At 43.0% G+C, this 144,179-nt stretch overlaps 2 protein-coding genes across 2 annotated transcripts in view; one reads left to right on the forward strand and one right to left on the reverse strand.

Annotated features, from left to right (window-relative positions):
- Window positions 1-4,899: 4,899 nt before the first annotated feature.
- On the reverse strand, window positions 4,900-73,728 carry LOC119161237 (cytochrome P450 4c3). Its single transcript, XM_037413611.2, has 11 exons — window positions 73,328-73,728; window positions 72,882-72,994; window positions 72,717-72,802; window positions 55,341-55,531; window positions 42,678-42,747; window positions 42,423-42,549; window positions 40,541-40,747; window positions 36,973-37,146; window positions 22,603-22,669; window positions 11,272-11,451; window positions 4,900-5,753 (listed from the first exon to the last, which is right to left on the reverse strand). Exons 1-11 carry the CDS (start codon window positions 73,584-73,586, stop codon window positions 5,578-5,580), a joined length of 1,650 nt encoding a protein of 549 aa, XP_037269508.1. The 5' UTR covers window positions 73,587-73,728; the 3' UTR covers window positions 4,900-5,577.
- Window positions 73,729-80,823: 7,095 nt separating this feature from the next.
- LOC119162051 (uncharacterized) overlaps window positions 80,824-144,179 on the forward strand; it is a 64,978-nt gene continuing 1,622 nt past the window's right edge. The window contains exons 1-20 of the mRNA XM_037414535.2: window positions 80,824-81,116; window positions 82,334-82,446; window positions 87,564-87,649; window positions 98,958-99,151; window positions 101,778-101,847; window positions 103,799-103,925; window positions 104,422-104,619; window positions 107,152-107,325; window positions 109,875-109,941; window positions 111,300-111,479; window positions 112,457-112,614; window positions 130,810-131,041; window positions 131,583-131,695; window positions 132,918-133,003; window positions 134,420-134,607; window positions 137,629-137,698; window positions 137,789-137,915; window positions 138,868-139,020; window positions 139,991-140,164; window positions 143,121-143,187. Of these exons, the coding sequence (XP_037270432.2) occupies window positions 80,864-81,116; window positions 82,334-82,446; window positions 87,564-87,649; window positions 98,958-99,151; window positions 101,778-101,847; window positions 103,799-103,925; window positions 104,422-104,619; window positions 107,152-107,325; window positions 109,875-109,941; window positions 111,300-111,479; window positions 112,457-112,614; window positions 130,810-131,041; window positions 131,583-131,695; window positions 132,918-133,003; window positions 134,420-134,607; window positions 137,629-137,698; window positions 137,789-137,915; window positions 138,868-139,020; window positions 139,991-140,164; window positions 143,121-143,187 (2,830 nt within the window). The 5' untranslated portion in view covers window positions 80,824-80,863. The remainder of the gene's footprint in view (window positions 81,117-82,333; window positions 82,447-87,563; window positions 87,650-98,957; window positions 99,152-101,777; window positions 101,848-103,798; window positions 103,926-104,421; window positions 104,620-107,151; window positions 107,326-109,874; window positions 109,942-111,299; window positions 111,480-112,456; window positions 112,615-130,809; window positions 131,042-131,582; window positions 131,696-132,917; window positions 133,004-134,419; window positions 134,608-137,628; window positions 137,699-137,788; window positions 137,916-138,867; window positions 139,021-139,990; window positions 140,165-143,120; window positions 143,188-144,179) is intronic.

Consider the following 144,179-nt stretch of genomic DNA (forward strand, 5'->3'; position numbering starts at 1 on the left):
CTGAGGTAATACGGTAATACGAGCAAGCTCGTATTACCTTATTAAGAAAATCAGTCCAAAATACATCACCCTTGCCACCCATCTTTTATAAGGCTTTTTTTTTCCTCTTTGTCCCCAGTGTATTAAAACATGACCACCTACTTCTTGGTAAGCGGGAAACACAAGATGCACTTCAAAAACCTATTTCAAAATGCCATTTCGTCACTTCGAAAAAAGGAAAGCTTTTGGGACGTGCTATTAGGAGCTATAAAGAAATACATTGCTTTACAGCACGCAAGCCCCGAGTGTGTCCCGTATAGGCAAGCAGTGCCTTTCTTATATATTTTGTTTTTTGTTCTCTTTAGCTGCAAAGTTTACGGCAGGCACTGAAGTTGAACCGAAGTTCTTAGCGCTTCGTTTCCCTTGAAATCACCGCTGCGCTCATTGCTTCCGTGACATTTATGACGAAACCAAGCTTCAGTCAGATTTCTACCCTCTCTTAGTGAATTGCACAAACTTGGTTTCCTCTTAACATTTTTCCTGTGTTGCTCGTGACACAACACGTGCTTACCATGCCTTTTTCAAGATGAGGAACCGTAATGTATTGGTTATTTTTTGTGTATTTCACCTTAGAAAATTTTTAAGCTATATTCGTACTAGTGGTGCCAAGCCTGAAGAAACAAAGAAGCTCGGAGATCTTCCTTGTATATAGTAGAACTCGTTGTTGGGCTAGTTGGTGCATGTCGGGATTACATAGTCAACTTTGCGCCAAATTCACAACCTCCCAGAGGAAGAAAACACATAGACGCCACGCGCGCATGGTGTATATGTGTTTTTCTCCCTCTATGTAGTTGTGAGTTTGGCGCAAAGTTGACTATTTATTTCTTGTTTTCATTCGTTTTTATCTCCTTCATTCGCCTGTTTCGTTCTCTTTCGTTCTATTTTTTTATCTCTGTATTGTCGTGTTTCTTTTTTATTTATTTTTTTCCATATATATATATATATATATATATATATATATATATATATATATCTTCTTGGTTTCTCTCTACCTTTCTTTCTCTCAGAATGCATTTGTGTTCTTATAGCAAATCTGGTCTTGGTCAGGCCGTTTAGGTGCCGCAGCCGTAGTAACACTTGTGACACTATCAACGGGTGCGCGCCACTTGGTAGGGTAAATTCCACTACTTTTCACTGGTACGCTTAAAATTAAAAAATCACACAAAACAGTCAGCACAACAAACGGGTTCATGCGACAAAAATCTGCGCAGCCAATCATAAAAGCATTATCATCACAAACGTGTTTGTGCCGCAGTAATTGGGTAAATTCAACTGCACACAACTTGCACTAAAAAGGAAGAAGGCAACAGTGCGCCGAAAAAACGGCGTGCACGTTACCACCTTCACAACACTGTTTCATACATTGTGGTTATAAAAAGCGGTGGTGGTACAACCACCTCAAAGCTTAACAAAGAGTGTTTAATAAAGAGCAGGAACGCAACATATCGCTGATTTTAAGCGAATGCTTCTGTGTAAACCTGTGTATAAGAGGGAAGTAGTATGATCAAGATGCAATGAAAGTATGCAACCACCTCACAGCTTAACTAAAAGTGTTCAATAAGGATATCCGAAAGGCTTGCAACAAACATCGAAATGCGTTAGCCTGACAAAAGAAACACCATCAGTTTCGCTGTGGCATCGGTGTTCGCGAAGCGAAGCTGGCTCCATTTTTCTCTCATCCCCGCCTCCATTTCTATTTTGTCTCTCTCGCTCGACTCTGTGCTCGTTGTCGCACTCACCGGAGTTGTTGCAATCCAAGCCGGACAAATTGGCGTAGCGTGAGAGCACGCTAATTGAGGGATTAGTATGCACGCGCTAGAAAAGTAGAGGTCATTCATCACTCTTTAAAGAAAGTGTTAGTAAACAGTAAACGCAGGTTGCCAGTTTACTTTACTACCTTCGCGGCATCGCTTTATTAGCCAGCAGCTAGTAAAGCTTGTAGGTGGTGCCGTTCCTGATCAGTGAAGTGTTCTTCGCGCTTTTTATTGGGTAAGTATTTAGCCATCTACGTTGCCACATTAGGCCGCAGCATATTTTACCATATTCGTGACCCTCTTGAGCAAAATTTGAGCGAAGTTGAGTACCTCGGAATAGAAGTCTCGTGCTACGCGATGGCACATATATAACCAAATATATAGAAGGGCACATGATGATATGTAGCAAACGTAAACTATTCTTCTAAATTATTGGACTGCTAACCAGTACACGATGTGCCATTCAAAGTACGGGCTAAAATAGCCTTTGTGCTGCTGCTAGAGTAGAAAACACTTGCAATTCTGTGTCTGCGTTCGCATGTGTGTTCTCACTTGTGATCCGTTCATATAAGTTCACATATTCACTGAGAAGTCATATATGATATATGTGCTTCATATGATCATATGTCGTATATCACATTTAATTCATACTTATGGACATATAAATATGTGATCGGTTACTTATGAGTATGTTGCTAAAATGCGCACTTACCACGGTAATAATTGAAGTAGTTAGTGGCCATTTATTATTGTTTGAGAACAATGCAACTTCGTTTTTCTTATCCTATACATTTGTAATAAAACTATCTTGATACGGCAAACCACATGCACACACAAAATAGGCGTGAACATCTATTTGACTTATTCTAGTTCATCAGAGATCATACAGTTATTAGGCTGCTAGTGTGGTTGCTAACAATTTAGTATTGAACTAACCATTAGAGTCAGCACTATTCACTGAATACATTAGTAGTAAATTTCGATAGCCTACATTTTACTACCTTTACTTACTAGGAGGCTAGTGTTTTTTGTGACGAGTGAATGGTTAGTATTTAGTTAGTGACTATACCGGCCTCTATTGGGAGTGGTGATTGTCATAGTTTAGACGAATGCCCGGCGAAATACCGATAACAGCAACTTCGTAATCTATTATAACTTAGAATAAATACTACGCAGTATAATGGGGGAAAAACAGGTCTGAGCGCAAGCACAGTCAATGCTGGAGATGCGGCCATCGTAATGCATGTTGTAAACTACTAAGGCGACCATTGCGAGTACATTGGCGATATACCTACTACCCGTAGATTATTATCATACTGCGAAGTAACGCGATACTGAGAAGTAACGCGTCGGGAGTGCAATGTGCACACCTACATAGCTGCACACTTAGTTGATGCAGTGGCTTCTTATGGTGAAGAATAATACCTTAGTATTTTTAAATGATGGGAAGCTTTAAATAACAAACTCATAATGCAGTTACCATACAGTGTGACACTTGGAATTATTATATTATTTCGCCACGCATTATTACCTCTGTTAACGCAATTCTTCACTAACCTTGGTGCCTCTTTAGCACCCTTTTTTTTTTATGGCTTCGCTCTGTGGCAGAATACTTTTCGTGCAGAAAGCTACAGTTCAAATGCGGCTATAACCCAACATTTTCGAGTTTTAATTCTTCGTGATACTTGTGACGAACACCAGAAGTGGAGAATTACGTTACTATAGTTGGCAATTGTAGTGGGCTCATAAGAGCGTACGTTTGTGATAGCTTCGTATAGCGGTTACGCTTACCTCGCACCCATCCTCAAGCGATGAATAGAGGCACGTATTTTTTATTTTTCAATATCATCTCGTGATAGACGTACCACAAAATCTATTAAAGTTTTGGAGGGTTCTGGTACACCACACTATTATTCAAAGGAGCGCTTGAACCTACTACAAATACATGTTTTATTTGGCATAGTGACTCGGTGATCAACGCCACTGCATGTGTCGATGAATTATTTGTCAGTAGTCGAGGCAAAACAATACTTAGTAAAACAACAATAGTCAAGAAAAACTTTGAGATACACTGAACTGATTTCGCGTTTTATCGCATTTCCACAATAACCGCAAAGGACACTCGCTTTTTAATTTATTGCACCCAGAGGCAGCAATGTCATCATGATAATCCAATTGAGCATCTAGAACGCCAACTGTGATACAATACCAGACAATGAAAACGAAAAAAGAACGCCTTTCTGACCTCTGCAAAAGTGATTTTGAATCACAAAAAAGAGCTCTTTAAAAAATTACTAGTGTGGAAAATATGCACGAAGAGACAACCATCGCAAATTACAAAGAAAACAAAACGTCACTTTTTTCTTCAAATTTTGCCGTTCCTTGTGCCCTTAAAAGGCAGTGAACACCGAGGAAAACAATAGTCACGTGTTATAAGCTACGAAGAATTATTCTGCAGAATTAAAACGTATGTTAAAGCAGAAGTGGGCAAGTCTTCCAGGGACCCTGAATCTATCTATCTATCTATCTATCTATCTATCTATCTATCTATCTATCTATCTATCTATCTATCTATCTATCTATCTATCTATCTATCTATCTATCTATCTATCTATCTATCTATCTATCTATCTATCTATCTATCTATCTATCTATCTATCTATCTATCTATCTATCTATCTATCTATCTATCTATCTATCTATCTATCTATTTATCTATCTATCTATCTATCTATCTACAGTCACTTGTCAAGGTACATAATGAGGTGAAACAGTGAAAAGAATTATCTACCAATAAGGTAGCTTTACTGCTTCTCACTCCCGAAGGTTATAAGAAGCCACTTTTTAACGACACCACGAAGGTTCAATGAAAGTAATGTGCACATATACAAAAAAATGCGCGACATACTGGCTCAAAAAAATGGTTAAGTTATGTGCAAAGTTGTTTTGGGACGTTAAACCCCACAAATAATAAAATATGTGCAAAGTTGTGCGACAATATTGCATGGTCCGCTTATGTAGGTAACACAAATAACACAATTAAACGAATTGTAGAAAAATATGTTTAAATTCAGGTGCACGTAGACCTCATAGAGTAACATGATAGTATGAGTCATTCAGCATTCTTTTATTTGCATTTACGAGCATTTGCTCGCCGTAATTAGCCCGGTTCATTGACACATTCTAGCAACTATAATGTCGTGTTATCCACGAGTACATGCAACCAACGTTTCACAACTTGTACAACTTAGATAAGCATAGTGCAACAGCTTTTCTAAAAATAATGTTTTACTTAGGTAACAATCGTACAGGTTTCCACAGTGTTTATGCTTTATTTATTTATCATAGGACACAATGCGGTACACAATGAGTCCCTATACATAACTGTTACCATTTAAATGTCATTAAAGTACCCGAGTTGTTTCCAATTAGCGCAAATTGCTCCACAGCGCTTTCTGTGAAAGCCACAGTAGCCTTGTGATTTGGTACGCCAGAGGTTGTCATTGTTCATAACAACAGAAAGCTGCAAGTATAAGTATACAGTTGAGGCCACTGTTGCTGGCGTATGTTCTACTAAACCTGGAAGCTGTGAACCGGTCATGTCGCCTCTCTGGACTAGTAATGTCATCTTTATACCATCGTCCGTTCGTTATAGTAAGCAAACTCAACAAAACTTAGACACTCCCTACACACACACAAACTCACAGAAACCATTCATTCTGTTGGTATTGAAGCAACATGTGGGAAATGCTTAAACCTACTGAAATATTTCTCGCAGAGTTTTTCATTGCTGCTTCGCAGACTCTCTCGGAATGAATTTGACATGCAGACCACTTGTTGGCCTCAGGACGAGTTCCGCCATGACATGAATCTTGTCTCGATAATGTAGAGCAACCAGCTTGTAGTTACGAAGGATGTTGGCAATGACGACTTTCTCTTCCATCATGGCGAAACGTTGACCTAATAGGAGTGGCAGTAAATATTCACGTATTAATAGGCAAACTTGTTGAAGCAGCGTTGTGAGCATGGGCTCAACTGTGAAGACAGTATAAATAGCAGCCCAATGAGATGACACGCCATTCTTCAGTCATCACGGTAGCAAGTTTTAAAGTACGTGTTGGATGTCTGATCCTGATTGTTTGGCTTGGCTAATATTCTGCAATTGTTTCGAGAAAATATCGGAATAATAATAATAATAATAATAATAATAATAATAATAATAATAATAATAATAATAATAATAATAATAATAATAATAATAATAATAATAATAATAATAATAATAATAATAATATAAATTATTATTATTATTATTATTATTATTATTATTATTATTATTATTATTATTATTATTATTATTATTATTATTATTATTATTATTATTATTATTATTATTATTATTATTATTATTATTATTTTATGGACCAGCGTGTCGTATGTCCACTGCAAGAGAAGGCTTCTCCGATCTATATCTAAGCAACTGTGCTACGAAAGACTTATAGAACAGAACGATGACAAAGAGACAAGAAGGACACGAGCGCTCGTGTCCTTCGTGTCCTTCTTGTTTCTTTGTCGTCGTTCTGTTCTGGCGCTATAACTATCATCATGTCATACCAATTAGCCCGAACTGCCGCGCATTTATTGAACCCTTGTACGTTTTCGGCCACGCTTCCCACCTGTTTTTTTTTATTTATACTTATAGATACTGCGATCTTTCTTCAAGATATTGGCAGCGTGGTACATAACAACTGAACTCAAAAGGAAAATAGCAATGGGAAACGAATATATGAATATCTTTATACACGCGCTTTCGAGAAAGAAAAAAAAAAGGCAACCGACGTTATTCTTACAAATTTCACATCGAGCAGAGAATCCATTTAGCACAAATAAAAAAAAGCAAAATAAACATCTTAGCTAGATAAGGAAACTGATTACTATTGAAGGTGTGACGCAAATTGCGGTAGTGAGTCTTGTGTAACAGTTTTATCAGGCAGTTTGTTTCTATCGACTATCGTTCTTGGAAAGAAAGAGTACTTGTTAACAGTTGACACGTGCAGTGAATGGAGTAACGGCTAGTGAGTGTGTGTGTCTGGTAGCGTAACCCTTCGTATATGAAGGTTGTCACGTGTCTATCTTGTACTGACTTTTTATCAACTGAAAAAAGAATTTTAGTCGAAACACACGATTTCGAGTACTTATAACAGGTAGGCCACTTTGAGATACGAGGTTAGTGACTGAAGTGCAGCCATACGTATTGTACATAAATAAAACAGCTTTTTTCCACGAGCTTTATAATTTTGCAATGTGGGTTTTACTGAACGGGTCCCATATGATGACGGCGTATTCTAAAACAGGACAAAAGAGTGTTTTATATACTAGCAAATGTACTGCTGGTGTGGACAATTTCAATACACGCCTTAACTTGCGCCTGCGATTTCCTAGCAATTTGTCGATGTGTTTAGAAGACGAGAGATCACTTGCTATGTGGAGGCCTAAGTGCATTTACGAGCATTTACGAGGATTTGGTCGTAAAGAAGAACTTGTCAAAAGATAGTGGTATGAGTCAACTTAGGGTCGCTAAAATGTTTCGAAATCGAGGGGCGGACATAGGCGAGGCACAAGAGAAGGCACAACCACTTCGATGAGTGGTGCACTGTCTCTGCTTACGGCACTGCGTCGCTACGTGACATCTGAAGAGGGATGCAATCGGAAAGAACTCACTGCAGACGACGCGTATTTTAACTGCTGTAACTAGCAGGAAGTCGGCGAAGCTCAGCAAAAAGCAGCGCACATGTCGCCCAACGAGTTTGTCAATCTGCCCAACAAGAGTCAAAACCGATAGGCGAGCGAGTTGGTACTGCTCCATGGTGGTGAGTAAGCGCATGTGGTGTATCCTTTCTTGTCCGTATTTTTTGGCGCTACATTTACGTTGTTATGCAACAAGAGTCGACAAGCGCCAGGGAAACCTTACAGGCTTACCTAAAACATGAGTGTCATTGGCACCTTGGTAAATGGAGCAGTGGGAATTCTACGTATACGGGAATCGCTGCGTGCACGAGCGACGTACTTCCTCAGGTTGCACAGTAGTAGAGCTGCCATTTTTCTTTCTTGTAAGGCAAGATATATTTTGCCTCCTAATCTCTTGTAGGTCTACGATATCGGCCCCAACCGCTTGTTCAATGATTCCTTCTGATGCCTTCCTATCTATTAGAGTTGTAACTATCACCTTTCGTTCCACTGAACACTCGGGGTTATCAGCCACATCTCCAATTTCTTTCAAGTCGAAAGCTTCAGATGCCTTATCAATCACAAAAAGTGACAGTCAGTGCCGGCGGCGTTAACGCGAGCGATGCGAAAAATCACCAACACGTGATAACGTCACATATCGTCGGATTTATGACGGCGTCCTGGCGTCACATCATGACGCCTTCACATGACACCATCGCTTTGTGAAAGGTGGGCTGATCAGGGAGGCAGTACAAAGCTTGTTAAGGTCCAGAAAGTTCGCAATGCCTCCGATGTTCCAAGACCTAACTAACGTTAGGTGCTGAAAGCTTCCGGGGGAAGGTGGGGGGGGGGGGGGGGGTTAGAGGGTAGTAAAAGAAAATCAATAAACAGACTGAGAAGATAGAAAAGGATAGCTTTCGCCATCTAATTGTCTGAGGCGAATGCTTAAGGGGCCCTATAAATTTTTTCTTCAAATTTCTGTCCCCCAATGTTACAACTGGTAAAACACAATTGTGTTACGCTTCTTGCCGCAGTGACTCTAGCAATTTACCAAAAATGACTACAAAACTGATGCCCCAACTCATTCTTATTATTCAGTGGATTTCATTCACATGATTTGCCTCCCGTGTGAATAACTATCCGAAATGGACATGTCCTCTTCAACTGATTGAAGGACTATATTCTTCAATTTATTCACAGCATCATTTTTTCGATAAGAAGTTTCCCGCTATTCTTGAAGAGCAGCGAGCAGCTGCTGGGTCTCTGCATGCATTGGCTACAGTGTTCGCATACTTTTTAAGTGTTCCGTATCAAAGGAATCCCTCCAGAACCGATAGTGTCTCTACCTAGTGTTACTCATTTTTACAGTGTATGAACGTCATATGTAGGGGCTTTTGTAGCCGGCTGATTACTCAAACACTCTGATGTTCGAATGAATGTAATTCATAGTAGAGTACCCTTTCGCGAAGTTATCTTGTTTTCTAGGTTACAAGTCAAGAGAGTTTGTTATCTTACTCTAAATCAAGTTGGTTAATACTTTCATACATTTTTAGCGAATAATCTTCGTGAAAATTCTATTTTCCTGTCGCTCGATCTACATTCGCGAAAACTGCATATAATAGCATAATCGAGAACCAGTCTAAACTTCAGTAGTGTTACTAAATTTAAACATACATGTGAATAGCCATCATTATAACCGAAAACGAATGAGCTAAATTCAGTCTTTCAGGACGGCATTCGCAAAGGTCTAAAATGAAGGTCATTCACGTCAGGAAACAAGTTTGTATGACCACATGCTTGGTTACATATACTTACTTTTGGTACCTCATGCAATATACACTGTTGTAGGCCCGTGTGCTCAGATTTGGGTACACGTTAAAGAACCCCAGGTGGTCTAAATTTCCGGAGCCCTCCACTACAGCGTCTCTCATAATCGTATGGTGGTTTTGGGACGTTAAACCCAACAAATCAATCAATGCAATATACACTGATCGCAGTGGCTCGTGAATTCTAGCTCTATTTACTGTTCATAATCTATCGACGAATTGACATGAAACATTAAGCTAAGGCCCTAACATTAGTCATGGAGAACGATAAAGAAACAACAAAATCCTGTATAAGAACATAAATTTTAGCATACGAGCTTTGAGCAACGAAGTCCGCCCTATCGCGGTTTTGAAGACCGTGTACAAACACACCGAGCCTGTAGCGATAGTTTTTTGTATAATTAGGGGACCTACGCAAGAGCTTTCCAGTTGAGCCAATCTGCGTGCTAGCAATTTAATCGACGCCACTCGTTATGGAGAAAAGTGGGAGGCAGATGGAACGCTGTTAAACAACGGCGAAGAGCTCTTATCTTACACTCCCCCATTCCTCTTGAATCACTGCGGCCTGAAAGGTTTTGACTTATTCCATTGTTCATATCATAATATCCTCGAAATATTTGAATATATATATATATATATATATATATATATATATATATATATATATATATATATATATATATATATATATATATATATATATATATATAATCACGGATATGACGTTGTAGAATATACACCAACAGATCTCAAAGAGAAAAACAAATGGAAGAAAAACATTTTGCCCCTGGCTGCTGAACCTACGACCACGCGCACCTGAACGCATGGCGCAAAACAATTTGGCCACAAAGGACACGTTCTTCTTGATTTATTGCTCGCATATAAATGTATTGTAACCGCAATGAAAAATGCTTGCATAAAAGCAGTGAAGGGGGGGGGGGGGGGGCTTCCTTGTCGCTTAAGGTAGCTGACCATGGTTCCATGAGACCAACATGCTCCATATGCTTCAGAGCCCCAGGCTTAAAATATGACGCGAATCATTTGGTACAGTTCAAACTTGTCACCCCTATAACCTGTATTCACTCAAGGGTGCAAATAAAGCGGTTTCTCACTCTCTCATTCTCTTTCTTGTTATACCCTAAAAAGCTACAATTTTAAACAAGTTTTTTAGGGTTTCGTGAGCGAACACGATTTATGACAATGCCTCTGAAAATATTTGTGACTTCCACCTGCTCAATCGTTCACATTATGGTTATTTAGGTTGTTCCTTCATTTCATTTTCTACTTGAGCATGTCTGTCAAACATCGCAAATATATCATCTGCGTATAATTATCAGTTACTTGACTATGTTTATTCTAAACTGGGAAGTAAACATATTTTCAAGAAAGTAATATAATTATTAATTCATTTATTGAATTAACACACCTACCCTTAAGACTCAGTATTGATTCCTGCTCTCATTTTTAATTAAAGCAATTATATTTCTATGCACAATTAAAAGTGTGGTTCTTTGGGCTAGTTGGTATGACATGATGATTATAGGAGCGCGAGAACAGAACGATGACGAAGAGACAAGAAAGACACGAGCACTCGTGTCCTTCTTTTCTCTTTGTTATCGTTCTATTCTCGCGCTATAATTATCCTTCTATGCAAAGGCACATATCAGAATTGACATTTTTCTATCCTCACTAGCAAACTTCATTTTCATTGTTTTTATCGACTGCGTTGACCTTTTTCTAAACAACTTTTTTTCATCTAATACCCTTTACAGCTGTTATGAGAGTTCGCACGACTCATCTCACAGCAGTACTGAAATGCACTGCCAAAAATGCACTTCACGAAAAATTCAAAACGTTTAACAACATTAAAAAGAATAAGTAAAATCGATGGAACTAGCTAAGCAATTACCTAACCACAAACTCACCTATGCAGTTTCTTGGGCCAGCTGAGAAAGGAACGAACGCAAAAGCATGTCTTCCTCTCACATTTTCAGGGAAAAATCTGTCTGGCCTGAATTCATCCGGTTTGGGAAACACTTGCTCGTCATGATGTAGGTTGTAAATGGCAACTTGAATGTCTGTGCCTTTAGGCACCTTTCGGCCACCTAAAAAAAAAAGGCGGGAAGGCATCGACAACGAATCACTGTCATCTAGTTTCATGAACTTTTTCTACATTGTTTCATTCCTAGCTAAATTTGTCCTCGCAAGAACACACACGACGACTGCACTGCGCATGGGCTACCAATGCCGTGTTACCAAAGCCTTGTGTCGAGAAATAGCATTGCGCAGCTCAGGTTTGCTCGTCATTTTTTTCAGCGTCGTAGCAACTCTGCGGGTGCTCACGGCAACATAATAGGGAGTTTTAGAATAGCGCACCACGAGCCTTTGCGGTGTGGTCACTGCCACTGCGCATGCGTCGTAACGCGAGTCGGCGTACGCGTTCGCGGACCACACGCAAAAAATCCGAAATTGCGTGTGGTAATGGCGGCCCGCATGTGGCCCGCAAACGCTGGTTTCGAGCCTATGGTGTCATTGAAATCGTGCGTTGCGGATCGCAGCAGGGCAAACGCTATTCTAAAACTCATATGGCGCCCGCTACGACCGCAGCGCTTGCAAACGGTATTCTAAAACTCCCTAATGCCTTCGGGGCCACTGCTATCATGCTCACATTGCTGCAATTGGGCAAGAAGATTGCGCAACTGGCACAGCCGAGCCCTCATATACCAGATGACAGCTGGAAGCATAAGAGTGTTTATCAGTTTGTTTTGTAAACGTAGGGCCCGAGATATGAATAAGTGGTAGCCCCGTTTCGGCAACTCTTGGCTTCAGCAGCGCGTCGTGGTTTGGTGTTCACGTGATTCGCCATCAGAAACCCTAGGCCCCTTTTTAAAGACGATAGTCTGTCTTGGGGAACTTCAACGCAAAAATTTTGGTCTGTCTGTCTATTTGTCTGTTTGTCCACACTTTAACGGTATTGAGCACTTTCAACGGCACTAGCGGTTATACCAAACGGCCGACCCCATCCGCAGCACCCACCAATGTTGCTCAAGCTTCAGCGTTCATACTTGTGCGATTGTCAATTAAAAAGAATTATCGTGCATATCGCATATATCATGCACCATAACAACAAGTATATATTCTGTATGTGTGTCTTTTGCTAGAAAAGGCATAAATAGGTTATTGTAAGGACAGCAGCGTTTATCACACGGCGCTGACCATGTAACGCTTGCACGACAAGGGAAGTGTTTCCAACGCTTTGCTAAGACGGGTGGTGGCACCTACCCATCGCCTTGCTTTCTACACCTTATCACCTCTTAGACAGGCGCGCATGCCCGTCTCAGAGCCACGTGTTTTGTTTTCCAAGAAAACTACCTGATAGCGCTCATGTCTCACGTGTGACGTGACTTGGTGCGCTCGTTCGCCTCCACTGCACGCTCGAGACACTCTAACGCAGCGCCTCCAGAATAGCATTCACCGATTTTATTGCGCAGAGCATCAAATAAACGTTTTGTGCAATCTCTCCAGATGCAAGACTATCGTTTTTCGACGACATTTACAGATTAACATGCAGATACGGGGTCAATTTTTATTTATCATTTTCCTACGCTCCAGGCTTCACATAAGACGCCCGAGGAGGCCATGTACGTCCATGCATTATTGGTCATTTTGAGACACCATTTTCTTAGTGACACATAATTTATTCATTATTTTTCCGCAAATTTTCTGCGCTTTGAATTGAATTGCGTATAATAAATTTTGGCCAACGCTATAACTTTGGAGCGTTTTTCACTGCTAGCACCGAACTTTTGAGTTCATTGGCATCTATGAAAATTTGTAACACATAAACTATAATGTGCGTATTTTCAGTTCCGCTTCAGTAGCTGTATGCATTTATGCATAACACAAAAAAATACTCAACGATTTATCTTGCAATACATAAAAAATGGTCCCTAAATAATAAAACTGTAGTTTTGAGATAATCGATTTTATAAAGATAGAAAACGGCTGAAAAGCAATCACACTTTGTCACAAATTCTGTTCAACTATTGAACTATTTCATTAATAAGGTAGATGTTTGGTAATTATTTCGAAAGTAAATTTTGTTACTTTGAGGCCGCTTTTAATGATTGTCTTGCTTCTTTTGTGAGATGTCATGTAGCTCTATTCGCAATGTATCGTCGAGCCTGGTCAATATTTTCCAGCAAATTGATTGCAGTTTGGCCAGGCTTCAATCCTAAATATTTCATAGTTTTCGTTCATAAAATGCTGCCAATATTAAAGGCAAGATCAATATCCAGTGTAGCAATCCTTAACACTCTGAACCTAGACAATGACGGCAAAGACTCTGGTACTCATTTGCCATTAACTCAACACTTACTGCGGGCCTGCCTCACCATGGTGGTTTGGTGGCTAAGGTATTCGGCTGCTGACCCGCAGGTCACGGGATCGAAGCCCGGCTGCGGTGGCGGCCTTTTCTATGGAGGCGAAAACGCTGTAGGGTCATGTGCTCAGATTTGGGTGCACGTCAAAGAACCCCAAGTGGTCGAAATATCCGGAGCCCTCCACAACGGCGTCTTTTATAATCGTATGGTGGCCTTGGGACGTTAAAAACCACATATCAATCAAGCCAATACTATAGGTCGTTTGCACGCGCTATCCGATCTCCCTACAAATAGTAGTCGTGCATATTAGAGCATACCCGTCGTCATCATGCACGCGATTTGCCTCAAAGGACGCTGGAAAAGTGAATAGGTTCAACTTTGAAGAGCTTGCTGGTTCAATGCCTCAGTACGCTACTGGCAGTTAATAACATTTACAAGGGAACTGTATGGGTTCCCGCGGGATTCTGACTTGCTGAAGATTTTCTTTACCCACAGCATCTAAACCTATCGACAATCATCCCACACACAAGGTGTAATGAAGCTAGGAGCTTGAAGTCTTCGACCAATGTGCTTCGAAGATTAAGGTTGAATATAAAGGCGCACAGTGTCTTTGGACTGCCCCAGAAGTTACTTTCCAACCTGTTATACACAGCTAACTCTAGACAAGCGTTCTGACTTTCGTACGTGAAGTTTTTTTTAGCAAATAAGACAGTAAGCACAGAGCGCCTATACAAGAGGCGTGCACTAAGGTGCGTTTTCACTCGCTACTTGCTTTCGATAAAACTGATTTTGAATCACAAAAAAGAGCTCTTTGAAAATTTCGAGTGTGGAAAAAATGCACCAAGAGACAACCTTCACAAATACCGAAGACAACAAAACGTCACTTTTTTCTTCAAATTTGCCGCACCTTCTGATCTTAAAAGGCAGTGACCACCAAGGAATACAATAGTCACGTGTTATTGGCTACAAAGAATTCTTCTGCAGAATGAAAACCTATCTTAAATTAAAGCCGAAAAAGGCAAGTCTTACAAGGACCCTAAAACGGTTCTGATAATTTCCTAGAGACGCATTCAGCTGGTTATTCAGGTCATAAGCGTAATTTTACGACCCATTTAATGTCTCTGCGTCAATCGTGCGATTTTTTATAACACTTAAAACACTTAAACATGCGAACCACCACTGATCGCAGCGGTGCCTCCGCACAAGTTTTCCAGTTTCCGCTTCCATTTTACGTATAGCGGCGGTGATCTAACAGATCGAATATGCTCACTTCCCGTCACTGAAGCCCTAGTGGAAAACGAGCGTCGTGAGCTGCTGCTGTTACAACGCGCTCATTGTTTACCTAGGATGCACGACAGTGTTTATTGCAAGGTTTCTTTTCTTTGACAATCATAATTCACCTAGCTGCGTTCTTTAATGCAGATATTGAGATTGGTGACTTGTAAAGCTGCGACACTATGTCAGGCATGTAAGGCAAACATGTTGAGTTGTTTCGGCATGATAAAATTGATGCCCAACGTAAATAAGGGACTCCAACGCCAGCTTTGTTACTTACTTATGTTCTCGTTGGCATAACGCTGAAACCACTCAATATGTTTATTGCTCCCAACTCGTTCAAATATCAGTCCTTCTGCGTGTAAGGCGACTGATGAGTGTAGTGTGGACTGGGAGGAGTTTCAGGTCGTTTGTGCAGTGAGTATCGGGTCTGTACGATTAACGGCAAGATCCAGGTGTCTGTACCTGTAACTTCAGCCCTCAACACGCAACCATATTTCCCTAGTCAAGGCCCATCGGTGATGATCTTTCAATTCTTTCACTTTTGTTTTTCGCGTGCCTGTTGGCGTTTTTTGATGCTCGACGTCCCGAAGAATAAAGTATGAACGTCTGGTTGTGATGCGATAGCTGTTGTAGCAGGGGCCAACCGTTGCACGAACCTCTTAGTTTCCGGTGCCCGATGGCGAATTGCCGAAATTGATTGTGGAGGTCACGAAGATGGTAGTGCTGCAACTCAACCCATGAAGAGCACTGTCGTCGCCAACGACGGTGGCCCACTCGACGAGTTTCGAGGAAAGGCCGTGCACGGACGGAGGGTTCTACATAATTTCCCGTTGCTGCCAGCCTTGATACAAGGTGCGTCACTTAAATTACGGTGCGGATGATGTGATGATGTTGTAGCCCGAATGCTGACAAAATTTCAAAAACTATTTTGTGTCTCTTAAAGCTTCATGATTTCCTTTCACAGAGCTTTCCTCTAATGAGAGTTTTCTCCACCCAAAGTGTCAAAAAAGAAAGCAGGAAATAGTGAACTGCGGTAGAAATGAACTAGTACTATCTATCTATCTATCTATCTATCTATCTATCTATCTATCTATCTATCTATCTATCTATCTATCTATCTATCTATCTATCTATCTATCTATCTATCTATCTATCTATCTATCTATCTATCTATCTATCTATCTACCTCTCTATGGAGCCATCTGCGTGTCGGTGTTCCCCAGGTCACCTCCTGAATTGGCAATATTCTCATTTTGCGTAGGAGGATGCGAGTACATCACAAACTCTCTCACCCAGTCATGTGCAAAGAAGAGCAAAGGGAGGGCTTTCAGGTCCACAAGACGAAAAGTAGCCAGAAAATTGAGAAAAAAAAAGTAGCCAAAGTGTAGCCAACTTGGGCTTTTGACGGGAAAAGTATCTAAAAGGAGCCACGCATGTATGAAAAACACCTTCACATTTTTTTAGGTAAACGTTAAGAAAGAAAACCATTTGGCTGAAATTTTGACATGTGATGCATGAACCTCTCAATATCATTATTCCTGATAGTCCAGCATAAATTATTGACTTACCAGTAATTTCATGCATGATGTCATAGTCACGCTGTTGAAAATATTCTCTCCCCACATCTTGCATGACTTTCCTTAAAACAAGAAGAAGTTGCGACAAAAAAAATTGTTCCCGTCGCAGTGGCGTAGCGGTTATTGTATTCGACCGCTAACCCTAACGACGCGGGATCGAATCCTGGCTGCGGCGGTGGCATTTTCTATGGAGGCGAAAATTTTTGAGGCCCGTGTGCTTACATTTAGGTGCACGTTAAAGAATCCCACGTAGCTGAAATTTTGGAACCCTCCACTATGGCGTCTCTCATAATCATATCGTGCTTTTGAAACGTTCACCTCCCCCCCCCCCCCCGCACCAAAAAAAAAAGAAACAATTACCTTGATTCTCCACCAGGATAAGTGCACTCTAGATCGCAAATAACGCACTGAAGCCCCTCTTGTACAAAAAAAATTCTGTAATGACGAATTCAGAGTCATAGTTCGCACTAAGCTTAGGAAATTATACCAGCAGTTCGTCGGATATCTTAGATGAATCGTTTGTTAAAGAAGAGTTCGTGCGACATTCTTAAAAGAGTACTAAAAAAAACCAGTGCTCGAACAGCAAACACTCTAACAGATTGTTCGTGAACACTTGTGCTACCGCTTTCGCCTCCTGCGTACTGGTTTTTCAGTGCTTTCAGTAGTTGACATGTCGAAAATTCGTTTTTCAATGTCGATGAGTACTGAGCGCCCGGGATGCAGAACGCTTTTGGAAGACTCGCTAAGGGAAGCTTAGCAGTCTAAGCTAAGCTTAGCTTCTTAGGGGAATAAGCTTCACCGTTTCCGCAGTGTTTACAAAGTGATGTTCAGAATATGGAAGGCTTCGTCCTGCCTTTCCGCCATACAAACGCTGCTGAAGAAGTTCTTCTTCACCGCCCAAGTTCACAGGTCGAGAGGAAGGCCGCGAAAGCAAAGCCGACGGGAGCGAAGGGAATTTCCCAGGCGCCATTCCTTCATAAAACTAGCTCCTATATTTCCTCCTTCCCATTCTACCTATCTCTTTCCTTTTTCACCTTCAAGTCACCTTCAATAAACCAGTCTAGAAACTGTCACCAACAAGTCGACTCACTCCTTTTCGAAGCTCCTGAAAACGCGGCCCAGCCATGCTGCTAGTTACCACGCAGCAAAGAGTTTGCTTTCCAATTAGAGTCAGCCGACGAATATTAGATCCAAAGTAATCATCTACACTTTTTGGTGCCGAAACTCAGAATTATTTCGCCAGCTGCCATTGAAAGCGCCCGCTGCGGTGGTCTAGTGGCTAAGCTACTCGGCTGCTGACCCGCAGGTCGCGGGTTTGAATCCCGGCTGCGGCGGCTGCACTTCCGATGGAGGCGGAAATGTTGTAGGCCCGTGTACTCAGATTTGGGTGCACGTTAAAGAACCCCAGGTGGTCGAAATTTCCGGAGCCCTCCACTACGGTGTCTCTCATAATCATATGGTGGTTTTGGGACGTTAAACTCCACATATCAATCAATCAATCAATGCCATCGAAAGCTTCATGAAGCGACTGCAGAACAAGCAAGCCACCCTTCGAAACGCCATCGAAGCCATCGTCTCAGAGAGGAGTGTCTTGGTGCAAGCGCCAGCCACTGCAATCGGTTGGCTCGAAGAACATTTTGAAAATCTCATTGAGCAAGCAAATGAACAAAAGATAGTCAAAGACGCCATCAAGAAGAAGATTTAGCTACAGGAACTCGATTCCACACTCACCAAATGCATTGGCTATAACAAAAAGATCACCAGCATAACAACCAAAATCAAGCGACTGCTAAAGAACAAAGCCTTAAGCGAAACGAGGTCCAGCACCTCATCAACAACAAATGATTCAGAACACGAAGTACATTCTGGTTATGTTCAGAACGCAGTGATTTTTTCAGCGGTCTAGTTGCCGTCATTGACAACCAAAGCTTCGAAGCTGTACATTGCGAAGTTTATTGGGAATCTATGCTCATGCACCAGGTTCTGGAACCCGTTTGAGTGCACAATTCACGAAAATCCAACGCTCCATACCATCGACAAGTTCCAGTATCTGACCAGCTATCCAAGCGAAAAGGCTGCGGCTGCTATCGACGGACTGCTACACAGTGAACAGAACTACGGAATTGCTGCAAAAACATTGGTCAAAATATTTGGCAGGGACGAAGTCATGATTGAGGAGCACACGTAGCGATTGCTTGCGGTCTTTAAGACACCGGGAGGCAAAGGATTCTTTACGATGAACTCCAGGCGGGTGTCCACAGTCTCGAGGCAGTGGGTGTGGCTTCGAGCACGTACGGCATGCTTTTACTGACACTTCTCTTGGAAAGCATCCCGAATTAGCTTTGCCTCGAAACTACAGGAGAAAGACATCAGAACCCATTTATGAGGATGACCATCCACAGTTCCTGAATTACCTGAAGGCGGCGGTAGAGAGTGGGGAGAGCGCCCAGCACGCAATACGACCTGTTCCTGACGCCGCTATCAAACAGAAATTCAATCACTACAGATCGTCATCAAACATCATATGCGTCTGCTCTAGCGGTCACTGGAGGTGAGGTCCTCTGGATCTTTGTGATAAAGAAGGGCACACCTTGTGAAACTGTGTCATCTGTCTTCAAATAGACAAGAAAATGGCGGTGATGTCAAGGGAGCGGTGCTATTAGAAGTGCGCGAAAGCAAATCACTGTGCCGCCGAAGGTCGAACATCGAAGTGGCTTGAGTGTGCCAAGGGCTCAGGACGGCGCGCAATGGGCGTCTGCGAGCTCAACAAAGAGTAGCGCAGCCTCCCCCAAGTGAAGGTGTTTCAGCAGCCGGTGTCACAGTCCAGTCATAGCTACATATATGAAACGAACCCGAGGGAAGGCAAGGGTACTCCTACAGATGACACAAGCGCTTGCAGAAGAAGAAAAGACTACTTTGGTGCGAATGCTGCTCGATAGTGGTAGCCAGAGAACATTCATACGAGAGGATGTTTTCCATCGTCTAAAGCTTCACATCATAGGTTAAGAGAAGCTGACCATTTATACCTTCGGAAGCCAGAGGCCGTCGGAGGAAAGATGCCGTCGTCGGGTGGAATGCTGCCTCAAAAACTGGCGCGACAACACCAGAGTACGCATTTAAGCACTCGAGATACCCGAAATCAGCAGAAGAGACCTGCTTCCACGATCAGACGACACCGTTACCCATCTAGTACAGAAACATGGCCTCAAACATGCTGACTCAGTATCTGACGGCTACCAGTCTGGAGTTAAAATAGAACTGCTTGTTGGGGCTGATTAATACTGGGGCATCAATGCTGGTAGTATCAAACACATCAACGAGAGGCTCGTAGCCACAGAGACTATGTTTGGATGGCTTCTGCAGGGCACATGTGACACAACATCGTCTGCTTCAAAGCACCTGACGAGCGTCGACGTGATGTGCGTTAGCGTGAACCAGGAACCAGATGACTTTTCTCGTCAACTTAGATCACTCTGGGAACTGAAACACCTTGACATCATCGATCACGCACCACTAACCACTGAAAATGACGACGTTCTCAGGGAATTTGAGGACACCACCGCCTAAAGGAACCATCGAAACGAAGTCGGGCTCCCGTGGAAAGAAAATGAATCACAGATAACTGACCACAGGGGAACGGCATCGCACAGGCTTCACTCACTGTCTCCAAAACTACTGCAAAATGACGAACCGATCCGCAGTTATGACCAGACAATCCGGAACTACCTGCAAGTCGGACACGCTGAAGAAGCCAATCAACTGAATTAGTCCCCGCAGGAGCTCATTTGTTACATGCCACACTGATAAGTTGCTCGGCCAGATAGCGAAACAACCAAGTCGAGGTTCGTATTTGATGCGTCCTCCAAAGAAACAGGGAAGCTATCATTGAACGACATTCTCTATGCAAGACCCTACCAAAATCCAAGTATATCAGACATTTCAATTCGATTTCGAGTGCACAATGTGGCCATAATAACAGACATTCAAAAAACTTTTCTCCAAATTCAGCTGGTTGAGAAAGATTGTAACGCCCTCCACTTTCTGTGGCATCGAAATACACCAAAGCAAGACGAAATGCCACCCCCAATTGAAGAATACCGAATGACAAGGGTACCATTTCGCGCTACGTGAAGCCCCTAACTTCTCGCAGTCACCTTACGTCATCATTTAAAAAGTATGAAAGAGAATTTTCTTCGCACCGCTAAGATCCTCAGTGACAACCTGTATGTGGACGACTTCGTTACTGGTGCTTACAGTCTAGAAGCGGCGGAGCAGATACGCAATAAAGGTCAATTTATACTCGAGATGACAGGCATGAACCTGATTGAAAGGCGATTGAAGAATCCAGCTTTAATGGCATCGTTTGCTGAGACTGAGACAGCCCTGAAGGCTCTACCGGAGTCGCACCTTACAAAAATTGTCGGTGTTGAATTGAGGCCCGATACAGATGCGTTTGTTTTTGAGATATCCACCCTGATTGGATTCTTGGTAAGTCGGCAGGACACAAAGCAATTTCTACTACAGTTCTCAGCACTCATTTTTGACTCGTATGGTTCCCTCCCACCCACTACTATCACCGCGAAGTAGACTTTTCAGAGTCTTAGGGTGTGCGATACAACATAGGACGAAAAGACCCCTCCTGATGTGCAAGGCCGATTGAACAAATTACGCCGGAGGCTTCCTGAGCTCCGCAAAACAACGATTTTAAGAACAGTGTCTCACGATCTCTACTACAACAGCTTCTCCAAAGTTCTAACTTAGGCAGAAGCTGTGGTTAATTTCCGTCGTTCAACCTTCGTCTGTACGGACGCGGGGGAGCTTATGCCATTGACAGCTGCACATTTCCTGGTTGACTACAGACACTTCTGCCAAACAAAAGGGAACTTCGACGACCAGTGCAAGCCTAGTACCCGCTTAGGCTCAACGCTTAGGCAGCCCCCAAGGGACAGACAACCAGGAATGAATGTGTGCTCATTGCGGGGAAGCATGATAATGATTCCGAAGGGTTGGTCCTGCCTTCCCATCCTATAGACAAAATCGAATGGATTCATTTTTGCAGCCCAATTTCATGGATTGAAAGGAGAGTCACCAACAGGAAGGCGGCGGGAGCGAAGGGAGTTCCGCCCACATGATTTCCACGGTAGCCTTCGTAGAACCACCTCTGATTTTTCCTTCTTCCCATTTTATCTATCTCTTTCCTTTCTAACCTTCTAATCACCTTCTCTAAACCGGTCTTGAAACTATCACCAACGGCTCAAGTCGCTTCTTTTCGAGGCTCCTGCGCACGTGGCCCAGCCGCCCTGCTAGTTACCGCGCAGCGAAGAACTCACTTTCCATTTAGAGTCAGCCGACGAAGATAAGAAAGCAATTAACCATCTGCAAGTGGAGCTCGCTGTAATTCTTTCTTTTTTTTCTTCAAACCACAGCGTTTACTTAAAATGTGATCGCAAGCGTACGCAGGCATGTGGCGGGCTGCCGTGGCGGCCGCCGCAACTATGCAACTCAGGGTGCTCCACTAAGCCAGTGGCGATTAATTTCGGGCATATGGCGTGCTCATTCGGGTCAATGGGATCATTTGGAGAGAAAAAGAGAAACGATTTCTACCTCACTGAGTTAATGAATTAACCGTAATTACAAGCCGCATGCTGCGGTACGAAATTTTGCGCGCGTGTTCGCGGGAGCCTCGGCTGCCGATCCACATCGTTCGATCATTGTGAAGAAGGTTTGCTAGTGCGCTTCAGGAGAACATAAAAATAATTTTTTCTCCCTGCAAGGTGAAAACTGTGTCGTTTTTATATTTGACATTTTCTAAATGTACGTTGCCGATGCTCTAAATGATGCCGGCGCTTTCTATGAAGTTAACTACGGCTGTGAACACACAAAGCACTCGAAATCAAGCACTCCAAAAGTGAGCTTCCTAACAGGTTCAAAGCGTAGTAAAATGAACACATGTTAACGAAAATTAATTAGGAAAGAAACTCTTTCTTCACTTGACGAAATAAATAAGAGTAGAGCTCACAAATTACGGCATCTTCTTCACACTTTCTAGAGATGAATGGAACTGATGGATACAATCTCTGGGACTCCTGCAAGAAAAGGCGGTACATTTCAATAGCGGTACAAAGAGAGCACAATGTGTTTAGACTTCAGAATTATTTCACTTCATTAAACATAGGCCAGCAGTGAAATGCATGCAATAATAAAATCAATAACAAAAGATTGTAGACCCTATATCCAGATTTTGGCGAATAAAGTCCCCTTTAAAGAAGTGTTTCCAGTCCAACCAATTGTTTTGCGTGCACCTATAAGTTTTATTTTTTAAACATAATAAAGAGCGCTCCTTTTTTTACCAGGTTTTGCTCCGGGTGAGACCGTGCTGCATGCAAAATAAAACAACCATTTTTGTTTTATGGGGCACCAAAAAAGGATAGTGACGTTTCCTTAGACTCCGAGAGATGTTTCCCGGTGAAAAAGACGGACGAAGTGCTGCTTCACCACTTCCTTTCATTGTCCCGTGTTTAGCGCTCTATTTTGCTACGTTGATGATGTACTATCGGCATCAAATGAAACCCGAACAGCGGAGCGCGTGTTTCAAGCGTGAGAAACAGTATAGTGTTGGCCGTGCAGTCATCACCTTTCACAGGCGTGCACATCCAGTTCGGCAGCACTGCGCGATCCTCCAATAGAGTGTGTTATCCCTGTTTCTGCCCCAGTTTTTGTATGGTGATAATGGTGGCCATCATGGGTGTATTTGGTTGTATCACTCGCAATCCCTTGCTTTTACTTCAGCGTCACCATGCAATCAGTGTCTTGGCAAAATAAAAGAAAAAGGGAAATATAATCGCTTGGCGGTTCATTTTAAAACAATCATCGTATCTCGTTCGCCAGCGCTGCTTCACCTACACCCTTTTTTCAGAGACCGACCGGAAAGGCTTCACTTTAACTGGAAATGCCGAACGCTTCTTCGTAACAGAGACCGCAAATGGTTTCGCTTTACCGGCACGAAGTGAAACAGCGTGAAATTGCCAGCATTGTGAACCGAGTTTTGTCTACTATAAATAGAATTTTGTCAGGCGTTCCGTTATTATGGGCTACATGATGACAAACCGTGCTACAATACTCGCCTTCGGCTGCAGTAGTTTACCTCTGTATGTTTTAAAAATTTTGTTCCTTTCAAATACTATTACCATACCTGGAACACAAGCAGAAATGTTGCACTATAGGGGGATCACGCAGTGCTGCCACACCGGATGTGTGGGCCTGTCTGTGTCAATGACTGGTGGACGGCACGCAATATGTCATTGATAAGGCTTGTGCCACACGCTGCGCTGTTTGCGTTTCATTTGATGCCGATAGTACCTACCAGTACAAATGAGCACTGTATAGTACAGTCTGAATACGGCTAACTTCAAGTCTGGCCTCACCGTCCCAGAGTCCCCATCGCTTTATACAGTGTTGGACACTGAAGGTTGCGAGCGTTCTCAACATTTTTTGTGACATACACCACGTATTTAGACTTATTATCAAACCTTTAGCCTTGTCAGAGCACTATTAAAGATGACAGTCTTTCTTGGGGACCTTCAACGAAAACATTTTTCTTTGTCTTTCTGTCTGTCTGTTTCTCTGTACATTTGTCTGTTTGTCCACTCTTAATAGCATCGGTTATTTGAAACGGCCGACCCCATCCGCAGCGCCCACCTATGTTCAAGATTCAGCGTTCATACTTGTACAATTGTCGATTAAAAAAGCAATTGCGCGTGTCTGGGGCCCCATAACAAGACGTATATATTCTGCATGTGCGCCTTTTACTAGGAAAGGCATGCATAAGTAACTTTAAGGACCGTAGCGCTTATCACGCTGCGCTGACCTTCCAACGCTTGCACGGAAAGGCGAGTGTTTCCAACGCTTTGCTAAAACGAGATGGTGGTGGCACCTACCCGTCGCCTTGCGTTCTACATCTTATCACCTCTGAGGCGGGCGTGCACACCCGTCTTGGAGCTACATGCTTTGTTTTGGAAAAAAACTGCCAGATGGCTATCATTTCTCACGTGTGACGTGACTTGATGCGCTCGTTCGCCTCCGCTGCACGCTCGAGGCACTCTAACGCAGCGCCTCCAGAATACCATTCACCAATTTTCTTGAGCAGAACATGAAAGAAATGTATTGTTCACTCTCTCCACATGCAATACTATCATCTTTCGACGACATTTGCAGATTAAATGCAGATGCGGGGCCAATTTTTAAGCTTGGTAGCAGGTGCTTTGATCTCCCAAAGCGCTACCCTCAAGGCTATTGTAGTACAAATAGGTGTCTGTAGCAGTTTTTCCTTTAAAAGCATGGCTGACAGTTCAACATGCGAGATTCACCGTCCACGATATTATGTTTAGAAGCAGTAATGCGTCTTCTACTACGTGGTTGTCTGTTTCCTACACTCGGGGCTCCGCTTGCAATATCTGAGCTGTATACACCAAGGCCACGCAGTGCAATAGTGAATGTGCTTCAATAACGTAATGCAGCGTTTCGTGCGATCACAAGTCGCTAGAGAAAGTTCTTTACAGGCTAGCAATATTGGTTACACTCAGAAAGCGAATGATAGAAGGGATTCTCACAGTGTAATTATTAGATATGTAGTTGCATGGGGCAAACTTAGTTTTCGAGTCGCATGCAGCGCTGTCCTATTCACGTGCTTGCCTATACAACGTATGCTAGCGATATATGTCTCTCATGCTGGCTTTAAACTTCATTTATTTCAACAGAAAAAAAGAGAATGAGGCACAAAAAAAAACACATGAACGCATCATGAGCAATATGTACCCATGATACAATATTCTTGTGAAGCAAGCATCACGCAAGAAATTTCCGGTTTCAGCTTCTTGATGATTCTCTATCACCAGATGCATAATTTAAGAAGCCTTTAAATGATTACATTGTGCAGAGCAGACATCACGCTGGCCCCGCCGCGGTGGTCCAGTGGCTAACCCCCGAATGCAGAGATGGTACTTGACTCGTACTTGACTCGTTCTTGACTCAAGACAGTCTTGCCGGTCGCCATAAATCGTTCTCGAATTTGCGGATGACTTGAAGGCGACTTGGCTCGGTCGAAGTCAGGACAAGTTTCAAGTCAGCTGTGGGGCTAGCTTGAAAGCGACTTTGTGCGTTATTCCAATATGGCCACCTCTCGATTGGACATCGCGTGAAAGGTGTCCGCTTTTGAGTTTGCTTGCCTCGCCATAAGCGTAGCATTTTTTGAGGCGCACTGCCTGCCGAAGATTCTTGGAACCGCTTTACGTGACCAAGGAAATCCGATGGAGTTGTACGACGAGCAACAATTCCACGCTAGGTACAGATTCATGAAAAACGCCGTGGGGCGGCTGCTCGTCATGTTGCCCCTCCGTGAATGTGGGGACAACCGAAGACAGCCCGTGCATCCAGTGTTACAGCTACTGATGGCTCTGAGGTTTTACAGCGCTGGCACATTCCAACCAGTCACCGGAAATTTCGTCCGCATTCTGTAACGGACAGTGTGCCGTGCAGTCGGAAAAGTTACGCTACTCATCACGAAGCACCTGTACGCGATGCTGGTGCGCTTTCCGCAGCCGGCGGACTGTTATGAAGTGGCTGAGTTCCCTTGCGTTACAGGTTGTGTCGACTACACACACGTGCGTATTAATAGCCCCGGTGTCGACAACGCCGAAGTGTTCCGTAACCGCAAAGGCTATTTCTGTTTTTCTATAACACGACGACAATTCCCGTGTCTTTCGGTAAAAAAAAAAAAGTTGACTCGGGGCAGTGTCCGTGTGCCTCGTCTATCCTTTCGTCCCGTCTAGGGCGCTGTTTCTCGCTCAGAAAGACATCGCTTGTAGCACAATGCTACGTAAAATTACACACACATAAAAAAGAGGCGCCCCTATCCCGGCTTTTTTTATCCACGTCACCATCATGCAGCGATACATTGCTGCACCGCGCGAGACAGAATTCTGCTGAGGGCAATGTCCTGACCCCCGCTTTTTCTCTTGTTTACCAAGATCAACAAAAGGATACGAATCAAATTTGTTGCCAGAACTTGTTTTTTTTTTCATAATAACTGCGACCTAGCCCATTACAGGCATGCACACAGGCGAACAGAAAGGCAAATACCCTGAAAATCACGTCACCTCTTGAGCTAGGTCAGCACAAATACATGTCATGGCGTTCGATTGAGAAAAAAAAACGACGAAAGAACCCAACGCGATGCTTGTTTCGCCTCCAAACAAGCAACCGTGGAGAAACGCACCGCATTTGGGTAGCCACTAAAACCAGCGGGCAACGAACGCTTTACAGAAGCAACACTGCGCATCGCTTTGGTGGCAGGCACCACGTGCCGCTCGTTAGCCGTAAAATGGCAAGAATATGCTTGTGGTCCTTCGTTTTTATAGTTATTTTAAAGCGTATGGTCTTTTTTTGGTGTAATGCGTGCCTATCGCGAACAACTTCATTATTACCCTCGTTAGCAGGCGAGCAGCGTGTTCTTGCTCTGAAGCTCGTTTTTGACTTGATCAAGCAAGACAGCCTGAGCATCTATGAAACGCGAAGGCTGACTTGGGCGTTTTGAAGTCCGCTGCTTGCTTCACGCCGACTTGCCCAAGTTAAGTTGAAGTCGCGAGCCAAGTAACATCTCTGCGTTCGGGGGTAAGGTACTCCGCTGCTGACCCACACGTCACGGGAACAAATCGCGGCTGCGGCGGCCGCATTTCCTATGGAGGCGGAAAGGTTGCAGGCCGTGTGCTCAGATTTGAGTGAACGTTAGAGAACCCCAGGTGGTCGAAATTTCCGGAGCCCTCCACTACGGCGTCTCTCATAATCATATGGTGGTTTTGGGACGTCAAACCCCACATATAAATCAATCAGAGATCATGCTGCTGCTAGTGAAAATAGATTTATTTACATAACGTATGAAGCTCCTCGTTTTGTTTATGCTAATACAAAAACGATAGTTTATTTTTTATGACAAACCAAGGTTTCGCTGATCAAACCTAATGTGCTAATAGTAGATCACTAAGCTGCGCACGTGCGCAATGTCCGTATTGCTGCCAACTTGCGCAAGTACATTGTGTCTCGTTATAACTCGAGAAGCGTACACACACGCACACACACACACACACACACACACACACACACATATATATATATATATATATATATATAGGAAAAATAAGTATACGCCTCTAAAAAACTGTTTATTGGTGACGTTGCCATCGGAGACCGATCTTCATCAGACGAAATTTCGTTGGCTCCGACGCGTTTTTATGCCAACTTCCAGCCGAAAAAGAGCGAGAGAAAAAGAAAAGAAAAAAAAAGAAAAAAAGAAAGCGAGAGAAAAAGAAAAATCTACATATACCAGTGGCCCACTACCCATCATGCACTCATAAGCAGCCGAACGGCCAGGTGTGCGTACTACGCATAGAGCGTGCCTTAAAAAAAAGAAAAAGAAATAAGAAAAAAAGAAAAAGGAAAAAAAGAAACAACAAAAAACGCACCTGGGCAAGTGCCAATACCACCCATTATACACTGATAAGTAGTCAAACGACCACGTTTGCGTACTATTAATGGCAGGTCTGAGCATATTAACTGCGGAAACCACCCATTCGATTCCGTAAAGGTCACAGTCTTACAAAGCGGTTTCTCTAGCACAAGGGAACGTGAACAGCGCGAATCATACATGATTTATAAATTTAATACATTTAAAGCTGGTCTAAATAACACTCCAGGCATACTTTCTTCAATTTGCGCTCTGGAAGATTCGGGATAATATTTATCTCAACCAAACGTTTTAGTTTTCTTTTTTTCTTTCCTTCTTCTTCTTCTCTCTTTTTTGGTTTCCGTAATTACCATTTTTCTTCTCTTCTGATTTCGCCCGGAGCACGTGTTCAGGCGTGCGGCATGGGCACGCGCATTTCTAGAAAGGTGGACCACTGTCGAAGAATCCTTAACCCCCCCCCCCCCCCCCCCTCAAAGAAATCACTCACCAGACAACCAAGTGAAACGACACATTCAACCCCCGAGGTAAAAACTTGAAAAAGAACCTCCAGTATATATTTAATATTCTTGAGCCACAGACCGGAGATCGTAGCTACGTGGCATGTGCATATCCTGCACGTGCGGAGCTTTAACACGCGTAGCGCTTGTTTGCTGTTCTTCTCTCCTTTTTTTCTTTTTTCCCCTTTTTCCTTTTTTCCTTTTTTTTAAATTTATCACATCGTTCTGACGTAGCCCTCCTCACCAGGCTTCAAGAGCAACTATGGAGGGGAAGAACAGGTGGAATGCGACAGCAACAATGATCGCAATTGTAATGTACTTTGGTATCCGGGAAAGCTGATGAGAGGTGAATCTGAGGAGTCAAACTTTTCATCACTGGAATTTGCTTAATTTAGCCCCCTGGACCAAAAAACTTGCCATGGTTGTATATTGTTTACCACTCGTGTTTTGCTTTTTTTTACAAAATGCACTTGCCATTAATAGTACGCAAACGTGGTCTTTTGACTACTTATCAGTGTATAATGGGTGGTATTGCCACTGGACCAGGTGATTTTTTTTCTTTTTTCTCTCTTTTTTCTGTTTTTCTTCTTTTTCTTTTTCCTTTTTCTTTTTTTTAATGCACGTGCTATGCGTAGTGCGCACACCTGGCCGTTCGGCTGCTTATCAGTGCATAATTGGTAGTGGGCCACTGGTATATGTAGATTTTTCTTTTTCTCTCGCTTTCTTTTTCTCTTTTTTTTCTTTTCTTTTTCTCTCGCTCTCTCGGCTGGAAGTTGGCATAAAAACGCGTCGGAGCCTACGAAATTTCGTCTGATGAAGATCGGTCTCCGATCGAAACGTCACCAATAAGCAGTTTTTTAGAGGCGTATACTTATTTTTCCTTAATTCTACGGCAACCGAAGCCAGACTCTTTATATTATATATATATATATATATATATATATATATATATATATATATATGTATATATATATATATATATATATATATATATATATATGTTTGGGGGCTCTAGACTTGATAAGACATAATTGAAAAAATATAACTGCGCTAAAGACGAGACACCAGAGTCGACGGGACGATCGCACACTAACAACTGATTCATTGAAATATACACCACTCTTATGAAACAAGCTAAACGCGTGCGCAGTGACAGTCATGACCACGTGATAAGATGCATCACCCCTAATACTCCTATCGAAAAAAAATCCAGCCGAGAGGGCCCATATACTTGCTATCGCAATAAAAGGAATACATGCTCTTTCTTGGAAAGATACCCGGATGTGTAGCTGACGCACTTATCAGGCCCGTGTCTAGCTATCCAAGAGGCCTCGAAAACTTTTCGCGCCCTTCGGTTTTTGGCTCGCCCGATCTCCTTGGTACTATGAAGATGGGCTTGCATTCCTGCGTGCCTGCGCCCCAACGAACTGGTAGGCACTTCGCACTTCCGTCTCCTAATGAATTTGCATGCTCCATCAAAGGCTTGCTAATACATCTTCTGGACTTCTCCACGTAAACCATTCTACATGAAGTTGCCGTCACTTAGCATTGTGGTATTCCTTGGCCCCTATATTTGTGGAAAGAAAAGGTGGGGGAGGAGTCGGCAGAGCACGTAAGCGTGCGTGCGCACGCGCGTGTGAACGTGCGCTCAGCTTTCATTTTTTCTTGTTTTTAAAGGTGAATAACACCACATGGTTTATTTCAATATGCGCGTTATCAGCTGAAAAGTGACTTGTTGGGGAGCGTGTCAGTGCACGCTATGTTGGGGTCGATATCAGCAACGGTCAGATAAGCGGGCTTATCAAGCGTTCCCACTCCAGTGAAGAATGTGTGCACTCCTACGCCTTTGTCTGTTTCCACTATCTCAACCATCAAGTGGTCCCCATACGTCGTCTGGGTGCTCAGAACATCGTTGAGAGTTCCACAGCAAATCTGGTTCAAGTAGGACTTCTGCAATGTTGTGAACGGGTGTTGCCTCATCAGCATTCTATAATGATTAAGCAAATATTGCTATATTGGGAGCTACCTGGATGCGCACATGTAATCACATGTTTTCCAGTACATTTGCGGTCGAAGCAGAAGGCACTCCGAAGTCCACTGTGAATGGGCAATGGTACCAAGATACAATACCATTCTTATTTATTACCACCGTGGTAGCTTACGGCTAGCATATTGCACTGTTAAGAACAATAACGTGCATTTGATTCTCTCTGTGGAAGCTACATTTCTACTAGAATGAAGTGAACATAGGTGTACACACATAAGAATTCAGTGCACGTCAAAGGAAAACTAAAGAGCAAAACGAATTTTCGCGCATTGGTCAAGTAATATTTCCCAATTCTGAAAACACCACTCTTTACGTGACATGACGCTTGGTACGCCAGAAAATGCGCAGAAAAAAATTGCAGGTGGTGACACCACTGTGAGATTCCCGCGCCAAACACACTGGTGTAGTAAATTTTGAAGTCATCTACTGGGTACTTATTAACTTCAACTAAATAAAAATAAAGTAAATTGTCATCTGTGGCTGCCATAGATCAAGTGTATGAAATTTCGAAAACTTTAATAAAGCCAATGTCGCGAAAGTACGAAAAATACATTTTGTAATTTGTTACGCCATGTGCGGTAATTTCGATGCGAAGTTTAAGGGGGTATGGTAGCGGAAATTGTATATGTCAGTTTTAGCGTAATATCTTAGAAATGGCTGCAATTATTCCCATAACATTTTACGTGCTCAAAAAAGTTGCCACTGGGAATCAAGTGGCGTTTTTTTATGCCTAGGTTGCTTATCCTTCCTATGGCCCACTCCCAAATTTTAAAAGGGGTTCACTTATTCATTTTACCTTTCTTCTACAACTACCTTTACAACTAACCATATTCAGCCGTGTTACTGTAGAGACCAATAGGTTACAACTGAAGTAAACAAATATTATTACGTTTTTCATGAAGTAGTTGTAAAAAAAATACTGCTTCCACAACGCCACGGAGGGTGCGTATTCTTGTGTAAATTTTTACAGCTTCAGTTTTCATAAAATCAGCAAATCATTAGTTAAGATTCTTTCTAATTTGATGTAGCCCGCGCATATGAAGTTCCATCGATATCAATTCAATGCTTTTTTGAGAAAATGTACATTGATGTTGAAAAATTTCCAGAATATGGAATTTGAAGAAAACGAAGTTTTACGTGCGCATACTGCTTGCACCGAAGGGCGCGTGGCGCACTTCGGCGCCAGGTTCCTGGCGGATAGAAAGGTGGATGGACGTGTTTTGCGAGGGCTCCCGATCGACTGCGCAGATAAGTGTTTTTGCATGTTTCGAGCTTGCTTTCATGATTAATAAGGCAGCAGTGTAAACCTTTATAGTAGTTATTACATTGTAGGTCTTTTGGGGGAGTCAGTCACCTGTTATTCACTTATTTGTGTATGTGTGTTTTTTTCTCCTGCCACCGTATGGTGGGGGTGCAAGTACATTGAACACGAAATATTTTGTAGTAGAGCTTAGACTTTTTTTGCTTAGAACAGGGTTCGTCAAACACCGCGTTTTGTATTACTGATTTGGACAATTCAGCAGGACAATTAGTGTCGAAAAGACATGGTTAAAAAAGACTGTAAGATGTTCAGGATGTGAGGTGGGCTTCAGAATCAAGAATAGTGCGGACGCGAATGCAGAGGAAGCTAACGCCATGTGTAGGCAATGTGAGGTCATGGGAAAAAAATGGGAAAATGATGGTTGCTCAGAGTGAACTGCTGATGAGAATCACCAGGCTGGAGACTGCGTTGGCGACAGAGCAAGAAAAAACGAGGGCTATAAGAGAAAGACGTTGGTAAGCCGAGAAGGCACTAGCGAAGGTGAACAAAGAAGCGGCCGATGTAGAGAACGATAGGGCACCGACACCCAAAATGGCGAAGAAGAAAGCAAAAACAGGTTCGCAAAAAAACAGATTCAACCGGTTTAATGACATGACCCAGCTTCAGTGAAGTAGTAGGGGAGGTGGTGAGGGGACAAAGCAGCCGCCTGTACACGCACAAGAAACCTCCAGGTGCGGAACACTAGGAAAAACGTCGAAGCACGTGATAATTGCCGCGGACTCGAATGTAAATCGATGCGCAGAAGCAATCAAAGAGAGCGCTAGAGGTGACAAGAAGGTTTCAGTAGAGACGTTCTCGGGGCTTAAGCTGGAAGCAGCAATGAGGACAGCGAGCCCAAAACTCACAACTAAAACTAATGAACGAAACATCGTGATAATTTCTGGTGGTATAAATGATGCCCTTAATGAAGAATCGGCAGCACTAGCGACCACACCGGCGAGAAGGGTCGATGGCATGCGCGCCATTTCCCCTCAGGTACAGGTTGTGATATGCACGATACCGTAGGTACCGGTGCGTGACCGCAACCAGAAAAGTGCGGTTGCCGGCGCAAACAAATAGATATGGCAGATAATACGAGAGAAAGGCTTTGAGGTAGTGCAAATAAACAGAGAGATGCATAGGTGGGGTGGTTTTTAACGAGACAAAATTCATTTCGATAGAAGGCTAAGTCACGAGGTGGTTTGGTGACTTGCAGGACGCGCAGTAGCTTTTTTGGAAGGCACGTGGGCCCTTCGGGGTCCAAGATAGCTAGTAACGAGGAATGCTATCAGGGGGAATCTTTGACAGGTGGTATAGGCAAATACGATTCCAAAGTGGCGCCATTATCTAAGACACGCAGAGCCCGGAGGACAAATTAACGTAGGCACGAGAGCCCAACAAATTCAGACGTAGGGTATAATAACATGCATGGAGGCAGAAGTAGGTTGAAGTGAGGAGAGGCAGAAGAACAGATAAGGGAGAAGAAGCTGATAGTATATGGGTTTGTAGAAACACATCTTAGGGACATTGAAAAACCATCTAGCAGTCCGGACTATGCATTTCAATATTGTAATAGAACAGAAGGCGCAAAAAGATGGGTGGTATAGGGGCATTTATTCATAAAACACAGACTGGCAAATGGTCAAACAGGAGTGCAGGGAGCATTTATGGCTAAAATGAAAAGTGGCAAGGCAGATAACACTCCTGGGTTTTGTATACTTGTGGGCAGGGGCGAAACCCAGAGAGGAAAACCAATAAATGTTACAGTGCACAGAAAATGACATTGAATAATTAGGAGAACAGTGTGGGGTAATTATATTAGGATGTAATATTGTGCACGTAGATGATAAGGATGAATATACTGACTCAACAGGCAGAATGCCAAAAGATATGTGTGAAAGCCATGATTTAATCGTTTGCAACAGTACCGAAAAGTGCGAAGGGCAGATAAAAAAGGATGTGGGAAGCCTGAAGTCGACAATATATTACGCACTGATGTCACATAGAATGTATGATCGGCTAAGGGTGATGAGCACAGATGCATGTGGGCCCCGCCGCGGTGGTCTAGTGGCTAAGGTACTCGGCTGCTGACCCGGAGGTCGCGGGTTCAAATCCGGGCTGCAGCGGCTGCATTTCCGATGGAGGCGGAAATGTTGTAGGCCCGTGTGCTCAGATTTGGGTGCACGTTAAAGAACCCCAGGTGGTCGAAATTTCCGGAGCACTCCACTACGGCGTCTCTCATAATCATATGGTGGTTTTGGGACGTTAAACCCCCATATCAATCAATCAACAGATGCATGTGGGTCCAGAAGCTTAGGTAGTGATCACAAACGTATCAAGCTGAGTTTGAAATGAGTGAGAAATGAAAATGGGAAGGAGACATTCTGAGCAAACACATGGTAATATTTATTCAGAAAGGCAAATAGAAAGAGCAACTAAAGAGATTGAGAAAACAAACACCGAGGATACTAAAACAGAGTGGATGTACACACATCTAACTCGATTGTTTGAGTTGGAGCTTGCTAAGGTACGAGTCAAATTAACCGGGAAAAGGAGACTCTAAGCCAAAAGCTGATGGGAGGAGGAAGTTAAGATAGCCATAGCAAGATGTTAGGAAGCCTCCAGAGAACGCAGGTTTGCTAAAGAGAGGGGTGAATCGGAAGATTGTGCCGAAAAAAAGGATAACTTTTTGAGTTGCAGAAGAAAAGCGTTCAATCTGATCAGTGAGAACATTAAAAGAAAGGGGGCCTAATGAATGGCGGAAGTAAACAAAAACAATAGAAAAGCAGCTGCAAAGTTTTAGAACCACCTCAATTTTCTGAGTGATAAGCATGGAACAGAGGTTTATAACTACAGTTCAAGGGGCCTGACTAGAAGGGGATGAGGCAATAGAATATATAAGAACAATGATGACAGATAAATTTAAACAGCAAGAAAGCGCTGCATGCATCATACCAGATGAAGATGGACCAATTAGCGCAGTGGCTCCACTGGGACAACAAGAGTGGGAAAAGGCAGAGAATAGGGTTCTTAATAACACATCAACGATCCCTGACGGCTTCCCAATTATGCTAATAAAGAAACTAGGACCAAACTCCAGCCAAACATTAAGAGAGGCAGCGAGCAAAGCAATAATGGATGGTGAAGCCCCAATGGGAGGAAACTAAGCAGGATAAGCATGATCTATAAAGAAAAGAGGGACAAAGCTGATATAAAGAACTACCGTCCTATAACAGTGACATCAGTAGTTTACAGGCTGCGATGCAGATAGTAAAGACTATGGACATAAGGGGGGAGAATGAGGGGATGCTTGGAGGGCTAAGAAATGGGTTCCGTAAACAATGGAGGTTGAATGACAATATGTTCTCATTGATGCAGTGTATTGAAAGAGAGGGAAAATAACACAGGCCTCTGTGGCTGGCATTTGTATATATCAAGGGACTTTACGATAGTGTGATTCAAGAAGACTTGTGGGGAATACTGGACACACTAGATGTGAAAGATGGAATAATCCATCTGCTAAAGGATATCTATAAAAGTAACAAGGTATTTATAAAATGGGATGATGAGGTATCAGAACCTATAGAGATACAACGCGGCCTTCGAAAGGGATGTCCCTTGTCACCTTTGTTATTTTTACTGCATACAAGGACTAGAAGCCAAATTAGAGGGGAGTTAACTCGGCTTCAGCCTCTCTTTTTCCAAGCAAGGGAAACACGTTGAAAAGCCATTGCCAGCATTGATGTATGCAGATGATATAGTAATAATAGCCGACAACACGGAAGATCTGCCGAGATTGATAGACATCTGCAGTAATGAGGGAGGTAGGTTAAAATTGAAGTTCAGCTTTGAAAAATCGGCAATCATGATATCTAATGATAACGAAGGCAGTGAGCATAAGGTACAGGAAGTCACGCTAGAAATAGTCGATAAATACAAATATTTGGATGAATGGATAACTAACGGGGCGGAGTACCTAAGGGAGCACAAAAGATACGTAATGACTAAGGATAACAGGAATGCAGCGGTAATAAAAATTAGGGCACTGTAGAACTACAATGGGTATGAAGTTTTAAGAGAGATTTGGAAAGGTGTCATGGTCTTGGGTTTGACGTTCGGTAATACATTCTTGTGCATAAGATCAGAGCTTCAAGCAAGATTGAAAATTAAACAACGTGGCATAGGTAGACATGCTTTGGGAGCACACGGTAACATCCCAAATTAGGCGGTACAGTGTGACATGGGATGGACATCGTTCGAGTGCACGAAAGCTAGCAGCAAGGTAGAATTCAAAGAGCTATTGAGAAAACTGGGATAGGAGTGTTGGGCTAGGAAAGTTTTCAGCTACTTGTACATGAAGATAGGTGATACAAAATAGAGGAAGTGAACTCAAAATTTGTCAAGCAAGTATTTAGATAAAAGCAGAATACCAAGCCTAAAGGAAACATCGGCTAAGATGAAGGTGAAGGAAACAGAGAGGGACATGTCGAACATTGGAATGCTTACGAAATCATCACTGGAGACCTACCAAACTATCACACAGGAAATTGCAAAAGAAAAGATCCACGATAATTTCCAGAGTAGTTCTTTGCTGTTCGAGGCCAGAACGAGAGTATTGCGGACCAAGACGTACCAAGCCGTGGCAGGAGCGCTGTGTTCTGAACTGTAGAGTGTCTTCCTGCTTGTACCCATTTCCTATCTCCATTCACTCTCCAAATACTCTGTATGCTCATAAAACCACAAGAAGAACGAAGAAGCAGACGAAAAGAGTGTCACTCGCAACCAATTGCCAGAGATGCTCTTTCTCTATTGCTTCTTCGTTTTGTTAATGGGGTTTTATAGGCATCTAAAACTTTCAGTATGCTGCATCAACTAGTCCCGCCACAATATTTCCAAGGGAATATAAATATACGCTGAGTAATCATTCTGCTTTTCAATAAAGCTTCCGCTCTCTTTTTTTTATCTATTTTCAATCTGTCATAATGAAGTACTAAATTCATCCACGCAACGTATCATGTATTTCTCACCTTTAAGCAGCATTCCATGTACTTCATTTGTTTCAAGTCGTCCGATGTGACAGGCCGTGTCTTGTCGGAGCCAAATATCGTGTCCAGCTCTTGGTGTATGAGGTCTTGGTGCTCCTCATGGAGGGCAATAAGGTAGATGGCCCAGCTCATCCCCATTGCCGTAGTGTCATGGCCCTATAAATATATTGTACAAATGAAGGACAACAGAGCATACATTCAGATAGAATCAGAGGCTTCCGCAGTTCAATCAGTGAACTGCTTTTGGATACATGTCCGGAAAAAAACTTAAGGCACCACTGATTAACCCGCACCACATAGTTAAGCTACAAGAAAATGCCAACACTGCATGAAGCAAACTTAAAAGCATACGGCAGACCAGTGCTGCGCTGGTGTTCAGCGCTGGTCCTGTTCGTCAGTTGTTTTTTCCTGAGTTCGTTTTTTCGTAGAATTATTATGAGAACATAAACGCTTGAACTTTCTACAAATATTAATATCTGCGCCCGGAAATACACATCAATGTCGTGTATACAGCATCCGCGAAAGCTGTCAAGTATTTAAAGGGAAACAAGACAGATGTTTATTACAAATCACAGAATATTCATTGAGTGAATGATGGTGAGTGGGGCGAAGCTCGGTCCATCTGTCTGTCTGTCTGTCTGTCTGTCTGTCTGTCTGTCTGTCTGTCTGTCTGTCTGTCTGTCTGTCTGTCTGTCTGTCTGTCTGTCTGTCTGTCTGTCTGTCTGTCTGTCTGTCTGTCTGTCTGTCTGTCTGTCTGTCTGTCTCGAACGATCGTCGATCGTTCTCCTATCACACTAACCCCCACAAGCAGCGTGCTCCTCCACGCCATCTAGTGATCCATTCACGTAGATGGATGGATAGATAGATGTGGCTCCACCCTTTAGATCGGTCAGCGGCTAACGCCACCTAGCCGTAATACTTAGTTAACTAACCACTACATTTATCTTTTTCCCCTTTGAATAGTGAAGTTGGGGACTGGTACTTTGAAGTGAAGGACTTAATTTTCACTCTTGCATTGACTTAAGCCACTAATCAGATAACCTTCTTCTAGTTAATTCTACCCGCTTAAAGTCTATTTTGCCCTCCCTGCCCCTAAACCTCAGTGCTTTGAAAAACTCTGCGTCATCATCCTGAACAATTGGGTGAAGCCCTTTACAGAACATTATCAAATGTTTGGCAGTTTCCTCCACCTCTCCACATGCGCTGCATACCGTGTCTACCCCTTCGTATTTGGCCCGATATGTCTTGGCTCGCAATACTCCCGTCCTGGCCTCAAACAGTAGAGAACTACCCCGAGTATTATCATAGATTCTTTCCTTGGCAATTTCCTGCTTAAACGTTCGATAGATCTCTAGTGCGGACTTCTTAATCATGCCAACTCTCCACATGTCAGTCTCCGTTTCTTTCACTTTCTTCGTAACCGATAGTTATTTTTGGTTTGGCCACCTGCTGTTTTCTAAGTATTTACCAGTCAATTTCCTCGTTCGCTTCCTCCATTTTCTATCGACATTCTTCATGTACAAGTAGCTGAAAACCTTCCTAGCCCAACGCTCCTCCCCCATTTCTCTCAATCGCTTCTCAAATTTTATCTTGCTGCTAGCTTCCCTGCCCTCAATTGATGTCCATCCCATATAACCTTGTACTCTTTGATTTGGTGTATTCCCGTGAGCTCCTAAAGCAAGCCTACCTATTCCACGTTGCTTAATTTCTAATCTTGCTTGAACTTCTGATCTCATGCACAAGACCGCATTGCCGAAAGTTAGATCAGGAACCTTGACCCCTTCCATATTCCTCTCACAGCAACATACCTATTGTAATTACACAGTGCTCTATTTTTTATCACTGCTGCACTTCTGTTACCTTTAGTGTTGACGTACATTTCGTTTTCACTTAGGTACTCTGTCCCATTGCTTATCCATACGTCCAGATATTTGTATTTATCTGTTATCTCTAGAGTGACTTCCTGTATCTTAAGCTCACAACCTTTAATATCATTAAAAATCATGACTGCTGATTTTTCTTTACTGAATCTGAAACCTAACCTATCTCCTTCATTACGGCAGATGACCATCAATCTCTACAAATCTTCCTTGTGGCTGGCCATTAGCACTATATCATCTTTGTACATTAATGCTGGTAGTGCCTGATCAATGAGTTTTCCTTGTTTGACGAAAGAGAGGTTGAAGCCAAGTCCACTTCCCTCTAATTTGGCCTCTAATCTTTGTAGGTACGTCATGAATAACAAGGGTGACAAAGGACACCCCTGCCTAAGCCCCCGTTTCACCTCTGAGGGCTTGGATAGCTGTTTTTCCCACTTTATAACTACCTTGTTACTTTTATAGATTTTCTTTAAAAGATTAGTGACTCCATCTTCTACAGCTAGTGTGTCCAGTATTCCCCACAAGTCCTCTTGAACCGCGTTATCTTACGCTCCCTTGATATCCAAAAATGCCAGTCACAGGGGCCTTAGTTCCTTTTCTGCTATTTCGGTGCACTGCGTCAGTGAGAACAGATTGTCTTTCAGCCTCCTGGGTTTCCGAAACCCATTCTGCAGTTCTCCCAGCACCCCCTCATCCTCTATCTATGCCTGCAGTCTTTCCTTTATAATCTGCATCGCCAACCTGTGGACATCAGACCATTGATTCCACTGTTATAGGATGGTAGTTGCTTATGTCAGCTTTGTCCCCCTTTCCTTTAGAGATCATGCTCATCCTGTACTGCCGCAGCGCAGCGCCATCTAGTGAACATTGTGAGAAGCGACCGGGGGGGACTACGACGAACAACGACGGAGAGACTCAGCCATAACGTTAGGAGCTTCACCCCTAGAAATCAGATCTCACAAAACCATCATACACACCGTTTACTGCGGATCCTGAACACGCTCTGGTAAATGTGAAACGGCCCTTGGAGTTTCTAAAGATCCTCTAGTACATATAATAGCACTTGCACATTAATTCGGTCATTGTTCAACAATTATTTCATTGAGTCTGTTTGAACCAGCCAAGCACGCGTATATTTTGAAAATGTGTAATAGACTTGTCTAAGAAGTACGTTTCCCGTGTGTGCGTGTGTGTGTGAGGGGGTATTTTGCCAACTCGGGGCTTTAACTCGCTTTTAGCACCAAGTTATCTTTTAACCGTCTATGCATTCATCACAACTCTGTTGCATAACTACTGCTCGACTCATTGTTCGAAGATGGCTTTCTCAGAATATTTTGTAACGTGTCCAGCAGCATGAACGCGTGTTCCGGGTGTGGAAGTGACTATCAGCAGCACGTCACACTCCTCTTTTTTTCCTACCACCACTCGTTGTCTTACCACCTTATATTATTTGTCTCACTGATGTCGCGTCAATTCTCATAGCCACGCACAAGTTTGCAAAACTGTTATTCAACCAATGCAGCGAAGCTGAGACAAGTTAATCGGATCTGTAGGTGCATGATTTCAAGACCAATTGGTATGATGTCACAGCAGCATCAATCTTATGAAATTGCTGATGCAGTGTGCCACACAGTTTCCAGCATTCTGGTGTGCCAGTATGTATACTGTACCTCAAACATGAAAGTGTCGACTTCTTCTCGGACGTGTTCTTCGGTAAAATTTTCAGGGTCTTTGATGTGTTCTCGGAGAAGGATATCTAGGAATGGTTTCCTGGCTGTCCCTTTCAAGCCGTAGACGTCACTCTCACTGGCTGTTTCCTCGTAGGACTCCTGAAGTTCGGGACACGAGAGAATCTCTCGCTTTCGCTCACGGATAACCTGCAAAGTTATACACCGTTAAGGATGTTAATGTAGCCAGGGTACTGTGACAAACGTGCTCGAAAATCTTCAACAACAAAGTAAAAGCGGGATGGAGGAGAACATGAGCTTGTTGCTTTCATAGTTACCTATTTTGTAGCAGCAGACATCTGAAAATAAATAGACAGATCAATGAAGGCAATAAATAAAGATAATAAACCATACGATCTTCAATTAGTTAAGTCAGGCTGCCAAGACAAATGAGATAATTGAAGTCCTTTCTGCTAAGGGTTATCAAACCAGAAATTTCCTTCTAAACCTTTCTCAACTCTCGCTCTCTTTTCCTGCGAAGAGACAAATGCCGCTTTGATATTTCAAAAGAGTGAACTTTACTATGGCGGAGTAACAAAATTCGATCTAATTCGCCGTCAATACTGGTATAGTTGAAGGAGAAAGATATTTATAACACACAACTGAAATTACGCACCTAAAGATCTGGGCTTCAACCGCCTACGTATGCGACGCATAATTACTGATGTTCTTCAGGATATGTTCAGCTGAAAGGCGATATCACTACAAGAAGTGCCATAACGAAAGAGTAAAATAAGTGCGCGTAGAACTGATTACGTATCAGCATTACCCTTCTGTTTCGACACGGATATACAAAGAGCAAAAGAAATAAGCGGGCTTGCAACTGCCAAGGCATTACCGCCTACTCGTCATGAAGGAGTGGTTCCCCCGTGGCTGCTTAACAGATAAGTTATCGCGACGCTAAGCTCAAGGACGTGGGTTCAATTGCCGGCCCCACAAGTAGAAAAAAATTATTTCGCAGTCCCTCACTATTACTACTTCCATAATCATAGCATGGTTTTCAGCGCGCGTAAGACCTTAGCAGTCCGTATCATGAATCAGCGAATAGAGAGTAGTAAACAAAAGAGGAATGAACTAGTGAGAGCAAAGCGAAACGTGCAAAGGGAGCATATGCACACAAGTGTTGAAAGCAACGTGCTGCCAAAACAAACACTCAGTCTTTCTAGCGGTAGAAACTCTATAGAGATAGTGTTCAAACTGGGAGTTGTGGACTCTTGTGTTTGTGGAGAGTGATATACCGCTCATGCAGTCGTCAGCAAACGAGCAATGATCATTCGAGCACGTGGCTTGATGTTCTTTTTATGCATTGCGTATTCAAGCTCAAGTGTAGTAGGCGTTGAGGTGTGATTGTTCTCTCGATATCAGTTTTATCGCATTCGTTTGATAAAGGGTGATATTTTTAGCCCATAACAGCCGTATAACACCAACTGAGGGCCTCGCTCAGCAGTTATCTAGTTTACGCGTCTTGTCAAAAAAGAGACGTTGGACGACGCCTTGAAGACCGTGGCCGTGCCAATCTCGCCACTTAATTCCGAGGGCTGGAGTGGAGCGGCAGTGGCTGCTAGCGTCCGAACCACCACGTGCGTGAACTCGTTGTTCTACTGCTCGCTCCTCAAGCTAGGCATTACCTGCGCGAGAGGCGCGAGGTGGTGGTTGGCAAATGGTGATGATGATGATCCATGGCTATGATGATGATGGTACACGCTTAATTCACTGGAAAACGAACGAGCAAGATAACGCATGTTGATGAAGACAACACCATGTTAACAGACGCAGCGGATGCTAAATAGGTTTAAAGGAACGTTCATACAAAGTTTAATGTTACCTTCAATGTGAATTGATGAAGTTCTTTGACTTTCCGCGCAAACTCTCGTCCGGGCTTTGAAAGCTGGAATATCGCGTCTATCCAGTATAACGGTGTCTCTAGGCGCCGTGTGAAACTGTGACCAAGCCTGGAAACGTCGAAGAAATAGACATTCTTGAGTTATCTACGACGCCATCATTCAGGCAAAAATAGTTTGTGACAATCACTCTGAAATGCACATGGCACAAAGTTTCGAAAGTCATTCTAAAGACTTACACTTTAATGGCTTGAACATATTCCGAATCCTGGTTACTTTGAGCATTGATCGTGTAGCCCATAATCGTCTCTGAAAATCAAGGTTTTGATTTTCATTGCAGCAACGCCGAAACCTGTGCTGTCCGCGTCAACGCACAAATGTGAAATGTGAAACATGACTGCATAGGTCCACTTACACGTGTTCGTTCTGCATGAAAAGGGACAATGAAAAAACAACGCTTTTCACAGCGCGCATAATAAAAACACTGGGAGGCCATCAGGTATTAGTTTACCCTTATTTACAGATTAAGAGAACCTGTAGTGCGCTCTTCGCCTAGTTTTAATGATGGTATTTTATTTATATCGGCTAGAACAGAGTTCTTCAAATGTTCTACTGACTCCATATTCAAGCCGGTGCTTTATTACAGAAGCATGGTTCACTTAATGCGTGAAGTCAGGAACGAGCCCATTTGAAACTCAAGTCATGGATATAAAAATGGGCAGCCATAGATTTACCAAGGATTCATAGTACCTACTATTCGCTGAGCTGCACGAATGTTTCAAAGATTTTTTATGGGTAATGTAGCGTGCATTTTGTACCACCTAAAACACAACCAACTCTCTAAATGCACACCTTGTATTGTGACCTCAATGAAAACCACTTTTGTACCTTATGTTCCTTGATATTGAGTGCAACAACAAATAATGGAAATAATTGAGAAGGGAAGAAAGAAAAATTTTAATGAAGCACTAAGCGATTTATTCCGCCCGGCAACAGGACCACTAATTCGCAGGAGAATCTGAGAGCCATTGATACAAGCTTGAAAAAAAAAGAAAAAAACTGCTTGCTGACGCACACACAAGAAGAGAAGACGACGGACACTCTGGAACTAGCAAAAAGTTTAATGATACCACCCCAATAAATACCAGGAAAGCCAAGCGCGCATGTGTCGTGAATAATACATGTGTGATTCACAAAAGGAGAGGATGATATTCATAGCCACATTTTCAAAATAATCAATCTCTTTCTTTGATAGAGAGAGCGAAGGTACACAAATGCAATTGTTTGAACCATGTTTCTAAGTTTCATACGCCTCAATCACTTTACGTTTGTAGCGCAAATTGTTGGCAAGGAAACGACGAAATATTCAATAAGCTCACGTCACCTATGGCGCCAGAGAGAGAGGAAACGCCAGGTTCGAATAGCACGCTGATTTTTTGTGTATGTTTTCAAAAGTCGTTTAAGGTCCATGTAAAGGATTCTTGTCGTTGCCATCACAAGGAGCAACGAACCCGTCCTATATGTTTTACAGAGTGAGCTCTAGTAGCGGTCAGTCCTCCGACCGTTTTATGCGGTAGATATGCACATTTGAAGGTGGGAGTGTCAGCCAGCACTCATATAGTAGCCGTCAGAGTGAGTGCGGAACACTCTTTTGCTGCATGTCGGCGACACGTATCCCGCGATTTTTACGGGCTGGCCGCTGACCAATAATCCTTCGCATCTTATCCGAAGGCACCAAGACTGCCAAAACGATGCAGTCCTCCCCGTGAATGAAGAAAAACCAATGACATTGAACGACCCACTTTTCTTCGTTAGACGCAATAATAATTAGAACTAACGTAACAATGGTAGATCATCGGACGCTTTAATCGAAGGTCGCAGGTTCGGTTCCTGCCAGCGTCAACTTATCTTTTTGTCCACTTTTATTTCTTCACAATTACATTATAATTAATATACTAATAGCTTTCCCTATACTTTCTGTGCCATCATTGTCCGTTGGCTCTGAGTATTACTATTGAGTGATGAAGCAATCTTCAGATTACGAAAGGCTTCACTCAACGCTAAAGAAGAGCCCGTACACATTTTCAGCAGCCGGCGATCTGCAAAAGTAAACTCGAGGAACAACATTATGCGTCCGAGAAGTTCTATATACCTCACTCCTCCCCATCTTCGCAATATCAGAAGCGAACAATTTTCCTAATATAAAACTTAGCATTGAAAGAATTTCTTACTACATTGCTATGCGGGAGTGCGCTTGTTCGATTTTAAAACAAGAAGCATAACTGTAATAGTTGGAGAAAAGACGGAAGTATGCCGGGTGATCATTTTATCTGTCCGTCTTCTGCCCTGCAGTTCACTGTTTTGTTATGTTTGGTGACAATGATATCACGTTTTCCTGCTGTCTGCCCTTCCGTCATCCAGTGCGCTATTTGCAAGCTGTCGGACTTTCTTTCTTTTGAGTACGACGTTCTTTTTATATTATTTACTCTTACCTCTATGATTGGCTTATGCGAGTTGCTCTAAATTTCACATAGGTACCTACGCATAGCTAGCATTAAGATACTGAAACAGTGCAAGAATATGCTGTCTTGTTGATTTTCTTCCGCATTTAATATCAGACCGCCATGCTGAATGATGGAAACTACAGACTGGACAGTGGTGTAAATTTCTTTTTAAGTGCAGGGCCCCTTGGTGACTCTGTCTGTCAGATGCTGTGATTTTTTATTGTCGTCATCACTTGGTGCGACGCAGGCGCAGGCTCAAATAGCGTGCATTTTGAACGCGCGCTCGCGCCAAGCAGAAGTCTTCTTACTCTTGTTCTTCGAGCGCCTTGACGATGATAGGTGAGAAGCTTATAACGGGCCCTTGGCGTAACACAGGCGAAGCTATGTATACCAATAGAAAAAAGAAGAGCAAGCCCGAGCGAAGTAGAAAGAGAGAAAAAGGTTCATTGATTTCATTTTATACTTGTGGTCTAACGTCTCAAAACCAGAATATCTAGCCGGCGTCTCTAGCCGGCGTGATGCTGCTTCCATGAAGTTTTTTTTATTTCCTTTTTCACGGTCACCTAAAATCCGTAAAGACAACTATATTCATCCGCCTGGCCACCGTTCTAGTAGGATGAACCATGATAAATGTATACGTCCCATCAGTGCCCACAGCAATGTGTTTAAATATTCCTTTTTCCCTCGCACTGTCACCGCTTGGAACGCGCTACCAGGTGAAGCTGTTAATATTACAAATATTGGTGAATTTCGTTCTTTTGTGCAGCAGTTAACTGAGCCAGTATAGTTACATTTTGCTGTTCTTGTTGTTGCGATAGCGAAAAACGTGTTTTGCAGTAGTACATTATAATCTTTGTACATATATATTGTTTTTCATGCGTAGTACGTGGTTTTTATTATTATTTTTTTCTTTTTTTCTCGTCTTCTCGTATATGGAAAGAACACCAATGTAGTATTGTTGTAACCGCTATTGTAAGTGTTTCGCTGTTGTGCGTATTGTCCCTCAAAATATTGTATTTCCTGAAATTTGTACCTACTTGGTTACCTGTGATGATGTATGCCCGCTTCCTGTATGGGTCTGAAGAAGGCCTACAGTATTGTTAAATAAATAAATAAATAAATAAATAAATAAATATCAATATAGATACGCTGTGTGGAGGGCTCCAGAAATTTTGAAAACCTGGGGTTTTCAACATGCACCAAAATCTGAGCACACTGGCCCACAGCATTTTCACTTCCATCAAAATTGCAGCCGCCAGAACCGGGATTTGATCCCGCGACCTGCGGGTCAGCAGTCGACTACCCTAAGCACTAGACGACCGCGGCGGGGCGGAGAGAGAGAAAAGAAAATATCGAAAGAAAAAATAGAAAGAGCGAGTAAATAAAGAAAATTGATAGAGAGAGAAAGGAAGAAAAAAAAACAGAAAAAAAAACGAAGAAGACTGTTCAGCTTGACACCTGCAATTCTTGCAGCCTTGACACTCCTATATAGATACTTCCGAGCTTCGGCCATACTCTCTAGAGCTTGCTACGTATAATATCTGCGCTATATACTTACCGCACACTAGTTCACTTAGTGGTAAAAAGTAGAGTATGTGGTTTTGTACTTTCGTTGGTTTCTCGAAGTTTGGCCATTTCAATATTTCACTTCAACGCATGACGGGTCGGCGCGGCATGTCTGCGTAGAGATCTTGGCATAAATAGGTATGATATAATCTACCTATTTTATTTATATATTTATTTTTATTTATCTTTTTATTTTATTTATTTATTTATTTATTTATTTATTTATTTATTTATTGCAAGCTTGACATTAGATTTAGCTATTCCAGCAAGCATTTATGTGCTCTCCTCAATCCACCGGCGCACTGAGCGATTGCCCCAAAATCTTCCTATTTTCCCACTCATGTTTCCTGCATTCTTCAAACAGTTTATTTTTAATCTCCAGTGCAAGCAGAAAGTTTCGCACCGATTTTTTACCCTGATTTCTTTAATTCTTTCTTTTAATTGAATTGTTTATTTAGTCATAAATTTACCACCTTTTATAAAAATGTTCCAATAGAGTTTTTTTTTTTCATCTCCTTGACAGAGAATAGTACTGCAGGTGTCTGAAGCTCTGTAACATCATGGTGACTGTGACATGGCACCCTTGGACAATATTGAACGACGCACACATCTCACATGTTTCCGTGTATTGTAATTCTTAAGTAACAGAACCACGCTACACTGCATTTATTTTGAATCAACTACTCTCTTTCATTGCTCCAAAATTTTTCACTCTATGCGGTACATCTGCTATTTTCTTGCATTACAGGGGTTTCACACGCCGAAGAAAATAAGCAGTCGGTGACTCTGGCTTCACATTTATGCTCATGAACGTTTTAACTAAATTTCGCGGCTCCTTACATACAGCGGAGGAAGTCGTACGCATTAGACAAGGCAACCGTATATTTCATTTTGTGCACGCATAGCTCGTGCTAACTGCTACGCGTCTCTTGCGGGCGTTATTGGGGGGATTTCAGGCGTGCATATATTAAAACTTGTTTTCAAGCTTTCATCCGCTAATTCACTATACGTCGTAGGGTAATTTTTTACGCTGTACTGAAACAGTGGACAGGAAAAGAAAGGCTAATATTGTGAAAAATACTAACGTGGAACTCGCCATGGTTGAATTGTGTTCCGCACGTCTCTTAATGCCGGGTATACCCAGACTCAACGCGCCTTGAAACTCGCGTCCAGCTGTGCAAATGTCGTCCAACCACAATTCCGGCATCGTGATCCTGTCTAGCCACTCGTACTATGCGTAACGGGTTCCCACTGCACGTTGATTCTTGACAGCAATTAACCAAGCTTAAGACGTATAACATTTCTAAAGAAGAAACAACACATGCAAGCGTCACAAATGGGCGTCTTCAAAAAGCAACGCCGTCATGTAGTTGTCATATGAAGTCGAATCTATCAAAACGAACCGAGTCAGCTGGTTATTCGATAAACGCAATGATATGAAATAAATATACGCTCCCTCTGCTTCGCTAGCCTACAGGGAAATAGGGTAGAAACAAAGCGAAAACAGGCGTGACCGATAAGCACTAGATGTCCTCACCTCTCATGCAGTAATTTCACTCCTATTAGTAAACGTCCTCGATGAACGCCGAACCGCAAATCCCACGGTGTTCACCGTGGCACGATTTGGTGCGAATGATAGGTTTATGCGCCATATATCTCTTTTTATCAAGAAGAGAAAGGCACTGCCATCGATTACTAAGATAAAGAAATCACATTCTCTCGTTTGAGTATTGCTCCACTGTTATGTTCTTCTTCAGCTTCTATCGCATCGTTCAGGCCGTTAGTTAGCTGCCAAATAACCACCGGAACGACGAACCAGCAAAATATGACAAAATAGAAACCGCCACCTTATCATAAACAACGAAAAGTCTCAAGCGGTACATGATTCGTCCTTCACACGAGTCATAAAATACAAAATGTTCGCGTAATTCGTGATCCTCGTTTATTTTTGTTTTTTTATTTTTCATCACAAACTACGCTACACGAAATAATTCAATGAATTGGGAGTAAGCATGAACAGACAAGGACGTAGAAGAGGACTGACACGGACAAGCGTTCTGTCCTTGTCAGTTCGCGCTTACTGACAATTCATGAATACAAACCAACTAGCCCACCAACGTTTTTTAGAAACGATTCGAACCTGCAGCAGCAACATAAATTGATGCACTTGAGAACACCAGTATAGTCACTACAAAGTACAGCACTGCATGTGAAGCTGAAAATTGAAGTGGTCGTAATCACTGAAAAACCGCATCAAGAGACGTATAAAAAGGCAGTGGCTTGCACAGTGTGTCACATCTCAAAGTCCACCGAGACCAACACGCCGACTGCGAGGCTTCGTAACGCTAAAGGGAGGGAGTAAAGATAACGAAAGAATTGCAAAAAACAGGAAAGAAAGCAGAAAACAGGAAAGAAAGCAGATTCCGTTAGCAAAGGTCAGGTGAGGACAGGCTAGTAGAAGGACGCCTGCAGATAATAATCATTTTTTTCTCCTAATGCATAAGGCAACAACATAGACAGGGCGCAACTTCAAAGGTCATTTCTATTTTATCTGAAAGATCATCACCGCCACACGTGCAGAGTGGGCGGACGGCCAATCTGTTGTAGTCTCGATCTCCAGGATACGGACCAAGGACGTATTCCGTAATGCTCGACATATGCAGATATCTTGCAAAGCACCGGGCTGGCGAAGATGAAGCGTTAAGGTAGTGCGTCTGCGTGCAGGTCCCCTTTATTTGTGCGTTTCCCTACGAAATGCGTCCTCTTTGCTATGCTGTACGAATACCTGCAGTTGATAGGATATATTGTCCACAGGAAAGAATAGGCGGTCGATTCCAAGGGGCGTCCTAAGATACACACACGCGTGCTTACACCAGCACGCCTGAGACGCTGTCACCTCCTGTGTGCTTACCACTTTTTAGATGCGGAGCATCTAATACTCGAGGCTTGTAGTGCGGCGCCGTCCGCAAGCTTCCTCCTCCTTCTTCCACCATCTGTGCATCCCTTCCTCCTCTACACACCGCGCGCGCTTCACTCCTCCACCATCTGTACACCCTTCTTCCTCTACACACCGTGTGCGCTTCTCCTCTTCACGAACATTCGCTAGCTGTATAATGTAGCGCGCATGCGCCGTCACGCTTCGAGAACATCGGCAGCTGACGCGCGCGCATGCGCCGTCGCGCTTCGAAAACATCGGCAGCTGACGCGCGCGCATGCGCCGTTGCGCTTCTCCCCCTTCTCGAACATTCGACAGCTGACAGTGCATGCGCCGTCGCGCTGTATATATACTCAAGGTCGGTGCTCGCTCGCTCAGTTGCCGCTCGTCGGTTGGTTTTTACGGCGCGTCGACGTCCGAGGTCGCAATGATCGACGTCCCTTCGACCAGCGCCGGCCAAAGTGTTGGCGGAACCGCAACCAAGTCGTCGTCCGAAGACAAGGCAGCGCGGAGAAGAGTTCGCGACGCCGATTGTAAACGTCGGCGTCGAGCGGAAGATTCTCAACTTAGAGAACGTGAAGCCGCTGAGAGACGTCTGCGTCGAGCAGCAGCACCGGATTCGGCCGCTTTGAAACGTAAGCGTCGACAAGAGGACCCGGACTTTCGAAAACGGGAAGCCGAGTGCAAGCGTCGGCGACGAGAGGCCGATCCCGATGCTGCCCGCGAGCGCAAGCGCACCGAGGTGGCGGCGTGGCGCGCCAAGCAGTATGCCACGCCCAATTAACACCCCGTTAACCAATTATATGCTCCGCATCCTCCTCAGTGTTCCCCCGAGGGAAGCTGCGGGCAATTTTTTTTATATATAAAAGCGGCACGTATACCCTCTACTTATTTTCTCTAAACTATGTACCGTGTTTCGGCTAATCCCGGCCAAGTCATGAAAAGCATATCTATGCAATAATTACCATAGAACAACTAAGGAACAGTATTTCGCGCTGTCCTTTGGAGCAACTGAGAGTTTTACAGTGACAGACATTACACCGACCTGAACTAAACATTACGAACGACCTTACTGCATATATTGGTGTTTATGACTGCAGCCATTATCGGTGTTTTAATGTGACCATTGTATACAGAGTGTTGTATTGAATGTGTTCGAAAGTCCGGAAAAATAAGGAACCTCTGAGATTAGCATGTTGTTTTCTTAATTATTTTTTCTGCGGTGACAGGCCTCGAGCGTAGTAAAGACATCAATTCGAAAGTAACTAAATAAATTGCGTTAGCTTTAAATAGTTGGAAAAGGGAACTTGGGTCGACAGTAATTTAAGAAATCACGTTAACGAAAGTTTACTGAAAAAGGGAAGTCGAGTGAAATGGGAAAATCAGCACCCTTCCAGTGAAGAGCCTAGTGCCGCTTTCAGACTTCGCAAAAGCAGCCGCTGGCAACTATTAGCGAGTATTGAAATCTGACCAATCTCGCCGGCTTAACTGAAACTAAAATATGGAAGGGTCTCATGGCCCTACTCCAACGAGAGGTCCACAATGGGCGAGCGTCGTCGTGCCAACCATCCATCGACTTCGCTTCGGGGTTGGGAGGGTTTCATTTGCGATAGAGCACGTATGGCGTACTTACGCTAGTAAATGCAGAACTAACACAACTTCAATCGTTATCGTCAACAGCGACTTGTTCTCGTCATTTGCTAGTAGCGCTCATCGGAGCTTTAGTTCAGGTTGAGCCAAAGAATTTGGTTGAAATAAATTTGTTTGCAATATTTACTAGAGCCTGATTTTTCAAAATTTCAAAGTGACACCCTCTTCGCAAGAAGGAGAGTGATTCTCCTATTTGACCCGACTGCCTGTCTCCACTAATTAAGGATTAATTTTAGTTACGTGAAAACGTTAACGAGCTCGTTTCGCAGAAATGCTGGTGTCGGCATCGGTGTCGGCATCGGCGGTTGTGAGCGAAAAATCCTCATCTTAATCGTGGCTGCATACTCGAGAAGGACGTAAATAAATAAATAAATTATAAAAAATCTCGAGAAGAGCGGGAACGGAACCAGGGTTGTTGGGGTTTGAGTGGCAAGCGGATGTTCTACCACACGGCCGTGCCTCTGCTTGTGGAAAGAGTGAAAAAATGTATCTGCTTGGAAATGCAGTAAAAGTAGCTTATATGCTTCACAAATACGCGCGTCCTGTATCGTGCAACATGATATATTGTAGCAATAAAGTGTGGTCAAGTGTTTTCTGCCAACGGGCGTCAGTGGTTGAAAGCCGGTATCCCACTACAAAAAGCACACTCGCTACTGCACCCCTTTCCCTAAAAGGCCGCTCACCAGGCTCCCAAAATAAAAAATAAAGATCGAAATATTCTTTCCTGATATTTCTCGTCCTTCTTGGCGCACTACTGTGACGTAGATAGTAGTTCCCGTGACGTCTCAAGCGTACATGCTCTCGATTCGTCAATATACGTGAAATATTACACGTGATTTCTCTTCTGCACTGCTTTGCCATCCGTTCTTCTTTGTTTCACATGAACATCGTGCACAATCAACTTATCTTTATTTTTTGTGTTCACAACTGTGCAAGCGGCGATAACAGCGTGCAGCCGAGAAGCGCGATATCCTTATAGGCTCTAGCGCTTAGTGCTTATAATATTCACGTGCATTCAATAACCAAGGGGCGAGGAGGATGGATCGTGTGTACGAAGGAGAGGAGAAAATTACCCCGTCGTCTTTAAACGCGGGGGGATGAGCGGCCCTTTAAGGCTACGTAGTGGGTGCATAGCAAATTTCAACAGGCTCCATGCACCAAGAGTTTAAAGTGCTCTCTACGAACAGGATGCCGCCATAGCGTTCAACTACTGAAAGTGAAGCTGTAGGGTCCCCTAATTTTTTTAAAATTTACTTCTACCGTAATGGTTGTGGCTAGTCATTTTAGGACGCCTCCCGGAACAACAACAACAAAAAACGTAATTATGAAGAATACGACCAAATATCCAATTTTTTATGATTATTCTACACATTTCTTCAAACACCTAGCATATCATAGTCAATCACGTCAGGGGATAAAGCAACATAGCATTTCGGCACATTAAAAATTGTGAACGCTCTATCTAAAACACAAGCTTAGTGGATATATGTATGAGAGAATTAATAAACATCAAGCGATTCACTTCGTTGCTGACAGCCTGATGACTTTCAATTTTAGCCCCACCATGGTGGTCCAGTGGCTAAGGTACTCAGCTGCTGACCTGCAGTTTGCGGGACCGAATGCCGGCTGCAGCGGGTGCATTTCATATGGAGGCTAAAATGCTTTAGGCCCGTGTGCTCCGATTTGGGTGCAAGTTATAGAACCCCAGGTGGTCAAAATTTCTGGGGCACTCTACTACGGCGTCTTTCATAATCTAATGGTGGTTTGAGCCGTGAAGCGCCATGTATCAAACAATCACCTTTAAATTGCAACGAGCTGCACATGCGCGAAATAAGGTGTTGCATAAAAGGACGTCAGTACCGCAAGCATGCTGTAAATGAAAGTTTTGTACGCTGACCGAAGGCTCGAACAAAAATACTACTATAGAGATTGATCAAGTGCAATGAAGTCTTGGCAAATATGCTTTCTGTAAAAGCAATGAACATCTATGAGCGTGTATTCTGCAATAAATAACGCAGTTCTAAAATTTGTCTGCAGCGTTCTTGGTTAAGAGGCATCGGCTGAAAGACTGGCCACGAATTCAGGCTGAAATCGACGCTTATATACAGAGAGCGCACAAAACGTTCACGAAATAAACAAAGGGACAAATCACCATAGTGGGACTTCACCATGACAGTTCAACACACAAAATGTCAATCAACGTACAGCGGACGCCGTCTCGCCACCACTTGGTGACACAGTCAATAATTGGTCGTGGGAGGCCCGACTCTCGACCAAGACCTGCGAGCCGCAATATAGATATTTGCGGCCCCCGAAGAGAAACTCCACCCGCAGTAACCAAGAATGGTTTTTCATTCAATAAAGTCGCTTCTGACACTTACTCCCTGATCTGCTTTCCAACTGTGTTGCGAGTGTGAAAGTTTTCTTGGCGTGTGGGATTACGCTGGAGGAAACGCATAACGTGTTGATGTCGTCCTTTTGCGTGCTACATGAATCGTTCGTTGGCCACATGTTTAAAGGCTTTAATGCGGCTGAGCTCAAGCGTGTGGTCAATAATAAGGGGTAATCTTTAATTCAGTTCCTGCACCACTATATGTTGCTTTCTGTGTTTCTCTCTCACTACACACACACACACACACACACACACACACACACACATATATATATATATATATATATATATATATATATAAAGAGAGAGAGAGAGAGAAAGAGAGAAAGAGAGAGAGAGAGAGAGAGAGAGAGAGAGAGAGAGAGAGAGAGAGAGAGAGAGAGAGAGAGAGGTGGCGGCCCATCAGAGCGTATAGAAACCTGTTTTACACTATTTCTCCTTCTCGTTGGGTTCTCCCCATTAAGCCAGCTCACGGTCGCCCACACAGCGTTCGCACAGCTGAACCGAAGCAAACAAGGCGCTGTCAATTCTGTGAGGTAACATTTGTTTTCATTGTTTTCTTTTTTTTATACAAGCAGTGAGCGCGGCAGGGCTTGTTTTTCAGAGAGCATCAATCTATTGCACAGCTCGCACACCCAGTATTCGGACCCAGCTGCTCCATAGTAAAAAAAACAAACAAAAAGGTCACATTATGTAAGAGTAATATCACTTAGATTCATTCAAATATAAAGTAACGAAACGTGAAGCGACGTACGCATATATTGCATGAGAAGAAAAGAGAATGCGTAAGAACGTTTAAACCGAAGTCTTCATTAAACGTGTGTATGTCGGGAGGAAGAAAAAACCGATTGACGGGACCTCTGCCAATTGTAATTATTCTAAAGCCAACAGACAAGGTAAACTATAATAGCACAATGAACACCGCTTATCTTACCTTAATTTGAATGGACTGTTTACGAACTAAAAACTGGAAGTGGTCGACAAAACAACTCACCAGCGGTCGCACACAAAGCATGCTCTATGCATTTCCCGTGCGATGCTTTTACCGTTAGAGATATCACCCATTCCCTTTGTTGTGATTTTGTGTGCTAACACTCACCCTGGTAGTGTTTACCAACACTACAGCTCGCAGCCCTAGCGGCTAACGGGAAGCATTCCGTATATTTTGCCGGCTTAGCGAAGCAGTGAATATTTTGAGTGAATTTCACTTTGTATACAATTCAGCAGCGCCCATGTCTTCCTTGGTAAGTATTGTCGGTGGCTTCAGTATATCCATGCTTCACGTTTGTTGGTAGGTACCACCAAACTACCACAGACCATTTTTTCTAGAGGTTATTAATTTAGAAATTGATTAAGCAACCATAACCTATTACGTCGATAAGTTGTAGATAAACGTGGTGGAAAGAGGTTTACAGGATGAAAAATTGCACCCAGTAATCACCTTTTCTGCCACTCATTGTTGTATTTTGGTAAATTTAGCCTATATTGACACAAACCCCCGGTAAGCTATTTCGCTGAACAGTGATGAAAAAAGAACGAATCATACTTCTTAACTGCTATAGCGTCGTTACAAACGGCGAGTAACACTGGTGGTCAGTTTGGTTTTATTGTGAAACAAATGGGAAAAAAAGTTTTAATGGCCTCAAAGTTATATATCCACTTTCATGACAGGCACCCAATAATCGAAGCAACGTCAAAATACAAGAAATCTTAGCACACCATGCGAAGCCCGAAAGTTCAACACCTTGATCTCTACTACTCTTGATGTATGCTTAAGGTTGGTCAAGCTTTGCTTTTGCACGTACACCCTACGAGGAATTTTAATCGGTGTCCAAAACAGTCATAAGACGCTTACCGCATATGATGTCTAAAGCACATAGTGTTACTAGAGGAACAATGTTGCAGGAACGGTCTTTGCCGAGCTGTCCAAGCTTGCGCACCAAAATATTGGACTGGTCATTAACTGCCGGTAGGAAGTCTTCCAGTATTCGAAAATGAAATGCAGGCGTCAGCAGTTTCCGTCGAGAGCGCCACTTTGATCCCGAACTGAAATAAATAAATAAATAAATAAAAATAAATAAATAAATAAATGATTAAATCTCAGCTCACAATGACGCGGTGTGCACTTCGCAACTGTACCTGCAGTAGGCCTTCTAAGATAGTCTTAAATGGTGAATGTTACTCGTACAAACGTTACCTCCTTGCGGAATGAGTGAGGTGTCTGATTGTGTTTTGACACAAGATGTATTGACACAAGATGAGGCAGAAAAAATTAGAGGAGGGCGGCATGTTCTACGTAGCGAAAGAAGACAGGGGGCTAAAAAAAGCACCAATGTAATAATTAATTTATTAGAGAAACGAAGCGAGACTACCTGATTAAGAAAGCGATGCGATTGGCGCTTTGATCCGCTGTCACGTTTCATATGGTTAAGGCGATGCTCAAGCGACCTCAAACTTTTTGTGACCGCTGTTTGCATTTTCGTCAAATGAATATAAACATAGCCTGATGGGTCAGAAGCACGAGATTGTGCATTCTGATCTTTTGAAACAAGCTCCGTAAGGAGTGCCAAATGGTGCTTCATCTGTAGACCCTTTCACTGTTTACAAACATAAGGCTTGAACAGCTTCCTCTATTGACCACTGAAGTGTTCCAGCAACCCATAACAAGCAACAGAGGCAACAAAAAGTATTAGCAGAGGGTTCAAAGAAAAGTCCGCACATTCTTTCAGCAATGTTTATTGAGCATGATGCTCAGTTATCAGAGCCAACCTCAGCTTAGTGACTAAGTGGTAACGCTGGTATGCACGAAGATGCTGGTTTGATTCCCAGCCACGACGGCCGCGTCACTATGAAATCAAAAAGCTAGTACACTGAGTAACTAAAATTGAGGTGCCTGTTAAAAAAAGGAAACAAAAAGAACAGCGGGACACAAGTAAAACACTATATAAACAACATTGAGTTCCTCGTAATTCTATTGTGGTTTTGGACCTCGTAAAACCCCAGAACCTAACCCATATATGCTCAGTGTCCTACATGTAGGACGCTGAGACTTTTCACTGTAACTCGAATCTTTTTTCTGTGAAAAAGGTAGCGACACCTAAGGTGTATTTATGATGCCCTGTCTTCGTCACATGGAAGTCAAGGTGATCGCTGGGCTACAAATAGCCGCATGTTTGCTGTCAAAAACTGCTATTTCGCTTGCATATACAGCTGAGCGCTATACCGCGAAAACACAATGTGAGTAATATACAGTTACCTTTTTCTCGATGCTGCTGATATTTTTGTCAATCGTCCTTCAGGTATAGGGTGTGCAGTAACGTTCGTATGGCAGAAATAGGTGCTAATTTTTTTATTCCCGTTGGGTCGAACATTGGTGCCCTACATACCGGGTGTTCAAAATTAAGCTTTATGATTTTTTTAAAATTAGGCGCTCGAAGGCACGTGAGAACCACTTGTGCAAATAAGTTAAGCGGCCAGGGGGACAGAAAGTTAGATGATAATTATCGCTGTCAGCAGCCCAATTAACTAAAATTTAATAATTAACTTTTTACTGGCTGCGGTAAGTTGGCATGTTTATATTGAAAAAATGTAGGCAGTGGTGTTTGTACACAGTTTCAGTTGGAAGATTTTTTCTAGCACGCCTGTGTTCCGAGATATCCGGCTCCAAAGTTTAATTGTCTTTCGCACGATTACGCATGCAAGAGGGTGAGGGTCCGCGCAAAGCTCCTCCCTAAAGTGACGCATCTGTTGCGTGTGGTGTTTAGTGTGTGAAGAGGGTGGAAGCGTAGGCATAGGTGATAGCAATTACCCTTGCCCTCTTCGGCCGGCGAAATCAAAATGTGACAGCGCGGTGCGCCATGAGCCTTACGCATGATCCTGATGAACGCGATAACAGGAGACCATTTTTCGCGACGTTTTTTCGTGACTTTAGATCACACTGAGACATCTTCTTGTGAACGCGTTAGCAGGACCGTCCTGCACTAGGGTGCCTCCGGTTAGAGCACAGCGTCTCTGCATTGAAGGTCTACCAAGGAAATCCACGTGGAGTCCTTTCGAGCTAATATGGCTGCTTCTGGCGTGAGGTATTCTACCAAAGTAAAAGTAGACGTGGTGCTTGCAATGGCTGAAATGAATGGCAACGCTTCGTTAGCAATGGAGCTTTACGCGTCTCGCCACCCACACCGTCCCCTTCCAACAAGGCCCACTTTCACAAACCTGTTTCGACGCTTCTGCACAACAGGCTCTGTCCACCTTCCGAGACGGACCAGGAAGGCAATCGTCGATGAAGACTTTGAAATCGACGTTGTCGCGTGCGTAACCTCGATGCCAGAGCTCAGCATCCGACAGATTGCCGATCAGTGCGGTCGCAGCATCGGAACAGTCACAAATGTTTTAAGAAAGCACAAGTTCCATCCATATCACGTTTACCTTCATCAGGACCTAAATGAGGCGGACTTTGAAAGGCGAGTTGACTTCTGCAATTGGGGCCTCATCAAAACTGATCAAGAAAATGACTTTTTGCACAGAATAATTTGGACTGATGAAGCTCGGTTTTGCCGAAATGGAAGTGTTAATCTTCACAACGCCCATTATTGGGCACAAGAAAACCCACACTGGCTGAGGCAGCACAAGCATCAAGTTCGCTGGAGTGTGAATGTGTGGTGCGGCATACTCGGGGACAGGATCATCGGACCTCACTTTTTTGAGGACAACTTGAACGGAAAGATGTACACAGAAGAAATATTAGGTGTTGTCATTGATGATCTTGTCTGCAGTCTTTCCCTGAATGACCTGCGCCAAGTATGGTTTCAGCACGATGGAGCACCACCACATTTTTCTACCAGGGCGAAGAACTGGTTGGACAGACGTTTTCCACAACAGTGGATTGGGCGCGCAGGAGCGATGTTTTGGCCACCAAGATCACCTGACCTTTCTCCGCTCGACTTTTTCCTTTGGGGCTACGTTAAAGATCGAGTTTACGTAACAGAGCCCAGCGATGTTAATGACATGAAGGACAGGATAACATCTGCCTGTGCGAGTATTCCTGCAGAAGTACTGCGCCGAGTCATCGAGTCGACGCGACAGCGGTTCATGCTTTGCGTTGCTGCCGAAGGCAGGCATTTTGAACACTTTTTGGGGCATTGACGTCTTGAGAGGTGAAGAGTTTCGATGAGATTTGTGCATGACCGAAATATGCTTATGTAGCAGCAGGAAATATGCGTTAGCAAGGATAAAACTGTTTCAGTTATTATTGGTGGAGTTGTTGCTCTTGTTTCAATAAAAGTTACAGTACTCGGACATCAGCAGTCACGCTATTCGCGTAGCCCAGGCAACGACCACGCATGCTTCTCTAGTGATTATTACGCACGCGCACTGGCATCCAGATTCTCCGCTCGCACCATTATCTCGGCATGGTATCTGCCACTATCGTTAGAGGCTCTGCAGTTGCGTGTTACGACACTGGTTGCAAGCGTTCTTCGATTTTTGATTTCGACGGCCGAAGAGGGCAAGGGTAATTGCTATCACCTATGCCTACGCTTCCACCCTCTTCACACACTAAACACCACACGCAACAGATGCGTCACTTTAGGGAGGAGCTTTGCGCGGACCCTCACCCTCTTGCATGCGTAATCGTGCGAAAGACAATTAAACTTTGGAGCCGGATATCTCGGAACACAGGCGTGCTAGAAAAAATCTTCCAACTGAAACTGTGTACAAACACCACTGCCTACATTTTTTCAATATAAACATGCCAACTTACCGCAGCCAGTAAAAAGTTAATTATTAAATTTTAGTTAATTGGGCTGCTGACAGCGATAATTATCATCTAACTTTCTGTCCCCCTGGCCGCTTAACTTATTTGCACAAGTGGTTCTCACGTGCCTTCGAGCGCCTAATTTTAAAAAAATCATAAAGCTTAATTTTGAACACCCGGTATAGTACGGCTCTAAAACCATTGTTCAAAAAAGTTTTTTTAAATAAAGTTTTATTCTGTTTTGTCAGGTCGTAGAAGCAATCAGTTTGTGGAAATAAATTGTTTTTTTTATTTTTATTAGTTCGGGCATATATGGTCTAAAATGAACGATGCTGGAAGCACTGTTCTACAAAAAAAAAGCATGAACCTGGAGAGGTTGTGAGACCTTGTCTTTTTGAAAACGTCACAAGAGGCCTTTCGCACGCGCAAACAACGAAAAAAAAACTACTTTCGTTCTGGTGTTGTAAAGTGGTAAAGCTACCCAACGTGTGCATAGAATTCAACTATAGGAGGTGTGGATAAGTGACGCACTATGAATAGATCCGTGACAACTGTAAAGACTATGTATCTAGAAGAGCGAGTTGTGCAGTATGTATACGAAGTCTGGCACCATCAACCATCAGGTGCTACACTATATATATATGTGTATATATATATATATATATATATATATATATATATATATATATATATATATATATATATGCGATACACAATGCCTACTTATTTCTATTTATTGAGTATTTTCTCGACTGGTTGTGAAGTGATTACTGATTACGTATTGTACTTGAGCTGATACGAGTGCTCAAATCCTATTAAGATACTGTTTCATATAAACTACAAATATTAGATGGATGATGAGGCTTTTTGCGTTGCTGCAGCAATAATAACAGGTGGATTATATAATTGTTTTATTTTCCACTTATTCAAAAAAAGTATAACCTGAATATGTTTTCTGCAATATTAATATATATATGACATACGGTAACTTTTCGCAGCTCAAATGTGCATGCTCTATTATGTTGAAGTTATTGAATACCATTTCACCATCTTAGAGACAGAGAGAGCACAAGTTTATTAACAGCCAAATGGCTCAGAAGAACCAGCGGTAAAGATAACAACACTTTAATATCACCGATTGAATGAATCAAAGGAACACGACAAGCAAGGGAGCACTACAAAAGTGCTATGCACGCCTGTGCTAAATGCAGCGCATTGCACGTAATTGACTTTATAATTAAACTTTTTGACAGTGACATGAAGAGGATGGGACTGCATGAGACGAGCTCTGACAAAAAATGAATATTGTATTTGGACTGAAAAACACAGCGTACTAGATTGCACACACAATTTGCAGAGAGGTACATAACTAGAAGGCCGCTGGCATCGCCACATGTTATACACATAGGCAAATTTACAGCGAAGGAGCACTATCAACGACGTTTGCATGCATGTGCCTACATTTTTTGCCAATAGACAGGGCCTCAGCAGTCTCTCTTGTGCAGCAGCTATTGTGCGTGAATGAGATTCTCTAACGACAAAATTTCGGGGGCACAGCGGCACGTGAAACATTATTATTATTGTTATTATTATTATTATTAATAATGTTATTATTATTATTATTATTATTATTATTATTATTATTATTATTATTATTATTATTATTATTATTATTATTATTATTATTATTATTATTATTATTATTATTATTATTATTATTATTATTATTATTATGTGGGGTTTCACGTCCTAAAACCACCATATGACATGAGAGACGACGTAGTGCAGTGCTCCAGAAGTTTCGACTACCTGGGGTTCTTCACCGTGCACCCAAATCTGAGAACACGGGCTTACAGCCTTTTCGCCTCATCGAAAATGGATCCGCCGCAGCCGGGATTTGATGCCGCGACCTGCTGGTCAGCAGCCGAGTAACTTATCCACTAGACCACCACCGCGGGGCTTAGGGAGCAACATAAACATATATAAGTACCCTCGGCTGACAATTTCACAAAAATCTGTGGGACCACCCCTGTGTTTTTAAATAATTAGGGTACATGTGCGTTCTAGGAAAGGTGCGCAGTGAGCAGTTGCCCCCTTTCGATGATTCGGCAGAGAGGGTAGACCGTTACCCCACCCGTCGGCTTCGTACGCACGCCTATGCACACAGGTTTTGTAGCTTATCAACGTGATAGCGTTGAAGAGCTGATTCCACAGGAATTCCAATGCCGTTGGTTGTCAGCCAAAATTGCCGTTTTATATAAGCGGCAAAGCTAGACGGAGGGAAATATATAAATAAATAAATGATGTTTCGTCCAGGTAAGTGTTGAACCCAGTGATCCTGCGTGACATTCAAGTGTTTGACCAAGAAGCCACTCTAGTGCTTGAAACTGCTTAATAAAAAAAACGGTGTAGAAGGACATGTAGGGGCTGCATTTTCTTTAACGCATATAAAATTGCGCGGCAGAATCGTAGGCGTCAAAACATATGAAGTGAGCAGCCAGTGGGTGATCTGAAGCGGCCCTATAAATACAAAGTGAACAGCTGCGCGGGTGCGTGTGGCACTTAACGGATGTGTAGTGCGTACTTGGTCTAAAGGCAGAAGAAAAAATTATGGTGAAGTGGGCGCTTAGAAACTTTACGTCCGGTGGATATTCTTGGATGGTTGGAACGGCCGCAACTATACACGCACAAATGTTCCATCGCTCACGGAACGGTTGAAGGCGATGCGCGAGGGGTCCCAAATACGATATCGCATTCTACTCTTGAAGGTGAAAACTGAGCGTTCTTTATGCTGTTCTTAGTAGAAAATAATAAAATCAGCTTCGTCCTAGTGGTGCCAAGTGTGAAAGAAATGCGAAGCTTGGCAATGTTCTTTTGTTTCTCTAGGGCTTTCTCTCCCTTCCCTCCTCTCTTTCCTTCCTGTTTTCTTTTTCGGTTTTTTGCCCCTGTAAATCGTCCTTTCTAGCTCTATTATTTCTTTTTTCTTCCTTTTTGCTTCCCTTTCTTCCTTTCTCTTTCTATTTTTTACTTGCTTCCTCTTCCAGCTTTTATGCACGGTTTGTGTTGTCGTGTTTCCCTGGCCACAGTACAGTAATGTCTGCAGTCTTTATTATCATCAAAGTGCTCATAGTCGATGAAAAAAAAAAGACACTTCACCCGCTCAATATGCTGCATTTGCCTTTGATATGTGTGGTTTTGCCTGCTTTAATATCATCATCCCGGTAACTGCGCTGTCAGTAGGGTTGTCAAATATAAGAATTTCGGTGTTATTTTTACACACAATATGTCGTGGTTTAGCATATCGACTATATATGTAACAAAGCATTGAAAAAACTAGGCTTTCTGCGTCACACTCTGTCTATATCACCAAAAGACACAAAGCTCCTCTTATATAAATCACAAATAATCTTGAACTTGACTACGCGTCCGTTGTCTGGAACCTGTATAAGCAAAGCGAGATTCAAGAACGAGTAGCAGTCTAGAAAAAAGGCACTGAAATTCATATGCCTTCGTTACGACCATGATTTTTCACCATCTTCCTCTCAATCTTTATTGCAGTTACCTACACCCAATTTGCGTCGCCGAATAGAGTCATTTAAAATTCCTGCTAAGCATCGTTTTTTTTTCTTAGTTAAACTGTCAAATAACGAGGAATACATAAACTTTGTCTTACAGTCAACGGCGTGAAGCTGTCACAACCTAAATGTGAGGCCTTAATTACTACGCTCAAACAAATACGTTCAAGTTCAGGTTTTTTCCCCGTTTCATTGAAGACTATAATTCATTACCTGGTTCGGTTCGTTCATGGCCATCGCAGAGCTTTGTAGCCAAAATCTGGAACTCATATATGTGATTTACGCTGATCAGTTTGCAAATGGTATTTGTTCGTTCTTTTTTTTTTCGATGTTCTGATATTTTCGCTTTAATGTTCACACAATGTTAATATGTTACCTGTTTTCGTTATTCTCAATGTTGTAGGTATATTTCTGTGCATCCTAGTATACCCGCTCCTGCCATTGTGTAATTGGCACGCTCTAGTACGTGTGAATAAATAATTAAATATATTTTCGTCGTTGCCGTTGACGTCGACATCATGTGTCATATATATATATATATATATATATATATATATATATATATATATATATATATATATATATATATATATATATATATATATATATATATATTCTCGCTGCACTGCTTTAGACAAGTCTACTACGCACCATGCTTGAGCCACCATACACCCTTTACAGCTGACGGTACGCAGGCCTCAGGGGAGCGTAAGATTATTTTCTGTTACGGACCACTCTTATTTTTCTTACAGTTTAAAAACTACCCCCCAGCCAGGCACACAAAAGTGGCCCCTTTATGTACCCGATAGCGATGTGGAAAGAAAAAATAAATAAAACGAACACCGGACGCATCAGGTGTCTCTGTATATGCTACTACAAATGTTACTGTATCTCCAGTAACTACACGCGCCACAGCGTGGCAGGAGACGCACAGGAGTCACTCCACAGGCCGCAGTTTAAAAAATATTTATATCCAAGAGCGTTGGGTTCAGCATAGTGTATACACTTACAGCACACTGCCCAAACACAAAAACGTCACAACTGTGACAGTTGCTTGTTCGCGCTTGTTCTGTGTATCCATACACCTTTTTTTCGAACGTATCCTACTTGATGCATCAGCGCCGCACTGCTAGTTTCGAACTGCTTGTCGTTCTTCGTGTGGCATTCCAACTTCTTATTTTCGCATTCAGTGCTTCACCCTTGCGGTAAAACGGGTAATTTTTCGAAGTGCCAATTCAACATCAGAGAGCACTTGTTAATTACGTAGCCGAATGTTGCTCATATTTTCGATATGAAGATGATCACATTTTGTATATAAGCGATTGAATCAGTCCAGTAAGGGCATGCTGTACACAAGCGTTATTGTTAGAGCAAAATGAAAGTTGTACACAAGAGTTATTTACGCATGTGCTAGGCATGTCCTATGAAGAGCACATGATTGGCATTACAATTAAATATCGTGGACGAAGCTGTAAAGACTTCAAGAGAAGAGCCCTGGCTAACGACTGAATTTGATGAATATTTCGTAACTTTTGCTGTATAGGAACATGGAGAAAATCGCCAGGCCTGTGTGGAACACGCCGCACAGTCACAACGAAAGCATGAAAAGCGGTCTTTAAAAGCCTATTCTAAACACTTTCTGGGTAACTGCTACAAGCGCGCTTGCTCGGTAGCCACTACGCGACAAATAATAAGAATGTCTGTGTAGTAGGCTGGCATTCACTATGCTAGCCTTCGTCATTCTTCGGAGAAGCGTGGTATCCGCTAAACACTTGCAACGAATTTTGTGCTAATTTTGCGTTGCATTCAGAGGCAGATGACGAAGAATAAATAGCCTCAAGTGGGTATGTGCCAAAGTTAATGGGCGATCAAAAACAAGCTTTTGTAATGTATTGGAGCATTGAACGAACCACTCGTTACTCAATTCACATTGTGTGACGCCTGGTTGTTCCTTTGCTGTTCGAAAACGCTTTATTACAAATATTAACGTGATTACATTCAAGAAATTAGGCCCGCCTAAGGCAAGCTTGCGACTGAGTTCTAAGCACCAGCGTGGCTCAGCGGTAAAATACTAGACATGCACTCAGTGACCACTGGTTCGAAACCCACTGAGTCACGACATGTATTCGTAGTTTTATTTTTATTTTTCGTGCGATGGTGGTTACGGACACCAGCGGCAGTGGAGGACAACTATGGCGCCGCGCCTGACCCGCGTTGTAATCTCATAACAGCTTTCGCTGTAAAAGAGGGGAGGAAATAGGCAGACGGCCGCCAAACTACCAACTGTTTATTGCCATTTCAGGCTGAAAAACAGGCAAAACTTACCCATGCGCAGTGACGTGAAAGAATTATCGCAGGCATGACATCAAGCGAGCAGTCCATTAAAGAAGGACAACTCATGTTGATACAGTACAATATGCGTGTCACTCACACAACCCGACCCATTTGTTCTAATATAACACGCCTCTGGCACTTCCCTTGCTGTTTGGCCCCTGCTTTTACCAATATTCTTAGCTTGTTCAAAACGTTTCTACCGGCAGCATGACCTGACATGCGCAGGGAAACGCGCGCCATCACTCTTACCAATAATATTGGCATTCTCACTGAGGCGGTCGTTAATGCACCGTCCCGTTTGACCAATGTATAACTTGCCCCAATTCTGGGGACTTTCATAGCAACACCTTCGACACACCACCTGAATGGTTTCACGGGTCTTTTTAGGGGTGAAGCTCCTTATAGCGGCACGCGTTCCCTCGTAGCCATTGTAGTATATAACAAGTATAACATTTTGACCTCCAAGGTGGTGTCGGTGAGAGATTTCTTCTGTGCATTGTTGAACAATAAAAGATAGTGTTCAATGTACATGCCAATGGCTGCTAAGGGGGAATGAGAGACAGGAGAATTCGGCTGTTAGTTAACGCGCACGCTGCGAATTTTTTATTGTTCAACAACGCACAGAAGACAAGAAAGGTTATACTCGCTGGGCGTAACCTCCTAGGTTTTAGAAAGGTTTAGCGAGCGTTGGGCCGTAGTGCCATGAATACAGTGAACTAGTAAATACCAGGAACTCGAAGTTGTTAAAGGTGGGAAGTAGACCCGAAGCGCAAGCCGTAAGAAGGAGTGCGTGTGCCACCTCTCGTTTAGTCATTGGAATGTCCGCTGGATGGCGGTGGATATGTGGAATATAGGATGTATGATAAGCTCAGGGGAATGCACATAGATGAAGGTGGCTCCAGAAGTCTGGGTAGTGATCACAAACGTATCAAGCTAAGTTTTGGAAGAGCAGTGAAAGTGGGAAGGAGACAAGATGAGCAACTACAGAAAAATTTTTATTCAGAAAGGCAAATTGAAATAGCCACTAAACAAATTGAGAAAGTAATCACGGAGGATAATAAGACAGTGTGGACATACACGAATCTAATTAGACTCTTTGAGCTAGAGCTTGCCAAGACGCGTAACAAGTCACCCCGGAAAAGAAGACACAGACCCAAAAGTTGGTGGGATGAGGCAGTTAAGAGAGCCGTAGCAAAACGTCAGGAAGCCTCTAGGGAACACAGACATGCTAAGCAGCGGGGTGAACCGACAGATGATGTTGAAAGAAAATGGGAAACCTTTCTAAGCTGTAGAAGGGCTGCATCCCTTCTGATCAATGAAAAGATTAGAAGAAAGGGAGCTCAGTGGCTGGCAGAAGTACATAAAAAAGATAGAAAGGCAGCTGCGAAATTTCGGAACCATCTAAACTCCCTAAGAAATGAGACGAGCCTAGAGCAGAGTTTTATAACTACAGCCCAAGGTGCCAGACTAGAAGGGGACGAAGCTATCGAATATATAAGAACAAGGGTGACAGAAAAATTTCAACAAAGAAGTACTTTATGCACCACAATAGACAAGGACGAATCAAGTGGTGCAATGACTCCATTTTTACAACGAGAGTGGGAAAGGGCTGAGAAAAGGGTTCCTAGTAGTACATCAACAGGCCCAGATGGCATTCCAATCAGGCTAATAAAGACATTAGGTCCGAAGTCTAAGCAGGCTTTGAGAGAGGCAGTGAGCAAAATAATAATCGATGGTGAAGTTCCTGATGGATGGAAACTTAGCAGGATGAGCATGATCTATAAAGGAAAGGGGGACAAAGCTGACATAAACAACTACCGTCCTAGAACAGTGACATCAGTGGTCTACAGGCTGGCGATGCAGATTATAAAGAAAAGACTGCAGGCATGGATAGAAGATGAGGGAGTGCTGGGGGAACTGCAGAATGGGTTTCGGAAACACAGGAGGTTGGAAGACAATCTGTTCTCACTGACGCAGTGCATCGAAATAGCAGAAAAAGAACACAGGCCCCTGTGGCTAGCATTCTTGGATATCAAGGGAGCGTACGATAGCGTGGTTCAAGAGGAATTGTGAGGAATACTGGACACACAAGGCGTGGAACATGTAGTCACTAATCTTTTAAACGGTATCTATAAAGGTAACAAGGTAGTTATAAAGTGGGAAAAACAGGTATCCAAGCCTGCAGAGGTAAAACGGGGGCTTAGGCAGGGGTGCCCCCTGTCACCCTTATTATTCATGATGTACCTACAAGGATTAGAGGCAAAATTAGAAGGAAGTGGGCTGGGCTTCAACCTCTCTTTAGTCAAACAAGGAAAACTCATTGATCAGGCACTACCAGCATTAATGTACACAGATGATATAGTGCTAATGGCCAACAACAAGGAAGAGTTTCAGAAATTGATGGACATCTGCGGTAATGAGGGAGATAGGTTAGATTTTAGATTCAGTAAGGAAAAATCAGCAGTCATGATTTTCAATGACAACGAAGGTAGTGAGCTTAGGATACAGGAAATCAGGCTTGAGATAACAGATAAATACAAATATCTGGGCGTATGGATAAGTAATGGGACCGAGTACCTGAGGGAACACGAAATATACGTGACGACTAAAAGTAACAGGTATGCAGCAGTAATAAAAAATAGGGCACTGTGGAATTACATTAGGTATGATGTTGTGAGAGGAATATGGAAAGGGGTCATGGTTCCTGGGCTGACGTTCAGCAATGCGGTCTTGTGCATGAGATCAGAAGTTCAAGCAAGATTAGAAATTAAGCAACGTGGAATAGGTAGGCTTGCTTTAGGAGCTCACGGGAATACACCGAATCAGGGAGTATAAGGTGATATGGGATGGACATCATTTGAGGGCAGGGAAGCTAGAAGCAAGATAAAATTTGAGAAGCGATTGAGAGAAATCAAGGAGGAGCGTTGGGCTAGGAAGGTTTTCAGCTACTTGTACATGAAGAATGTCGATACAAAATGGAGGAAGCGAACCAGGAAGTTGACTGGTAAATACTTAGAAAACAGCAGGTGGCCAAACAAAAAAAAAAACTATCTGTTAAGAAGAAAGTGAAGGAAACGGAGACTGACATGTGGAAAATGGGCATGATTAAGAAGTCCGCACTAGAGATCTATCGAACTTTTAAGCAGGAAATTGCCAAGGAAAGGATCTATGATAATACTCGGGGTAGTTCTCTACTGTTTGAGGCAAGGACGAGAGTACTGCGAACCAACACATATCGGGCCAAATACGAAGGGGTAGACAAAGTATGCAGTGCGTGTGGAGAAGAAGAGGAAACAACCGAACACTTGATAATGTTCTCTAAAGGGCGTCACCCTATAGTTCAGGATGATGGCACAGAGTTTTTCAAAGCACTGCGATTTAGGGACAGGGAGGGCAAAATAGACTTTAAGCGGGTAGAATTAACTAGAAGGAGGTTATTTGATGGTGGCTAAAGTCAAGTCACGGGGGAAATTGAAACCCTTCACTGCAAAGTACGAGTCCTCAAACTCATTTTTTAAGGAAAAAAATAAATAAATATAGTTTTGGGTTCATTAAGTATTACGGCTTGGTGGCGCTAGCCACCGCCCGATCTAAAGGGTACAGCCATATCCATCCATCCATCCATCCATATGATGAAAAGATGCTAGATGGTGGTACTTGGAGTGTTGAATAGATGGACGAACGGACACACAGACAGATGCATGGATGGACGCATGACCGGACGCAGGGGCGGATGCATGGACAAACGCAGAAACGGACGCACGAACAGGCGCACGCACGGACGGGCGGATGGACGCATGGGCGGTCACACAGACGGACGCATGGATGGACGGAAGCAAAAACGAATGGACGGACGAATGCTTCGCCCCACTCTCCATCATTCACTCCGTGGATATGCTGCCAATTTTTTTGCACCCTTGCTGCTTAGCACGAAAGTTTAGGGCACGGGTGGGGCAGTTTATTCGGGCAGAAAACACAACAGGAATTGAAAACCTAGTGGTCACCTGCTAAGGCTATAGCTCAGCTTGTGTATATGAGGCACCATCTGTGGTTTACCGCGCTACCTTTCTCTCGAGTGCAGTTTCTGAGTGCTGGTAGTCAGCTTCCGTAGCATAGATTCAGCAACGGCATGCAAGACCATCCGAGGAAAGCCAGCCTTCTCGAGTCAGCCAATTGGATTACCTAGGCTGGTCTGCATCATGTGTGGACACAATCTGTGCTGCGCGGATTAAAATCAATGCAGGGCAATGCTACGTTTTATAATCTTACAATGCGCGGAATCACATGGCAAAAGCTCTTTTATTATCTTTTATTTCCTGTCAGTCATGTAAGCATCACTAACATGATCGCTTTTTCCGACAAGGTTAGTGTCTAAAAACTGCAAAATCTTGTCAGTTAGAAGCTCATGAGTGAAGTTAGTCCTTTGGAATTGGTTTTCAAGGCATTTGAAATAAAGTCTACCATTTCATGATTGGGCACAAGTACAAGGCACGTCTTCTCTGAAACAAATAAATATAGTCAGCATATCTAGGAATACAAAACTGATGTGATGAATTAGAAACACGTTATAGCGCCTGATCTAGAAGTGACAACAAATGGCGCATTAAATCGTTGAAGTGAAGTGATGGGAAGTTTATTTTTTCCTTTCACACAAAGGGGTAAGCCGGGGCTAAAGGCTCTAATGCCTGACAAAGGCCTCAGCTCCCTTGTACAGCATGACTTAAATAAACGAAAACACGTAATTGCAGAGTTAGCTGCATTTTCCAGTAAAACACAACGCTGCTGTTAAGCATACAGCGTAGATAAGATACAAAGCGTTATAAAGAACACAAACTGATACAATATACAAAATTATACAAAACACCAATCAGACCCGAGTAAATATTTCTTTGCTTTTTGAATAATTTCAACGCACCAACAGAATTATCATTCATCATAATTATAATCATAGCCGCAGTTACTTGATACTTTATTTTTCTTTGCCATAGTTTGTGCGTGTCTTAGGGACTAGGTGGATTTGTTTTCGAAAGTGGTAGGCATTGTTAGACGAAGTGAAGTTCTGAGTGTGTAGTTTATTGTTATTAATATACTGCAACAGTCGAAAGAGGTAGACTTGGTTCGATTTAAGCAAGTCGTAAGTACGGAACAATGGCAACCTCGAAAAATTTTTGGCTCTGCCACGGCACCCATGAAAGCACCGCAAAGGTCTTTTTTGGAGTACTAATAGTTTGTGATAGCTAGTAGGCACATTCGTTCCCAATACGCGAATACAATGGGTTAACTTAGAATGCACAAGCGCATATTACATCAGCAGTCTTAAGCACACAGGTACCTGACAAGCTAATTTGTAAAAACAGCCAACACTTTTACCTATTTAGGATGTTAATTTTGACACAAGTGTATTTCAGGAGAGGTACTGGTGGAACCAAACACTAAGAAATGTATTGCAATCGACCTCATGTATTCTTACCCGTCCAAACTGGATACGGGCCTTATAGGGATCAGCAGTAATAATTGGCCTAAAAATGATGTACCTTGTTTTGGATGAATTTAAAGAAAACATGTTGCATTGTAGCCATGACTGCAAGTCTCTTAAGTACCTGTTTACCGTATCCTCCGCTTGTACAAGAGATTTGGCTGTAGAAATATGTTCGTGTTATCCGCGAACAGAATCTTGTCATGAGAGACTTGTAGTTTAGTAATGTCATTATTATATAATAAATAGTATAATGCTCCTAATATAGAGTCCGGAGGGACTCAACAAGTGACAGCTACTCTGGACCAGGTGCTACACAGGACCCGATCCAAATTCCTTTGTTTTGCAAATAAATGCCACCTACAAAGAAAACGACTGCACTTTAAAAGTACGCTTCTAGAACAGTACGAAAATTAGGTACCAACATTTCAGCCCGAGCAAGAAAATCAGCCTCGCCGCTTTCTTCACTGAAGGAAGGAAGGAAAATAGGAGAAAAAGAACGGCACGGAGGTTAACCAGTCTATTGGCAGCCGATTTGCTACCATACGCATGGGAGGGGGATGGGGGAGATGAAAGATAGAGAGGTGAGAGGGATAAACACAGCACATTCGGCAGAACACGCGCGCACACTCAGTCATTGTGCATAACTTAACAGCAGCATAGTGATCAGTATGTGGAACTGAATTAAAAAGACCATTCACATCAGCAGAAAAAAGATACCTAGTGTTAACAACAGAATATTTTATATACTTTATATAGACCGGGAAAACGCAATCGGGATAGCGTGCACAACGTACAGATCAGTACATAACTAGATGGCTAGCTGGCATAGCACATAGTGTCCATAAATGCCAATTACATCGCAGCAGTGCCACGACCGGCGTTTTATTACATGTGCCCACATTTTTCGTGACAGAAAGGGACTGCTTGATTGATATGTACGGTTTAACACCCCAAAACTACCATATGATTATGAGAGACGCCGTAGTGAAGGGCTCCGGAAATTTCGACCACCTAGGGTTCTTTAACGTGCACCCAAATCTGAGCACACGGGCCTACAACATTTCCACCTCCATCGGAAATGCAGCCGCCACCGCCGGGATTCGATCCCGCGACCTGCGGGTCAGCAGCCGAGTACCTTAGCCACTAGACCACCGCGGCGGGGCAGAAAGGGACTGCTAACCATGGCACTGTGAAATTCCACCATATTGTCAAATTTTCTAACAATGGCGTTTTAGGCCAATCAGACAGGCCGTCTCAGCTCTCTGTGCCAATCATAGTTGACCAATGGTGGTATTCAACAACATCGTAACATTTGGGAGTGTCCAAAATATCCGCTAGGGTCCAGCAGTCTTTAATGTGTGGGAATCGTTGACGTGAACGGGATTCTCAAACGCCTAAATTCCCTGGTGCAGATGCACGTGAAACAATCGGCATAAACACGCGAGTGTCATGCGCCCTTTGAAGTGATTTCGTGCTCGCGTAATCGAACGTCGATACAGTGGCCCGTCGGCCGCGGATAAATTTTAGCGCATGGCAGCGGATATAGCACATACTGTTGCTATTTTAGGGAAGGAATTGAACGTGGTGTTTAACTTCACCCACTTGACTCCTCGTCACACCCGCACATTTCTGACTCGTTACTTAACGTAATGAAAACTCACTTACTACTCGGCCAATTCCTTGTAGTCTGTCCGTACCACTAACCGAGGAACATCATGTAACATGCCACACAGGCATAGACGTGGGCAGGAATCTCCATCTTGAAGAGGGGGACGAAGTTTTTCGCTATCTTCCTCCTGCTTTTCCGACTTGCCCGAAAGGGGTGCAAATTGGGCGATCCCACGCCATGGCGTCAGAAAGAGATTTTTAAGAAGCAATGACCGAGTGGAGATTTATGCAGAATGTTTGGCTTTTGATGAAGCATTATGAAACAGATTGACATGTTTTTGTAAGCGTGGCAGATGCGTGCACATCGTAGCCTTACCAGCCACGTTCGCGAAATGTTCGCTAAAGCCTTTCAATTTTCGTTTAGCAGAAACAAAGAAATACGACACAGTAGACAATGCTCTCAGACAAGTAAACATTTACCTTGTAAGTAGACCAGTTCCTAGCCAAGGCTTGATCAGCTCGTATTCATGGCCTTTCTTTAGTACCGTGTTACTCGTCAAAAGTTCCTGAAAAACATTGAGTCTTCAGATGTTGTGTTGCTCAGTGAGTAATGTGATCGTGAGATGTATTGATGCTTATAGTTACCTCGACAGCTTCTGCTTTGAACAGTACGAGTACAGGATGGGTAGCGTCGTAAAATCGAAACATGCCATGATTCTTGTAAATTCGGGAAAAACCAAAGGCTACCTGAAACAAATCTGCTTGCGCACATACAAAAAAATCGTGTCATAAAAGCATGTGGCACACAGAAAACATTGGTACCTCACGGACCTTCACGTCGCTACATGCAACTGAACGCAAGTAGCGCTAAAACACTTCAATGGGGTTACATCAGCCAGCGTAGACAGAAGATCCAAGGTTAACGGTTCACGCGGCTTCAACGAGACACTGCACGGTCGTTACCAAGGTAAAGCGGCAGTGGGGATCGTGCCAGCCGATTGAAGCGATAACAGATGAACACTGAAGCAAATGGTGGGAAGTAGAGCGAAGGACGCGTTCGGGGGAAACGCGCAGTTAGTGCAAAAGCTTACGGGTTGAGATGTCCAAACGATGCGCCTCGTTGGAAAGAGTCCGATGTATTGACCATGTGGTCACCAACGGGATGGGCTCCGTTCGACCGGGGAACTTTCCCATGTAGACGAGTGTTTCGCGTTGCTTGTACTTTATGTAGTACAACAGGCCTGCCAGGCAAGCAAACGCAGCGGCAGCAGCGGCCACGGAGTACAGCAGGAATGACGCGAGTAAAGCGGGTAATACATCGTGAAGCACGTGAAAAGCTACGGCATTCATCGTGCTGCTCACCACCTTGCAGTTAACGCCAGAGAGCTGAGCGGCGAAAGGCACTACGTTGCATCACAATTGTCATTGTGGAGCTCGAGCGAACTTCCGATAACGCATCCGTCAAAAGGGAGGGTGTGACAGGAGACACGCATGGGTCGCGGCGCCATCGCTCGGCTGATATTTCATCTCTTCTCGTGCTACAAAAGGTTGAGGGGGGAATGACGCACTGAGTCATGGGCTTGAGGCTCCCTCCCGATGCGGTCGCCTGAACTACGATACTCTAGACGTATTGCGAAGCGCCGCACAAATGGCAGTAGATGGGGCTCGAGTTACAAGCATTTGGCAAGATGGGGGTAGCATTTGTGCTGCGCAAGGCATAATATGCTTGTCACTCTTTTCCTGGAAGTTTACGTGGGATTGAGGCGGAAGTTTATAAACATCGGTAACTCGTCACTTGTGACCAAGTCACTCATTGCGTCGTATGTGTGGCATAAACCTTATAAAGGACTGTCAGGAATAAAGATAATAAATACTGCTCTAGTTAGAAAGGGTGTAAGGGAAGTTATCGTGTGTTAGCTGTGCCGGTTCTATTACTCCGTGCATGTGGGGACCATCGTGGTAGGAACAAAAGTGGACTGAAGTGCTATAGTTGCAGGGTTAGCACAGCTTTTATCTTGAGAATAAAGAATAAATAAAGAAAGAGAAGAGGAAGAAATTACAACTCTATGAAAAGCCATGGGTAGGAAAAATATGCATAATTGCTGCATAAACTTACAGGTGCACTGCATGGAAAGAGTACTTCCCGACAAACATCTCATGTGTGCATGCTGTTGCTAATTAGGATGACATCATCAATGCATTTCTGATGGGGTATCGAACTTCTGTGCAAACCAAAATATGTTTTTCTATATCTTTATTTCAAACTGAATTCTAACTATCTAAAACTGTCTTGCATCGTGATGACTACGCTATAGGTTACTCGCGTATGCGTGCGTTATTAGCCGATTATTTGTGATAAATACCAGGCTCATTAAAAGTTTTTAGAGAGTACACCTTTAGCTAGGCTCTTTAGTGTAAATATTGAAAGTGGTGAATTGAAAATCATTTGCAGAAGTTCACAAGATAAGGAACGGAATTTCGAAACAAGCCCCAGTTTTAAATTGAGCACCCCAAAACGTGCTTCAGTATGCCCTACTGATCCACTAACTCGTTCAACTAAACGCCTGTCAATATACGAAGTGAACTTAACCAATAAACTCTAGAAATCGAATAGGTCATTTTGAGAGGTGACTTGTAAAAATTGTGGTCAATGTCAGAATTCGCTGTCAGAATCATAAACCTTTTACTGGAATTCAAAATTTGATGCATCAAAATAGCCGTACTTGCACTTGTAAAAATTGTGGTCAATGTCAGAATTCGCTGTCAGAATCATAAACCTTTTACTGGAATTCAAAATTTGATGCATCAAAATAGCCGTACTTGCTTGGAAACCTATGCATTCCCTATACTTTGCCAATTTATAACAAATGCCCCGAATATGTGACTTGATAAAAGAAAACAATTCCTGCTTCGACACTTTTGAACAACAGAAGTTCATCTGAAAGAAATATATTCTCATACTCAGCAAAAAAACATACCTCACTGTGTTACCGGTTCAAGTGATGAACATTGCATGGGTATATGACTCCTAATCTATATTACATAAGCTCGAAGCGAGCGCACTATTTCAATATATAAGAGAATAGCTATAGTGGTGGGTGTACAGCATGCATGGTAAACATTAGGGGGTTTTATTGGAAAAAAACTCACTCAGGACGTAGGACAAGTAGCCATGAGAAAAACACTAGAACATGGCTTGGCATGAACTATTTTGGTGGTTTCTCCGCGTCTTAGTTGCAGTAATTCCTTTTTTCATAAAGTTTAACGTCTAAAAATTACGGTATAATTATTGGAGACACCGCAGGATTTCAGAAATTTTGACCACTTGGGGTCCCTCAACATGCACCCAAATCTATGTACACGAGCCTCGAGCATTTTTGCCCTAAATAAAAGTGTGGCCGCATTTTTTTATGAAGCAGCTCTGCGGGTCAGCAGTCAATTACCATAACCATTGGACCATGACGGGGGTGTTAGTTTCAGTCGTGTGCCACTGACGTGTTGCCCAAGTGTAGCACTGTGCGTATCTCTTCGTTGTCTCTCTTGTGTCCTGTTTCTCGGTGCTACCATGCTTATCAAAGATGTCACATTTCAACAAGCCCACTTTGCAAGTTTATTCAGGAGTCAAACCCACGGCCACCCTTGTGTTTATGAGCAAAACACCGTATTATTTGTGTGTGTGTGGGGGGGGGCGGCTACTACTACAAGCTAGAAACTCAGCCTTCACCCCATCCCCCCAAAACATAAGGAAATAAAATAAAACTTCCCAACACTTCCAAGCGACTCGACCACCTCACTCGAAGAAACAATGTCTGCGAAATGCATTAAGCAATATTGTAGCGTCTAGATTATCTCAAATGCCTCCAAACGTCAGCTGATAGCTGCTATCAACAAAGTTGCGAGGCAGTGTGTTATCGGGCCGAAAGTGAAAAAAAAACATATACTTTGTTTTTTTTCGGTCCTAAATCGCAGACAGTGCTTGGTGCTTTGACACGAATGCAAGGACCTTCAAGCAGGAAACATAACGTCCTAAACAAATATTCTTCGACCCTTAAGTCGTCCCGCTACTATTCATGCAGCGGGCTGCGTTCGCTGCATGCAGTCCGCAATCGTCGGCGGAAGCAACCACCCGTTGGCAAGGTGAGCTAATTTAAGCTTGCGTTCACCTTCATTCTTTTATTTTTGCGCTGCATGAATGCGAGATATTCTGCAGCTCACCCCGGGCGCTTTTCGGTTCTCTATAGGTAGCTTTTTTTTTTTTTGACCTCGTCCAGGTCTGTTTAAATGAGCGACCCTGAATGAGAGCACGTGTCTCTCACAGCGAGCGCCGGAGTTTAAAAGTCCGAGTGTGAACACGCAAAAATGACACAGGAGACGCGTTCTGCATTGTACTTCGTGGCGGCAATGAATCGTACACTCAAGGTGAAAAAAGAAGAAACGCACTCCGTCAAAATTGTTCTTGAGCAAAGAGCCAAATTTTTTCTCCATGGACGCACGCCCTAGTGAGACAAAGCACTTTGCTGCTATGGACGTACATCGCTATCGCTAATAATGTGTATGTGTGTTGTGTGCCGGTGCGTGTGCTTATGTGTGTGGTGTTTGCGTGCGTGTACGTGCGTGTGTGTTTGTCAGTGTGTGGGACAAAGAGAGAGTGGCTTTTTTTATTTGCACTCTTGTATACTTTACTACATATGGTATTGCATAGGATCAGCCATGCTGTCTTTTTCATCATGACAATATTACACTTAGACAGGAACACAGCAGTGTTGAAGGAAAGCAATAGCTCTAGGCGCGAATATCGGGGTTCAACCCTCCCCCGAAACTCTTCAATTTTGCTTGCGTATATACACGCACACATACAAACCGATGTACGAACAGACATAAAGTAAGGTTGAACGCCCCCTCCCCCCCTTTCGAAAAAAAATCTGGCAACACCCCTGAACAGAGCATAGCCTCTATTCTGTATGAAGAGAAAAAAAATGAACTGGTCCTGTTAGCTATCATTATACAAGGACAGAAAATGTATAATGAAAAGGGAAGCGTAGTCGAGGATGGCAGGGAATTTGGTGGTGCGATGATATAGTTACCAATTCTTATTAGATGAAATTGGATCCCTCAATACTGGAGTAGCTGCTTATATGTTAGAATAGGCCATCGTCCAGCAGTATGCAAGGTGATGATAATAAATACCAGCATAATCCTCTATGACGCACCATAAATAGCTTTGGTGTAAAAAAGAGGACGACTGATCCTTTTGTACAATATCACTTTTAAACGGCTCTGTGGACTGCATCTGTCTTTTTAGTTATCGCTGGCATGAGCTCACAAGTTTGATGTGCGATCACAAACTCTCGAATACGATCGCATTGTAAGCAATGTTTTGTACAAGGGATGCCATGCAAATCTAGCACATTTATTTATTGCTAGAAAATATGCTCCCGTTGTCAATACTGGACAGTTTGTGAAGTGAATTATTCGTTTTTGTTATTCTGTCATATTAGGAGATGTCGATGCTTTTGTATTTAAAACACCGGCTACTGCTTTTCACGGGTGCGAAAATGACAGCAACGAAAAACAAAAGACCATAAAAAAAGAACATATGGTAGACTTCTATAGGCCCATTCACATAATAGAACAAACAAAAACATTATAATGAGTCCTGACACATAAAAGCAGAGTTATCAAAAGATGCAGTTGTACATACGCCATATATGCTGTAAAATAATACTAGACAACGTCCAGTCACATATATGTATTGAAGTGAAGGAAGTCCAGCTATAAGGCGCAGAATGAGTTCCGACGTCGAGTGACACGAAGGCGTGGTGCTACAATGGTGCATTTATTGCACGACAGCGAAGAGCTTCTTCGCGAAGCCTCAGCAGCATGTAACCTACCAGTGAACTAGCCAAACGGTGTTTTAAAACCACATCATTGCCGACATTAGAGGTCCACGGCTGTCAAAGGTTCACCATAAAGTAATGAAAACCCTTCGAAGCTTCTTTGAAGCCATGTGAGTTTTCGACGAGTGCTGAATTAACTGCATGGCTTGCGTATATTGTGCTGCTTTTTGGTGAACAATAGTGGCATGTTTTAAAACGAGAATATTTTAACTTTGGCACGTTTTGCATATGTGTGTGTATTACTTGCTTAAATTTTGTTGTAATCGTAATAACCAAGCAAAAATGCATACTTTAGTCACCATTGCCAAGAAATGGCGACAACTCCTTCATTCATTTTCATTTCAGTGAAAAAGATCATTAGCGATAAACATAGCACGTACCACGGTGTACATGCTAGCAGTCAACGGTCCGACTAAGCACAAGCACGCAGAGTTGGTCTCACTTTTTTCGGTTTGTCCGCTTTACCACATAGTCTCACCGAGATAAATCCCTCCGACTCATCCTGCTTTGTACGCTGCTGACTATCCTGAGCCTAATAAGTTCGCTGTTGACTTTTTTGCTCTTGACCTTGTTGTCATTGAGATTTGGTCAAGGAAGACGCCTTGAAGTTCCTGTAAAAATTAGCATTTTTTGGATAGTATTATGTCACCAGAATATATCTTTAGTTATAAAGTATATTGGTGTAAAGAATAGTATTTGCGAAATATGTTAACATATAAATCATACTCTTTGAAACAATACTTTTTTCGCACTTCTCTGCATGGGTTTCGCAGGGGCCTGTCCAGCCAAACTCAGCTTGCTCTCCGCATTCGTGATCTTTGTAGTGACCAAGACATACAAACGGACGCCGAATTTTTGAATAAGTTAGAACGCTCCACAATATCATCATCGTCGTAACCACCACCACCACCAAAATGACCAGATATACTCTCTCTTTTCACGTTCTGTTAGTACATGAACATGCACAACACTTCTTAGATCCATAGCTACTGGCTATTAGGGCTCTAAATAAATATGCTATTACGTGTACAGTCGACCTCACAATGAGTCGGAACACGGTGGCCTTGGTTGAATTGGCCTCAAGCCTGAACGATGACACTGGAAAACTTTAAATTGGTTCAGAAAGTATCTCTAAGTGAAGCTGGCTTCACTTTTTTTTTTCTGTGTCTTATAGCTGCTCTGCAGTTTTGGCATCTACTTAAGCACGAACAGTATGTTGCAACTCATATTGGACGCGACTGTACATCTTATTTTTACAAAACCAGTATTTGAAATGCACTTGATAAGTATAAAAATTATGCAAAATGATACACGAAGAATAGAAACATACTTTGGTACGATAATTGTAGTATCGTATACAACATAATGATACATGCATGAAATGAATTGTACGTATGCACCGCACAACAAATAAATGCACAAACGCACGTAAACGATGTCAAATATAATTTTGTATTGTTTTTAATCAACTTGTAATGAAGCGAAAATACAGAAAAAAGTGTGTGATAGTGTTTTTCTAACCTTTTTTAAAAAAAGCATGCTTTGTGCTACTATAAAATATGTCTCTTTCTTTTATTTCTCATGGTATGTTGTTCTAAGCCATAACTCCTCCAGAATGTAGTAGTTGCTCCCCACTAGACTGTTAGTAATGGGGTAATTAAATTGTGTAATGTGTCGTGTCTAAGGCGGGAATATGAAGAAGGGGTACTTTTTTGTAACGAAAAACTAAAACAAATCAGAAAAGATCCTGTTTTACAGAAAAGATGCTCTTTTCTGTGAGCGGTAATCACCAAGCACAACTGATCTCCTGAGACACCTGCAAATTTGTCACAACTGTTAAACTGCGGAACCATAATAATTGGAGAAACATTTTAAAATTCTCAACATAATTCTCTCGAGGTCCACTTTAAAAAGCCCCAAGTGGTCAAGGTTAACGCGGAGCACTTCACTTCAGCGTCTTTTGTCACCTCATATCTATTAAAGACGATGACCACCAGTTACTGATCAGTTTGTCAATCGAATGATACGGCTTATCCGTTTAATAATAGTAATAGACCCAATGTTTCAAAAAGCACTGCCCAGTCACTGTTTTCTTCGTCAATACAGCAGCGAAAATTGAAGTGCGCACTTGTCGCGTCAATAAATGCATCAAACTAGATAACCTGGGCGACACTAATCGGGAGCTATTACACCATGTGACCATTCGCTGTTCCTGTTCTTGTCCATCACCGATACCCACATGAACAGAGGCATGACTTGATAATCTAGGGATTCGAGGGAGGTGTGTGACCTCCTCGTCTAGATCGGCGTCTTTTCTGCGATGTTGTGTGCATCGGAGTCTACGTACAAGGGCAATGCGGGAAAGGCGCCTTATCACTTCATCGAGGACATCACCGCGAGGGTATGTTATCGGAGACATCGTGTATTCGAAGGTTCTATCACGTAACACGTTACGCTAAAAGCGTGAAATCACAAAGAATTTAAATAGCCGATGACATTGAATCTGGCTGCTGGTGCAAAGAAAAGTAGGTCAGTTGGAGGGTGCGGGCGTTCGAAACAGTACCGCTACGACCGCTTGTTTTTTGGCAGGCCATCAACTTTCTTGATCAAAGGTGATCATGGCCATGTGATAGGGGACCGGTGACGCCGTTGTACATGTCTTTCAATGGCACCGTATAAAACGGCGAGGCCTAAAAAAATGCTTCCAGTCTCCTGCCGGAAGCGAGGAATATGGACGTGTCGCTCGCCAGCTTGCCATATTTCCTGCCATGGACGGCACTGAAGATTGCGACGACCCTAAGTGTGACGTTTATAGGCATCGTTACCATTCTGATCGCGGTCGTATACTACCGTTGGAGACGCACGCACGTGCACTTGAAGCACTTCCCGGGCATCGAAGATGACTGGCCGTTCATAAGGAATATTCTCACCCACTGGCACATGAAGAGGAGAGAGAAAGAGCACGATTTGGATTACAATGTCCGTAAGTAAGAGAGCGTCTGCAATGACCGCTTCAGCTTCTCGTGCACTCGCACACGTTCAGCGTGGACAGAGAGATTGTTGCTCCCTCCATCCACGCATGAAGTGTCAGTCTGCGCAAATAGTGAGCAGAAAAGGCAAACCGGAACGTACCGTGAGAAGCTCGTAGGGAGAGTACGGCATTTCTTGTAGTCATTCAGCGTGAACGCCATTGACTGGAAAGCTTACTCAGTGGTCTGATGAAGCATCAGTATGTCACAGTGCCGTGTGGGGAGTTGACTTTGTGGCACATCACGAAGTGTCACAGCGAATAAAAAGGAACATTATTTTTTGTGTAAATCTACGGCAAACATTTGGAACTAGCTGTAATCAAAAATAGTGGTTCGTAATTATAGAAATTGAGTAAAAAGAGTACTTGTGCAGCTAAAAAAAAGTACTGTAGCGTCGGCATCATTATGAGATAGCGATATTCACTGCTCATACAACAGACTACAACCCTTGTAATAGGACCTTAATTAAGCGTTATTTGTAGTTTCTCTTTGTTTCTACATGGGACATATTTTCAAGATCTGTAATATTTATTCCAGTGTTCCTATTTTCCCACCATTTTTCAACGCACTCCGTTATTTAACCACTCGCCTCTTTAATGCTTGAGCCCGGGGGCACAGTAAACGAAAGGAAACGAAACGCGTACATCAGTCACAAATCATATTGATATTCATATCAGATAGTTACTAAAGAGTGTTGACGTTCTGCCAAACCAACCACTTACCTACGATATCTTTAACTGTCGGAAAACTGAGAGTAAACTGGAATTGCAACATACATGGCCCGGAAGTGTGCAGATTACTGTTTTGGTACCACTGTTTCACAGTGTTCAAGTAGGCTCTGCTTAAACGGGTACACCAACAACACTCAAAGTTTTGTCGCTGTAATTTTGTTAAGTGCTACTCTCAGGAAAGATGAAAGGAAGGCCTACGTTAAAAATGCAGTTTCGAGTTCGTTTTTTTCTCAATATTTTCGTATCTGTGAAGATCAAAATAGACGAAACATGACGTAGTAGCAACATCACACAAGAAAAATTTCGCAGAGGGCTCTATCGAAGCGTTCGGCAAATATTCAATGATGAAAGTCAAGAACCTCCAATTTATTGCTCTATTTCAAAGCCGAAGGTCTGGATGCATGAGTGTTTGAAATCACGTTGATCACAAATTTTCGCAGTCTTCTTCGAGTACTTGAATGCGGGCTCTCAAAGGATGAAACACCTGCCCTACTTCCGTGCCTACATGGGAGACGTCCCCTATGTCGTCATTCACAAGGCGGAAGCTGCTGAAGTACGTTGACACACATTTAAAAGTTCATTCTGGTGAAATGTATTTGCTTTGTCACTTTGCAACTTCTCAGGGTTATCATAATTTTTTTAGCACACGGCGTTTATAAAGCACGATAAAGTTGGAATTGAGGCACAACGAATTGCAACAATTACTAATTCCTGTACGATGAATAATGTGCGCTCCATTATTTCAAGTTTGAAACAAGGTCAAATGGTGACGTGAAGTGATGCGATTCTCGGGAAAAAGTTTAGACACCTTAGCATCTCCAGAAGAATTACGGGGCACAAGAAAAGTGCGCCGAAAAAAAATATTCTGCTTGTTTGTACCTATTCCTTTTTGGCGGTGGCTAATTTTTTTCTTGTATTATTGTACCTAATAGTTCAGGTACAAGTTATATAAAAATACCCCATTTTCTTGTCTAGAACTGAGAAAGCCTCTCACCAATGCAGCTGCGCATGAATGGAGAAACGGTGAGCTGCTGTAATAATTATAATTAACAACGCAGGCCAAGACATCGCCCCTTTTAAGCCTGAGTTCCTCCTAATCTCTACTTCCAGGGCATCCAGCCCATCGAACACGTCGATAAGCATTAAGTGATCTATTTTTACGGTATTGGTGACTATGAGCGCGGATGTGTAGATCGAACGCTTACAAGAACGGTGTAACATAAACAAAAGCTTCAAGAAAGAGGAGGAGGAAGGAAAAAAACAACATCCCTTCTAAGCCAGTGTGGTGTGTGATCGACTAAGCAATTCGGAAAAAAATGAAACTTTTACTGCAAGTTTTGCTCGCAAAGAAAAACAGGCGACGTGGCAGCGCTTGCAGTCACCCGGTCCCTAATGAGACACGTAGAAAACGGTGTTATTGCTGTAGATTGCATGTTACCGCAGATGCATCGCGAGCAGTTGGACCTGACGGCTTATCGGCATTTCATATTAGAAACTGTCACATCCTTGTCACACAGTGCATACTATTCATATATACGACTACATCTAATACTTTAATTGTTCCGCATGTACTGGAAAGTGGCGAACGTCGTCCCAGTTGACAGGTCAGGTGACAAAAAACCTCGTTGAAAATTACAGGCCCATCTCGCTAACAGCCATTTGTCACTCGTTACTTAAGCACATCTTATACAGCGGAACAGTGAAGTATATACCTGAAATCAACCCGCTTCTTTTCACCAGATCAGCTTGGTTTCAGAAATGGACGCTCACGTGTAACTCAGCTAGTGGAATTGCAACAATACATTTCACATTCTTTAGATAGTCACTTCCAAATAAATGCAGCGCTTTTTTTATTTCTGTAAAGCTTTCGATATCGTTCCACAAAAAGTCTTATACCTTATAGCACACAGAAAGAGCAGATGGAATAGCAACCTGGCTAAGCTCAGGCTCTTTCACGTGCCACATAACCTGTTGGAATTTTAGATGCATTCTGTAAAAATAAACGTTATTGGATAAAGGGCCACCTCTACTGTCGCAAACAAAGCGTAGTATTTACCGGCTCAAAATCATCCACCCTAGACGATACGTGTGGTGTAGCACAAGGGAGCGTGTACGGACCATTGTTGTTCCTCATTTACATTACTAGAACAGTTGATGGTGTTAACTCTCCCATTAAGTTATTTGCGGATGACAGCGTAGGGTGCCGAGCAATTGAATCATGCAAGGACGCCGAATCTTAGTAAAGCAATTTTTGCAGATGATCAGTGTGTGCCAAAGCTGGAAAATCAGTCTCAACGCCCAGAAACGTTGTTGTGCACCATTTACCAAGCGGATTCACAAACTGGAAGCATCGTACGAGATCCACAATTCATTATTCGTAATGCATATCATTATGAGCATTATGACACCTATCATTCTGACAAATTTAAGTGTATTAAACACATAGATAAGACCGTGACAAAGGCAAGTAAAATGTTGCACTTTATAAGCGGAAATGTGAGACAAGCTTCACAGACAATGAACTGAACCCTCTACTTTATGTATTCAAGATATATTTTAGATTAAAGTTGTGTGATCTGAGATTTTCATCAGCAATACCAAATCGGAGACTGAGAAAAACAACAACTTCAGAATCAAACTGCCACATTTCTAAGTAACAACTATAGTTACTTTGCAAGCATTACAGAAAAAAAACTTTGGGATGGGAGCCGCTAATGGATAAATTTCTTCATAGTAGTTATTAGAGCAGAAATTTCTTCATAGTAATTATTAGAGCAGAAATGCGATTAACCCCTTTAATTTTCCTTTAGTACCAACGTATGTCTCAATTCGACCAGACATTTTCGTAAAATATCAGAATACCTATGTCAAACATATCCTTTGGTAGTTCCTTCTTTGTAAAACAATACAAGAATAAAACCGACGTTCATATACTATCTTTATCGAAGCTGATAAGAAATTTTTTCTCTTGGCCGTGCAATGCTCATGATATTTTTGTCATTGGGAAACGTTTCTTATTCTGAAGATTTGTGAAGTTTAAAACGTTTGATTATGATGCTTATAATTTGTGTGATTGAACATAAGTCGAGTGTTTTTTTTCCTTTAGGTATTTTTTGTATTGTATCTGCTGTATCAGTTGCTATTTGTGCTATGACCCATTTCCACCTACCCCTACGCAATACCTTATGGCGACGATAATAAAGTGAAAATAAATATAATAAAATTCTAGTTCTACAAATATGCGCATAGAAATAGTCGCATGCGACGCAGTTAGACCACATTTCATAAACGCATTCAGATTTCCATCGCAACCCCAGGCGCTCAGCTCTGCTCACTGAAAAAAAAAAAGAGCGAATAGACGGAGCCTGCTGACGTGACTTTTACTCGGCCGCGTATTCTAGGCGCACGCAGGAATTATTCAGTTGATTGTCTTCGGAGTATGTCGCGCGCACGCATATAAAGAAAGTCTAACTGCTGTGCAAAATATGCACATAGCACTACTTGTCACTTACCTTGCTCTAATTTAGGAATGGTTGAACAAAGGTTTTTTAAGTAGTACGCAAGAGCTGTAATAACGGCCTCATTTCCCTTTGTCTTGTTTAGCCTGGCTACATTATGCAGTAATATGCTACATTAAATTCAGTTAAAGTAACATTTGGAAGATCCCCGACACTCTGGTAATCACTTTCATGCAAAGCGATCGGCTAGTAGCCACCTATCCCAGATTTTTTTTGTTTGGTTTTTTCGTGTGCTTTGAGACAAGTTTTCAGAGGTATATAAACTTATTTGGGCGAATTCGTTGGCTTAAGCGGCCAGGCAGGTCGACTTCACTGGCGTTTAAAGAGTAGTTGAAGCTCCGACGTATAGATGTAGCTCACGTTGAAGCGATGTCCCTTTTACTGCGACGAAGCACAAGTCACCGTTCGACGATGCGCACATTGTAAGTAATCGTCGTCGGTATATTCGAGCAATGGTTGGCTATAGCCTGTGATTCCAAAGTTTATAACAATCCTATAAATACTGGTAGTTCACCACGCAACCATTTGTGTTGCTCTAATGTCACGAATGTATATCGTCTATTCCTGAACAACTTGAATGAATGTCGTGATGTGGTAGAATACTTGACAGCCATACAGCATGCTTGAGTTCGATTTCGGCTCAATCCTCAATGTTAAGTCTTCGCTTCAATCGGACTTTATCACACACCGACAATAGAGTTCTAAATGGGCGGTTTTACGAGCGAGCGGACAAGCGGAGAGCGCAGCGGAGCGTGAGCCGATAAGAAATCTTATCGGGTCGCGCTCCGCTGCCCTATCTTCTCGCCCGCTCGCTCATAAATCCACCCAGCTAAAACTCTAATGCCGTTGCCACCGGCACCGTGTTATCTGCAACACGGGTTTTTAACGCTATGGCGTTAAAATTTCATGTCTGTTAACACTGTACCAGGGTAGATATTGACTGTGCATCTACTGTGGCGCACACCCGTATACAACGGCCGTAAATTGTATATCACAGCCCCTTATGTGAATATATACCACACCGGCGAAGAAATGGGTTTCGTGACATACACGACAGGCAATTCACGTTATTCGTGTAGGGACCAGTGAATCGTGTTCCTAAGCACTCATGTTCTCCCATGTCAAGTTTGGTATATGCAAAGCTAAGGAGACAACCATGAGTGCACCGACATATAGATAAATATGATAGATATGAGTAATAAAGCTCTTTAGCGCATCATAGGAACAGCCAGGTGTCAGAAAACTTGAATTGCGTAATGAAGGGGTCATCCGATGCACCAACCCATTAGAGAACTTGTTATTGATCACCTATTAAGTCTTGCGCATACCCACTTCAGGCATAATTCTTCATCATCTTCAGCCATACCATATAAATGCACAAAATTTATTGCAAGTGTGTAGCGCACACCATGCTTCTACGAAGAATGACAAAAAATAGCATAGTGAATGCCGGTCTATAGTACAGAGACATTGCGATTATTTATGGCGTAGTGGGTACCCAGCCAGTGTGCCTGCAGCAGTTTTCGAAATAGTGTTTAGTAAAGGCTCTGAAAGGCCGCTCTTCTAGCGTTCGCTGTGACTGTTGCACGCGTTCGCGCAGGCGTGTTCTTTTTGCTTGTTTCTTTGGAAGGAATATCTAAGCTCTTTGACCCAAAGCCCAGGAACAGAAAGCTTAGAATGGCTCCGATTCTGGAGGCAGTGCAAAACAACATTAGGTGCAGAAAGCTTTCGTGAAGACCAATTTAATGATTGAGGAGAATATGAATGCGATGGCCAGGTGCTTTGATAGGGATGAAGATTACGTAGAAAAGTTATATTCATATTACGGTGCTAGCTTCCCGTTAATAAACTAAAGAATGAGAAGTGCAGACAATTTTTTGTTTGCCCTCGTAGCTGTAAGTAAGCGTCTTGTGTGTCCATCTTATCACCCTCTTTTTTTTTTCGTTGCTGTGGTTCACCACCAACTGCATGCTAGTACTTTTTACATTTGAGTGTTCATGCCTACAACTGTTCTTTGCTTTAATTCCACAGTTCTTTCTGTTTTATCCTCACTTTTGTTTTGGGTTGCTAGCCAGATGAATTTCCAGTTAACCGCCCTGTCTTTGCCACTTGTATCATTTTCTCGCTACTGACTCATTTCATCTATTTTTAGGCAATCTTTGGTAGCCCGACTATGCTGCAGAAGTCTATTGAGTACACGTGGCTGCATCCATGGTTGGGGACAGGCCTTTTGACAAGGTGAGTAGCCGTGGTTTGTTCTGTGCTAACGCTACACGCAAGGTCGCTGCGTTCTTTACCACAAACCATGTGAGCAAAAAAATAACAACAAAAAAACTGCAGACCGCAGTCGTGGCCCAGTAGTAGAATGTCCGCTTCGGCAGTGGGAGGTCACGGGTTCAAATTCCGCTGCCGCTGGTCACCCGCCGGTTTCCGTGAAATTGAGCAGAAGCGCTCCCCAGACCTGGAATTCTGGCTTTCTATTCAGGAGTTAGAGACGCTCGAGAATGGGGCCTACGCAAAAAATCCCGTTGAAAACTCGCGAGACCTGCTGTGTAGGGACCACGTGGTTCTCTATGGCTTCAGGTTATCACAACGTCGTCGGTGCAGACGACAGATATTCTTTCCCGTTGTTGTTGTTGCAGCTTGTTACTGAGCCCGCATTTACCTGCTGCTGTATACCTTCGAAGCTTTCAAAAGAAAGGGTTAAACCAGTACCAGTTCATCAACAAGAGGAGGTAGAACTTTTGCGCAAGTGACGTTGGTTGTGGTTCCGTATATATAAAAAGAAACTAGAACTCAAGCTAAAGGTCACTAAATGTAACCATCCCATTTTATTGGGGGTTTATAGCTATATAGAATATACGAGGCATTATGAGTGTAGTGTTTATCACAAGACAAAATATTACTTTGAATACGCAAAAAAAGAATTATGAGAGTGTTGATTTGCTTTTCGTCTTGGTCTTCAAGCCACGCAAAAGTGAATAATTAAAAGCTCAATGCGCCTGTTTGTGATTTTGCGGAAATTCGGCGACAGATCTTCGAACTACGCGTGAGATTTTTGATTTTTAAAACTTGGCTCGCCATACTATGTGACGTAGAACAACTTCACCATATAAACAACCATCATAACATGAGTGAAAAGCTAGTTCAATTATTTTTGCTAATGAATCATTCCTGAGTGATCTAATTAGTGGTAAAAGCTCTCCGCCTCGAGCTGGATATTGGCTGCGAAGACAGCAAAACTATCATAGTTTTGTAAGAGAAATCCGTATTGCTTGAACACACACACACACACACACACACATATTTATATATATATATATATATATATATATATATATATATATATATATATATATATATATATATATATATAGAGAGAGAGAGAGAGAGAGAGAGAGAGAGAGAGAGAGAAGCCTTCAACCAGAGAGGGAGGCACATTCGCAGGGAGATACATTACAGACGTTTATTTACATTAAGGAGAAATTAAGAAGAGAGCTACATCATGACAATCTCGTGTTCAATGCCTCTAAAGCAACCAGTGAGGCCTGATTGAAAGCCTCGTTTCCCATATCCCCGTTTACCATATAATCACAGGGCACACACCACGTTCGATGGGGATGCCCTCACCCACCCAGGTCAGACCTGTGGCACCACGGTGTCCCTTCACTGGCTTGAGGAGGCCGCAGGAGTGATGAGTCCTACGCTAGTACCGATACACCAAAAGGACCGCAGATCACCACGCTCAATTACTGGGACGCGTTGTCATCCGCAGCGACGCCGCTGTCCCTTCAAAGAGGATGGCGCGACCGAAACCCATTGTTGTTGTCTCGTCGAACACTTTGCGATGCCAGACTGCAGGGCGCCTCAATTCACGACTCGAAAGGACAATCCCTATTGCAAAAACCAGCGCCACTAGGTACCAGCATCGGGCGTCATGCCTGATTATGAACCCAGTATGGCGCTGGTACCAGCGCCTCCCAGCGCAGGCACTGGGACGCTGGAGCGGCTACGTCACAGTACTCTCCGCAAAATGCCTTCACAGAGTTATAACGGGGATGGTAATCCACCATAAATACATAAATATATAAGTATACAACGCGCATGATTCACATAAAACATAAAAAGTTTTTTGACGGGATTCGAACTTGCTACCTTTTGAACTCGCATCGAGTACGCTACCCACTACGCCACGCCACAACGTACATGATGGGTTGTAAAATGACTATTCATCCGAAAAACGCGCCGTTGGACTTGATGTTTACAAGCTGCACATGATTGATTGATTGATATGTGAGGTTTAACGTCCCAAAGCCACCATATGATTATGAGAGACGCCGTAGTGGAGGGCTCCGGAAATTTATACCACCTGGGGTTCTTTAACGTGCACCCAAATCTGAGTACACGGGCCTACAACATTTCCGCCTCCATCGCAAATGCAGCCGCCTCAGCCGGTATTTGAACCCGCGACCTGCGGGTCAGTAGCCGAGTACCTTAGCCACTAGACCACCGCGGCGGGGCTTCGAGCGGCACAGTCAAGATTGACGTGATGTTCCTTTCCAACTAACAATTGTGTCTTGATTCGACAGTGACGAACAGCTTCCGGGCATTGAATGACGTGCGGATATTAGCACGAGAGCAAAGTTTTTTGAAGCATCTACATCTTAACTCTGAAAAATCACAAATTGACTGGAGGAACAGCCACAGATTGTCGGCTGTTGCTGCCAATAGTTTTTTCCTTTGATAGTCGGTTCTCGCACTTGCTACTGGTCAACATGTACTGATGATTTAAAATGTCTTGTTCGGTAGATATCTATGCGCACGAGTGAATATTGAGTATTTTTTTTCGCGCAAGCGACGATGTAGCAGTACACATCCGGCGTGCCAGATTACATATTTGCAGTTATATCAATACTAACAATCAAAAACACCCATAGAAATACTAATGAAATCCGTTGAAAACGTATGCCAGGGAGTCAGTTCATGAAGGCGTACCAAATTACTAACTGAAAATTGCGTGTTCTAACACATTAGTCAGAGAAGTACCGGCCAAGTGTGGCCGGCAGCTTTCGGTGACAGCCTGCGTAGCTGAAAGCGTGATGCATCGATCGTCAGAGCTCCTAGTGGGAACATCGACACAAGGTAAAATAATTGATTTAGGTTCTTGGGTGTCTAAACTATACTTTACAGTTATTCTCACACTTAAAAATTGTGTGTACATGAAGCAAGAAACGCCGGTCACATATATACCAACGCGGCCGGCACGACAGGTTGAATGCTCGCTGGGCCGGGCACTAGGTAAGACCACTCTCGATGCGGTGAGTTGCGATGGTTGAAAATTCTACATTTGAGCTTCGGAACATTTCTAACTGTTACCTGAAGTAAGCGGAAGGATAAGCATGGCCAGACATTCATTTATGTGGTGTGGCAGAATCAACCGACAGATTTTTTTCTCGCCTCCACTAGGACACTTAGCGAAGCGATCGAAAGAGCTCATTTACGTTTTGTCAACTTGGCGGCAAAAACAGTTTCCTGTTTCTGTTAGGAGTGGCAGGCAGCTGCAGGTTTTCAAACACTGCAACTTGGAATCGTTACAGCAATACACGGCTGATGCGAATATGGCCGGTATACGCAGGGGCATATACAAAAAAGGTGCACTATAATTGCTGCGATACGTAAGTGCACCACAAAAGTTACGTATGCTAGGTATCTGTTAGGGTAGCATCTCTCCATACCGTCGAATCAAGCGTTCTATATTCGACACTGAAATATACCACGGCACACGCTACAATAATGTGCACGCTGCGCTGGTAGAAACAGTGCGTGCTCCAGTATTCACCAGCGCTTGCCAGTCAAAATTCCAGCGCTTCCAGCGCTTCGCAGTGTGCACCACATCAAAACGATTAAGCCAGCGCTCCTACCAGTGCGACACAGCTTTTTCCCAGTGTGCCCAGCGAAGTGCCAGTGAATACAAGCGTGAACCAGTGTCTCAAGCGCGTACCAGTGCCAAAACACGTATACTGGTATCACGCTGGGAACGGTGTTCTTTTAAATAGCGATACCACGGGCTAGAACGGCTAAACGCTACTAGACTATGAGTTTTCAAACACTCCTTCTAAGGTGCCGTGCTCCTTAGCCGGCACCTTTTCTGTGCTTGCCGCCAGATGGCGGGGCTATCGCATCGGGCTCCGGCCGACGCGGTTGGGTCTGCTCAGCGCACGCGCATTTGTTCACTTGATAGCACTATGCAAATGTTCTTAAACGTGTTTTAAATTGATTGATATGCGGGGTTTAACGTCCCAAAACCACTATATGATTATGAGAGACGCCGTAGTGGAGGGCTCCGGAAATTTAGACCACCTGGGGTTCTTTAACGTGCACCCAAATCTGAGCACACGGTCCTACAACATTTCCGCCTCCATCGGAAATGCAGCCGCCGCTGCCGGGATTCGAACCCGCGCCCTGCGGGTCAGCAGCCGAGTACCTTAGCCACTAGACCACCGCGGCGGGGCTAAACGTGTTTTAAAGACAATTGTCCTTCTTGGGGACCTTCGACGCAAAAATGTTGGTCTGTCTGTCTGTCTGTCTGTCTGTCTGTCTGTCTGTCTGTCTGTCTGTCTGTCGGTCGGTCGGTCGGTCGGTTGGTCGGTCCATTTGTCTGTTTATCCGCCCTTAACAGCACCCTAAACGGTACCAAAGTGGCCAAACGATACTCCAGGTGGCCGACCTTGTCCCCAGCGCCCACCCATCGGACACGGTAGGTCAAGTTGCAAAGCACCAGCTGAGCAGTCGATGAGGGCGGAATTAGTGGACAAAACGTCAAGACCGAGGATCACATCATTGGTTCAGTGAGAGAAAGAGTGAAGAAAACTGAAGTTTGACGGCCGGCGATAGTAACGCGTGCAGTACAGACGCCAATAACAGAAGCCATACCATCATCAGCAACACGAATACTGCGTGAAGGGGCTTTCTTTAAGAAGAGGACTTTCTTTATGCGGTCACGAATGTGCAGGCTCATCACAGAAGTATGGGCGCCAGTGTCTACCAAGGCTTTAACAGATAAACCGTCCACTTCAAGGTTGATCAGGTTCTGGTTGGTCGGCAGAGTCAACAGAGGAATTGGAGACAAGTCGTGTCAGCACCGTCACCTCCAGGAGCTGCAGCCGTTAGTTTTCCGAAGAAAACCGCCGGGCAGAGGATGGGGACGGGGAACGAGGTGGCGGCGGAGACCAGGAAAATCTACGTAGAGGTGAAGGTGAGCGAGTGTACTGGGCAGTGGTCGTAGTGGTCGGCTCGTAATTATCTGAGCTATCACGCAGTGGTAGTTCCTGGCCATAGAGATGGGCTGGTGAGTGGAGGTTGGGGATGCTTGAGTTTGCCCGATACGGTGAGGTCCACGTGCTTCGGCAATGACGGGAAATCTGTCGTACTCATTCACATCGCAAGCAAATCGGCCTGTCGTCAGGCGTCCTCCACTCATTTTGGTCACGGTTACGTGGAGCAGAGCGGTGATAATGCTGTGGGTGGCTGGAGGTAGATGAACTGACAGCGTCGGGACGGTGCAGAGAACAGACCGTGTGAATACCCGCATTGGCTAGTTCTTGGCCAACAATGGTCTGTATTAGTGATATGGTCGGCTGAGGATCACTCGGTGCTAGTGCTCTCGAGGGTGCGGGTGATATGGCCTCGATTTCGCGGCGTACGATTCTCGTAATGTCACCGGAGTGTGAGTTGGGTTGGGTGGCTATACGAAGATCCTCGCAATTTGACGTCGCAGCAGTGTTGGGAAGGCACGTAAAGTGGTGGGCAATGCGACGGCTTTTAGCCTGTTGAAAGCGTTGGCACTCCAAGATAACTTTTTGCACAGTGGAACAGCCTTTGCACACAAGGAGGTTAAATGCATCGTCTGCGATACCCTTGAGCACGTGCGATACCTTCTCGGCTTCAGCCATGGTGCGGTCAACTTAATGGAAAAGGGTCAGCACATCTTGTATATACACCAGGTAAGACTCCATAGATGTCGGAACACGTGTGCCAAGTTCTTTCCTAGTGGCCTGCTTGCAGCCGGCAGATTGACAAAACAACTCGCGTAACTTGGTCTTGCATACATCTCAGCTCGTGATCGCGTTTTCATTGTTATTAAACCATGCCTTGATCGTTCCTTGCAAATAAAAGATGATGTTTGCCAGCATCAAGGTTGGGACCCACCTGTGATTTTTGCTGACGAGCTCGTAGAGTTTAGGCCACTCATCCACGTCCTCGCGTCCGTTCCCGAAAAGTTGCCGGTATCGCGGGGTGGAGCAGCTACGAGAAAAACAGGGAAGGTCGGCGCCGTTGATGAATCGCGCGCGGTTGTTGAGGAAGCGTCGCTGCTGGTGTACATGTTGGAAGCAGCGACTAGGCGTCCGCTGCGTAACTCTGTCGAGCATTGTAACCCAGCACCTTCCACCAAATTGTTACGTGAAGGCACACGGGGAACTAGGCGTTCGGAGATATATTTACACAGCGCCAACGCGCAAGCCAAGATGTAGAACAAGAGCTGTGCCCTACACCAAAATCACGTCGTCTTCCTCGGCGCCTATCTGACCGCTTTAGTGGGACACTGTCTCATAACATCTTAGTACATCTTATCTGAGTCAGAAAACATTCAGACAAGCCTTCCATAATAGTGGAGAACAACGCTCCACCTAACATTTGCCTGGTCCTTTTATTGAGATGTTCAGTGCTGCTAGATATATATTTTATATCACCTGATATATTTATCTGTTATGACCTGATATATCACCTGATATATTTTATATCACCTGCAGTACACCGGGCACAAAAGAGTGTACGTCATGATATTTCGACCAATTTTCTGTTGATGACATGAAGTTTTAATCCCCACAACCTACGTTTTTAATGTCTTGTTATTGAAAGTGAAGGTCGCACACCCTTGACTTTGCATTTAGTCCCTTTTGCACACATAGAACTGATTTGTTCGACGTTGAGAGAACGCTCATTTAGAACGGAGCCCAGAAAAAAATATTTATCCGAACTGTTTGCCTTCATGTGGTATCTGCTAGTGCATAAGGCAAGCAACAAGTTGAGATGGTTCACACATGAATATCACAGCATTCACACCCGAATAAATAAATAGGTGACTCAGTATCTGTCAACAATACCGAGTGGCAGCACGATAGCTTCGAAAGGGCGATAGGACTACTGCGCACTCCCTGAAAACGCCAAAGCTTCTGCTGCAGCAGCGCGTCAAGTGTGCCGCATCTCTAAAGTGGTACTGACACGAAAACCTTGGCCTGGCGTTTTTCTGCTGCAATGGGTTGCTGGAGGCCTGTTAGTCATGACACGGCACATCGTGGGCTGCCGCACGTGACAGATAGCTAATTATAGGCCCCTCATTATCAATCAGTTTCAGTTTGAGTTTGAAAGAGTTCCAAAAACTGGGTGCAACTGTCGTTACCTAGCATGTGCAGCTCTTGACCACGTCAGCACACAAAACTTTGATGCATTTCCGCACGGTCCGCATAAAGAATTACTTTCGAATAGGAAACGGGACTCGAATTTCGCCCAACACATAACTATTTAGGCGTGCGCGAGGGCCACGCACTCACAACTAGCCGCCCAGAAATATAGACTGCGGAAACTAACGCGGCAAAAGAAAAATTGTGGCTATGACGTCATCATAACTTGTTTTATTGACCGCAGCGTGGTGACGTGAGGGAAGTAGGAAGTCACCTCGTGGTCGCCTCTGATGGTGCCTACAGCGCTATGGAGTCGGTCGCTCACGCAAACTTCAAAATTAATTTAAAATACCTTCCAAGCTATATTCGCTGTTGATATCTTGCAGATGATATACGAATGTTCACGAAAATTGATTCCGCAGGCTATCTCGGCCCCGAAAGTTTGCGTCAATACCCCTTCAAAAGGGCTCTGAAACACTTTTTTGAGTAATCATTATTTAATTCAGTGGAAGAGTTTATTGCCTCAAAAATTCATCGCCACCGAAATTTTAAGAATCCCTCCATTAGGAGCCGAATTACAAATGTTGGTCACGCGCTGCAATCACATTCTCTCTTCTCTCTTCCCGACGAAAGCACTGCGAGCTAAACAGCCAGGCATGGGAGGGGCAAACAAAATACGTCACGCGCGCATTGTGACCTTGCACACTTTTTTTCTCTTTTTTTCTTCAAATACGTAACTTTCTCAGTGTGATCGCATGCGCACTCGTAGACAAGTGACGGCCTCCCGCGGCAATATCTGCAACGACTGAGCGCGCCATGTTCAAATCAGCCAATGGCTGATAAATGGGCATTCTACGAGTGATTTATGAGTGTCTTCCTTCATTCGTCGAGGGCAGAGAAAGCGATTTTTAGATGCGGAGCATCTTATACTCGCGCCTTGTAGTGCGCCGTCCGCACCGCTTCTCAAACATTCGACAGCTGACGCGCGCGCATGCGCCGTCGCGCCGTCGCCCACTCTTCCACCATCTGTGCATCCCTTCCTCCTCTACACACCGCGCGCGCTTCACTCCTCCACCATCTGTGCACCCTTCCTCCTCTACACACCGCGTTCGACATCTACAATTCTCCTGATTCTCCAGAGGACGCGCATGTGGCGTCGCGCTTCGAGAACATTCAACAGCTGACAGTGCATGCGCTGTCGTGCTGTATATATACTCAAGGTCGGCGCTCGCTCGCTCAGTTGCCGCTCGTCGGTTGGTTTGTACGGCGCGTCGACGTCCAAGGTCGCGGTGAAATGAATTCCAACGAATCCACAAACACAATGATCCACGTCCCTTCGACCAGCGCCGCCCTTTCGCATACGTGTGTACGTGTTCACTCATTTAACACCCCCTCCTACAACCACGTTAACCAATTTAGCCATCGACCCAAGTAAGTCGCAATTTAACACCCCATTTCACAACCACGTTAACCAATTTAGCCATCGACCCAAGTAAGTCGCACTTTAACACCCCGTTAACCAATTATATGGTCCGCATCCTCCTCAGTGTTCCCCCGAGGGAAGCTGCGGGCAATTTTTAGCTGACCTCATATTTTTTTGTGAGTTTCATGGAAGCCACGTGCTGCGCTACAACATTTGGCTCGCGTGTTCTAGGGAGCTTTTACTACCGATCGGCCGTGTTTTCTGACCATGCTCAAAAAGTGTTGTATGGCCCCTTTAAGCGCATTGCGACTATAGGACCAGCACCTAGCAAGTACATTGGCGATTCAGCGCACTACAACGGAGTTTGAAAACTGAATCTATTCTGGTAACGTTGGCAACAGCTTTCAGCAGGCTAGCAGCCACTCGGTGACTCGTTCAAAGAACGGTCAACGCCACTCCCTTTTTGGCCTAAGCGCCAATCGTAAGAATTTTAGGCGCAAAAATTAGAGGGTGTTATTGCTGGGTACCCAGGCTGCTTGCGCACCTAGTACGTTGGGGTGGCGGTGCTGCGCATGTGCGAACCACCGCCACACATGCGGCACATGCAGCACCGTGTCGCTGCGGTTGTGTGGCCACGCGGCCATAAACATCGCTGCCACCGCTGTCCTCCTAGTGGAGATAAGCTGTCCCTGGCGTATCATGTTACCCGTGACGTTCCCCGCGTTCACGGCGAGCCAAGCCGAGGTCACAGCCAGAGCCATCCGCCCAACTCCAGAACACAAAAGCTCTAAATCTCAAAGAGCATGCCTCCATCTCCCTTTACGATGACACCTCCGATGAAGCAGCGCAGTGTGAGGCTTCACGCCGGAGGTGGACATTTTTCTCTTCTGTGAGGTGCTGGCCGTGGACCCGCTGAAAAACGGTAAGAGATGGGAAACCATCAAACGGAACCTGTCAGAGATGTTGACGTCTACTTTGCCATCAGCAGCTTTGCAAACCCTTTTTTAAGGCGCGTGTTAACCGACTAAAAAACTCCCCTCTCTGTTCAAGAATGTATGAAGGAATAAAGTGGAGCGACTGGTCGCAGAGCATGCTGCAACGCCGAGAACCGAACAGCGGCATGGTGAACAGTTTTGATACACGGAAACATTGATTGATATGTGGGGTTTAACGTCCCAAAACCACCATATCATTATAAGAGACGCCGTAGTGGAGGACTCCGGAAAGTTTGAACACCTGGGGTTCTTTAATGTACACCGAAATCTTAGCACATGGGCCTACATAATTTTCACTTCTATCGTAAATGCAGCCGCTGCAGCTGGGATTCAATCTCACTACCTGCGGGTCACCAGCCGAGTTACCAGGTGTACAAAGGTTACTGCAATCGCTGCACAGTCGCTGTTTGCGAAAAGGGCGCGCTTTTCAGACACAGAGAAGTACCAACGGCGGCGCTTATTCGCGTTCATTTGTACCTGTGAGTGCGTTTCGTGCATCATTCATGCGTGAGAATCGCGGGGCACGTTTCGTTATGTTTTCTATTTTGCGCGCGACCTTTCAATTGTTGCTATCGCGTTCATTTCTTCACCTTTTGGGCAAAGCTGTGACTTTTTTTCTACGCTTCTTTTATCCATCACTTCTCTTTCATTCGCATTCTCCCATCCCCCATGGGTTTTGTTGAGGTGACCTCCGAAGTGAGAGACAGTTACGACGTTCACATTGATTTCTGCACTTTTCCCATTAAAATCACTTCGGAGCTGTTATATATTGTTTAGATGCGAACCAGCGTTGTCTCGGGACTGTGTCCATCTCTCGGCGACCGTCCGCTCCGCCACTGCGCATGCGCCAACTCTTCCCCTTCTCACGTGAGCGCAAGGAGGTGGGAGCATGTGGGGTGGAGGAGGTGGCAGAGCACTGCCTCCGCTTCGTTTCTCCTCGGCCATTAATCTCTCTGTCACTGCTGCACGCTCATACATACTGCTGAGCATGCTCGCTACGTTGCACTCTTTTAGCAGCGCTGGGTGATCACTTTGCGGCACACACACGGTAATACTCACAAATTGGAGGAGGGGTAACACAAGTGGTACACAACATAAACACAACTCCGCACACAAATGAAACGTACATGGGAAATACAAATATAAACAACCAAGACAACACAAGTGATCACCAAGGATGCTTCACATATCCCACATGGTTTCCCTTCTTTGGAGATGATGTAATTTTTTTGTCTATGCTGGGAATCAAACCTTCATCTTGGGGCTTACTAGTGCAAATATTCAGTTGCTACAGGCAAAAACAGCAGTCATGCGTTCATATTAGGCAGCAATGAAATGGGGCAACATAAAATTGAGCGTAACCTTGACAATTGATCAGATAGCCGAATAAAAAATTGTTGATAGCCGATCAGTGTCTGCTTCAATTATCGGTAAATGGCGCTTACACGTGTGAATGGCACATCTTCGAGAGCCGTATTTCATTAGTCTCACCAGCGCTGTTTTGTTCGCTTCTTTGTTTGTTTATGTGTTGGGGGAGAGGGGGGTTGCGTGCGGGTATGTGCGTGTGTATGTGTGTGTGTGTGTGTGCTTCAGACACCACTACCGAATTCTGTGAGTAATTACGGGCTTTGTTTGAAAAATTTCGTTACATGTTTGTTGATTTGCAGCACGGGTGCCAAATGGAAAACGCGCAGGCGAATGCTGACACCCGCGTTTCACTTCCGCATCCTGGAGGACTTCCTGCCCGTCATGAACGAGCACTCGGTGGTGTTCAATGACTTGCTGAAGCAGCACGTTGGAAAACCGGAGGGTGTGGACATCGTGCCTTCAGTGACGCGCTGCACATTGGACGTCATCTGCGGTGAGGTTCACATTGTCCCATGCTTTTGAACGAACAATCTCACCCCTGCTTAGTGAAACCGTTATGTAACACTCACGCAAGGCAGCAAGAAAACACAGAATTGGTATAACCTAGAGACTGGTTTTACATTGTATTTATTACCTATTTTGCTTTTATTGCTCACTTTGCTCGTATCCTAATGTGGTAGCAGAATTAGACGACAATCATTACCTATAATGGTTAAAAACGTCTCAAAAGTGCCATAGCTTTTTAAGGGCAATAAATCTTGTTATGACTATGTCTGTTTTAATACGTAGTTTTTGGTGAAACAAAATAAGTAAAATCGTCTCATGATCTGTTTTGACTAGCAATCACCGAACAATAAAATAAAAACAAACAAAAACAACAGAGAACTTGACAAGTTTCTCTTCAACATGAGTGGAATCCAAAATCAGAAACTCAGCTGATTTGAACAGTATATTGAAGCACATCGATAACTTTTTTGCTAAACTCGAAATGGTTAAATACAGGTTTAAACGTCTGATGAAATTTTCTTCATCATCAAAACCAGCTGAAATGCTGGATCTCCTCAAATCGAAGTGCCAAAGTACATTTAGCGAAGAGGACGGCTCTCGACAAAACAACCATCATCCTTGTATCCCAGGCTGCTGCCAAGCACTATCGGCGCCTTGTCTCATCCTACAAAAAAGTGCATATCGAGGAACAAACATTTGTCTTGTTAATTTGCCCCTAAACATCGGAGAGTTATTCATGCACTGCCATGGAGACTTCTTGCGTATCTCCTCGTGTATTCTCATTGCTATAATAATTTTTGGTCTTTCTGTGTGTTTTCGTTCGTCACTTTGTAGCTTTAGTTTTTTAAAGACGATACCCTTTTTCGAGATACATAAACACAGAAATTTCGGTATGCACGTATGGTTGTATGTATGTATGTATGTATGTATGTATGTATGTATGTATGTATGTATGTATGTATGTATGTATGTATGTATGTATGTATGTATGTATGTATGTATGTATGTATGTATGTATGTATGTATGTATGTATGTATGTATGTATGTATGTATGTCACGCGAATCAGCCACCCAGCCAATGTTTAAGCACGTGCTAAACGCCCAGTCATCATCAACTGTTAACTGCGTTCATTCTCGATCAAAAAGCAAATGTTGCGCATATCTTAAGCGCAACGTCAGTACGTAGTATTAGATGGTGAGTTCTCTTACAAGAAAATACATAGTTACGTGATCCTAAGGAACCCTGTGTTTCCTAGGTTGCGCGGGAAATGCGACGCTATGCAGGAAATAAAGGCCCTCTGCCGACGTTATGGTGCGGCCGCCTGACAGTTGTCCTGGGTTCTGCACAAGCTCATGTTCACTGACGCCACTGCCAAATAGCATTCATATCTCTCGCAGCGTCTCCTCTATTTTATCAATTTCATCCCGATGCGGGCGATTAAACGTAGAGGAGGCGCTGTCTGAGGCAAGGCAAAGTATAAATGGCCACGGATGAGGCCAATATTCATGTAGTACAGCTGGCAGAAGACTGTCGTCTTTCAACTACATTTGCAGCCAAACAAGCAGATAAGCGGCCAGTTTGTTTTCAATTTTTGTGGTTATGCCTCACTGGTCCAACTGTATTGCGGCAGTATCCTTAATGCATTCTCACACCTTTCTGAAATGCCCGCAGACTTTTAAGGTACATTAGATAAATAAGTAAGCCTATAAATACATAAAAAATAAATGAATGCGAGTAGCCAACACAGATCCAAAATACCCTGTATGGTAAAGTCAACAATACATTGAGTATATTTATTAGGTTGATTTGAAATAATATAGCAGTCATGTCAATCAGAAACAACAGCCCACATATTATGCAGGTAAATTGTAGATATCTTGTGTAGCACATATAAAGTTTATCCCATAATACAGCTTATGTTTGCCTACCCACATTTAACTGCAGTGCATGTTTGAGGTGTTTTGTTCTTGTAACTCGTGAATACAGCGACAACAAAATGTTTTTAGTGCGTTTGACCGTATCCTCAATAGCAAGCAAGTAGGCTTTCTAAATTCTGATTTAAGAGAGTTTGCCTCTTTGAAAAAGAAGGAAAAATAGTAGTACCACAAATTTTCTGCTTCACTTGTTTTCAAGGAATTTTTGAGGAAGAGCGATAATCAACAGAAAGAAGAAACCACTAAGAACTAGCGGAGAAGTTGGGCTGGTTGGTGATCCATGCTTGGGATGTAAGACAGCGCAAAGAAAACGAAAGGACTAAAGAAGCTCGTGTCGTCTCTTTTTCAATTTTGCTCTCTTTTTGCACTGTTTTAAAATCTAAAACAACCGAAAAGCGCAAAAGTGTTGGAGCTAAATTATTCATTTGATAAACTTTATTTTACCACAAATATAAGGCATGCCGATATACTCATAAATGATTATGGACACTTGCATATCACCTTTATTAGGAATTCCGTCTATTCTTGGCGAAAAATGAATAAAGTTGGAATATGATCTCTGATTCACACGGCTACATTTGTTATGCGTTTGCAAAATAAGTTAATGCCGTACAGGCAGCCCCCCCCCCCCTCGTCGTTCAGATTAAGTGATTGTGGCACATACATGCATCCGCAGAAACTGCCATGGGGACATGTGTCAATGCCCAGCGATGCTTCGAATCAAAGTACGTCCGAGCCGTGTTGAGGTAAGTGTGCCCCTTTCCACCAGTGTTCCTATATGGCATGTCTGTATCTATTTAGGGCCACCCCATGCGCACAACACATATTAGGAAAATTATATACAAAAATGAAAAGACTTTTCACTTCCAGGTTCTGTTCTTATTTGCTTATTTTAATTGAAAACTACATGCCCAAATATTCCATAAGTAAACTGTTCGCCGACGGGCAAATATAAAAATGCAATTTTCTTATCTGAAGTTAAAAAATCAAAGTGGCGTGAATAGACGATGAAGGTAAATGACACGTGTAAACGTGATAATCACGATAAATAACGTTCGTCTTTCTATTTGTCGAGCAAAGCATATTCCATCACAAAACTCGAGGAAGCAACGTACATTCTCTTTCCTCACACTGGGCATCTGTGATGTCCTAGAAAAGTGCGTCATATCAATATTTTTGAGAGGCTTTTAGCTATATGAGGTCTAACTTTTCCTGCCAGTTTCTGTCACCTAAATTACGAATTTCGTGGTGTGCACAAGCGGACCAGACCTACAAGCTCCGAATTAATTGGCAGTGAATGCATATAGTTTAAGGCCAGGCTTACGTATACCAGGCGCCGTCCTTTGTGTTTACTGAAGTGAGCCTGAGTCATTCTGTAATTCTCGTCACGTTCTAGCAAGGCTTCTTTCCGACAAGGTTACGTCAAGGCTTACGTCTACCACAAAACCCTCACTCTGAATGGAAGTGTTTCTTTTGCTCTTTGGAAGTTTATATAAAGCATAAAAAAACTTCCATTCTGACTGCAGCAACTGCTGCGTCTAGTCAGCCAAATGCATCAGCGTCGAGCCATCAATCAAACTTGAACGCAGAACATAGCACTTTGCGCTTTGAACAGCATTGTATTCAACAATATTCCCACGAACGTGCGAAGATGAATGCGCCGGTTTTTTGCGACAGTATTTTTCTCGGTTTGACTTCATGTTTTTGATTCACTGCGCGTGATCGTGTTTGGGACACTTTTAGGGCAATTTCGCTATGACGTATCCGTAGTAACAAGTGAAGGGGAATTCGTAAGTGAAAAATTTGTCATCTGCTTGGCCTTCTGAATCTGGCCTTGCCAGGTCCTGAATGATAAAATGAGCCGAATTGTTTTCGCTCCTTTTTGCTCAGACTTCGGCATTGCTTCGATTAATCTGTCACCGATTTGTTCAGATAATCAGGTAAAATGAAGACACCGTACAAACTCTTGTATTGAGGGCAATGAAGAGGTAGGTTATTACTAAGTTTTTTTACAATTAAACGTAGGCGCGGCAGTCTTCAGGCATCCCATTTTAGGTCATGTAGGTATCAGGTTTTTTGTCAAATTTCTGTGCGGGCACACCAATAAGAGAAGCAAAACGTGATGAGGCAGTGTTACCAACATAATAAAGTTCCTTGTGCTTGCCACACATTTTACTAGATGTATACTACACAAGAATTTAGCTGTTTAAAGCTAAGTTAGACAGGATAAAGCATTCCTCGTTGCCAGACGAATTTGCGCTGAAAACCACCGGCAAGGCAAGCGAAATAGCTCAGGACTCGTTGAGGGGTGTTTTAAACTATGAGCCTAGTTTTCTCGTATATTGATTGAATTCACTTGTTTTATTAGTTAATTTGATTGTTCTTTGCGTTTGCATTGTTGGTTCTAGCCATAAAGAGATTACGTGCTGTCAGCAACTCAAACAGCCACCGCTAGCTGTACGAAAATGCAACTTAAAAGCGTAAACCAGATGCAACAAAAGACCGGCGGATGTATGCCTCTGGAAAAAAAAATAAAAAACTGAAACCTATTGAAAGGTTAGTCTTCAATAAATAAGAAAAATTGTACGATAAATTATGTTTTCTTATTTATTGAGTGTGCGTGCATTAGAAAAGATAATCAGGGCAAGGTCAGCCCACGTCGCCCAGTGGAAATATCTGATCACTATTTTCTTGTAGACTTGGCGAGCTCTGGTTCTCACGTGCCTCGAGGCCCTGGACTTGGCCAAACTTCACCTATCGACTCACCGCTGATTATGTGGAGTTTAATCAATCTGTGAACACCGTTCACACGTTCACAAGAAAGGTAGGTTGGCCGCTATTAACCTGATTCTGTATTCGGCCCAAATAAAATCGGTAACAATAATAAATTTATTTTGTTTCCTTATTCAATTCGATTAATAACTGTTAAGGCAGACACCTCTGGGGCCATCATCACTCAGTAGCTAAGTGAACCAGCAGGCTAGGTTCACTTAGCTCGCTTGGCCACGTGACTTCGAAAGGATAAATTTCTAGCTACCGAAGTTCCATTTTGATTTCAAACATTCTCTGAGTACATCAAACTGAAAGCAACAAAAATGGCGATTTACTGACTGTAATGAGAATCAACTGATAGTAACAAAAATAAAGATTACTGTTGCATATTTATTCCTGATCATTAAATGACTATAGACGTGTAATGCAGTTGTGCCAGTTATTGGTGCAAAACTTATACGCGCATTTGGGTAGAGTATGAAATAACATAAAACACAATTCTTTCTTGGGACCAGAATTGAGGCACTGCTATCTCTTATATTTTACAGGTCATTAAAGACCGGAAAAAAATGCTCCTGGAGCATCAGGCGGCCTCTGATCAGAAGGATGGTGCAAGCGAGGACGAGTACTTGCACGTCAGTGGCTGTAGAAGGGCATTCCTAGACCTCCTCCTGTTACAGCACTTTAAGGACCCGTCATTCACGGAAGAAGACATACGAGAAGAAGTCGACACATTTACATTTGAAGTGAGTTCAGAACGTGAAACAACTGGGTCTGCGATACTGTGGGCACTTTAGATATCTGGAGGTGATCCTGGCCCTTAGATTAGGTGTCAGGGTAGTCGCCCTCGCTCGTCTGAGTTCGTGTACCCGCGATGCCCCAGAGACTCTCAGGGGTCATGTAGAATGAAGCGCATGGTTGACAAATGCATTGCCAGGTTTCGTAACGTTCCCAGGTGCTTGAAAAAAAGCGTCTGTTTTTTGTTAATTAGACCCATCGATTATGTTCATCAATTATTGTAAAAGTTGATTCACTTTTATCTTAAGGAAGGTTGTGCTCTGATATTCTACGTATTTAGGACAGCTCTTACCTTGAACCATAACCATCGATTTTGTACTTCTTTTATTTCTAAAACATATTTTCTGCATATTGATGAAACCGTATGTTAATATTCGACCCGAAGTGCTTCGAGGAAAAGTAGGAAGGTGACTCACTGCTCCTACCAGAGAAAGTCACATTTAGTTTTATCACTAAATTTTCAGCCTTGCCGTTGCGAAAGTTTTGAAAGTCGTCAATTCAATCACTATTATTGCTATTAACGCTTGGAAGCACTTCGCGATACAAGTCTCCGTTTCACGTTTTCTCTCTCTGGAATCATTTCATTCATTTCATTTCACTTTATTTTCAATTTCAACATGATAGATCAAAAAACTGTTTGTACCCATATCCAAAGGCTAGATTCACGCGTGCCCTGCAAGTATTCAAAGTTAACTGCGCCAGAACATCCGTGACGATCCTACATTAGCATAATTCAACAACATTGGTCATTATCATAGGAGACGAAAGAGTACAGAAAGTACAAGAACGACAAAAACAATGGCGTCGGGCGTCTTTCTTTCCCTCTGTTTTCTACGACTGAACATACAAGTGAAGCATCGACACTGAGCCACTGCGAACACTTTGCATTCATCCTGTAATCTGCATTCGTTATGTATTTAGCATCAGGTTCATCCCTCGGTACATTGTTATATTTTTAGCAAATCCCTTTTCAGTCAATATACAACCCAAAGTGAGTTAGAAGAAGTTCTTCACGTAGTAAAATTAAATACTTTACTGGAATCTACAAGTGCCTTCAACATACAATTCAGTTTTCCAGCAAAAGCTGTTATGAGATCACAACTCGGGTCACGTGCCACCGTAGTTTTCCGCCGCCGCCACCAGTGTTCGTAACCATATCTCACGAGAGGGAGAGAGAGAAAAATTTATTGAGTTAAGCTTGTGAGTGAAGGCGGGAGGGACACTTATTTCGGGAACCCTCTGGCCTGGCCACCCCGCCGGGCTCGAGCGACGAGTTGACGCTGCTCGACCAGGTCCGGCTTTGGGACCGCACGAAATTAGAAAAAAAAAAAAGACCTAGCGCCAATGACACGGTGGGACTGGAACCCGGGACCGCTGAGCGCCAGCCCAGTGGTCTACCACTGCTCTACGCCAGTGTTCTTTTTTTCCTTTCATAGTATTTATTACAATGTGTGTTAAAATGAACATAAACTGACACTCATAGTATGGAACATCGGTACAATCACAGAGCGACAATAAGCGCTCGACAATTATTGATGTTCAGTAGAGCCGCGAGAGTTCTTCAAATTACGTTATACACAACAGGTGACAAGGCCAAGCACCACACCAAGGTGGGGTACCAGTACGGTTTGAAGTCCATGTCATCATAAATGTCTTTTAGGTGGACAGCTATTCTAATGAAATGTTAGCTCGAAATGGTGGGCTCTGCGTTGCAATCTTGCATACGCGTCTTTCATAGACTGTGTAAACCCACGAGAAAAAAAAACATATCAAAAGGCACTTCATCAAGTGATGTTGGCATAAGATAAGGAATAGTGCAAGAATTATTATCAAAATTTGTTGTTTGGGACTTTTTTGGCAAACTTGCTTTAGGCAGGCTTGATCTCAGGAAAGCAATCGCGTTATTTCGACTTATATATTGTTTAAAGCAGCGAAAAAATAACCTGTAATCGTACGGTGCGAATATCGCAACGAGTGGGTCGTCCAATGCATCAACCCATTACATAAGCTTGTTCTTGTTCACCTATTAACTGTCGGGGATACCCACTTCAGGCGTTATTTTTCATGGTCGTCAGCCACTGCAAGAACAATTGGCACAAAATTCCTTGCAAGTGTTTAGCGGAAAGTGCACTTCTCAGAAGAATGACAAAAAATAGTGTAGCAAATGCTGGACTTCTACAAAAAAATTCATTATTAATGCCGTAATGGATATCAAGAAAATGTGCTTGCAGTAGTTACCCAATGAGTGTTTAGAAAGGCTGCTCTTCTATAGCTTTCTCTGGGGCTGTGCTGCGCCTTACGCGCAGCCTTGGTGTTTTTTCTAAACTCGTTGCTTGTTCGACAACAGTGCCAAGACAGATGCTGAAATAAAGCACTTAATTACGGAACTACGAAAGCAATAATAACATATAACAGTATATTACTAATCCTTCCAGTATTGTTAACGTTGTGTGGCCTCCCGGCGTAATTATTGCTTTCAGGGTCATGACACGACAGCTGTGGGAATTAGCTGGACCCTGTACCTGTTGGGACTGCACCAAGATGTGCAACAGAAGGTATACGAAGAGCTGGAGGAGATATTTGGCGACGACAGAGAGCGAGACGCTACCATGGAAGACATTAAAAGAATGAAGTATTTGGAATGTGCCATCAAGGTTTGTTGCTTTTCGCATGTACGAAAGATGTCATTTGTTGACGAAGGCGAGTAATTCTCGAGGTTAAGGAACTTGCGGTCAAAAAAGAACTCTTGTCTTAAGCTCGATATGCAACACAAACAAATAGCGTACCAAAATTAAAGGTGAAGGCCGCTTTTCTGAGAAAGCACTCTCACTTCCAAGCTACATAAATCGTACAAAGTGGGACATGCTCAATACTTCTCAGAACTATTTCACACCCCTAAGGTAGCATGTTGTTGAAATGTTCCACTTTTTTTTCTAATAATCATTGGTCACAACATTTCGACAAAATTGGTCAGTGCGATCACATCAAAAACACTAAAGCGCGCGTGCATATTAACGCTCAAGGCAGAATTACCACAGCAACTACAGTACGGATCGAAGTTAGCAAAGCGGCTCGTCAATCTGGGAGACTCAGTCCTCAGTTTTAACGTGATAGCACTAAAAAGCTCGTTTCGCAAAAATTACGGCGTTTATGTCAGCGTCACTGATTGTGAGCAAAGATCATCATCTTTGCGTGACCGAAAAATTAATAAGTATGCAAATAAAATAAATAATAAAAATCTGACGTCCCATAGTGGCTATTAAACTTGAGTTGTTTGCGTGGAAAGTGGGTGTTCTACCACACATCCATCCTCTGCTTGTGTAAACAGTGAAAATAAGCTCATCTTCTTGAAAATGCAGTGAAGGTTACTTTCGTGCTCTACGAACACACGCGTCCTGTGCATCGTTTCACAATACAACATGAAATACTGCCGTAATGATACGTAGGTCACGCGTACATTGCCATCGGGAGTCAGAACATGCAATTATCATGACTTCGTAGTTTAAAGTCAGTCGCCCACTGCGAAAGGCACATACCCTAGTGCACCCTTACGACCACGTAGTGGGTGCATAGCAAGTTTCCAAAGATTTCATACACTAAGTCTTTGAAGTACACCCTAGGAACAGATCATCGCTATCACGTTGAACTCTTAAAGGTGAAGCTTAACGGCTCACAAATTTTCTTATACTAATGACTCCTAAAATGACTCATATATAACTGCCAAGTAGCCACCTTCACACGGCAATCACAGAATGCAGCCCAAAGCTGAACAAAGAGTAACTCTTACTATGATAGCGCGTATTTTCTCTGCATTTTCCGATGATCTGATAAGCGAAAGAGACAATACGATAGCCAGTTTGTTCGTCAATACCTGGAACTAGTCTTGGTATCGTTGATAAGTTTGCCATACAGACGACCACGATCATCTACACTCATGCTTAGTCATCGGAAGGAACCATGAAAATTGAGACCTCCTTGTGTCGAAGTGGGCAAGCTGTTAAAATTATACCAGGCCCTGAATCTTGTATTCCCAACTCTCGTCCCTCGATAAATCACGAGAAGTTCTTGCGTGACTCTATATTCCCAAATTTACGAGATGAAAACAAGCATCCACGCGTGCACTACGAGTTCAGACGTGACTACTTCTTTCCTCGGCATCTTCCGGCACGAGGCACAAATAAGATAGCATTGCTTTGAACGAGGTAGAAAAATAAAAGCGTTTACAGAGTTGTAAGATTACATTGCTAGAGACAATATACAGCCACCTGTATTAGAAAAAATGATGCGTTAACTAGAAGGAAATACTTTTCAAAACTAACAAACGTGGGCCTAGGGTTGAAGAAAAAATTGTAGTTATCATTGCTAACCACCGCACCTGATAGCTTTAACAAATTCATTTCCTTGTTGGTAAGAGCTCTTTCATTGTTTTCTTCAGGAGGGGAGGGTGTTGGGGGCCTTTGCGATCAAACAAATTTTTCACACACTAGTCTGCGTTAGTGGCAATTGTTACCACTTTGTCATTATGACAAACAGAAAGGATCATGTCATTGAGCCTTGTTGATCTAGCTGTTCCAATGGGCCCAAGAAGCTCATCATGTTCTTTCTGCAAATATTTTAATCAAGCTGATGGTTTGATGGACTTGGTTTAAATTGTTATACTCAAACACGTAAGGATAAATGTGCATTAAATAGGGCTGGTTTAGGTGAAACAGTAATCGCCCTTCACTTAATTAGGTTGCGAACTTAGCACCCATACAACATTTCACAAAAGTGGGTTCACTTGTCATGCAATTTTCTTTTGGTGTCAACGTTGATGCACGAAATATTCTGTTAATAGAGCACAGGAACATATCCTCGCGCCAGAACTTTATCTGATGTAACATTACTCAGTTTAATGTAAAACGTGCAACGTGGCCGTCTGTTGCTCCCACTTTTCGCTGGGTGATCCTTTCACCGGTGTCTCGAAAGTCGAGAACTGTCATGTCTAAGGCAATAGTATGTATATCGCTTGGTGACTGACAATAACTGGACGCGTCTTTGTACGAAGCATTGCACGAGAAAATATTTTCAATGAACCGAAGAGCTCAAGGAAGCTTCATCGACAATAATTGGTTACCTAAAAGCATAGAAATGCACTTTATTAAGCATGGTCATTGTACTTGGTTCTTCATTGTTTTTACTTGTTCTATAACGCATTTTCTAGGAGGCGCAAAGGCTCTTTCCCTCTGTGCCACTCGTCGGACGCCTCCTACAGGAGGACTGGACATACGGTAAGTGATTACAGAATGATTATTTGTATTTACTTTGCTGTAGGTTTTTAAATACGATAGTCTTTCTTGGGGACCTTCGACGAAAAAATTTTTGTGTCTCTGTCTGTCTGTCTGTACATTTGTCTGTTCGTCTGCCCTAACGATACCTCAAACGGCACCAAACGGCCAACCACATTCGCAGCACCCACCAATATTGCTCAAGCTTTAGCGTTCATAGTTGGGCGATTGTCAATTAAAAAAAGCAATTCTTGCGCATATCTGAGGCGGCATAACAACACTTCGAAGTTTTCTATGTCTGTCTTTATACTAGAAGAGGCACACACAAGTAACTATAAGGAATGTAGCGTTCATCGCGCTGCGCTGACAGTGAAACGCGAGGCTCAAAAAGGTGTTTCCAACGCTTTGCTACGACGTCACGGAGGTGGCACCTGCCCGTCGCTTTGCGTTCTACACCTTATCACTTCCGAGCTGGCACGCATCTTCCTCCGCGGGCTGCACGCCTTCGTTTTCGAAGATAACTGCCAGATGGCGCTTGTGTCTAACGTGCCTCGATGCACTCGTTCGCCTCTGCAACACGCTCGAGGCACTCTAACGCTGCGCCTCCAGCCATTTTTTTTTTGCGCAGAACATCAAATAAACGTTTTGTTCACTCTCTCCAGACGCAAGACTATCATCTTTCGACTACATTTGTGGTGTACCATGAAGATTTGGAACCAATTTTTTATTGGAGTCATTCTGTAGAAGTCGGACTTGTTTGTTGTGCCACACGTCGTTGGGGACAATTTATTTCTCCCAGACATGAGATAGTGCCAACTTTTTTTTGTGAATATAGAAGTAATAAAATAAACATACACGTATAGGCGGCTCCTTAAACTATGGATTCACGCACTGAACAGAAGAAGAGAGTGAAACATAAAAATAATATCTTGAGAGTAACTTGCTTCTACTGTGTGCTTGACAAAGTTTTATGTCTCAACCCTAAAACATTTGGAGGAAGCTAATTACTAAGCTGAATGCAATTACTAGAGGCGAGGCTACGCAGTATAGTTTACTATATTTCCAATGTACGTTCTCTTGACGTCTGTGCGCTCAGGGCGTTTACGTTGAAGATAGCTTGACTAAGGTAGCAAGGGTGAGTGGCAAGTTGTTGCAAACGCTTCGAGTGAGAAAAAATGGGAGTAAAGAAAGCAACGCTCACAACATTAGTGGCTTGAAACGCGCAGTGCATTTATCACCACGAAGCTTGCTGAGTAAAGTTCGACGCTTGTTTCGGTGATTTGTATCAGCATGCTGAAAAATTATACCAGTACGCCGCGAGACATCTCGCTATGTGGCACAAAAACTTTCTGTTCTTGCAGATGGCTGTATTGTACCTAAAGGAACGGTGTGCACGGTCTTCATTTATGCCCTGCACCGAGATCCTGGGGAGTTTCCTAAACCAGAGGAGTACATACCCGAGCGATTCCTGCCGGAAAACAGCGTCGGCCGACATCCATTCGCCTACGTGCCTTTCTCGGCAGGTTACAGGAATTGCATAGGTAATACGGCATGCTTCCTGATGTTCAACTGTACCAATTATTCTGTGCCAGTTAATATACACGCGGTATTAAAAAGAAGTCGAGGGAGTGAATCAGAGCTGTCACTTTTTGACATCTGAGGATAAATAAAAAAAAACATACTAAGTCCTGTTAATTTCGTTTTTTAGGCAAGGACGCTAAGTTGCAGTGATTAATAGGTTGTGCAGTCACTGAATAAAGCAAGTTTTCTTGTTTTTCTAGCTGGCTTAAATAATGTTTGTCCTGCATTGTACATTCTACCAGAGAAGCATAAAATGAAGTTTTACATTCACTGCAGAAATTATACGGAGATGATTGCCAAGGTAAATCTTCAATTCATAGTATGCGATCACCTAATAATGATACAGCAGCTCGACGATAATGTGGAATTGCAAAAAAAAAAATACGTGGAAGATAGCTTTTGGCTTGAAATTCAATTTATTTCATTGTTTCACAATCTAAGGTGACTGACTGCGAGTTTCTTACCAATTCAGATTATGTCGCTGAGCCCATATAACTTAGTGTGACGAGATGAGCGTAGGTATATACGCTTTTCTCATTCATTTCGAGATACCACTAATTATTCACTAGCTAATCAAAATTCTTCTCTCAGTGTAACACATACGTACTGCTGGTAACAATTCGCTGGAACGTGCACAAATTTCTCAAGCTCACGCAGACCACCTATCTAGCTTCACGCTGTGTGCCTCCGAAAGCAAATTTGTCTTTTACTTTGAATACTTCTTCGTTCACGAGACATTGTTTGGTGACCACGCAAGTAATAAAAAATAACAGTGCAGTGTAAGAATGGTCAAGCGTCAGTTTTCATTGTCTTTTGATGATCATAAGGAAGGTGTGCTATATTCAACCTAAATGAAAATTGGAAGTTTGCGCACTGGCAACGCGCACTGGCGACTTGACACCGGTCTGTAACCTTTTTGTTTATGGTTTCTACGCAGGCCAGAAATTCGCTTCCATGGAAATGAAGACACTTGTGTCGCGTGTGCTGAGGAACTACAAGCTGGAATCGATGTACCACCGGGACAAGATCCAAACTGTGGCCGAGCTCGTGCTTCGTGCTCGCAACGGACTGCGAATACGCTTAATCCCACGAGAGTAGAAGCACGGCCACGATTGCCCACCCATGTTTTCTTGTTGTTTACGCCGCGTGTACAAAGCATGTAGTATAAGCACAACTCTCACCAAGACTACATCAGGGAAAACGTGTGTTTGTGTATATGTCTCATTCATTACTTATCAGTGCATGGCCTCACATTCACATAGCGCTTGTGTCTTACGACTAGTCTTTATCCGTTCATGATATCAATGTCCTTACTTCAATGCTTATGGCCGCACTGCACTGTAAACCTGAGAAAATTCTCGCGCTCACTCTTTATCAAATAAAACATGCGTATCTTTTTCTCTGTAATGAGCAAGTGTCCATTAATTTTTTGTCCTGCTTATGAAGTTGCCAGCAATAAACAAGACTGTTGGAAGCAGCAGTCATACACACGCATGTGATTTCACAAGATAATGCTCCACGAAGGGTAGAAAACTTTCCATTTCAAGACTAATATTCCTTTAAAGGTGGCGCTGCAGTTATTCACACGCATTTACACCCTCTAACACATACTCACTCAAGCACGGCCACGCACGAGCGGGCACGCTAAATTCATATTTCTAGTTGTGTGTCTGACGTGTGAGAGCGTTTCCTACTCATTTAAATATTTAAGCATGAAATGCTTCTCAGTGAAACCAAGCACCGATGAGAGTAGCTTTCGCGAAGTTTCTCATAACGTTATCGAGTCTCTTTCAAGAACCACTGACGAGAATAAGAGTAAGTTATCAAAGCTTTTGTGGAGCTAATAAGTTAAACTTAATTTTGAACCACTCAGTGCTCCGCTCAGAGTCTTAACGAGCTTCGTTACGATTGCCTGCTCAGCGCATAAACCATTCAAGGCCATTATGAACTCTCTGTTATTGTTACCTACGAGCTTTATGGTTAAGTCAGCTCTAATGCATGAGGAAAGAATAGCAGCGTGACTAGGAGGCTCAGCATTAACGTGATATAGACGTCTGAAATATCGCTCCTATGGGGAAAAAATTCAACCTCTTGGCTACAGGAAGCAAGGCAATAATTATGAATACTATAAATTTCTCTGAACAGAATAATGGTGGTTACAACTATATACCAGCATAGAACGTGTCTATGAAGCTATTTTTTATATCGAGGACGTTATACATCTTCAAATCCTCACCAGAGGATTGTCTACCAGAGAACTAAATTGATTCAAGACAAGAGGTTTCGTTTTATCTGACTTGTCTGCACGGTTGAAAGGCGTGAAAGGGGGAAAGCGAAACAAAAGAGGACATGAAACGTAATCATGCAGTATTTCTTATCTGAACGGTTTTCTTGATGAAACACGGCTTTGCTAAAAAAAAAGAGCATTCTTACTTTTACGTTTAGCTGGCGACCCTGATCAATACCTTTTCTCCACCTTCCTGGAAGAAATAGAGAAGATTCAGGCATTACACTCTTCCTTTGACAGACAGGTAACTGAGAACGAACTTTTTACCTGCTCTAGACGTGTTGTAATAGCCATAAGTAGAAGCTTTCTTCGGAGAGGACTATCTCTACAGAGCAATAACCTATTCTTCCAAGTGATCCGCTAACCATAGAACGTCAGCAGACAACGCCCTCTCAGGGGTCTTCACCAACCGCTGATGACACACATAAGAAAGATGGCAAAGTCATAACTATGCTTCGTTCTCTCATGGATGCCATCCGGGAGATCCTGTTGGACATGTGGACAACGTCTGCTCGAAGCGCTCTCAAAGTACTGGACGCCTGAAGCTCAGTACTTGAATCGCTCGAGTAGAAATATGGCTAACGATCGCCATCATTTCTAAGAAGTCAAGGAAACATCCATCATTCAGTGCCACTCCAGTGGACTAAAACCGCGTCTTTTCGAACTTTCGCCAATTAGTGCGCGTCAACATGTTCCAAGTCATCAGCATTTGTGAACCCAACGCGTGTGCGAGCTCTCCTTTCTTTCATTTTTTCCCATCTTTCAAACTCCCTCATCTCTATCCCCAGTGTAGGGTAGCATACCGGTCGCTCCAGACTGGTTAACATCCCTGCCTTTCCTTTCCCTCCTGTTCCTCCCCCCACACATAATCTACACTGCAATGCATTGAATGACATCATTCTAAGTGGCCTATTGCGGAGTGCTTAAGACCCGGTACGCCATCATTCGAGAATCACGTCTATGTTAATGACAAGAAAGCGTGAGATAACTTTCAGTCAGTGAATGAGCCCTCTGCATGGCTGTACAGAATTTTCAAGTCATAATCGGTTCTACATTATATTAAAAAAGAATAAAATAACAGAGAAGGTCCGTCTCTCACCACCCCCTATGCACGCTTGACAGCCCTCGATACAATTCGTGAAGTTGGTCTTTCTTTCCTAATTAGAAAGCTGGCGCGCTTGCCTTTGACGCCACTCGGCTATTCTGCACAGAAATGGGCATCTTTGCTGGTGTGTAGAAGCGTAGAGACAGATATCATTCCAAACAGCAAAGTTTATTTGTGAACGGGATTGTGCGTGTAACAAAAGGGCCCGACTGAGTGCAATGAGTTGGAAATAACGCGGAAACTGAGATACATGATAATAAAGCAAGACATTATGTACATACCAACTTTTCTTGCTGTTTAATATATTCTCATCATAGACCATTTTATGAACTGGAAGCTACATCTCACAAACAAGCACTTCCATCCTTTCATCGTGCTGAGTAGAAGAAAAAATATAACGTATGAAAATATGGAAGTGTTGCGTTTTTGTTTGTCGTTTCGCCTGTTTGTTTTGACATACTTATATATCCATATAATAATTTACTGAGTGCAACCAAGACTCATCAACAATTTACTCGGAGGCACTGGATGTGAACGCTGAACTGAGAATCTCGCAGCTCATTCATTTATGTTGCCGGGATAGAAATATTAAACGTGAATACAAAGCGATACTGAGGTTCCTTTTATTGTCATATGAAGCCTGCTTATAAGTTCCCAATTTTCTAAGTGTACTTGTAGATATTAGACCTGAGCGTAACAAACTTTTACAACTCTAGACAGATTTTTTCTATAAACATTTCACATGCATGCATCATTTAAAAACCCTTTTGAACGTAGAAAGAAGTAAGAGCGCTGGAACAGAATGAAGATGAGCAGACAAAAACACGGTGCTCACGTGTCCGTCCTGTTTCATTACTTCTTTCTTTGCCAGTATGTACAAACCAGCTGAATGACAAGACTCTAATACATACTTAACGTGCCTACACTTAATGAGTAATGGTTAATTGAAAAATTACGTTGTTTTCATTCCTGTTCTTTTTATAAGAAGGAGCGAAAGATTATTGCTACAACAAACTAAGAAAGACATTGGACAGCCAAGAGAGCCAAGGATTTCAATGCCACTAAAACAGTGTTTTTGCTCTCACGCAGGCAGTTATCCTACGCTTGTTATACGCGAAGTTTCGTAGCTCTGTGTGCGCCAAGCCACGCCACTTTAAACGTCTTTTGAGCACCATGACCACGACCTACAGTCATTCCAAGCCGCTCGCAGAGAAAAGGCAACCCGGCACAAATCTGTCGTTACATATGTATGACACCAAACGTTTAACTAGATCTCAGCACAAAAGGCTGCAATTACAAAGATGAGCGATTCGGTAACAAAAACAGCAGCAGGTAAGAAAGCAGCATGAGTGGCTTAGGTTTGACAACCTTGCACAGCTATTTTCTTTGTAGGCGCTCGTGCAGCGCAAAGCAATTCATGGAGCTGCGCTGCGGCACGCACACAGCGGCAACGCCGATTACGGTGCCTGCTGAGCACGTCAGTGTGCACGAATGGCCAGAACGGCCTTCTCAGATTTGGCTCACAAGTCACCGCCTCCCGTCGATGGGCGAGTTCGCTGTCACACGGAACCTGAGTGCGGAAATACGAATCCTTTCAAGGATTTTCGGTTGCACCCCTGGTGGCTCTTGTTTTCTACACGCAGACCTTCAAACGCTGCCCTGCAGAAGCCGTCGGGCCGAGCTTCAGGGCCGTGGGCTGCACTTGGGCTGCACACGGCGATCGCAAAATAAGAAACGGCCCACACGCCCACTAACATCGGCCTTGCGCTTTTCGAAGGGCTGGACCATTGTGGTTAACTATGGAAGGTCGGGTTCAACGAGAATGCCGCTCCGAATCGAGTTTTTGAGAACAACGCCTCGGCGGGAGGCGAGTGGCCCTGGGAATGCATTGAGTGTATATGTATTAATGATCCTGCGGTGAGCTCTTCGTTGCGCACTTCTTGAAAGCCATGAAAATTTACGCGTTACGCGTGGCCAACAATTACGCGCGGCAAACTTAAACACGCTCATAATCACTTCGCTTAAGTGAGTCGCCATGGCCTGGTAATGGAAAGCTCCCACAGGTAACGTGGTGATATAAGCCACCAGGATACCACTGAAAATTTTGCTTACTTATTCATCGTCGCAGTGAACTAATGTTTATTATAATTAGTGGATTCATATGTAAATTCTGCTATGAAGAACAGCCCAACTCTATGGCGCTTTTCTGTTTTTACGCTACAGGCACGTGAATATTTTCCCGACTAACAATATAAAGGTAGAGACCAGTGTACTGTTTGGTATCAGTGAACGTTACCTATTTCATGCAAACAACTTCCTTATTGGTGAGAAACAGGCTTTTGTTGAAAAAAATGGCAAACTATATTGCAGAAAATGATTTTACAACAAGAAATGACAAATTCGCAATTTTCGTACAAAGTATTGTAGGAAGTGACCTGAGGTGACCACCGTAAGGGTCTACCGGTCACTTTCGGTCAAAAGCCGCAAAGCACTCCTCCTTTCCCCCGCAGGAGCTAAAGCGCATTGTGTGAAGAGCAAATTCATCATACTTTTGAAGGCGCTTGCTATATATCTTGCAAATCAGCATCATTATAACGACAGAAAATAATATATCACCCTTCTGATGGCCTTCATGCATGGTGGTAACCACAGGTGATAAACTTCAACGTCACGCTGCTAAGTATACTGATCGAGTGCAGCTTTTTATTTCTAGATTTCTTGGTAATTCGGACAGTATGATGACCGACTCTATCAAGATAATGCAAAACATAAGCATTGCACTTGCTATCGGTGCTTCATTCGTGTTGGCAGAAATAAGGTGATATGCTGGACAATACAATGGTCAATATTGGGAATAGCACAATTCAAGAAAATTACTACTTCGAGATTATCTATTGTAAGGTTCTAGTGAGTGGCTGGCCAGGCACACCTTAGACAAAACACCGAGGCAGAAATGAAGACGTCTTTACTTGTCTAAGCTTTGGCCGTATTGATGAAAATGATATCTCGCTGATGGCGCTCGATGTTAGCGGTCGCTAAGCGCGAGCTGCGAGCATGCCATCCTTCATCGTTTTTTTCTTCTATATGGTCAGTACGGCCGTGGTCGCCGCTCCCATAATATTTATTACCAGCCTAAAAAGACCCTTCATGCGTGGTGGTCATCCCAGAAGACCACCTCTAGATTTCTAAATTCCTTAGCGCTAGCTACTGATAAATCATGATCTACTGCACTTTGAACATAAAATGAAAAGCACATACTTTTATATCTATAAAAATATTTCGGGTCCACCGTTTAGCACGCCTCGAGGATGACGACAGATGGAAGAAAGCAAATATCGCCTGTCATATTGAAGCCTAAACGAAGTAGCGCCATCGCTGCAGATTGTCGGAAGCTTGAAATAAAGCGACATTGATAATCCTGCCCGTGGGGCTCACATGTCTGAAAAGAAAAAAAAAATGAAAAAAGTGGTTACCTTGAGTGACCACCATGCTAGAAAAAGTTAAAGAACACTAAATTGTCAAAATTCGCGCAAACCTCTAATTCGGCATGCCTCACAATCATTTCATGGTTTTGCAGGTAAAATCTTCGATAATATTACAACAGTACTAACACTACAGTACACATGAACACGATTCAAATCGTCCTTGCGTCACCATTAATAGTTAACTGTCATTCCATGCTCAGTGCAATTATAGCAGCTGATCATGTGAATATTGCAAGGATGCTAGTAGGCGCACCGATGTTGCAGGCTTATTTTTAGCTCAATTTAACCATCAAGCTATTCGCAGCCTCACAATGTTGCGAAGTACACATGCACTTGCAGCCTAATGCATCATATTTCACACAAAGTCCTAAATTGGCTACTTGGGGTTCTTTACCATGCAGGCGCTACATTCACGGTATTAACCGCGTTACACACATCTTTTTGCACCCCATGCCATTAGTGTGCAGCGGCCGCAATTAGGGTCAGCCCACTAACTAATGACACTGAAGCACAATTTCCTGTCTCAATTTTGTTCCTCTTGCCAAGAACTAAACATTCAAGGAGCAAGTATAGGGCAGCCCGCAAGCAGCAATTAAATTAGCTTTATTTGATTGATTATTTGACAGATTGATTGATTGATTGACTAATGGATCAATTGATTGACTGATTGATAAATTGATTGATCCTAAAGAAGCATACGCTATCAGAAAGCAAGAAAAGTGGAAAGCTTTCACAGTGGTTCCTTCATGCACCAATGTCGTCATGCTACATTCTGCTTCATCCGAAATGCCAACACCACTCCCAAATCTTCAAGCTGATGTTATGCGGAAAGACAACATATAGCTACTGAGGTGGTGAAGTGGTTTTAAAAGAAAGCTAGAGTCCTCAATTATTCCACGGAATACAAATAATGATTCCGTGTATTTGTGGCTGAACTTTACTAATTTCAGCGTTCTTACACCTGTAGAAGTTGTATTATCGTGTTATTTTCAGCCTATACGGCGTTCATTTTATCGTACTCTAAATGTGCAGATTCTGTTAAATCGCAAACACGAGCAAAAGGAGTGACATTTACGTCTCGTTTTCTCTGCTTTTCTACCCCAATCTGTACTGTAAAAAATAAGCGGGTACCTTGATTTTCTTTTTTATATATCTGGCTTACCACATATATGACTCTCTTCTTAGATTTTCATAGTACCATCTTCGAAGAGTCGTGTAACGCACCAAAGAGTTAACGTGTTTCTTTAAAGAGAGTCGTATACGTGGCCATTCGAGACTCACACAAAGAAGATACACATGCCTTTGCTTTTTCACTAGAGTACTCATGAACCAACTAGGAGACCCTGTGTTGATTGGCATGCACAGGGTTCCGTATCAGGAGGGGTGAAGGTTTATCACAGCGCCCTGCCCCTACTAAATCGAAGCATGGGGCATATTTTTCTCCCCATCCTGCTTACGTGACAAGCAGATGGGGAGCTTGACGGTGAGCACGTCTATCCTTGTGTTGAATAAAACTATTAGGCATAATAGTGTCATGTACTAGCTGATGCAACTGATCAATTTTCAAGTGACCTTAATATTTAAATAAACTTATTGCGTAGTCCCTATGCTACCAATATTTGCTACGTTATAACACAATATTCATTTGGTAGGAGACGTTTTTAACGTAATAGCGTTAAAGAACTAGCTTTGCCGATACTCCGGCGTCGTTAGCACGGTCGGCCTGGGCGTCATCGTCATTGCTTGTGAGTGAAAAATCATCCCCTTATCTGTGATCGAACAATCGAAGAACATGCAGATAAGATAATTAATAATAATATTTTCTGTGCCTAATAATAATATTTCTTGTGCCTAATAATAAGAATAATTAATAATAATAATATTTTCTGTGTGTGTGGATAGAACACAGGCCGTTTGCATGGTAACTTTAGGGAGCACTAGAATCATCGTGCGCACTGGCGCACGAGCGGGTTTGTCGCGTGGTATTTTTTTTGTATTTCTCGGGCATTGGTAGTTAGCAGGAAAACACGAATGATTGACATATGTAAAAGTTCAAAACTGTTTAAGCAGACGTTTTGCAAACCGACCTACAATTTTTTCATTAAAATTTTTCATCTATCTTTGTTTGATTGATTTGTGGGGTTTAACGTCCCAAAACCACCATATGATTATGAGAGACGCCGTAGTGGAGGGCTCCGGAAATTTCGGCCACCTGGGGTTCTTTAACGTGCACCCAAATCTATCCGTTTCTTCAAAAGTTAGGTAATTCAACATACCTAATAAGCAATACTTTAGAACACCAAAAATAGCCTAACTCGAGACAACGGTCAGTAACAGGCACTTGGTCGCGTCGTAATTTCGTGTGTCGGCATATTTTGAAACTCTGGCTAAAAATAACTGGGGCACCCTTCACACACACACACACACGCATATATATATATATATATATATATATATATATATATATATATATATATATATATATATATATATATAGCCAGCACAGCAACAACATTTTACTTTTCGTGGTCATTCGGTCCTATTTGACATTTGAAAAGCAGTTCCGAGACCGGGCGTGGCTCTGTGGTGGAATACTTCATTGCCACACCGAATGCTTTGCTCGAGTCCTGCTTGAACCCTGACATTTATTATTTGCATTCTTCTAGTCAATGCTGACAATGTGGTTCTTTTTTTAACGCTTTCGCATTTCAATTACCATTGCTTTTTTTCCCCGTTTCTCGGTAGATATAACTGTCGGCACCTCTGGCGCATATGCACACAACTGTGCTACATACCAACCCGTGGCATACGTGCCACACGTGTTTGGCGGAAAGGATATGATGACGTACGCGACGAGAATGTCTCAATGTTCAAGTCATGACAGGTGATTCACATTAATCAACCCATCATATCCTCCCATACCAACTTTTCCTTATCCCCAGTAATTGGAATGAGCACGAGGGCACCCAGACGTAGGTGGCTAGATAGATACGTAGATATACACAGTAAAAGTGCCTGCAACAGGTGCAATTTTTATACCCTTAGCCAAATTTGTTAACATGTCCTGTATGACAGCCCAGAATATAACGAACAAAAAATGCTATTTGAAGACACTCTAGAAGTTAGATGACCAGCCTCTGTAAGAGAAAAGTATATCACATGATCGTCAAGACACTTCGCCACAGAAGAAGGTCATGCAAGAGCTACTAGGCATCTTGCGAACGGCTGGCCAGTCTGAACTACTCAAACTGGGCCAATTTTGTGTGTGCATGTGTGTCTGTTTTTTTCCTATTTGTTTTTTTACCTTTTTCTCTCTCTTTTACTCCTTCTATACTCCCCGGCCGCAGTGCCCGTAGCATACTGGATCCTAGCATCTGGTTAACCTCTTCTGGCTTCCCTTTTTTCTCTTTTTTCTGTTTCTCTATTGCGGCCAGCCGAGTAGCTCGATAGTGTTTGTGCCATTTTTCAGTTTGAAGTTTTTAATTGGTTGCATTCCGATATATTCTCTGCGTTTCCGATACAGAAACCATACGATAGTAGACGACGTGTCCAGTGTGTTCTTCATGCCGTTTTCGCGTCTTTCTCCTGCAATATTATGCAACCATTTTATTATTTTATTATTCTTCCTGGTAAAAGCGATGACAGCTTCCACGGCAAACTAAAAGGCAAAAAAATAGTAGCTGGCCTTAATCATTCTTCTTGGTGTGAACTAAATTGAAGCACTCATGCATGGTTTGGTGTATGGTCTTTTTCAGATACATGATAGGGTGCATAACTCGCATTGATATTGCCATCGATGAAAGAGAAATTGATTTGAAGGGAGTGCGGATATTTCCACGAGTCAAGCTCCCATAATGCCGTTGCCTTCTTTCCCGCTGGTTGTTCAAGGCGTTGCACTTTGAGAGTTTTACCGCATAAAGAACGAAGAGAAGTGGAACCTGCGCCAGCGCACCGGACCCACTTTTCAATTTTTCGGAGTGTACGCTACGCACCGAAGATGGGAGTTCGCGACGGCACAACGTGAGCGCAGGTGACAAGCGTACGTCAAGTGCAGGAGTACATTCGATGCCCTGCTTCCGTATATCATTCTACAGCATTGCCTGTTTATGGTAGCATTCGTGGTTTCGACTTTCTTCTTTTTTTGTGTGTGGCAGAAAATAGGATGACTGAGCTTTAACCTGGTCACGTGACACTCCATTTCATTCTTTTTTAGTACGTGGTTTCGGCGCACTTTGGGTAAACCTTGTCAACTTATCATACCTAACTTACCTTGCAGCGCGTTTTACTTCATATACTTCGAACTCAAAAAGTATAACAGAGCCTCGACATCGACTGTGCTGTGCCTCTACTCGAAAGGGCGCCCTGTTGTACGCACGCCACACTAGCCGCTTCCAAGGCACTCAAAGATGCAGAGATAGCTGCTTCTGCTTCCCACATTTTCAGTAGCTTCTGCCCTGCACAGATAATCAGCGTAAATATCTGGATACGATTGACGTATACCATATGAACGCCCCCACATTTCGGCGAGAGGTTTGACGCCAATTCTTGTCGTCCCGCACATAGTCCTAATAGATTCAATGACGACAAAAATGCGATGATGAAAAGGCGGCCACATGACGACATCAATTCGTTGACTGACGTCCACCAACGGCGAAAATGCGTCCCACTCTAGAAGGCACGCTGCCAACGAATCACGTAGCGTGCCACCTACAGCTGCTGCATTGGCTTCCGTGGCACACACAGAGAACGCGTTACTCAGAGCGTATCCGTCGGGGGCCCATATCCTGGCCCAAGCAGCCGAGTTTTTGTCAAAGTTCAGCGCGTCCAGCAGATCTCTTGGACGTTGCCGCCATGGTACCAGTTCAATCCCCGGTGAAGTAATGCAATTCCTATTAGGATAATAATCGAGCCTCAAAACATCGATGCAAGGTTGATTTGCCTTTCACAATGCAATAGGCATAATGTTTCTGTAGTGCTTCTGCCGCAAAAATTATAGCTACCTATACACTCCTACGCGCACGCTGCTACAACGTGTTGCGGAAAAGCGTTGCTCATACTGGCGTGGTAGTTGGTGCAGCAGTTGCGTGCTTCCTTTTTTTTGCGTTATTACAATGCGAACGAGTACCCTTCAGGGACTCATCTAAGACATCTGTACGTTAAGCGTAAAATATTCTGCTTCGTAAAGAAGTAAAGAAAGGAAAACGTTGGCGGGGGTGAGTTTCAAACCTGCATGCCACCTCACGCGTAAAAGCAGAGGGTCTTGCCCAACGAAATAAATGGCAAAGCATGCGGAAGGTGAATATACCTGAACCGTTTGAAACGGTGACTGCGGAGTCTACAGAACAAAGACAGCTGCTCCAGTGACGGCGAGGATCACTCATTTTGCGGATTCGTGGAACGATGTATTGGAGAGCGGACGTGTGGATGGAGCTCACAGGTCTGCCACGCCACTTAGGCAAGAGCCGCTCATGACGGAAGAGGTGGCGTAGGATCCCTGAAAAAGCAGTGAGAGCACCGCCTACGGCAGAAACATGACGAACTATAGGCACAAGGAAGTGTGCGTAAGGGCTATGTTAATTGCTCATCTCTACGCATGCGTTGCATCGTTCTAATGAAGAAAACAAAGTTGGTAAAAAACAACAACAGCCGTATCAAAGATTATGGAGATCAGCAAGTAGTGTGACGTCTAAACATTAGTCAACTCCAGTGGTGTTTCTACAGTATCACTTTTCCTCAGGTCATGCCACGTGCATCACTTCCAAATTTAATAGAAACGCACTAGTCCTTAGAGGCCAGTGAAGGTGTGTTCTGGTGGTTGTGAATGTGCTCTTATATATGATCATATATAAGAGCACCTTCACGAACCCCAGAAAGTCAAAATATTCGAAGCCCTACACTAAGGCACCTAACATTTTCACAAAGTGCTTTTGGGGACGTTCAGCCACCACATTTAAGACCGATATCATTATTCGTCCACATCCTCTTGTATAACTTCCTTAATTAAACAAGCAAGCTTAAAGAGACAGTCGCGTGTAAACTGAGGCAAACTGCAAGCCCATAATACTATACAGAGAAGAAACGTCGCGCGCCAAGTCTGACGTCAAGCATTTTTTTACAATTTCTTATCCTTGTCGGAAACTGTCTCCTCGATGCTCAGGTTCAAACGGTTGCACCACACCGTCATTTTCTGGACACGTGTAATTCTGTATAGAAGCCTCGCCTCCAATCTTGTTGCGTAAGCATGCAACATCGCTCATTTATGTGCGTTAAACGGCGCTCACCACTTCAGTGGTTCACGCCTGCGTGATACTGCTTAAGGAAGTGCGAGTGCGCCCATATCGATTTAGAGATCGCGTGCAGGGGCAGTTGCCGACTTTTCGAGCTCACTACGTGCGACGCTTAAGCAATACCGTGTTTCGCTGGAAAGTGGGGAGTGTTTCTTCGTAAATGGGCCCGATAAAAATTAAATGTGAATTATTTGACAGATCTAGTACATGACATTAGTTAACTGGTTAGAAGTGGTCTAAATGTCAATTTACATTAAAACTTGAAGGAAACCTCGTTTATAGTCGATTGCTTCCTCAGGCCGTTGGTTTGAGAGGCGTAGCAGACCGATGTCCCTCAAGTGTACAAAATTATAAATTTTGGTCAGTATGAAGAGAACCAGAAAGCTTGGTCTCTCTGCCATCTTTAACAATAAGAGGCGAACACGGATATTGTTTCGCTTATAAAGCAGCTGTATTATTGCCACAGATTTGGATCTTTGGTTTCCAGTATTGCTCTCCCTGTAATTGATCCGGGAAAACAGCAACCCACGTGTTTTTCTACAGTAGTGGATTATGAGCAGATCACTGACACTGAGGGAACTGGAAAACACATGCGGTAGTGAAGCGCCATTCGTAGGTCTCAATTATGTCACAAGTAAACTGGAAATAATCATTTTTAATATGAAAATCATAGTGGAATGATAATTATTCAAGAGGCAACCATTCCCGGAATATTCATTAGCTCGCTGCGCGTATTTATAAAAAGAAAAGTGGCGTAAGTAAGCATGCACCGAGATACCATCAGCATAAAGATGAATATAAAGGCTGCAGTAATGAAACACAGAACAATTCGGTGGTTACCATAGTGATGATGTATTGTGCATAATTTCGAATCGTATATTATCAGCGCTAACGCTAGTGATGGGAATTATATCACTAAAAGTGGAGGTTCTGTAAGGTGACGCATTTGCCAGCATTTTGCTGCCCCTTGTGTTATCCACTGTTGCCAGCTGCCCGCTACTATTGCTAAGAAGTTTATACCAATTAGTTTTCCCTCAAATAGTTGCTCACAAGTACCTAAAGGTGCACTAAAACTGAGACTTCTTGCTGGCCAAACATACAACCCAAAGAGTGAACATAAACATATATATAGCACATCGACATCGATCAAAGTACATTAGGGAAGCATTGCAGGCTCTCCTTTTTTCTTTCTTCTAGCGGTTACATCAAAGGTGCTCGAATCAAGACAGAAGTCGAACGCTTTCGAGCCTTCATTGGCTACTTTATTATCTTTGCATCTATAGTTGATGTAGAGTCCTTCACGTTTATTTTAATTTAGGAGCCTCCGGTAAGTGCTGAAGCGTCATAGACCTAATTTCGATACTGGCATCCTTCTTTCACTAAAATAGATTACCGATCAACAAGTCTTCCAACGTCGTTTCCTACAGAGGAAACGTCCCTCCATGGACGAAATCCGACGTTCGTGGTGCTTTACGAGGAAGTACATCGTTTACAGCTCGAATAGCTCTGCAGAGAACGCCCTCTTTGCGGCCGAAGTGTGAATCATACCACCTGTAATAAATTACCAGTAGAAGTGTTGATTCCTCATGAGCACAAGAACATACCTCTGGATATTGCAGGCGGGAATAGTTATAGAGAATTGTTTCCAAAGCTAACACAATAGAACTGCTTGAGGTTGTGGATGGTGTAACATTTTTCGAATATTCTAGCCCTCTTCATCTATTTATATATGCATTTAACGCTTTTAAATGCCCTAGCGTTATTTAAACCGATTTACAAAAGAGATTACAATGTTGTCCCATACGTAGCAAAGCAGAACATTCCAGTAGAGACGGAACTTCTGAGCTGCAGCTACTGGATGCGGAGACTTCATGTAGCGGTGAAACTCCACAGTTCTTATGAAAACTCAGGGAATAGTCTGCGTGTCTTGGCGCCGTGTATGTCTATGAAGTCTCAAATGACAGAAAAAATATACATATTAGACAACTGCAGCTTTTTCTAGCGTATTCCTTACCTTTACTACGCAATGTGTCAAGGGAAAGAAACATTTTACGTATAGCTCAGTTGTTGTATTATTTAATAAACAAGCAGCTCATGCCCGTTTGAACGTACGGGGGGAGAAATTTTAAGCTAATAATTGCGTTTGGGGCTGCAACAGCAATTATTAGATTAGAACTACAATTACGTGATGACTGCCCGAAAAGCCGATGCTTTCCGAACGCCATGAGTGCTACTACCACAGTTGCAGAGTGACCTAGAGAGCATTGTTCCATACGCTATTTTACTGGCCACTGCTATCTGGGTAGATTTATCAATATTTCATTTAACAGTCACGCTAATTGATTGACAATATCAAAATTTCACAATTGTTCACTAGTGTACCATGTAGTGTCCCGTTTTCTATTGCTCTGCCAAACCTGTAATGTTCGGCAGAAATTGGAGGAACATTCTCTATATTTTTTTATTGGCGGACACATAATGACCACATGCTACACTGGGAATGCTTCTTTTCTTTGAAGAAAACGCTTTCTAGTATCGGCTCCCGAAAAGGGGTACATGTATGCCTGAAAACCGTGAATAACTTGATATTAGGGATGATAATCTTTCTTAGGACCTTCGACGGAAAAATTTTGGTCTGTCTGTCTGTCTGTCTGTCTGTCTGTCTGTCTGTCTGTCTGTCTGTACAATTGTCTGTTTGTCCGCCCTAACGATATCTCAAACGGCATTAAACAACCAACCACATCCGCAGCGCCCACCAATATTGCTCAAGGTTTAGCGTTCATAGTTGTGCGATTGTCAATTAAAAAGCAATTATTTCGCATATGTGAGGCACCACAACAACGCTTCGATGTTTTCTATGTCTGCCTTTATACTTGAAAAGGCACACACATGTAACTCTAAGGAATGTAGCGTTTAATCGCGCAGTGCTGACAGTGCTACGCGATGCTCTAAAATGTGTTTCCAACGCTTTGCTACGACGTCACGGTGGTGGCACTTGCCCGTCGCTTTGCGTTCTACACCTTATCACCTCAGAGACTGGCGCGCATCTTTCTCCGCGGACTGCAAGCTTTCGTTTTCGAAGATAACTGCCAGATGGCACTTGTGTCTAACGTGCCTAGATGCGCTTGTTCACTTCCACCACACGCTCGAGGCACTCTAACGCAGCGCCTGCAGAATACCATTCCCCGATTTTCTTGCGCAGAACATCAAATAAACGTTTTGTTCACTCTCTCCAGACCCAAGACTATCGTCTTTCGACGACATTTACAGTGTAACATGTAGATTCGGGCCATTTGTTTTACTAAGAAAAAGTTATTTTCGTGAAGGTAATGCATGGTGCTTCTCCCTGGCCCCCTTGTCGAACGATTCTACGTCTTTCTGAATGTTCCACAGTCATCATTCGTAGATGCTTTTTAAATGACAGATCAGATCGCATGAGCGTAGCCATGAGTAGCCTCACCACACATAAAACGACACTCGACAACAGCTGTCCGCACGGGTGCTGCTTCACGGCCAAGGGCTTTTCGCCTGCGAAACAAAATTTTGGCTCCGTCACTAGCACTAGTTATAGGTGAAATTATGAGGTGGAATGTTGTAGTCCCTGTGTTGAAGAAACAGAAAGTCTCTTGCATTACTGGTAGGGAGGTTCGCGGTGAAAGAATCCTTGGGTATTAAATATGGCTGATCAGTTTCTCCGAAAGACCAGAAGGGGGGATGAGGTCCATCGGGGGTAAAAATGCTAGCTGCTTGTTTGTAGTAAAAAGTTACAACCGATGTTCTCACAAATTTTCCAGAAATGAAATATCCAATGAACAAATATTTGCACAGCTTTCACTAAGTGGCGCAAGGCTGAGGACCAGCAGACTAAGTGGGCACCAAGCTGGTCCCTGCTTGGCTAGGCCTTTACCCTCTCACCTTTCTCTTTCCCACACCTTGCTACGATTGTGCTTACTTTTTGTATTTCTGTTTCTGTCTATTTCTGTAGATTTCTTTCTCTCTTTACCTAGTTCTTGCTATTTCGCGCTCTCTCTTTCTTTATTTCCGCCCCTATTTCTCGCTTCCTCCTTCTGTCCCCTTCTCTCTCTGTTTGTCTTTCTTCATACGCTATTATTTGCTCTCTACCATGCTCCTTTCTCTCCTCGTCACCATAAATTCTCTTTCCCACTAAAACTGTAATTTACAAGCTATGCTTTTTCTATTCGTCTTTCTTTCACTCTCTTTTCTTGTCTCTGACTGTAGTCACTCTCTCACCCATCAGAGCTATTGCGTTCCTCGTGCACACTAGACAAATCGGCGTACGTTTTCTAGGAGTGAAACAGAAGAAGACCAAGAGGGTGGGTGCCGATTTATGATGATTGTAATTGTCTTTATACGACACACGGCAAACATCGAGCGTAAACGCTCTCTTTCAAAAGGAATTCGCTGACCGATGTAAAGCTAACAGTTTAGGATAACATTCAATAAGAACCTTCTGCGCCCATCTCCTACAATATTTAATGTTGAAACTACGATCGGATTTTTGCACACAATTAGCGTAATATAGCTCTATAGAAAGTTATTAGCGGTATTTCCTCTGAGATCACTTTGTGCGACAGATCGCGCGAGAACAAATTGCGTAAATTCTTTAGTCGTGCATGCGGCGATACACGTTGGTTGCAGGTGTAGGAACGCATGAATACCACAGCGTGCAGTTCGTCATAGGAACGTGTTGTGTCACCGTTTTTTTTTAAGAGACCGTTTTCTTCACAAGTTTAGTGGGAGGGCATTTCCATTGCTTATTAAGTGTATTGCAGGTTCAATACAGAAGGAACAAATGTTTTCGCTACTTTTGCATGCACAGAACTTAACATAAAGTTAACAAGTTATCACAAATACACGAAAGCTTTGCCCACTTTTCAATTCATTTTTTTAGTTATTTCTCGAAGATTTCAGTCATTACTGGGGCCGTGTTTTTTTATAGTTTGAGCTATTCACGACGTGACAAAAAAAAAATAAAGTGCATAGTTAAAAAGTATACTCTACCGCAAGGCCTAAGAATAATGAAATGTGTGTGATCAGTGTGACTTAGTCGGTGTAATAGCGAGTCCAAAGTGTGAGAATAAGAAGATAATTGAGAGTGAACACAGAGTTGCCAAAGTGCGATGACCAATGGAGTAAGATTCACCTACTGAGTCACTTTAATGAACGCGGGAACTCTTAAGAGTAATGACGCTCAACGCCCGCTTGCCTCGGGGTCGCCACTCATTGAAGGTATCAATACACGATCCCCGATTTCCGACAGCTAATAACCATTCTAGAGCCCCGCATGAAGACGACGTGCTACTCGGTGGCCAAGGGCCAAAAGCGCGCGTGTTCCACGTCACGACGTTGTGAAGACCCTACAAATGCTTCCCAGAGAGGGTAGACGCGTGCCCGCCTTGGGTCGAGTGACGCAAGAATCGCGTGTCGCTGCGCACGGGTTGGCGAGGTTACGCAACTCCGAAGTCGACGGGAGCTGTGAAGGAGCACGCGTCACATCAAACGGATGTCGATTGTCCACGAACTGTGTCAAGCGCTTGCGCACGAGGGTGGTGGTCGAGAGGACGTAAAAGAAAGGGGGTGGTAGAGGTGAAAGGTACTTTATGCTTTGGAGCGAGAAAAGGGTGGTCCCTACGAGAGTGAGGGGCCACTTACGCGCGTATTCAAGGCCGCCAGAATTTTTCATCTGTCCCAGGTAAGAATGGTAGTGTGAGAGAGTTCGTGGTTGCGCTTGCTACGTTGCTGTAACGGCTGCTTCAACTTTCACTTCCCCCGAGGAGGTGCAGAGGGTGCCGTCTTGTCATCGCCAGGGACCGCGAGCTGAGTGATAGGCTCGCGATTACCTCCTCTCCCAACTCTGCCAACATCTCTCCCCTGTTTAGAAGCACCGTCAAAGTAGCAAAAAGCTCATAAAAGAAGCGAGAACGGTATTGGATCAGCCAGTTGACTTTCAAAAACCTGCGCGACCCTTGCAGCAGCTTCACCGAATGAATCGAGGAAACGTTATTTTCCTTCTGAACGCCTAAATAGTTGGACCCAAAGTTCTCACAGCTGAAATTTCTTTACAACGCGAAGGATCACAAGCGCCAGACGTAAGACACCATGGAGCCCGTACCACCGATGTACAAGCCCCTGATACACAGCAAAATCGTCTCGGCATGCGTATATGCAGCAGGGATCGCGGTGTTATTCTACTGCGTGCGAATACTGGCCCGCACAATTCGGGCCTATGCTTGCTTATGGAACCTACCGCATCCACCTGAACGCTTCCCTTTCTGCTTACTCCTGGACTTGTGGCAAAGCGTGGCCACCATGGACTCGTCGCTGGAAGTACCAGCCAGTGAGTGCAATTGAACACTTTGTTGACTTATTTTGCTAGTGCTCATGGTCACCGTGGTTTGGCCCATTTTCCAACTCATCTTGAAGCTTATATCAAAGGATAAATACAATTAGCTATAAAAAATTGATGCCGGAGATGAGGTCCATGCTTATTTCACCGCTCTCCCCGGATGAACAGGTTTGAGCAGTTCCGAATTAAGGACATTTCCACGTTTCTTCACTTAGATCATTTTTTTCATTGAAATAGGCTCACACGCGTATGACACTAAGTGACGTAAAACAACTAGCGGGCGAGTTGCAGAGTGGCACCGCCAAATATTAGAGCGGCGGCTTCATTCTATCCTTGAATCCTCAGTGAGACACTTAAATTAGCATGTACTACATGAAGATCCCCCATATATATCGGCATTTACGAGCGTAATTAGAATCGATAACTACCATGAATAATTTTATCAATGCGCAATGTCTGGACGGCCTAACAACAATCTAGTTTTTCCTCCGCTAAGTATTGATTGAACACGTATTTGCTCTACTTTTCACAGAGATATTCAACTATTTGGATTCAGTGTTTCACCAAATTCATGACCAAGATGTCACGGTTGCTTTTTATGGCCCCAAGCCATTTCTCATTGGCGTGACCCCCGACATTGTAGAGGTAAGCGCGCTTTATATAATCCGATAGTTCGCGGTGATCTTGATTTCAGATCTGAGTCGAGTTCTGAACATGGATATGCAGCTTTGAAGCAACGAAAAAAAGTAAATGCGTTTTTGAACCTCACATAGTCAATTAGCCATTTAGAAGATATGTTTTAGAAATTTGTAATTACACATGCCAGCCTTATTGAATCACCAAACACTTGTCCTTTGCGTACCTCTTGCATGTGATTTCATCCTAATCTGCAGGTGTTGAATGACGCACTGCCGTCGTGTAATCAAACACTGATCTTATTTTGAAGCCCTTGTGGATTGTACATTGGTTTGTAAATAGGCTATAATTTTTAAAAAATGTCTTTCATGAGATGCTTTTACCTTGACCACAACAACAGCGTGAAAACACGCCCCAAGGATCTTCATTGTTTTATCAATTTACGCCTTTGTTTCAGTGCATATGCAGCCAGCAAAGTGAATTTCCTCTGCAGGTGTATAATAGAGTCTAGATTAGCCCAGTTCAACACAGTTTATTTTCATTCTCAGCAGGAGTTGGCATTATTCTACCTGTCAATCGTTTGTGTGTTTTTTTTACTTTTCAACAAAAGTGGTTAAATGTGAACTTATGGGATTTTCTTTGCTAAAACAAAGCTGTCATTATGAGTCACGCCGTCGGGTACGACACCGGGTGAAATTCGAGCCTCTCAGATATGTTCACGTGCTACCAAATCCAAGCACACCGGTGTTTTCACATACAAACCCCATCGAAATGTGGTCTGTACGGTCGGGAATCGGAGCCGTGCCTTCTTCTCTAGCAGCATAACACAACAGGCACTAAGTCACTATGGCGCGAAGCGAAAACAGTCACGACCAGTCGTCGTAGCTTAGGTGCTAAGATATGCGCTGCCAAACTCGTGTGCGTGAGTTCAATTTCACGTCACGCCAGCCGCATTTCGATGACAGAGATAGGCAAAAAAATCTTGCTTACTACTATTTAGACCCCTGCCATGATCCATAGATGGTCGACACTTATCCGGAAGACGCGACTTCGGCGTGCCTTATAATAATGCATGTGCTGGCTTCAGCATGTAAAACTCTAAATACTTAATATTTAAAACAATGGGAATAATATTTAGGCTTCATTGCTATTGAAAAGCTTCAGAAAAATTGAAAAGCTTCAGAAAAAGCAGATAGCTGATGAGATTGACTTGCTATTCTTTCTCTTGCAGCGTGTGCTATCAAGCACCGAAAACGTTAACAAGTCATTCCTCTACGCCATGTTAAAGAGCTGGATAGGCAATGGCCTGCTTACTAGGTAAATATCCTGGACTATTTCCTCTTGGCCGATTGTCGCTCTTCGAGCGTCACATTGGTATAGCTAGTAATTTCTAAAATTATAGAAAAAAAGATTTGCAGGAGGACCTGCCTACTACGGTTGCTAGCCTTCACTTCGTTCTTTTAATGGTGGTTTCTCCAGTACGCAAAACACTCAAAGTTCCAGGCCGCGAAACCATATTGTCCGTATAGTTAACATTCAGCAAGAAATCGGTCAGGATGTGTGACCTTCATCATGAGTAACATATTTCATATAATGACTTGCGTTTGCATACCAAGGGCTGCTTAAACACAGCGCCTGCAACCTGTCAGCACATCTTGGAATTTGTCTCAGTGGACCTCCTAGACAAATGCCAAATTTGCTGGTATTTTGCGACTAGACTTATCCACACGCATGGTACGCATATGTGGACGCAACTTGTGTTTGCGAGTTCTTTCGATTAGTGGCCAAAAAAGAGAATTAAGCTTTCAACAAACTGAATTTCCAGCATAGGTGATCTGTCGTCGTTTAGCTTCAATGTGTGGCGTATGACTGCAGCTGATCACTTTCACGCATTTACCATAATGTTCATTTCTAACATTTTTGCAAGTAAATACAAAAACAAAGGAAATTGTGGCGACCTAATGTGCACACCTTACGTATTTGCAATGTGTGACTTATCTGATACATTATAGATTGCAGTCCTTGCTTGCGTATCACTATACGAAAGCGTCTCGTCACCTCGATGATTGTTATCGTGAGTTGTAGACGGACGAACAGAGATCTACAAGGAAACAACACATACGCTAGTATTTTCCTTGTGCAAACGTAAATAAAACAAGTTTTGAATAAACTGACCTTCAGGGCCAGCATTTAAAAAAAAACTGTGTTGCCTTGAACGAATGTAGTTCTCTTTCTGCAGCGACAAAGAATACACGTCATGTCAGGGTGCAATCACACATATTTTGATTCTTCTTTTTTTTTCAACGTTACCTAATTCAATTAGGACACAAGAATCCTACATGAACACTTTGTTTTTCTTGAACCTTTTTTTTTTCTACGAAAAGCAAGGTCCCCTATATGAACCGTATACAGTTGCATGTACTGCACACATATATAATCGCGCGCACTAGAGTTACTCTAAAGCATCGGACCGACGACCTACTCTTTCCCGGTGCCCTTCTTACTTCTGGCGTAGTTTTCTCCTGATTGAAAGACATTAAGTTGCAGCGAAGACCAAGTCTATCTTTCGATACCCACTTAGATCAGACGAATCCCGCGCACTTCAGTGAAAGGTGTAAAATGCAGCTGCAGAGTGAATGGAATCGTTTTCGTTGTTATCATAAAGCGTGCGATAAGGTTCCACACCGGTATCGCCATTATCCTGGAGCTAAATAGAAGCACTGTCATTTTCAGCGAGAAGTCGATATGGAAGAAACGGAGGAAGGTTCTGACACCGGCGTTCCACTTTCGAATTCTCGACGAGTACGTGCCCGTTATGAACCGAAGGGCGGCCCTGCTGTGTGACAAGATGGCCGCCCTGGGCCGGGACGACTTCGACGTGCTACCAGTTATGAGGCTTGCGACATTCGGCATTCTCTTCGGTGAGTGATCCCGCGTCGCACATAGCACGCTTCTTCGTCTCTGCGGACGCTGCGAGCGCCACGCGGCGATCTCTGGCAGGTCATTCATCCTGTTTGAAAATCTTGCGTATTCCCATTGAAAATGTTGCGTATTCCCACGCCGTCCTTCAAGAAGGGCCGCGCACTGAGCTTGTTCGAGGAGCGCACCTCGAGTGAGCCTTAATTGATGGGAAGCGGGCACGACAACCAGATGTGCAGTATTTTTTTTTCTTTCTTTTGCTTACCGGCTGGCCTTGTTCCTGGAGAAATCGCCGCTTGATTGACGCCTTCTACAATGAAAAAGGTCGTTTTTTTTCTCGTATTATCCGATGGGAGAAGCAAAAGATCAAATCCTTCTGAAAAGAAGAAAGGCCGGGTGTTAAGGAAAATAATTGAGAAGTATGTTATCAAGTGGATTCAAACGTTACCGCAAACCCCTAGTTTTTTTCTGAAGTTTTATTTGTAATCCTTGGTCCTTTGTGGTGGAGGGAGCAAGAGAAGGTCAGTGGGAGAAGAATAATGCTGTGCTGTTTCATCAAAACTAATTGTGTACACACTGTACTGGCTCAAAGTTATTGCAATAAAAGCAGCACTATGTGTAGCTTAAAACAAAATGATGGCATGGATAGATTAATTTCCACTGTAAATTTGTGGAAACTTTGTGGCTATAATCTCATGACATGCGCCTTGGGCAAAAAAAAACTATTTATCTTGTGTCGCTGCCAACAGAAGCAATAAACATCAAGTCAAATACTTAACGCGAAAGAAAAGAACGTTGAGTGCCGAAATGAACTTAAAAAAAAAAATAGATGCTCTAGCTTTTCTTCTCTTTTACGTTTTGTCGTATGCATTTTTCTGTTTTTAAGAAAGAAGCATCATTTTTTTCTTGAAACAGGTTTGGGAAGGCGCTATAGATGTCTGTAGTATGATTTATAGCAACATCATTTACCTGTTGAAAGGGCTGAAATACATCATTCAGGTAGATAAGCACCAACGTGGGTTTTCGGCTCTAACTGTATGCTATCTGAGAACGCCCCTTAACTGGTGGTACTCGAACATATGGTCAGAAAGTTCGTGCCAGGTCATTTTTCTAAGCTCTTAGTGCAATACGCCTCCCCCCGCCCCTCCATTTCAGCACCATAGCAAGGAATAGTTAAATGGCCTCAGCAATATGCTGTGGACTATTTCTTACTGCACCAGAAGTTCGATACAGTATTTCAAAGAAAATGTAGTGTGCTCCTTACGTCAGTGAAAATAATGTTTGTTTGAAAAGAATGACTTACTGGATAGTGCACAAAGCTTGCGCAGCTCCGTGGGTTGCTAGCTCAGCGTGTTCCTCTTCTTTTTCTCTCTCTGTTTTTTTTCGCTTCCTTTTTTTTTGAGGAAAGGCTGCTTGGCAACACCATTCACCGAGAGGAATTCACACAGTGAATTCTCGTGGAACGTTCAATTTAAGATATATTGTGTGGGACACCGGCTGACAACTTGCCCGAAACGAATATTATAACGCTTGTTTCGCACCTCAAACCAGAACTAAAATAACCGTTGGTTCACTTGCCGATATAACAGAAAGACGTGAACGTAAAAACAAATGTCTCTTTCTTACATTGTGTCTCTTTTTTTTCATTCCATAGCCTACAGGATACGATCACACTAGCTCCCACAAAAGTGTGCTATCGGTGAATAAAATGGGTGCATACTTGGCAAAATTTAAGTGGGAGCACATAGTTGGGCTCAAAATTTTCAGCTTTCTTCATGTATAAGTATCAGAAATTTTTATCAAAATGAATAGTTCTGTACTAATAAGTGGTGGATATTTTAGGGGCTTGAGGCAAGCGACAAACGCAGAAAATGTGCTACTGCGGAGTGGCGCTCGTGTACGGGCTCTCAACTAATGACGAACATTAACGAGATGTAGACTACAAAGCAAGTCCCCCATAAAGATTACAATGCAAATTCTGACTAGAAAGTTTAAATGTAATTTTTCTTACATTTTATAGAGGCCAAATATAGTTATTATATTACAGGCAATGCAATGACGTTAAGTGCAGTCACATTTGCGCATCATCCTGTGTGAGAGCTTGTTGAGAAAATCAGAACATATCCACGACGTGACTGATGATGAGTGGGGTGAAGCGCTGGATGGTTTCATCGCTAAACCATGAACCATCCGCGAATATCCCCAATACATCATCAAAGACATGAGAAACACTGTTTGTATTTATGCAAGAAATTTGATCATTCGTAACTGGTCACTTCCGTTCCTTTCGTTCTCCCTTCATCGTAACGGCTTTATGGTCGGTGAAGTGGTGGATCGGCGATAGGGCGGAGTGGAATGTTTGCCAGGACAAAGTAGAGGGCAGTTTCCAAAGGTGGAACTGTAGGCGGTCACGTATACATACATATAAGGGATGAACGGACCCATGCCTTCGGGAGCTTCGCCCTTAAAAATGGCACGTTGTGCAAGTATTATGTGCAAATAGCATTATGTTGTGCAAGTATGGGGCACAGAAGACCTAGTGGGCACGTTTCAGCTTCTCTTGTTAATCATTCGCGCAATATGTTTGGGTAGCATTGAGTCCGTGACGATTCATGACGATGACCATTATCGAACTACGACAAGCCCCGACCAAAACAGCTCTGCTGTTATGGGTGCTTTGCATTCTATCAGACTGTAGGAAGCGTCAAGACAAAGTCTGAAGACACGGACACTAAGTTATTTTTGTAATGCCTATATGGAAGGTGGGAGACACATTTAGGGCGTCGTTTAGAGGGGCGTAAGCATCAAAATGTGTTGATAGAGAAAAGAAAAAAAATAATCAACGCATACGGGGCACTTTCACAAGTTGGAAAAAATGACAGGGTTGTTGTGTCGAACACATTTACATGAAGTGATGCTAAATTCTGAAAATTCTGCTCATTTCAGTTTCTTGCTTGATTTGCATGTAAATAATGAAAAAAAAGCTGTTCTTTCGCATAAATCGAAGTACTTTGCTCTCTTAGAGACTGCTATGGGAATAAAGCTTGACGAAGAGGCTGTCAAGAAAACTGGATTCCTGGAAGTCAACGATGAGTACGTTACCATTCTGACATATTTTTAAGTTAAAGTATGAGGTATTTTCGAATTTTTTTTTTGGAGCACTAACATATAATTTATTTGCAGAATTGCGACAGCAATTATTACGAGGATGATGAATATTCATCACTGGCCAGAATTTATATACAAGCGCACTGAGGATGGCCGAAAGTTTTATGAGAAATTGGAGCTCATAAAGAAGTACACACGAGATGTAAGTACACTGCTACTGTTCAGTGAAACGTTCATTTATCTATTACTTCAGATAGGTTATAAAAGTTTGCTTGTATCCCGCCGCGGTGGTCTAGTGGCTAAGGTACTCGGCTTCTGACCCGCAGGAGCGGGATCAGATCCCGGCTGCGGCCGCTGCATTTTGGATGGAAGAGAAAATGCTGTAGTCCGATGTGCTCAGATTTTTGTGTGCGTTAAAGAATTCCCGGGAGGTCAAAATTTCCGGAGCCCTCCAGTACGGCGTCTATCATGATCATATGAAAGCGTAATGAAACAGTTTTTCATTCCATTACAAGGTGAGTATACCCGCCTGGTCGCTCGGTTACGAATGAGTAGGAGGAAAGCGGCTAAAAGTGAAAAGAGAGCATATCTCATATAGCTGTTTTTAGCCCTTAATGAGTAATCCATATTGACGCAGAAGGCTGGACTTAAACATCGGTAAATGATTGATTTGATTGATATGCGGGGTTTAACATCCGAAAACCACCATGTGCTTATAAGAGACGACGTAGTGGAGGGCTCTGGAAATTTCGACCACTTGAAGTTCTTTAACGGGAACCCAAATCTGACCACACGGGCCTACAGCATTTTCGCCTCCATCTAAAATGCAGCCGCCGTAGCGGGAATTCGATCCCGCAACCTGCGGGTCAGCAGCCGAGTGCTAGCTACTGCACCATTATGGCGGGGTATCTATAAATGCTTGCAGCGGAAAAATGACAGTATGCCGTGGTTTATTGAGAGCTATGGTAAATAGTATTCTGAACCATTTTATAAATAAACAAAGGTGTGATTTTTTAAATAAATGGCAACTACAAGACGCATAGATTCTAAGTCATTATTCGCCTCGACGCAGGCTGTCGGTGCACAGTTAATCACCTGCTTGACTTCGAGAGATGCGCTCTCTTGCGTGAATTCAAAATTAACGTCTGCTTCAGATCCTAAGCTGCCGAAAGAAGACCTACAAGACTGAAGGTGACCAGGCTGCCCAGAAGAAGAGCTTCATGGACATACTGCTTCGTATGCACATGGAAGAAGGAATCTTCACGGAGGAGGAAATAAGGGAGGAGGTCAACACGTTCATGATTGGGGTGAGCACATTCTCCCGGACGGCCACGAACAAGGCGAAATATGATGCGATCATTGATCAGCTAGATGTTTCTGTTCACGTGCGCTGTAAGCTCAACTGAAACTCTTCCTTTAGGTGATTCGTAATGAACACACAAGTTGCAACTTTCCATGGTTTGTTTACAAGGATGGTCAAACAACGCTGTAAGGTATAGAGAATGCATAAAATTTGTAATCTGAATATTTGCATAACAAATGCTAGGAAACTACTCACAGAGGCTATACTTCGTCATGATATGCGTATACGTATGCATCCCGTTTCGTTCACTGGTTATCATTCAGCTGCAAAGCGTGGAGCCGCCGCTCCAACTCCTAGCCAAGAAGACGCTTTCGTACGGGAAGTGGTCTAAAACGTACGCCTACCTAATTTTAAATGGATGCAAAAAAGCTATAAAGCTGGTCAAAATTAGTCTGGATTCGTTCGTGGGTGTCACGCCTCTTACAGTCTGTCGTCTAATTCTGGAATATTAAACCTACATAACCTCTTCTTTAAAGCTGATGCGTGACTCAGTTGGTGATTTTTCAGTCCAATTGGCGAATGCGCAATAGCAGCACCTAAGTTCCACTCACGTTCATGAAAAAAGGAAATAAACAGAAAGAGAGAAGGCCGAGAGATTAACCATATAGACGTTCAGGAAGCCTTCCTGCAAAAGCTAAGAAATACTTCGGTACGGAAACAGCTATATTATATCTCCTAAAATTACCGTTTTTAGAAACCGGTAAATAGCTCCATGCAGCCCTATTTTATAAATAGGCGAAATTATACTTACGTTCGGTAACTGTCGAACAGGCTGAAACAATAACCTAGGCCAGGCAGTGACATGTTCCTATTCGCAATGTAGTTTCCCACATTTTGGCAATGTTCAGATTGCTATGAAGTTTGAAAAACTTCATCCTATACTTGAAATAATTTGTGGCGCATAATTATTGCAGGGATTTGACACTACTGCTACGGCAGCTTCTTTTGCCATACATCTGCTCGGCAACCATCCGGAGGTTCAGGCCAAGCTTCACGAAGAACTGGATGCCGTGTTTGGTTGTGACCAAGAAAGACCCGTGACCAGAGAGGACATTGCGCAACTGAAGTACTTAGACTGCGTTATCAAGGTACGCAGCTGTAATTCAGATAAAGTGGCCATAATATGTAGACCAACAGACATTCTAAATAGAGAATTGTCTTTGTGGGGATGGCTAATTTGCAAGATCTCCAAAATTAATATGAAAGTATCTTTAATACGAAAAATCAACGGAAGCAGAAAAAGAACCGTCTTCAACCTAGGAAACGTGTGGTTACAGAATGAAAATTTTCAGCGTTTTTGTGTTTATTCTTTACTTCAATTCGATATCTGCAGTATAAAAGGAGCTGGTAGTAAAATGCTCTGTCCGGGAATCAGCGTATATGTAGCAAATGAATGTGCGTTGGACGAGTAAATTGTTCACAGTTCCCCAAGTTCTTTGTGGCCTTGATTGTCATGCATAAGGCAATGAAAATTTCTCCTTCTTTAAAGTCACTGTCTATGGTGCACTGGTATTCTTAATACGAAGTAAACCCCACTTTCAGCGATTCATTGTGACATAAGTTGTTACAAATTGTGCATGCATCATATCCTAAAAAATAAAAACGTCTTCTTTACTTATTACTACACCAAGACAACCAAGAAAATTAACGGCATCAAAATTTTGAGTAAACGCGGCTTCATTACGTAATTGCACTTGTGATGTTGTGATATATTCTTTGAAGCAATATATATATATATAAATATATATATATATATATATATATATATATATATATATATATATATATATATATATATATATATAATGAGATATAACAGACAGTAATGCCAAGGAATGTACAGGGGAAGTTATTAGGACCAATGGAATGTAAATAAGAAGAAAGAAGAAAGAAAAGTGGATGAAAAAAAAATAAGCATTGAACGCGTTATTCGAAGGTCGTGGGTTCGATTCCTGCTCACAGCTGGTAATTTTCTCATCCACTTTTCTTTCTTCTTTCTTCTTATTTACATTCCATTGGTCCTAATAACTTCCCCTGTACATTCCTTGGCATTACTGTCTGTTATATCTCATTAATATTGTGTTAAAACACGGAAATACGAGCCCTTAGGCATACACTTCTCTCCCTTATATATATATATATATATATATATATATATATATATATATATATATATATATATATATATATATACAGGTTACCACTGCTATTCGCTATTTTAAGCGAGATTCAAAGTTGAAAATATGCCTACACACGTCATTACGACGCGACCAAATGCATATTGCTAACCATTGCCTGAAGTTAGTCAGACTACTTTTCGTGTTCTAAAATAATGTTGAATGATATATGTTTAATTATCTATCTTATGAAGGAACAAAGATTGATTAAAGTTTTCTATAGGAAAGTTTTAGATCGGTTTCCGAAACGTCGGATTAGACAGTTTCGAGTTTTACATCTGTTAATTATTAGTGTTTAATTTTTACCTACAAATGCCCGTGAAATACAAAAAAAATAGCCGCTTGACAAGCCCACTCGCGCGCTAGCGCGCACGTTGATTATAGTGCTCCCTAACGCTCCGCGCACGAACGACCATAGCGTTTGCCCTATAGTGCTGTTTTGACAGGGCTGCAACGATGGCGGAGTCTTCGCGATGAGCACGTTTTTCTATCAGCCACAAAAGTGATAACCGCTGTGACTGCTTATCGTTGTAATGACCCGGTGCGTACGCGGAACGTTAGGGAGCACTAGAATCTCGGCGTGCGTAGGGGCGCTACTGGGTTTGTCACGTGGCATTTTTTGTTCTTCGTGGTCATTTGTAGTTCGCAGAAAACACTAATAATTAACCGAGTTGAAGTTTGAAGCTGTCGAATAAGTCGTTTTGCAAAGCGATCTACAACTTTCTTGTATTTTTTATCCATCTTCGTTCCTTGAAAAGTTAGTTCGTTAAACAGATCTAATTAAAGAATATTTTAGAACACAAATTAGCCTGACTAACTATATTCAACGGTCAGCAACATGGATTTGGTGGCGTCGTAATCACATGTGTCAGCATATCTTTAAAATCTGGCTAAAAATTGCTGGGCACCCTATATATACGTGTATTCACTTATTCACTCTGTTGTTAGTACAAGTTTTTAACAGGATATAAAGGTGGGCTAGTTCGTAATTTATAATCGTTCAGCGAACTGGGAGCATGACGGGGGAACACACACACACGAAGCAAAGTAGAGGCACACGGCAAAAGCGAACGATAGGACTAGTTTAGCTTCATTTCTTTTTTTTTTGTCTGTTTTAGCCACGAAGCACCCTTGACTTTAGGCTTCTCCGCTGTGGTGCGTTGTCTGTGATCAGGGTGATGACGACGATGATGCTGTACGTTGTGCGTTTTTCGTGCTCACGGCTACAATGACGATGACGCTGGTGATGATGAATACTAAGCGCGTTCCAGACCACACATTCTCTTTTTGACATGGATGAAAACGAACGTGAACCTGCTCTCGCCCGAGAATGACAATTCCGACGCAGACAACACGCGATGACGCTAATGACGATCAAGAATTAGCCCGTTCAATGCCACACAGTCTTTTTTGCTATGAATCAAAAGAAACGTGAACGCGCTTTTACCCGCTAAAGGCAACGCTGATGCCGACTGCTACTATGTGTGGAGGCGAGAGCGTGGCATGTGGCGACTCAACGTCTAGGCAGACAGCAAGCCACCCGGCGAGAGCTCGCGAAGCAGCAGCCAAACGACCACGATGACGATAAGCTGCTGCCCCGGAGTTGATAGCGTGGGAAGCGGTGGCGTAATCGCAAAAGTTCATTGTATATTCTGTCCATTGTATATACCCATTTACAAGCGCCAGTAGCCAATGTCGCGGTTGATTCACGGTAAGAACGATCCCCAGTGCTTCGCCCACACGTCGCGACTAAATTCAAGGAGATGCGGGGATTTCTCATGTATGGCTCTGAGACATTAATAACTAGTCACAGTTAGCAGTGCAACTACAGCCATGCTCAGCACGTTCTCAAATTTCTTTCTTGCAGGAAACTCTTCGCCTTTACCCACCTATTCCTGCTATTGCAAGAAAGCTCGGAGAAGACCTTACCTTAGGTAATTTTGGATTATTCATTTTTCTTTTGGTGAAGAACTGGACTTAGTACTGAACGCAACCAAAAATCATCTGTGATGAAGGAGCCTTTACAAAATATATAGTCTTTATAGATTAGTAAATTTAGAAACATTAAAATTGTCTTATGAGCAATGAGCGAATAAAACAGAAAGTGAAACAGAAATGAGCTGTAAGAATTGAGCTTTTATCACAGATAATCACTATGCTATAATAAATGAAGAAACTCATTAACCTGGCTCAATGAACAATCGGCAAATAAAACTCTGGCATGAATTGTCGTAAAGCAATATATGGTTAATTGAAAAACAGTAAATAATAAAAGTATAAAACTAATGAGATTTGGTAAACTTGTCAATTTCGGCATATAAGTACTCTTTAAAAGATAGGCGAAGGTGGAGAACAAAACACTGTGTAGTGTGTGGTTCCGCGCTTTCATTAAAAAAAATTGAGTCTTCAGATTTGAACACGTGTTTATATAATAGTTCTTTTGTTGTAAAGGGTATGACTGTGTTGAAAAATGACAGGAGAGGCCACGTTATAACCGAACTAGATCTTGCAATAAAGCTGTTGACAAAATATATTTCACTTTATTCTTGAGTCCGGGCGTATCACTGCCAAAAGGCTACACCAGCCCATGGCAAATAATTTACACTAACAAAAGAATAGCTCTCTGCATTTGTCTTTAAACTTGCGGGTCGAGAACGGTGCATGAAAAGAAAACGAAGCTATCACAGAACCTAACAAACTGATCTACATTATTGTAATAGCATTATGACTTCAATCATTACTTGCTGTGAAATGTTGGACGTTAGGTGCTTCTATGCGAAGATGCACGTCGAAGACAACAGCCGCTTGTGCAAATCGCCTTTATTTACGAACACCATTGCAGGATACATGGCAGAAATTTTGTGTATCTTGTCATAGTGTTCGGCACATGGACTCATAGGCACGTAGGCAGGTTCCCTAGGTACCA

The sequence above is a fragment of the Rhipicephalus microplus genome, chromosome X, assembly GCF_043290135.1.
Source record: "Rhipicephalus microplus isolate Deutch F79 chromosome X, USDA_Rmic, whole genome shotgun sequence".
Classification (NCBI taxonomy): Eukaryota; Metazoa; Arthropoda; class Arachnida; order Ixodida; family Ixodidae; genus Rhipicephalus; species Rhipicephalus microplus.

Excerpts from the sequence above, each read along its gene's own strand:
- LOC119161237 (XM_037413611.2), bottom strand. The coding sequence starts at position 73,586 with ATGAATGCCGTAGCTTTTCACGTGCTTCACGATGTATTACCCGCTTTA. Across the intron at positions 55,532-72,716 it reads GGAACTGGTCTACTTACAAG|TTCGGGATCAAAGTGGCGCT; the intron begins GTAAATGTTTAC and ends TATTTATTTCAG. Across the intron at positions 11,452-22,602 it reads TGAAGAAGATGCCGTAATTT|GTGGCCGAAAGGTGCCTAAA; the intron begins GTGAGCTCTACT and ends TTTTTTTTTTAG.